This window comes from Stegostoma tigrinum, chromosome 2, assembly GCF_030684315.1.
Source record: "Stegostoma tigrinum isolate sSteTig4 chromosome 2, sSteTig4.hap1, whole genome shotgun sequence".
Taxonomy (NCBI): domain Eukaryota; kingdom Metazoa; phylum Chordata; class Chondrichthyes; order Orectolobiformes; family Stegostomatidae; genus Stegostoma; species Stegostoma tigrinum.
The window spans coordinates 59,869,613-60,013,791 of NC_081355.1; the positions used below are offsets into that span (position 1 = coordinate 59,869,613).

The 144,179-nt window shown below is 40.9% G+C and overlaps 2 protein-coding genes across 7 annotated transcripts in view; one reads left to right on the forward strand and one right to left on the reverse strand.

Annotated features, from left to right (window-relative positions):
- The first annotated feature begins 1,962 nt into the window (after positions 1-1,962).
- Positions 1,963-97,543, forward strand: wipf3 (WAS/WASL interacting protein family member 3). 6 transcript variants are annotated; one of them, XM_059654264.1, is made up of 9 exons: positions 1,963-2,119; positions 31,036-31,154; positions 36,742-36,800; positions 72,182-72,314; positions 72,822-72,944; positions 76,168-77,004; positions 78,547-78,762; positions 82,757-82,858; positions 95,553-97,543. In XM_059654264.1, exons 3-9 carry the CDS (start codon positions 36,750-36,752, stop codon positions 95,591-95,593), a joined length of 1,503 nt encoding a protein of 500 aa, XP_059510247.1. In that variant the 5' UTR covers positions 1,963-2,119; positions 31,036-31,154; positions 36,742-36,749; the 3' UTR covers positions 95,594-97,543. The 6 variants fall into 6 exon arrangements, with proteins under 6 accessions (XP_059510247.1, XP_059510246.1, XP_048416937.2 ...); XM_059654263.1 differs by lacking the exon at positions 31,036-31,154; XM_048560980.2 differs by lacking the exon at positions 31,036-31,154 and having other exon boundaries at positions 1,963-2,013.
- Positions 97,544-107,584: 10,041 nt separating this feature from the next.
- Positions 107,585-144,179, reverse strand: part of LOC125465700 (secernin-1-like) — a 191,589-nt gene continuing 154,994 nt past the window's right edge. The window contains exons 3-9 of the mRNA XM_048559439.2: positions 143,839-144,020; positions 133,677-133,879; positions 130,067-130,270; positions 128,862-129,018; positions 123,150-123,330; positions 110,636-110,795; positions 107,585-109,216 (exon numbers count right to left, since the gene is read on the reverse strand). Coding sequence (XP_048415396.1) covers positions 110,637-110,795; positions 123,150-123,330; positions 128,862-129,018; positions 130,067-130,270; positions 133,677-133,879; positions 143,839-144,020 — 1,086 coding nt within the window. The 3' untranslated portion in view covers positions 107,585-109,216; position 110,636. The remainder of the gene's footprint in view (positions 109,217-110,635; positions 110,796-123,149; positions 123,331-128,861; positions 129,019-130,066; positions 130,271-133,676; positions 133,880-143,838; positions 144,021-144,179) is intronic.

Below are 144,179 nucleotides of genomic sequence, written 5' to 3' on the forward strand. Positions count from 1 at the left end.
GCATTGAAGATCATGAAGGTTCATATATGTTAGGTGGAGAGAGTGTGTTTGTTGACATGAAAATCGGGAACTTGAGGACATCAATATATAATGAATAACTGACAATGGAAGACTTTTTTTAATTCTGTATGTAATTGGGATCTGAAATGTACTCCTAAGAATCTGTTAGAGGAAACTTAAATTGTGTCTCGCAAAAAGTAATTAAATAAGCACCTGAAACAAACAAAAAATGACTCTGTCCTGAGAAAGAGTAAGTGAATCAAATTAGCTGGATTGTTCTTGAAGACAGCTGGAATGAATGGTTCAAGTGATCTCCTTTCTGTAATGTAACTATTCTACAAAAGATACGGGAGTGTACCATAACGTATAAGCTGGCACTTGTTTGTGAGGGCTTTCCAATGCATTCTCATTGCAGAGAAAGTTTTTGGGCAGCCAATTTAACTCATTAAAAGTGGACAACCAATTTTATGAAGGTGGCCTCCCAACAGTGAGGATCTAGCACACAGAGCCAGTGGTTTCAACGTGTAAAGTGACAACCATGGTCAGGTAAATTTTCCCCTGGCCCTAGAGAGCCATTTGAAGTGGGCTCTCCTCTGATCAGAAGACCTGCTTTCCTCCCCCCCTCCCCTTGAAGGGTACCTCCATGTGGAGGTGCCCTCTTGGTCCTCAATCTGCGACAACACTCCACCATTTTCCAGATTCTATTTTAACTTCCTCTCTGAATGGAAACAGTCCAAACAGTCCTCTAAAACAAAATACTGCAGAGGCTAGAAACTTGAAGAACTACCTGAAATAGGAGAGAGAAACATTCAGGTAGATGGCAATTCATTGGAAATTCAGTCGAAATTCCCCCTCACCTCCATTCAAGGCATCAAACAAACTTTCCACATCAGACAGAGGTTCACCTACACATCCGTCAATGTAGTCTATTGCATATGCTGCTCCCCATGTGGCCTCCTCTACATCAGCAAGACCAAGCAGAGTCTTAGGGACTGCTTTGTAGAGCACCTGCGCTCTGTTCGCAAAAAAACAACACCTTCTGGTCGTGAACCATTTCAACTCCCCCTCCCACTCACTGGGTGACATGCCCATCCTGGGCCTCCTCCAGTGTCACAATGCTGCCACCCGGAAACTGCAGCACCTCATATTCCTTCTCGGGAGCCTACAGCCCAATGGCCTAAATGTGAACTTTACCAGGTTCAAAATTGCCTCACCCCTGCCTCATCCCATGACCAACCCTCCCTCTCATCCTCACCTCCTTGAGATGACACAACCTGTCCAGCTTCTGTCCCACCTGTCCATCACTTCCACCTCATTGACCAATCTCCGCCACTCCCTACTGCACTCACCTATCACCATCCCTCCGACCATCCCCAGCTCCCCGCCTCACTCTATTAATTTGAGCTCCGTCCCCCGTTTCTGAAGGGTCCTGACCTGAAATGTCAACTCTCCTGCTCCTCTGATGCTGCCTGGCCTGCTGTGTTCTTCCAGCTGCACACTTATCTCATTGGTAAGCACTGTGCGTTTTGACATCTCCAGGCTTCTGTGGATATAAGACGACAGAGTTGAAGCTCCCTCTAAGTCATTCCCAACCCCTCTCAGATGTGCCGGTCTGGTTGATTGCGTTAGTTGATGTTTAGGATGTATTCCCTGAAGCTTCAGTGTTAATGGGAGTGTTTAACATTCTTTTATTTCAAAACATACTCTATCCGTAAAAAAAAATTGTATGTACGCCGGGTGACCAAAGCAGTTCGTTCTGTACAGTTGCATAACAAGTTGCTAAGCAAACCATGGGACTGCTTAACGTGTAGATAGTAAGACATATTGTTGTAGGTCCGGTCTTAGACACGGCCTGGCCTGAGTGGGTGGCTGTCCCTTTAAATGATGGGTGGACGGTGGGCGGGCAGGTGCAATGAGGTTCCACCTCCCTGTGGGTGATTGACAGCCAGACTTGCACGGGCTTTCGGGACGTGGAGCTGGAAGGAACTGGTTCAGCTTCTGAGAACAGCTCAAGTAAGTTGGTGTTATTAAAGCGGCCGGCCTTATTGCTACCTGCCAGAAGCAGAGAAAAGGTATATATGTCGAGACTGCAGGCGGAGTGAAAGTCTTACTCTGTCTGGTGAGTGTTTTCTTTTTGCTCGAAGGAGTCCCTGTTGCTTGTACAGTAAATAGGTTGATGTTTTAGTTGGCACTTAATTGCTATTTGCAGCTTGTATTACAACTGAAACATTAATTGTGGCTTAACAACAGCAGTGTTGATTTTGGTTGTCTTCACTTACGGTCATCTAATCGTATTTGTTTTTGCTATTTAGCTGTTTTGTTTAGCTACTGGACCTGTCTCCATATTTTTGGATGTACGTGGGTGGCGGTGGGGTCTTTATAAAGTGGAGTTAGAAACGATACTTTTTGTATGGTTGTAAACTAAATGAGGATTATTTCGTTTATATATCGTTCCCTTTAACAGTATATTTTGAGAAATAAATAATTTTATGTCGCGTAAGGTGTGGGATGATGATCGGTCGCCAGTTATTAAAGGAAAAAGTTCATTCAGCTTCTTTGTATTGAGACCGTTTACGCATGATCCTATAAGAGAAATGGGAATTTCTACAGAGCCTGTGTACACAGAAACTGCAGGGAAGGTTGTCAAGAAAAACCATTGATTCCTGGGTTTCTGTGACTTTAGCTTCAAAGTTATTGTGGACGTGGTGGAAGTCTCACCGTATCATTGTAAAGGGACTGGACCTGTCATCTTCAGCTATGTAAGAATCCAAAGGACAGACAAGAAGCGCTTTTATATTGCAATAACATGCCGTCGCAGTTGACCCTGTACCTTGCATAATAATAGTCTGTTTTTTCTTTTACGTCTCCTCTATCTCGTAGATAGCAAATGCGTGTGAAACTTTTGTTATCTCAATTCGGTCATCTTGACTCTCGATTGGCTCAAATGTTATTTTGTAAAAGAGCAAGAAATCAAAACAATAAATAACTTTTAACAGTCAACGAGTAGCACGTAGGAGTGGAAAACGCCAATCAGGAAGTTTTTTAAAAAAAAACTAATACAATCTCCAACAAAGTTACCAATGGAAAAAAATACCAAATCTAATTTTCCAATGTCGTTTCAGTCACGCTGAACACCCCGGCCTCCGCCAGCCGAAATACTGACGACTGATTAAGTTTTGCAACGTAATAAAAGCATAAAACTTATGCGACCTGTCATGAAATTTGTTACATTTTGCAATACAAGTCTAGTAAATTTACTTGAGAGCTAAGTGTCTTTCTGAATGGCCTTGAGCATGTGTTCTTTGCAACAGCTGAAAAGGAAACAACACTGGCTCCCGTGATGATATTGTCTGCAGTGGACAAAGTTCCCAGTGTGGAATAGTGAAACAATCTTCTACTTTAATCTACTTTATTTTGCCCGCTATCATTCAGAGGCTACCTGTTTAGAGTGAGAGAAATGCCGACTGTTAGTTTGTGTGCTGGTTCAGTGTCTTAGAACTTGTTGGACATAAATGTGCACTTTGTAATAAAACAGCATCAAAAATGAGAAAATCTACTTATAGCCATCACTTTAACTTTTTCAATTTTTTTTCTACAAGGATCTTCCTGAAAAGATAAAACACAGAACTGCAGATGCTGGAAATCTGAAATGGGTGCAGAAATTACTGCAGAAACTCAGCAGGTCTGGCAGCATTTGTGGGGAGAAAGTATTTACTTGAATGTTTCAGGTCCACTGACTCTGCTGTAGAACAGATTGTAGCTAGGACAATGTATAAATGCTGAAGATGTGGGTTGGGGAAAGGCATTAAAGGAGTGAATGAGAGATAGTGACAGAGCCCAGACGAAGAGAGGGAATGTGAGGGAGACGAAGGAGTAGGGGACCAGAAGTAGGTAAAAATGGATTGGCTGTGCTGAAAGCAGCCCAGCCATCGAGCAGTTTTTCCGCTGCCTCCACCTCCACGCTTCTCTAACCATGAGCCTAAGCCCCCTCCCACTGACCCCTTCACCTGCCTCTAACACAAGTCGTCCTCCTGGACACCACCCCCAGGCCTCCTACCCTCCCTTGACCTCTTCATCTCCAACTGCCGTTGAGATATCAATCGCCTCAACCTCTCACCCACTTCACCCTCCTTGCAGAACGTGCAGCCCTCCGCTCCCTCTGCTCCAACCCCCAACCTCACCATCAAACCCGCAGACAAGGGTGGCGCAGTGGTAGTATGGCGCACTGACCTCTACATTGCTGAGGCCAGACACCAACTCTCTGACCCCACCTCCTGCCATCGCCTGGATCGTGATCCCTCCCCCGAGCACCAAACCATCATCTCCCAAACCATTCACAACCTCATCACCTCAGGTGACCTCCCACCCACAGCCTCCAACCTTATTGTTCCCCAACCCCGCACTGCCCGCTTCTATTTCCTTCCCAAAATCCACCAACCCGCCTGCCCTGGCCGACCTGTTGTCTCTGTCTCTGCCTGCTCCTGCCCCACCGAACTCATCTCCACCTACCTCAACTCCATTTTCTTCCCCCTTGGTCCAGGAACTCCCGACGCACGTCCATGACACCACCCACACCCTCCACCTCCCCCAGAACTTCCAATTCCCCGGTCCCCAACACCTCATCTTTACCATGGACGTCCAGTTCCTAAGGCCATCTGCATGGGGAATGCAGGTGTTTAAGGCCCTCCGCTTCTTCGTGTCCTGCAGACCCGGCCAGTCCCCCTCCACCGCCACCCTCATCCGCTTAGCCGAACTCGTCCTCCCCCTCAAGAATTTCTCTTTCGATTCCTCCCACATCCTACAGACAAAGGGGGTGGCCATGGGTACCCACATGGGCCCAAGCTATGCCTGCCTCTTTGTAGGTTATGTGGAACAGTCCCTCTTTCGCACCTACACTGGCCCCAAACCCCACCTCTTCCTCCGTTACATTGATGACTGTATTGGCGCCGCCTCTTGCTCCGCAGAGGAGCTTGAACAGTTTATCCACTTCACCAACACCTTCCACCCCAACCTCAAGTTCACCTGGGCCATCTCCAACACATCCCTCACCTTCCTGGACCTCTGTCTCCATCTCAGGCAACCACCTAGAAAACCATGTCCATTTCAAGCCCACCGACTCCCATAGCTACCTGGAATACACCACCCACCCACCTTCCTGCAAAAATTCCATCCCCTATTCCCAATTCTTTCGCCTCTGCCGCATCTGTTCCCAGGATGAGGCATCCAGCTCCCGTACATCCCAGATGTCCTCACTCTTCAAGGACTGCAACTATTTTCTCCGTTTTTCCCCCCCCCCCCCCCCCCCCCCACCCCGCAGTGGTCAAGAACACCCTTGACCGTGTCTCCCACATTTCCCGCAACTCATCCCTCACACCCCGCCCCCACAATAACCGCCAAAAGAGAATCCCCCTAGTCATCACATACCACCCCACCAACCTCCAGATACAATGCATCATCCTCCGACAGTTCTGCCATCTACAATCCAACCCCAATGCCAAAGACATTTTTCCATCACCATCTTTGTCTGCCTTCTGGAGAGACCACTCTCTCTCCAGGACTCCCTCGTCTGCTCCACACTCCCCTCCAACCCCACCAGACCCAGCACTTTCTCTTGCAACTGCAGGAAATGCTACACTTGCCCCCACACCACCTCCCTCACCCCAATCCCAGGCCCCAAGATTGATTTTCACATCAATTAGATGGTCACCTGCACATCCACAAATGTGGTATACTGCATCCGCTGTACCCATTGTGGCTAACTCTACACTGGGGAAACCAAGCAGAGGCTTCGGGGCCACTTTGCAGAACATCTACGCTTGGTTCACAATAAACAACTGCACCTCCCAGTCGCGAACCATTTTAACTCCCCCTGCCATTCCTTAGAAATGTCCATCCTAGGCCTCCTTCACTGCCATAATTATGCCACCCGAAGATTGCAGGAACAGCAACTCATATTCCACTTGGGAACCCTGCAGCCTAGTGGTATCCATGTGGATTTCACAAACTTCAAAATCTCCCCTCCTCCCACTGCATCCCAAAACCAGCTTGTCCCCGCCACCCTAACCTGTTCTTCCTCTCACCTATCCTCTCCTCCCACCTCAAGCCGCACCTCCATTTCCTACCTACTAACCTCATCCCAACCCTTTGACCTATCCCCTCCCTGCCTCCCCACCTATACTGTCCTCTCTCCATCTTCAGTCCACCTCTCCCCCTCTCCTTATTTATTTCAGAACCATCTCCCCATCCCCCTTTTTCTGATGAAGGGTCCAGGCCCGAAACGTCAGCTTTTGCGCTCCTAAGATGCTGCTTGGCCTGCTGTGTTCATCCAGCTCCACACTTTGTTATCTTGGATTCTCCAGCATCTGCAGTTCCCATTATCCCAAGTCATGATAGGGCCCGGGTTATAGAGGGGGGAGGTAAAGGACAAAAATGAAGGTAAAAACTGAAATAACTGCCGATTCTGTAAATCAGAAATTGCTGTAAATGCTTAGCAGGTCTGGCAGCATCTGTGGAGAGAAATCAGGGTTAACATGTCAGGTCTAGTGACGTTTCTTCAGAACTCTAGACGAACGGTTGAGCAAGGGTCACTCAATCTGAAATATTAACTCTGATTTCTGTCCACAGATGACGTTAGACCTGCTGAGTTTTTGTTTTCAGAAATTTCTGTTTTTATGCTTCGAAGAAGGCGTTTGTGCCCTAAAACTATTGAACTCCTCCACATTGAGATCACACAGATGAAGCTGGATGAACACAGCAGGCCAAGCAGCATCAAAGGAGCAGGAAAGTTCTCGTTTCGGGTTGAGAAATGGGGGAGGGGAAAGGGGATTCTGAAATAAATAGGGAGAGAGGGGGAAGCAGATAGAAGGTAGGAAGAACTGATGTTTTTCCAGAGGGAGGATGTCCATATTGAGTCCTGAATGCTACAGAGTCTCCAAATGGAGAATGAGATGCTTTCCTTCTCGCATGCACTGAGCCTTGCTGCAGCCCTGCAGCAGGTCAGATATGCGTGTTAGCCAGGGAACATGATGGTGTTTTGATGTCACAGACAACTGGAAGCTCAAGGTCTTTGTTTGCAAAAAAAAACGTAGGTGTTCTGCAAAGTGATTGCCCACACTGTATTTCATCTCCCCAATGTAGAGGAGCCCACATTCTGACCAACAAATACAGTAGACTAAATTTAAGTGACAGTAAATTGTTGTTTCATTTGGAAGCTGTTTGGGATAGAGCACAACTTTTTTCCCTGAAAATAATTACTTCATATTCAAAAGTTGTTTGGTATATTAGATGAGAAAATGGATTTTGAACAATGCTAAGGGAGCAATGTTTATATTTTATTATGTATCCGAAATGGTTCTGCAGATGTTTCTGAATCTTTTATTGAATACATGATCAATAATTGTTCATAAAGCAGGTTTACCAGAATCATGGTATTTATTTGGCTATATTTCTCTTTTGTAGCCAAATAAAACTTATTATAAAATTAACTAAAAGTCTTGCTCTCTGAGCAGTGCACATTTTTTTCCAAATTATAACACTGGAGATTTGCATCACTGAATCAGATAAGGACATGCACTAGATTAAATAATGTATGTGTCAGGTGTTTCTATTGTTTGTTACTCAAAACTGACTGCAGTATCATGTGAATTTTATTTTCCTAATGGCCAAATTCCTTAAGTTCTTTTTTGAATTTAACTACTCTTACTTAAATGTCTCTCTTTTTTTAAAAAAAAAAATCAAGCAATGCAAGTTTACCTTTCAAATATTCTGTTAACAATGATGTGTAATTATTTATCCTTTATTAACACTTTATTTCTAACCTGGAAGAGAAAAAGAAACAGTGCATTATGTTGCAGGGATTCCTTCCTGGTTGCCATAACTCTTTAGTGACTAAGTCTTGAGCTTTATCCTGTTGCTAATATGGATCCTGCTGACTACACATCTTAATTTCATGAGAGAGTGCAATATTTCTCAACTGTGAAATTTACCTGATTAAACACCAAGTTCATATTTCCACATTAATTATTGAGGTCTGCATCAGAGAAATAAAAGTAGAAACCGTCAGAGGTTATTAACAAGAAGCAGATTAGTTTTAAACAAGTGAGTCGGTAAAGTTATTCATAACTTTTTTTCTATAACCATCTAGTATATGTTAATAACAATTTTGTAGTCTTGTTGTTAATACAATTGAACAAAGTAGTTGGAAAGAGTCAGTGGAGATAATGTAAAATGGATGATATAGGATCAGTTGCAAGGTATGCATTTTTGCCTAATGAAATGTTATGACTTGAAACTTTAACTTTACTCCTCACTCCAGTGCTGCTACCGGTTATACAGAATATTTCTAGCTTTTTAATTTGGATTTTCAGTAGTTTGCTTTTATATTTTTCCTGGTTTTCTTTGCATTTGATTCCATATATCAGATCAGACATATCTATTTTTCGCAGTTATAATGAACTCAATCTGAGAGTTGGCCATTCAGTCATTTTTAAGTCTGTTTCACCATACACTTGTGTTAAGATTTCATTGTATCATGACTCCTTCAATCTATCTTTGGTGTTATAGTCACCAAGGCACATCTTCTAAACCTGCCATCTCTACCAACTGGAAAGATAAGGGTAGCAGATACATCAGATCACCACCACTTGTGGAGCTTGAAAGGGAACTTATTCCATTCCTTCACAGTGCTTCAAATAGAAAAATAGATAGGAGCAAGATAGGCTATTCAGCTCATTGAATCTGAATCTGAATCTGAATCTGAATCTGAATCTGCTATGTCTTGCAGTATGATCACGGCTGATTATCAATCTCGGTGCCCCCACCCTCCTGCTGTCAATTCATACCCTTTTGATGCCTTTTAGTCTCTAGGAATATATCTATTTCTTCCTTAAATAGTTTTAATTACTTGTACTCCACTGCCTTGTGTGGTAAAGAATTAGATAGTCACCACCCAATGAGATTTAAAAAATATTCTCCTCCTCTCATAAAGGAAATGGTCTACCTCCTGTACTGTCCACTTATTTTAAACACCTTCCCTCCCACACTTAAGGGGAGCATCATTCAAGCATCCAATCTGTCCAGCTCTGACAATATTTAGTACATTTCAATGAGGTATCCTCTTATCATTCTAAACCCGAGTGGATAAAAAGCCTATCCACCCCAATTTCTCATTTGTATGGCAAACCTGCTATCCGAGGGATCAGCCTCACGAAGGGCGGCTGAACTCATGCCAGGATGAAAATGTATTTTTCTTGGGTAAGGAAGCCAAAACTGCACTCTAGACACCAGATGTGGTCTTACAGCAGTCTGCTACAGCAAGACATCCCTGTTCCTGAACTCGGATCCTGTTGCAACGAAGGTCCGCGTGCTATTTGACTTCCCAATTGCTTGCTCACTTTCAAACAGTGTACTTGCATCACGTGGTTTGCTACAGTTCAACAAGGTAGCTCATAAATCACTACCTTTTGAAGGGCAATTAGGAATAAGTAAAAACCAAAAGAACTGTGGAGGCTGTAAATCAGGAACAAAAACAAAGTTGCTGGAGAAGCTCAGCAGGTCTGGCAGCATCTGTGAAGAAAGAAAGAGGTAACATTTCGGGTCCAGTGACCCCTCATCAGAACTGGCATAAGTAAATGCTGTCTGTGCCTTGTAAAATAATTTTAAAAACCCTTATATCCTTGCTTATCAGAAATCTATCTAGCAGTTTTATAATTTTTGGATTACCAAGAATCACTGCATTTATGGAACTGAACTCTAGATTTTTATTAACCGTTGTGTAAAGAGGTACTTCTTGCATGGACCTTAAATAGGTAAGCTCCAATTGAGAGGTTCTGGGCTTTCCAGCAGAGGAAAAAATGCCTCTCTATCCCATTAAATCTTTAAAACATTATAAACATCTTAATTAGGTCACTGTCTGTGTGGAGTTTGCACATTCTCCCCATGGGTGCTCCGGTTTCCTCCCACAGTTCAAAGATGTGCAGGCTAGGTGGATTGGTCATGCTAAATAGCCCATAGTGTTCAGGGGTGTGTGGGTTATAGGGGGAATGGGTCTGGGTGGGATGCTCCAAAGGGCGGTGTGGGCTTGTTGGGCCGAAGGGCCTGTTTCCACACTGTAGGGAATCTAATCTAATCTGTGTTGTACAGGAAACCTCGGATAATAACTAAAAATGCTGGAAAACACAGCGGGTCTGGCAGCACGTGTGGAGAAAGAAACAGGGTTAATATTTCTGATTGATATCCTTCCATCAAAGGTTAACTTGTTTCTGGCTCTGAAAAAGATAGTGAATCTATGCTGCATTCCCTCTGAGAACAATAAATCCTTTCTGAGTACAGCACCCTTAGAATGTCTATAAGTAGAACTCTATCAAGTTTTGAGGTAAGGTCCTTTATATAACCATTCCTGCTGAAGTAAAAGGAAACATTTTAATGACTCTTGTTATTATATTTTTATATCTGTCCATCAGATCAGTGATTTTGGTATTCAGGCAACTAAATCTGTATTTTTCCACGGTTCCTGGCTCCTCTTCACCACTTGAATTAGCTTGTTGAGTATTTTTCTGAAGCTGTTATTGATTGTTGTTTTGACAAGAATGACGATACAATGACACGTAATTTTCAAGTTTATAAAACAAGCCTACAAATAATAAAAAGCATGTAACAATAGAATGAGTGGGGGCATAATGAAGTATTAGGCAGGATTTTTCAGAAGAAATAATGGTGAAGTAACACATTAATAACAGTGCTCATCATTATTTACATTGGAAATTAGACAGCAGTGTCTGATGCCTTGTACGTGCACATTTAAACATGGAAATCAAGAGTTGCAGCTGTGATGCTCTGCTCCTCTAAAAGCTGTAAAATACCAAGATCCATCTGTGAATTTCCCCTTTTTAAATGCATTGAATTGTGTGAAGCTGTGTATTTGTTTGATGTTTGCAAATTAAATTCATTGATAATGCATTTGATAGTATAACTACTCCTTCTTTTAGTGGCCTGATGTTGACAAAGATGGATATTAGTCTGTGATTGTGACCCAACTGAAACAAGCAGAAAGATTTGCTGTCAAATGATCTCTCTGGCACTGAAAATTTCCTTTCAGAAGGAAGCTGTTTCATTCTTTCAGAACTTAATTATTTGTGAGATGTAAACAATTGTTTTAACCTTTCCTTTTGGCTATTAATTGTCTCTTCTAATCTAGTCTTTCTTTACTTCTCAATATTGGTTTTGATGCCTAACTGGAATAAAACTCATTATTCTAATTCGCACAACCCTTACAGAAATAAATCTGACATCTTTACTAAGACTAGCTTCCATGTGATTCGATACTTGGACAATATGGTCAATGTTTGACAGCCCTCTGAAACAGTCAAGAAAGCTATTCAGTTGAATTGCACTAATGGAGAAATGTCCAAAAAGAGTAAAAGTGAATGGACCACCCATTTATCAAGGCACTGGACATGACAACACTATACCAAATCAATCTGTAAAAGTGTTTCTTAGGACAATTCTTCCAGATATTATTATTGAGCAAGTGCCTGACACAGGCATACATAAGGAATCATACCCTACAGAAAATAACCCAGACGCCATCACTTCTATCCCCTGGGTGAGTTCTGCCAGTAGGATACACTCAGCAGACATGCTGGCAATGGGGTACGTAGTCCAGAGGAAATCCTCAACATTGACGCCAAAACCAATGAAGTCATTTGGCAGTTTGTCAAACATGGGCAAGGAAACTTCTGAGTTTTTTTTTCATTTTTACTGCTCTCCCACAGCTGATTCAGTAATCATCTGCGCTGAAGCACAGCATTGTTACAATGTAGAACAAGGCTGGTCTGTGCGTTATGTCTAAGCCACTACTCCAAATCAGTAGAAGGGTTTAGGCCCGGGACATCAGCCTTCCTGCTCCTATGATGCTGCTTGGCTTGCTGTGTTCATCCAGCTCTACACCTTGTTGTCTCTTTAGCCCAAATCGCTATCAGTTTTAAGAATTGAAGTTAGCAAAGGCACGGCATGTGCACTGGTTGGGAGACTGCAGTGTCCATCACCAAGAATGGCAAGGTACACCCCTACTGCCTGATGTGGCCAAGTGCTGAAGAACATATCTGTTAGTCTGGCTCTGTGGTAGGTGCTGGCAAAAGGAAAAGATCTACCTGATCTTAACTTCTTCATTCTATCTTGTCATCAATGCATCTCTCTGGGACAGGTATTGGTAGAAGTGACCTCTGCCCAGTTCTTCTGAAGGCAAAGTCCCATCATTGACGCTGATGTCCATCTGGTTATGTGGTCCCCTCACTGTGCTAAATGGGATACATTCAGAACAGATCGAGGAGTGGAGACTGGGCACTTTGTGAGACACTTTGGTCATCTGTTGAAGATTTAGGTTAAAATTTCTAATTAATAATTAATGACCTGGCCTATCCATCAATCTGCTATAACCATTAAATCAGGGTATCTTCCCTGATTCAGTGATAGATGGAGGTTGCTGCTATTCCAGATATGCCTCCTATCTTTAAAAAATGAGCTATGAACTAAGTGAAACAAAATCCAGAACTATTTGGATGCAAAACAGTAGTATTTTATTCAAGTGTGGTAAAGCTTATTACATTACTAAGATTTAAATTAGTTCTTCTCAACTATTTACTTTACCATAATTCAATAATTAAAAATATAATGAATGCATTATTGAATTAAAACAAAATCAAAATGACAGGAGATAATGTGATGCAATTGCAGAATGTGAGATCTCCTGGGGACAGATGTGATCCACGTAAAACATGACTGCTACTCAAAGAACTTAACCTTGGAGTTTGAGTAGCATCTGAGCTACAGACACTAACATATAAGGGTATGACAAAATTACTTGGAGTCACACTTTGCAAGGAGTGAGATGGTTGTGGTTCTTAGAAGCCACTCACCCGTGCTTCAGAGCATAAGTGCTGGTGCTTGTGGGTAGTGTTGTAGACCTAAACATTTGCTGCTGCTTCATCAATGATCTATCCTCCAGCATAAAGTAAGAAGTCAATGTTTGCTGATAACTGCATAGTGTTCATTACCATTTTGTGATCTGCAGATACTGAAGTAGTCCGTGTCCGTTTGCAGGAAGACCTGAACTGCTTTTGGGCTTGTTATAATAAGTAGGAAGTAACATTCATGCCACATAGATGCCAGACAATAGTCATCTCCTGACAAAAGACCATCCAACCATCTCCTCTTCAGTAGTGTTACAATGGCTGAATTGTTCGCTATTAATATTCTGGGAGTTACCATTGATCAGAAACTTAACTGGACCAGCAATATATATTCTTTGACAAAAAAAAAGTCAGAGGCTGGGAATTCTCTGACTAAATTTTCTCTGGGTTCATCAAAGCCTGCCCGCCCTGTAGTAGGCATAAGTCAGTGCGACAGAATATTCTCCTTTTGACTGGTTGAGTGCATCTCCAATAACACTCCAGCTCCAGGATATTAAGGACAAAGTAACCCATTTAATTGGATCCCATCCATCACCTTAAGCAGTGATTTCTTCAATGTACAGTGATAGCAGCCTGTGCCATGCACAGGATGCATTGCAGGAACTTGGAAAATATCCATCAATGCACATTCCAAACTTGCACCCTCCACTGCTTAGACGGAGAAGGGCATCTGACAAACTTGGAATAGTGCCACTTGCAAATTCCACTCTAAGTTTCATTATCATCCTGACTTGGATCTATTTTATTGCTCCCTCACTGCTGCTAGGTAAAATTTGGGAACTTTATTTTACTAACCACACACCTGATCAACTACAGCAGTTGAAGGAAGTTGCTATCTACCATCTTCTCAAGAATAATTAAAGATGAACATTGCTAGGATGTTGAAATTCCACAAAAGAACTCTAAAAAAATCCTTGTTTAGATTTATTATTTATTGTGATTAAGTTCATACACAATCACTTGCCCTGGTCATACAGGTCCTGGTGCTCCATAGATCATAGAATCCCTACTCTGTGGAAACAGGCCATTCGGCCCAAATGCTAAGGTTTTGAGATACTTGGTTGAATGGAACTTAGAATGCCAAAATCCATCAATAAATGCAAGAGTAACATCAAATTCCCAGATAGTTGGTACTATCTGCAACAACAGTTGTTGTGCATGGAATTCTCTGAAATTGCTATATTAGTGTAATAGGTATGAACTAAACTCACCACTGTTTATTTGGTTGGGTGTTTCTTTAAGCTTGATTTCACTTTTGAGGAACCATTTTAATAATGTGTAATTGTTGACTGCAAACAACCACCGACAAACGTGGTGTCTCATTTGTTTGAGTTTCAATTGTTTCTTTTTAGTCCTTCTCCAGCCTAGTCTTATACTTTACTGTACGCTTCTCATTCAGTACCTGATTTGTCATTAAATTCACCTGTTCGGTTTTACATTTCTGCCTTGGTTTGTTCACTGTCAGTTTTTCTTGACCCTTCTGCTAATGGCTCCAAGAGATACACAATCACTAGCTGTGCTCACTCAACCCCTGAGTGCCATGTTTCTCTCAATGTGCTATATCAGCAAGTTCTCATGAGTTTTTTTTTAAATTTTACTATGTAAGGGCATGTTTAACTAATGGCTAACATTACAGCAAAGTTTGACCAATTTCTTTCTAAGAAATAAAGACAGTTCAACTTTTATTAAAATATGACTTTTTGTAAATGGTTGTATGTTGGAACATAAATGCTAGTGGTATGTAGCATGATGTCAAAGGCTTTTCCTCATTGTCAGGAGGGAAAGAGATAGCGAGAGTGGAAAGCTAGATTTTATCTAATAAATAATAGAACTTTATAAATAATTAACTGTATAAATGTTTGTGGTGTTTGGGTGGAACATGACTGCGAGTTGAGTTATTTTGTCAATGAATTATTTCAGGTCAGAATATTTTCCCTTTTAAGGTAACACATTATCCTCTTGCTATTGAAACAGTGGCCAAGATTCTCAGTTACCTTGACTATACATTTTTTTTGTGGGATGTGGGCATCACTGGCTGGCCAGCATTTCTCGCCCATCCCTAATTGCCCTTGAAGGTAGTGGTAAGCAGCCTTCTAGAACTGCTGCAGTCCTCCTGCTGTGTGTTGACCCACCATGCCATTAGGGAGGGAATTCCAGGATTTTTACACAGTGGCAGTGAAGGAACGGTGATATATTTTCTAGTCCAGGATGGTGAGTGATTTGGATGGCAGTTTGAAGGTGGTGATGTTGGTGTTCACATATGTCTGCTGCCTTTGTCCTTCCAGATGGAAGTAGTTGTGGGTTTGGAAGGTGCTGTCTGAGGATCTTTGAATTTCTGCAATACATCTTGTAGATCGTACACACTGCTGCTATTGAGCATCGGTGGTGGAAGGAGTGGATGCTTGTGGATGTGGTGCCAGTCAAGTGGGCTGCTTTGTCCTGGATGGTGCCAAGCTTCTTGAGTGTTGTTGGGGCTGCACTCATCCAGGCAGGTAGGGAGTATTCTGTCACACTCCTGCCTTGTGCCTTGTAGATGGTTGGCAGGCTTTGAGAAGTCAGGAGGTGAGTTACTCACCGCAGTATTCCTAGCTTCTGGCCTGCTCTTGTAGCCACTCTGTTAATGTGGTAAGTCCAGTTGAGTCTCTGGTCAGTGGTAACCCCCTAGGATATTGATAATGGGATAATTATTAATGGTAACACAGTTGAATGTCAAGGGACGATGATTAGATTTGCCTCTTATTAGTGATGGTCATAGCCTGGCATTTGTGTGATGCGAATGTCACTTGTCAGTCCAAGCCACATACATCCACACACCCCTCTTGTAGGGACTCCTTTTCCATTCTCCCAGTTTCTCCATCACACTTGTATTGATCCTACCTTCCACACAGGGCCCTTGGCTTTGCCCTGTTTCCTGTACTTCTGCCCTCACTCCCCTTCCTTCCCAAAACAACAATAGGGCCCCTTGTTCTCACTTTGCAGCTCACTAGCTTCTGTGTCCAAAGGAACATAAGCTGCTATTTCCCAACTCCTCCAGTGGGATGCCACCACCAACATGTATTCCCCTCCCCTCCCTTCTTGCCATTCTATAGGGACTGTTCCCTCCAGGTTATCTTGGCCCACTCCTCCTCAACTCCCAACATCACCTGCCCAAATAGCCATGGCACCTTTTTCATGCAATCAGAGAAGGTGCAACCCTTTCCATTAACCTCCTCCCTCCTCACTATCTAAGGCCCCTGACACACCTTCCAGGTGAAGCAGCAACTCACCTGCACTTCAATAAATCTAGTTGACCGTATTCACTGCTCGCAATATGGTCTCCTGTACACTGGGGAGACAATCACGGTCTGGGTGACCACTTTATAGAACATCTGTCTTTTGTCCACCAAGACGCTGAGTTTCCAGTTTCCTGCCAGTTCAATACATCGCCGTGTTCCCTGGTGAATATCTGTCTCAGGCCTGTTGTAGTGCTCCGATGAAGCTCAACTGTAGCTGGAGAAACAACACCTCATCTTCCATTTCCAGTATCCTACAGGACTCCACGTTGAATTTAACAATTTCAGAGCATGAACATCTCCTTCTGTGTTCTTTACCCAACCTCAAACATTCCGGTCCTATCCTCTGTCATTTGCTCTCTGCAAAGCCAGCACGTTTTTAACTGCCACTAGTCCCTGTTATCCCCTATTCAGTTTCCATCTCAGTAGCCACCTTCCATCACCACCACTACCCAAGTCAACCAGCACTAGTATGCATCATCAGCACAAATGTCATTTCCAGCTGCCTTCAGCTCCAAGAAGAATCCCTGGACTCAAAACATTTTCTTTTTTTCTCTCTTTGTTTGTTTCAGATTTCCAGCATCCATAATTCATTATTTTGTTTTTAGGTTGAGAGAAGATTTGAGAGTTGTTGGTGATTGAGAGGAGCATAAATAAGGTGGAAAGGTATACATTTTTGAATTGGTAGAGGGGTTAATAGCCAAGGGATATAGATTTAAGGCAAAAAAGGGGAATTAAGCATTTTTTCACTTAGAAGATAATGGGAGGCTGGAATTCTACCTGAAATGATGGCTTAGTCAAAAACTCTAACATTTAAACAATATAAAAGATATATTCACTTGAGTTGTGACAGCCTCAAGGGCTATAGGCAAAAAAACTGGAAAATAGGATTAGTGTGTGACTGATTTTCTGTTGACTGATGTGAGCATGATGGGCCAAATAGCCTCATTCTGTTTTGTGGACATCAAAAAGAATTGCAAGAATAAGATTATTTAGCCTTAACTTTTCAATTGAGGATGGGATGCAAAAGTCAACCAAAGTGTCCTGTTTGCCTTTTCTCCCTCAGTAGCAACCACTGGAAGATATGTGGCAAAATTGGGAGAGAAGCCAGAAAAGTCACACTTGATGTCAGGATCATCTCACCCCATCTTTATGCTTTTCATAAACAGTGTGGTGAGATTCTCCACAGGGCAGTGGTGAGATGCAAGTGGATCACCATTAATGCCTTTTGAGGTTCTTGTTGTTGGGCTAACTCACTTCACGATATTCCAGTTGTAATCTTACAAAGTAGCTCAACAAATTACACATCAGGAAAACCCAACGTGGTAACCAGAGTGGATGCTTAGCAAGTTCAGCTTGCACCTTGCTTCAGATGATCTCCAGGTTGGATACCTGTATCTAATGGCATGCTCAATGAGCACTGCCCACATGCACCCCAAGCCAATGGTCTTTGCATCTGACATATGCCAACCTCTAAGAATCAAGGTACATTTCAGATCCACTTACAGGAGGACCTTTCTGCACTTCAGTGCTGCACTGCAGGCTGCATCAGCAACTGGTTTTGTAATGCTGCCTCAAGGACACTACAAGTTCTGGTACATGCACGCAGCTCATAGACTGACCAGGCCGTATCTCCAGGCTTCTGACTCACTGTTTTGGTGCTCATTCACTCACAGTCTACGTGGATTCTCACAGCATTCTCTGCTTTGCATTGCATGGCCTTATCTCTTTATTGTTTTATGCCCTCAGCCAGAAATATCAGACTTCATTTCTACTGTCTTGCTGTGCTGTTTAGTGCGCACACAAATCCACAAAGCTTGGCTTGGTTGGTAGCAGGCTTCAGTCATGTCAAAAGTGACAGCCTTTGCTCAGGGAATCCCAGCACAGTAATTAAAGGGTAGCCTCCAATATCAATCCCGCTTGAGGAGTTGGAGTCATACCTGGCTGATATGGTCTGGTGTCGTGGTCCTGAGGAAGAGGAAGCCCTGACTGCGCACCACTCTATCCAGCGGTAGCTCCAGGATCCTGTCTGAAAAGCAGGAAGCCGACTTTCCTCCAGTCTGGGGCAAACTGTGCAAGACAGCTCCAATCTGACTGCACATGTCCAGGTGCGCAACAATCCTTTTTAACGATGGGACCTACACCAGGGATACCTGTCAATTCAGGGATAAGTGGCGAATGCAGAGTTGTTCAGTGACAAGTATGTGGCAAGAATGGGATAGAAATTGGATAAGACAGCTCTTAGGGGTGGGAATGGCCTTAATGTGGCATCTTTGGTAAGATTTGGAGGGAAACTTGCTTGCCTTATTGTGACAATCGCTCCAACAACCCTGACACAGCTTGCACTTAATCCAAAAAAATACTGCTAAGATTCAACCCAATCTATTTTTATTGATGAATCACCCATTGGTGAAGCAAGTTTCTGAATTAGTGTGTAAATTCTTCAGGAATTCTAATTTACTGCTATGACGTATGTTGTCCTTTGGCTTTACTATACCGTAAATCTGACACAAAAGCAGGGAAGGTATAACATGGATGAACTGAAGATCTTTACAATAACTACATTCCTTTTTCTGTAATTTAGCTGGGATCTTTTGAAGCTGTCTTAGCTTTGTTTGCTCTTTCTATTGGATGCTGTTCATGTACTTTTTTAATGTGACAGTGTAGTGAGAAATTTATACTCAACTGTTTTTATAACCTTTTCAAGTGTTTCTATGGGTCACGCGCTAAATTATCTGAGGGCAGATAATCTTCTCTGGTATTTGACTGTGCCAGACAGTAACAAGCAATATGAGAATGTGTGCAAAAGCCAGATGGTAATAAAAGTCCCTCCTGAAAAATTTCTTTCCTCCATCTTTACTGAGAAGCAGTTATTTTCATCAGTGAAATGATGACTATTGAAATTGTATTTATTGATTGATTCTAGTGTGCACCATTTTAATAAGGTTGTTAACTCTAAATGGCATACAAAGATATGTAAAATTGCATCCTATATTTAAATAAGGACATGTATCTATTATGGGAATTCTCAAACCAAACTATTAGCACAAACCAGGCTTGCCCCCTCAGGGTTTAAAGTCCTGTGCGTTCAAATCACCCTCCCGAGACCTGGGTACATTATGATATCTGGTCATAATCAAATGCTTTTGTGCAACTGTCTGCAGCTTGGTCACTGTGGTTCTTGTTTTGAAAATACTAAATTTGGAGATTAGTTGTTGTGTTTGAGACATCTTGAGGTCATTTTGCAGGCTGTTCTCTCCATTTTTCACCCTATCTCTTTTTTTTCTCTTCTTTCTTTATGAAGCAGTTTGGAACACCAAAGTGCTGTGCCACATTCATCTTGTAAAGAAAGAGTACTTACTTAAGAGGCCATTTGGTGAATCATATCCATGATGATTCCCTGTGAAAAGTCTAGTAAGCTTTGCTTGGCTCCATGAGCACTACAAATTTATTTCCTTCACATTCCCATCCAATTTTCAGTTGAAATCATTGATTTCAGTAGTGATTGTAAGGAGGTCAGCAGGTGGACAACATGGAATGTGAATTCCCTGATTGGGCTGTTTAATTTGGTCCAGCCAGGGAGCCCTGGCTGACAGAGAAAGAGGAATATCAGCGGTTCTGTTCACTGAGAGCTGGACCAGTGTCAAGGAGTTTACATGTGTTTTTTCTTTTAAAAAAAATGAGTTGGTAATGGTCTCTGTGGAGTTATTTCAGTTTCCACTTCCAAAACTTTCATGGGTTGTGTTTCAGGCCATTACCACTTGCTCTGTTTTTAAAAATAAATCTTCCTCACATTATACATGCAGCTCTTGTTCACAGTCTTATATCTGTATCATGTAGACTTTGTGTAATTGGCTAATAAAAAAATTTCCTTGTCTACCTTATTTAATCTTGGCTTGGCTTTTGATTTTTGAGTTTTTTAAAATTTGATTTATTGTAGTCACATGTACCTACGTACAGTGACCAGCTTTGTTTGTGAGTAATACAGTTAGATCATTGGAAGCAAGGATGTAGAGATCAAAGGGTGCTTTGACAGAGCGAGGCATTCAGGTTACACTGCGCCGGAAGTATGCTGAGCAAGATCATCATTATTTGAAGGTAGAGAGACCATTCATCAGTCTAATAATGGCAGGGAAGAAGCTGTTCTTGAACCTGCTGGTGCATGTGTTGAAGCTTCCGTATCTTCTCCCTGATGGGAAAGGTTGTAGGAGAGCATTACCAGTTGGGAGGGGTCTTTGATGTTGGCTGCCTTCCTGCGGCAACAAGAAGTGTAAATGGAATCGATGGGAGGTTGGCTTTTTTGATGGTCTGGGCTGTGCACACAACCTTCTGCAGTTTCTTATGGTCCTGGGCAAAGCAATTGCCATGCCAAGCTGTTATGCACCAGATAGTATGCTTTCTATGGTGCATCTGTAAAAGTTGGTGAGGGTCCTTTTGTGGACATCCTGAATTTCCTAAGCCACCTGAGGAAGAAGAGGCGTTGTTCTACCTGCTTGACAGTTGAATCTACATGGAATGTTCAGGACAAGGTCATCGTCATCGTCATCGTCATCGTTCTTGTACACATCTATCAAATCTTCCTTAATCTGTTTCTGCTCAATGGAAGATAATTGCCTTTTCAAACTAACCTTGTCACTAAATCACAATTTGGAGTAAATCGGGTAAATCTCCTCTGCAGACTCTTAAAGAAAGCCACATCTTTTTTTAAAAGTCTGGTCACTAGAGTATTCTCGTTGGGCCTAACAAGAAGTTTAGATATGTTGAACATAATGTCCCTCTCTTTTTTTTTGTATTCCGTAATTATGAAGCCCAACATTCCATATACATCACTAACCATTCTCTTAACATGTCCCATTTTCAAAGCTGAATGCACATGTACCCCAGGTCTCTCTGGTGTTGCACACCTTTTAAAATAATTTCATGATATCTGTACTACCATTCCTTCCCTTCTGTCATATTGCATCATCTCATACCTCTCTGTACTGAATTCCATCTTCCACTTGCCTGCCCATTCTGCTAGTCTGCTGTTGGAGTAAATTCACATCATTCCTGCTGTTTGCCATTCCTCCAAGTTTGGTAACATCTGCAAACTTTGAAATTCTGCTCTTATTTCAAAATAGTTTTTTTTAACGTATAGCGGAAATTGCACTGATCCTAGTATTGATCTTTAAGAAAAACCATAGTTTTCAGACTGGCAGATGTTAGACAATCATCTACAATTCGCTGCTTTCTCTCTTTACGACTGTTTCTTTATCCGATTACACTGGCTCTCCTATTTCGTGAGTCTCTAATTTTTGCTTTCCAGCCTTTCATGTAGTACTCTGTCATGCACTTTTTATAAATTTTAATATAGACAACATCCACTGCATTCCCTTCATCTACTTGGTCTGGTGCTTCATTTTGAAAGTCAACAAAATTAGTCAAGCACAATCTTCCTTTTCCCAAAACTCTACTATCATTCTCTAATTTCCTTTTGCCATTCTGAATTCTCTGTCAACTTCCCCGTTACTGAGGAAACTTGGAAAAGCTGAAGGTAAGCCGATTTTACTTTCTCTAGGTCCACTTCTTCCTTTAGTAAACTGGGAATGCAAGCCATCTAGACAAGTTGACAGATCAACTTCATCTGATCTCTCCCTCCCACCTCAAGCCGTACCTCCACTTCCTACCTACCACCTCATTCCACCTCCTTGACCTGTCCATCATCCCTGGACTGACCTATCCCCTCCCTACCTCCTCATCTATACTCTCCTCTCTACCTATCTTCTTTTCTCTCCATCTTCGGTCCGCTTTCTCCCCCCCCATTTATTCCAGAACCCTCTCCCCATCCCCCTCTCTGATGAAGGGCCTAGGCCCGAAACGTCAGCTTTTGTGCTCCTGAGATGCTGTTTGGCCTGCTGTGTTCACCCAGCTCCACACTTTGTTATCTTGGAATCTCCAGCATCTGCAGTTCCCATTATTACAATCAACTTCAACTTCAAATATATTTTTCAGTACAATTTTTTAATGTAACTAATTGTGTTCACTGTCTTTGCTTCTACTGACTCTGTATCACACTCCTCTTTCATACTAAACATGGATACAAGTAGGTACTGAATAACACTGTGTCGCATACAGGAACAGAAGTAGGCCATTGGCTGCTCAAACCTTCTCCATCATTCAGTCAGAGGTGATCTGGTTGTGGTCTCAGCTCCATACTTTTGACTGTACGCAATAACCCTTGACTCCCTTGTCTATATATTAAAAAAAAATTCTAACCAACTCAGTCTGGATAAACTTTAAAAACTTGGCCTCCCACAAACTCCTCGGGAAATGAATTCCACGTTATAATGGTCCTTCAAGAAAAGAAAATGCCCTTCCCTGCCTTGAAAGGGAGATCCATTACTAATAAGCTGAATTGCATGTTTTAGTCTCCCCAGTTTTAAAGCCAGATTGGTTATTTGACAGGCATTAACAACGTCACGTTGTTAAAAAGATATTTGTACTTGACTTGAACAGTCTTCACTATTGTGCTGAATTTATTTACATCTATTGTGTAAACACAGCAACATCGTGACATTTCACTGGTCAGGTAGATAAGGATATGCCATTTTTAGTAAGTCCGAGATGAAATGCCATACCTTGGTGAGCAGCTCTTGGGTACTGATATTGAAGTGCATGTCTGTCACCTGCTTACATTTGCTTTGCATTTTATTTATTCATGATCAGTAATCATCCTCACCATATGTTAATAAGAAAACATGGTTTGATAATATAGGAACAGGCAATTTTTTCCCCACCTATTGACCAATCAAGTAAATCATCGTGTATATACATCAGTTACTACTCGGTTAAATAGCATGATGAACGTTTTCAAAATGTTATGACATACATCAGTGACTCACTTCAGGAATTCCTCTCCCTCTGTTCTTGGACCAGCCTTGCCTCCTAGACTATCTGCTGTTTATTTTCCCAAACCTGTTCTATGACATTGTTCCTTCCTCCTTTTGTTTTCTAGTTTTCTGTGTCCTTTCCTCTTCTCCTGGTATAGCTTTCTTTGCTGGAGAATTGTTTAATAAGTGCTGGTGCCATACTGATATTTCAAGCAAGTAGCAATTTTTTGTGTAAGCAGTAATTGTTAGGCTGTTTTTCCACTTGTGATGTTGCAATAAAATTCACACCATGTAATTGCAGCAAACGTGGAAGCCAGTGATTAGAAATGGGAACCTTGCTTGTTTTCTCCTTCCTAAACTAGGCTAAAACTACAGCTGATATGGATAGCTTGACTGAAATCAGTGAACTCGCCATGGGGTAGAATCAAAGCTTTACATGACTCAGCTATTCCCGTAACTGTCTGTACCAATGAGGAATGGAGGGCCAGTGGGAGTAGGTGCTGTCAGTTACATTTGACATTCTATTTTATCTTTGCTTCAATCCCTCCATACCTCCATTTGTATTTACCATGCTCTTGTCTGTCTGTGACTTAGGCTATCAATTAGCTATACTATAAGGAGTCAGTCAATCCTTAAAGTAGGAAATGATGAAAGATCATGTAGGTTGTCTCTTGCTCTAAATTGCCATCTTTTTCTTTCTTTCTGTGAAACTTCTGTCTTATTTAGAGTACTCTCCACAATGATTTCTGAGAAGAATTGCTGGTATTGGTGTGTTCTGTTTTACTTTTTCTCTTATTGGACAACACTCTGGCCACACAAATGACTAGGAGTTCTGCAGGCATAGGCTGAGTTTGGTCTCTGAGGAAGATGTAGAAATCCCAATGCACTCTAATGGGGCTGAGACCTTTGATTATCATCTTTCTTCTTCTGTACATAGATCACAAGAACTGAAAATTGCCTGGACAATACAAAGAATAATGTCTGAGCCTATTCAAGCAATGTCCATTGCAATCCAATAACAAAAAAAGTGTCATTGTAGGTCTGTCATGGATATGTTGATATTATAAGTCTGCCAGCTCTCTCTGATCCTTGACAACCAAAAGATGGTTGATAGACACATACATACTAAAGAACCTCACTGTTGTATACTAGGCACCAACATCTCAGTGCACAATCCATGGGACATACATCATACATAATTTAATACAACTATCCGAGAGGAAAGGTTCCCAGAATCATGTTTAAGATTGAGATGGGACAGATGCAGTAGACCAAATGGCCACCTACTGAATGGTAACAATTCTGATGTGGGGATTAGCTGTTGTTCTTCCAAATTGCTAATCAAACCAGATAATTTAATTAGGTATCTAACAGAAAAAGTCTTTACCAGTTTATAGGTGTTTTGCGGGATGGCTATTAATGTGAAGCTAAAGAAAGTATTTTGTTCAGGCTTACATTCAGAACATCTTTTACATAGGACAACATCTAGGCATCTGTTTAAAAACTTCTTTTTAAGGAAAACGCAAAGGCTGTAAAGATTGCATTTTAGCAACTTATTCATTTTATCATCGTGGCCTGAAAATCCACGTTCCCACTTGATTGCTGTAACAATAGCAGATGAGAAATTAAGGCAGCTTTTGGAAGGAGAATGATCAGAACAATAGTTCCTTGCTCCATCATCTGCAGCTTGCTCATAATATTAAATAGTAGATTGGAGTTGTGCTAGAAATTTATAAAGGCCATAAGGTGTGAATGTGCCAGTATTCTCCATATTCTCAGCATCACAGTTATTACTAGCTTCAAGTTGTGGCAAAGCATTTCCTGTGCAGGGCTTAGGAAATGCAAAAATTCTTGTCTGCTGCCACTTGTGTCGCATTCCTTTCTGCTGGGTGCTACCTTTTTTCCTTTAGAGGGAAGAATACAAGTGGTTGTCACTTGGTTGTACAAAATCTTAACATTCCTGAAAATAGATACATTGGGCAGAACTTTTTAAGGGCTTATGATGTGGGCTATGGTGAGAAATGTGTTGGAATTGCAAGAAAGGCCTATCTTGACATCACAAACAAATCTCTATCTTTTACCTGAGTTCTGGGTGACAAGTAAGATTCTCGCTGTGTTATGAGTTGCTTTTTAAGGGGGTTATTACTTGTTAACGGTCTTAATTGCAGGTCTCTTTTTAAAATGCACTTTACCATCTCCCAATCTTCTGTGAGCAAACTAGAGGCTGAGAGTGGAACTCTAGGCGGATACTTGGCAACTTCAGCTTGCTGTGGCTCTAAAGGACCTCAATGATGGACACTGGGCAGGGCACCAACATCTCCTAGGCACAGTCTATGGGCACCAATCTTACACAACACAATGTCCACAGATAACAAAGCGTGGAGCTGGATGAACACAGCAGGCCAAGCAGCATCTTAGGAGCACAAAAGCTGATGTTTCGGGCCTAGACCCTTCACCAGAAAAGCTATCTTAGATTCTCCAGCATCTGCAGTGCCCATTATCTCTGCTACACTGTCCACAGACACTGGTGTCTGAAATTTGTCAGCCTCTACAAACCCACAAAGCACACTCCCAATCCACTTGTAATATGCTTGTGCACTTGTGCTATAATATCATTGTAATGCTGCAGCAAGGACATTGTGTGCTCATGGATACACTCCCAGTTCATGCACTGGACCAAACTGCATCTCTGGGCTGTTTGCTTGCGGTCATAGCACTCAGTCACTTTGAGTCAACCTATATGCTCCCAGCAGCCTTTCCTGTTTTGCTTTGCCTTGCCTTTCTATGAAACTGAATTATAATTGACACTTAGCCAGAAAGTTAAGATTCGGCCCATTTGCTGATACTTTTAATCTTGCACTCATCCAGACAAATGCAGAATTGCCGAATTCAAATAGTCACAACAATTTTTCTTATCAGAGGAATGGAAAGCTTATTGATTGGCCAAGGCTTTCAGTGTGGACTCCATGGGCCAAATGGCCTACTCCCACACCTATAGGGATTCTATGACTCTAATGGGGAACTTCATGCTCCCTGGAATCCTGGGTAATTCAAAGAAGGCACAAGGCTTGAATATAATATTTTAGCTTGAGAGAACAGGTGGTTGCCTAAGAATGTACATTACTTCTAACACCCGTAAATAAGCCACATTATGAACTCCATTGATTATTTTAAATAGATCGTTGGTGTAGCCATTAGCACAGTCAATAAATGCTGCTTAATCATGGAATCATGTCCGACAGTAAATGTTTTGTTTTAAGTTTACAGCTGGACATCAACTGTTGTTCTCTCTTTAGGCTCTATCCCTATCTATCATTTACTACTTCTTACCCTTTCCCACCCTCTATCTTCTGCATATAAGCTCAGATTTTCCTAGCTACCATCAGTTCTGAGGAAAGTCACACAACCCAACACATTAACTCTGATTTCTCTCCACAGATGCTACCAGATCTGAGCTTTTCCAGCAACTTCTGTTTTTGCTCCTGATTTACAGCATCAACAGGTCTTTCAATTTTCATCCATCTCTTTACTGTTTTATGTAGCAATTTGGATCTACTCTCTCTTAGTGCCATTCTATATGATACCATTTTAGCTGGAGCATTTCTAGCAATAAGCCCCCAAATTGTTACACCTTGAGTCTCTTAAGTTATATTTTTTTAAATCCTTAATCTTCCGAGATTTATTTTATGGACAAATGTGCTAATGATACAAAGATCTGCCTCTCAATCCCTCCTCTTGATCTGTCACTGTACTTGAGGTGTCAGACTGCTTGACTGACTTCAAATATTGGATAAAATGCAGTCTCCTTCAATTGGTAAAACTGGAATTATCACCTCCTGGTCCTTGCTGTAAAGCCTGTACAGTTGCCAGTGACTGTCTTCATCATTAACTATTGTCTTGGGCTAAAGCACACTGTTTGCAAACTGTGTTGGACAGAAATGGAATTTCATGATCATTGCTTTGATATTGCCAGCTATTGCTGGGGTGGAAGTAAGTCAGGCTGGACTGCCTTTGAGATTGAAAGATATATGATGATGATGATGATGATGCAATCACTTAGCATCTCTGTCATTTCTCTGTTTTGTCCACGTACTGTCAACGACGTGATAATTTGAGTCATCAGTTTTCAACACTTTTTGGGCTTTGATAGTGAAGTATTCATTGTGTTTTGGAATGTTTAGATTCTTTTACCAAAACATGGGAAGGGCTTGGAAGCAAACATAATTATGAATTTCTGTCTTGGACAGTAAATCTCACAGAACTCCAGAAGTACTTAATTGTGCTGGAGATTTTTTTGGGAGGTTTATCAGCAGTACTTGAAGAACAGAATGAATGCAAATTCAAGTCATTCTAAAGGAGATCTGTTGATATTTTCCTATTTATGTGCAGACTAATATCTCCAACGTTTGCCTTCAACATTTTTTATGTATTAATACAATTAGTTTGATTAAGCGTAAGAATTGAAAAATTATTTTGATATAACACATGGTTAGAATTTTGATATGAGAAACAGATAATAATGCTAAAACAAAGTGCACCACAAAACTTATAAGTATCAATTTTTTTTGGATGGATCCTTCTGGATGGTATTGGGTTAACTCTTAAGTTTGGATTGCACAAAGGATGTGGCTCACAAAGACAGGATGCTGCAGTTGGATAGATTACAGCACTTTGTGGTAGAAGCTGTGGAATTACTGCAAGAATTGAAGGAGAGATTTAGCTTGAAGTTCTCTTTATATTTGCAGGGTTTATAAATTAAATGTATTCAACTTATAGGCAGCAGTAAAGATTGCTATGCATTAACAAATAATTACATTCAAATTAGTACTGATATACAAATGCGCAGTAAACAGTCATATGTAACTCTCCGATCAGACTGGGATATCGTTCCTTGTTCGTTTGACCTCTTTATTAAATTTTTCTGTCCATTTTTCCACATTGTACTGTGACCCATAAACAGGTTGTACTTTCATTTAGGATTTGTATAAATCCAAGAAATACTAAATGTATATCAATCTTAACAATTGAGAGGACTGCTGGATGTGAGTTTGCTCGCTGAGCTGGAAGGTTCGTTTTCAGACATTTCGTCACCATTCTAGGTAACATCAGTGAGCCTCCGACGAAGCGCTGGTGTAATGTCCCGCTTTCTATTTATCTGGTTAGGTTTCCTTGGGTTGGTGATGGTGATGAGAAGACTGCATTTATTATATCAAATAGGACTATAATTTTCGTAAATTGTCTAAGGCCACATTTAAGAATTGGCACCCAGTTATTTGGGTAGCTCCTTTAGAAAAATAATTTGTTTGTGAAAGAGCGAACAAGAATGTTGTTGTTGTCCGTCGTCGTCGTCGTCGTCGTTGTAAAATGGCCTCTAAAAGATGTGGATCAATAATAGGGAAATTAGATTTAGTCAACTGTTTTCAAATTGATGAAATATCCTGAATGCTCTTTTCTGACCTAGGGCATTTTGAGAATTAATTATCTGTGTAGATCAGTAACTTCTGTTATTTTTGGTGCAACAACCCTGGTGCATTTGTCTGTGTTTTTATTTCCCCTTACAAGCCAGAGATTTATGCTGTACTGTCAGACTGTCTTATTTTCCAGGGTTAATGTGTTTAACCTTGAAACCTTATTGCTATACTGTACTATATTTTGAGTACCTTGACTTTTTATTCTAGGGTAGCAAACCATAAGATACAAGAAACTTAAAATAAAAATATGAAATACTAGGAACATGCATCCGTACATGGCCTGAACAATTTGCTCAATGAAGGATGGAAAGCTATTGGAAATCTCAATAGTTACTGAAGACCTCATCTAATTATTTTCTCTGTCTGGCCTCTCAACCTTCTTACCTCCTTCTGTTGCCCATAACCTAACTTTTTACAGCAATACCTGATTATTTATTGTCACTCTGCTTGCCATCTTACATTTTTACCCTGGATTAGAACGCCTACAGTTTTAAAATTCTTCTGATTTCTGTTTTAAAATCTTTCCAGGGCTGCTTGTCTTACCATTTCTGTGATCTCTTCCAACCTACTAGTCCTCTTGAGATCTCTTTGCACTTCTCTACTTATGGCCCTTTGCACATACTCAGTTTTTATTGTCGCTGTACTGGGTGTCATACCAATAGTTGCCTAGGCTTGAAGCTCTGGACTCCACTCCTTTTACCTCTTAATCACTCTACCATTCTGTCCTAAATTTAAATTTCCTTTTCAGCTATATTGTTTTTGGTCACACACTTACATAATTCGTTATGTGGCTTAATGTTTTTTTGGTAGAGCTCTTGTGAATTAGAGTTATGATTAGTTTGTGTTAGTGTTAACTTGGGATGTTTTCCTCCCATAATTGTAGTATATACAAATTGCTATCAGTTAAATATCAGTATGTTGATTAACTTCTGAAAAGGAGAACATTAGCTTTGTATCTTGAGTATGGCACTTCGTCAGAAACTTGTTCTCATGCTTGTACTTTTTTAGATAATGGAAAAGTGATCCATGCTGTTAAGTCAGAAGAACAAAACTTGTCAAACAGGAAATTGCTAAACCTAGTGTTCAGTATTTTACCATATAATCTACCTTATCTTGTGGCTGGGTGTGGGGAAATCTCCAAATATTCAAAGAGATTATTCCTTGACATATGAACCAATGTATAGCACGACACTCAGCTGAACGCCAGCAAGAGAGCTACGCAGGAATCTGTTAATGAATTTGTTTTGCATTCTGGTTCCCAGAAGTTCAAACTAACTGTTCCTTTATGCCCAAGATGCTGGGTGTTTTGTTCAACATATGACTTAGTCCTCATGTAGCTGATGCATTCGTACTTTGACGCAGATATTCTGGTCTGTGGAAGCTGACACTGACATTCCTAAAGACTTACATCGGCAGTTCTTGGAAGTACCAATGCTGTGACTGTAGTTCAGCATGCATGTATCCACCAAGTTAGACACACGTCTTTTCAGGATTAGTTACAATGGCTGCCTATACTGCTGGACACTTATATCACAACTCAGCAACTTCTGCTGAGGAACAGGAGGGCATGGTTTTCTTTCCCCTGACTGTCCCACACAGGATAAGGTATGTCCTGCATTCCTGCAGGACCTGTGCTCAGAATCTCTTACCAGAGATGTGTTCTTATTGTTTGAAAAAAAAATGGGATAGACTGGCAATCTGCCCATAATTACACTCCTCAGAAAATCCATCCCAATATAACAGAATTTACTGACTTGTTACCAGCAATAAAAGTTAATTGATATACACATTTAATATCCGAAAGTTTTTTGTCTAAGTTTCTCGTGTGATTATTCTTCATTTGCTACTCGAAGAGATTATTGTGAAAATAGTTCTTTTTGCATCAGCCAATCATCACCTCTACCACTTTGAAGCAAACATTTTTTTAAGTTTTGGTTAGATCAGAATTGACTCTAATTCTGTTGCTAGAGAACACGTATGTGAAGTGGAATATAAGCTAAATCTGAATACTATTGGTTAAATTATATCTCCCCTGATGTTTATACAAAATTAACAAAGTCAAATATTTTCCATAGCTTATCATTGAAAGACCGGTATACATTGGCTACTTGCTGCTTTCATAGAACATAGAACATTACAGCACAGTACAGGCCCTTCGGCCCTTGATGTTGTGCCGACCTGTCAGACCGATCTCAAGCCCATCTAACCTACACTATTCCATGTACGTCCATATGGTTATCCAATGACAACTTAAATGTACCTAAAGTTGGCAAATCTACTACCTCTGGAATATTTAGTATTTCTGGATATACTTGTACTTTCACAAACTCTGTTTTGTTTTTCAGTGAAACCATTATTTTGTTACCCTCTATTTATTTATAAATGACTCATTCACATTAATGCCAAAAGCATAGATTTTTTTTTTAGTAAGGATAATCTTGTTTTCTTCTTAAAGCCAATACTGCAAGCTGAACATTGAGATTCCAAATTGGGGTACCTCAGGCTGCAAATGTTTATGTACTGTGCCTGCGGCTGCTTATTCCCTAAATCTAAGGAAGGCTCTTCAACATTCAGGTAGGACATTGAATACAGGAGTCATTATTACCACTATCACTGTTATTACCACCTTCCCCCTTCCTCCCTCCCAAAGTAAAAAATCTCAGCGTTTTGAGATGATTTGGAACTTTGACTAGACCTCCCGATCTGGTTCATTCGAGCACAACATTCGGGTCATGGTGTTGGACCATTTTGTGGAATTAGTGTTGATAGGGCTGTTCCATCTTCTATGGGTTTGAATAAGATCTTCCTGTTCCTCCTGAATGTCCCTCAGGCATTCTGAAAGCATAAGATCTTGGTTGATGTTATTTTTTCTCTCTCTCTGACCATGGCTGCTAGCATACTATCTCTTAACCAGACATTCTCACCTAGCTTTATGGTTCACAGAGGATTTCCTTGGTTTCCAGAGTTCTATCACCTCAACTGCTATTTATTGTGGCTCTTCACTAATTTGTTGAACACCTCAAGACAGCGATTGAGGTAATGTTCAGCCCAGGGTTGAGTTCTATACCTGCTGCATCCATCTGTCATCTCCCCTTTGTTGCTTGACTTTGAGATCATCAGGATTCCTTTTCTCCAGTTCCTTTTCTGTACGTACTTTTGCCGACAGGTGCTTTCAAAGAATTGTGCTCCTGAAGAAGGATCTCCCATGCCCTTAAGTAGGACATGGGAATTACTGAAGAATCTCCCTACTCTCCCTTGCTGGGAAAATCTTTGCCCCTGAATCCTTCCAAGGTGCATTCTCCCAGTCTGTAAGCAAATCCTTCCTAAAAGCTAGTGTAGCTTCCGACCAAACCATGGAGCTGTGAAGAAGATTTTCACTGCCCAACAACTCCAAGAGAAATGCCAGGAACAACATAAGCACTGTACATGGCCTCTGTTGGTCTGATCAAAGCTGTTGATGCAGTCAATCTGGAAGAACCTGTAAAAGGCCAGTTGAAAGTGAAAGGTGGGAAGTTTCAAATCACAGATTACTCAGCATTAAAGATATCATAATTAGAGAGTCCCTTTTCAGCGGTATCCTTTGGACTCTGTTTTAAATCAGATCCTCGTTCTGGAGCTTCCTTTCCTGGATGCTGCTATGCATTGTGCCAGTATTTCTACCTGAATGTTCTGACACTGAACTGGAGTATTTAAGATGTGGGTGTCTTTTCATACACTGTCCTGAGTCTGCTCGCTCCTTCTCTCAAATGCTGGTCAACTCCTGTTGAATTGTAACGTTTCTTTTATTTATGTATGTACTGTTTGGAGCAGCCTTTTTAAGGCCTCTCTTATGACATGTTCATTCTAGTCTGGTCTCTTCTGTTTTACCCATGTCAGGGTCATGTGATCAGCATTACATTTTACAAGAATCACATTATACCACACCTACGTCTAGTTCAATTTTGCTTCTCCCAGTACATCAGGTCTTCTAACTGCAAACAGGTTTCTCATCTCGAGGATGTTGTAGCTGGTAATACTTTGCCTGCTGTCTTGGAGTATTGATCAGCATTGTACTTAGCCTTGGAAACTGAAACTGCTTCAAAGATTCCAAAGTCCTATATCAGTGTTGCTTTAGATTTAAATTATGCCGTCTCTCTTTCATATCTATCTTTCCTCTGCTCCAACACAAGTGCTGGATTCTAAGGAAGGATTTCTGCTCGTAGCACGAAGTCCGAAAATTACTTGTGTTAATGCAATGTATTTATTGGACTCGGACTTGGATTGTCTGTCTGTGAATATTTGTAACAAATTTTGACAAAAACATTGTTCCCTTCTGATGAGACTTTGTATTTGTAGCTGCAACATTTTGGACTTTTTTTAGGTTTGGTGTAAATCCTGCAGTATTGAGGGAAAAAAAATCACATCCTTTACGACTGGGCAAAATGCAAGAAAACTGTGATTCTTCTGCATTATTTATATTTTAAATGGTCAGGCTACAAAAAAAAGTGGCTGCATCCTGGCGTAAGGATCTCCTAGAATACAACCATGTCAGTGTTAGCAAGCAAACAAAGACAACTTTTAACTAAGATAACAAGGTGTCGAGCTGGATGAACACAGCAGGTCGAGCAGCATCAGAGGACCAGGAAAGCTGACATTTCAGGTCTGGACCCTTCTTCAGAAATGGGGGGCCCATTTCTGAAGGGTCCAAACCCGAAACATCATCTTTCCTGGTCCTCTGATGCTGCGTGGCCTGCTGTGTTCATCCAGCTGTACACCTTATTATCTCAGATTCTCCAGCATCTGCAGTTCCTACTATCTCTGAAAAGCTTTTAACTAATTTGTTTGTGTAATAGGAAAATACAGGAGTAATGTAGCAATGGCATAACAAATCACTTAAATTGGTTAGAAACAGAAGTATTGCTGAAAAGATTGAAACATTCTGTGAGAGAACAGCTGTTGCTCAGCTGTGCTGACCCCAACTGGTATATGTGTAAAACTAGACTCGAACCAACAGCTGCTTTTCACAATACCAGTTTGTCAGGCATTTCCACTTTTGCTTCTCCAAAAGATATTTGCAATTTAATTTGTTTTTTTGGGAGGTTCACACACTCTCTCATTTAATGCTGCTTCAGTGTGGTAAATAGATTTACAGATCAGTGATTTTAAAATGGATTGTAATGCTGAATACTTCAAAGTAACAAACAACATGCATGTTGTTTGTAAGTATTCCTGGAGATTTCATCAGCCAGTGTTGTGAATCAATCTCATTTGACCATGTGACATTTGATCACGTGACTTCTGTGAATGCTTCTGCATTATAAAGGTAGGCTTGCCTGTGGTAAAATATTTCTGTTCATGGTTTTGAAACGCAGCTGCTTGTGTGGCAAGCCTGAAGAATCTGAGACACCCTGAACTGAGGTTGGTTGAAAAAACTAGGAACCAACCCTCTTAAACCTGAATGCTGAGTCCTCAATTGCTGACACTCTAGCCACCCACTTAGCTGCAGCTGTGTGGAATGCAACCGTCTGTGGTGCTGGTCAAGTGACTTTATCAAGGGCTGAAACACAGACCTTGTGCATGTATTTTCTGTCTTCATGTTTAGCAAATTTGGGCTGTGTACTAACTTCTGGCTGAAACGTGAGGCACGCAAACCATATGCAGTTTTTTCCCAATTATTGAACTGTATATGACTATTAAAAGGTATCAGAGTGCAAGTTGGAGGCATATCAGCTGTGTTTTATTCTTTTTTTCCCATATTAGTACCATAAACTGCAAATAAATTTTAACATCAGTGTTCAGCTTATTTAAGCATTTAAATCAGCAGTATGATTATGCCGTTCAAGCCTTCCTGCCTGCTCTGACATTCAAGATGATCTTGGCTGATCTGATTGTAAACTCAAATCCACATTCTCACCTATCCTGACAATCTGTAAATCATCTTGATTAACAAGAAATATGTCTACTTTTGCCTTAAATATCTTCAAGAATTCTGCTTCCACTGTGCTTTCTAGGATGAGTTCCAAAAATCACAGCCCTCAGAAAATATTGTCTGATCTCTACTATAAAAGGGAGAGCCTGATTTTATTTTTAAAACAGAGACCCCTAGTGCCAGATTCTTCCATAAGAGGAAACATCCTCTCCACATCTACCCTGTCAAGACCTCTCAGGATTTCATACATTTCAATCCATTTGCCTTTTACTGTTCTAAACTGCAGCATCTATAAGTCTAGCCTGTCCAATAGACAACCTGCACAGTTTTGAGGTATTAGCCTGATAAACCATGTCTGAATTGCATGCAATGTATTTAAAGCATTCCTTAAACAAGGTGAGCAGTACTATACACAGTATTCTAGACGTAGTCTCGCCAGTGCCACGTGTAACTGAAATATAACCTCCATACCTTTTTTCCCTTTGGTTACTCTTGCAAAAAAAAATGTATCATTCCATAATTAACTTCATTCCTAATTACTTGTACCTGCATACTAACACTTTGCCACATTATACATCTTTTTGTTACATCTGTGCCCACTCTCAGCCTACCAATATTTTTAACCTATTATGTGCACTTCACAACATCTTTTTCTACCTATCTTGCTGCTGACAGCAAATTTCGTGACCATACCTTCTGTCCTTTTTAGATCTAATTCAGTGAAGTAAAATGGAACCAGTTGATGGCTGAATATCTGCCTCAGTGGTTCGTAGCTCATTACATTCTCGTCAACCTGAAAAATATGCATCTATTTCTACACACTACTTCCTTTTTTAGCCAGCCAATCTTCTATCCAGGGCAATAAGCTGGATCTGGCGCCTAGAACTTTTGTCTTCTGCAATATTCTATGATGTGGAACCTTATCAAATGCTTTCTGGAAATCTAAGTACAGTACAGCTACTGTTTTTCCCTTCATCCACAGCATGTGTTACCTTCTTTAAAGAACACCAATAGATTACATTGAACCTAACTAAGTATCCTGCTATTAACTTCTTTAATAGTAGCTTTGAACATTTTCCCCTTGACAGAAGTTAAGCTAATCGGCCTGTGGTTTCCTGCTTTTGTTTCTCCCTTTTTTGAGTAAAGGAGTTGCAGTTTTTATTATCTGATTAAAGGGGATTATTGTAGTACTGAAATTAATGGCTCTCTGGAAAAGTAAAACCAAAACATCAGCAATTCACTAGCCACTTCCCTTAAGATCCTAGGATGAAATCCATCAGGACCCAAACTAACCAGCCTGCAGTTCCAACAATTTACTCAGTATGACCTCTGTGATTTTTCTGAGTTCCTTCCTGCCTTCCATTTTCTGATTATCATTAAATTTGTTCCCCAGCCATTACTTCAGTCCAGCCATTAGTCCACTTATTTTGAATAGGTTAATGTATCCAGTAAATGATAGAAACTTCGGATAACTTGTTAAAACTCTGTACCTAATAATGTCACCTAAGGGCTAACAAGAGAAATTAAAGTCTGCACTCCGGTCTCCAGCAGGGAACCTCGTTCATCAGCAGTACTTTTTAACGGTCACATTGTCATGTACATGACAATATAAGAGAAGAAACAGGATTAATATACACTGGGGATATTAAAGCATCATTGTATTAAGACTGATCCTAAGGTTGTACTGTTGCTAGTTCATGTTTCTAACATTGCTGGTCTCAGTAATGTATTCGGATTTGTAACAGTCTTTAAAATGATCAGTAGAGATAATATTGTTAACTTTGTTAACAGTAATTTAATTTCTGAAGTATAATTCCTGCCTCAGAATAAAGAACACTTTTTAGTTTAAAAATAAGATGTGTGGAAAAATAATGTTATTTGATACGTGGTGCAGCATGATCTCTTGTATTACAAAATTATGAGGCAAAGATTCATGTCTGTAATCCCTTGTGCTGAGCTCTCACTGTTGAATGCAGCTCTGGGTAATGTAAATTATTGCTAGCTGTTGCTGGAGAATGAGGAAATCAGATGGAGCCTTACTTTTGTGGTTAGTGCCACACATCTCAGTAGCTGACCTCTGAGCTATGTTGGTGAAAGGCTAGGTGCAGGATGCTCAGAGGTGGGGTTGGGGGTTTGGAATGTGTGGTAGTTATTGATGCATTAAGGAAGGAAAAACTAAAATTTAAGACAGCCACTTAATAATCAAAACAATATCTTTCATATTTGAAAACGTAAACCTCCATTGTTTTTCAGGTAAAGTAATGCCCGTGCCACCGCCGCCACCACCACCAGGAGCTCCACCACTGCCTTCTGTAAGTCAGTAGTATTTCATTTAAGTTTTATAGTTACAAACTTCAAGACCCTAACATTCAGGGTTGCTTTGGTGATATGTCAACAGCTGTAAAACAGAGTATTACATTTAAATGAGGATTGTCTATAACAGGTGATCTACAAATTTTTTTTTCTAGTCTAAATATTTGTTTTCTTCAGTTCAAAACCATTCAATCAATTAGTGATAGCCAATGGGTGTTTGCATTTATGTCAAAAGGATTCACTTTTGGAGGTTAAGATGTTGACTGTGAAGATCTTTCCATTCCTTTTACTGGTGTAACCCTGGGAGAATGGCACTTCCACTTCATGTTTTTTTTTCAAATTCATTCGTGGATGTAAGTGTTCCTGGTTGGCCAGCATTTATTGCCTGTCCCTAATTGCCTTCGAGAATGGGCTAGTGAGGGCCTTCTTGAACTGCTGCAGTCCATGCCCACAATGCTGTTAGACGGAATTCCAGGATTTTGACCCAACAGCAGTGAATGAACAGCAATATATTTCCAAGTCAGGATGGGCAGTAGCTTGCAGATGTTTCTGTTGCCCTTGTCCTTCTAGATGGAAGTTTGGAAGGTGGGTTCAAACATCTTTGAATTTCTGCAGCACATCTTGTAGAGAGTACACACTGGTGCTGCTACTGAGTGTTGGTGGTGGAAGGAGTGGATGTTTGTGGGTGTGGTGCCAATCAAATGGGCAACTTTGTCATGGATGGTGTCAAGCTTCTTGAGTGGTGTTGGAGCTGCATTTATCCAGGCAAATGGCGAGAATTCCATCACACTCCTCACTTCTTGCCTTGTATATGATGGATAGGCGTTGGGGAGTTAGGAGGTGTGGTGTTCACTGCAGTATTCTGAGCCTCTGACCTGCTGTTTTAGCTACTGCATTATTATGGTTAATCCCTTTGAGTTTCTGGTCAATGGTAACCTCTGTTGATAGTGGGGGATTTAATGATAGTAACACCATTGAATGTCAAAGAGTGGTGTTAGATTGTCTCTGTCTCTTACTGGAGTTGGTGAGTCAGTCATTGCCAGGCATCTGTGTGATGCCACTTGTCTGCCCAAGCCTGGATATTGTCCAGATCTTGTTGCATTTGAACGTGGAGTGCTCCAATACCTGGGGAGCTGTGAATGGTGTCGAATATTGTGCGAACATCCTCATTTCTGACCTTATGACAAAGGGAAGGTCATTGAAGCAGTTGAATGTGTCTGGGCCTAGAACACTACCCTGAGGAACTCCTGCAGAGATGTCCTAGACCTGAGCTAACTGACCTCCAACAGCCACAACTATCTTCCTATGTGACATGTATGACTCCAACCAGGGAAGAGTTTGCCCCCGATACCTATTGATACTGACTTTTCTAGAGTAGTTGTGCCTTTGGCATTGTCCCAATTTGTTAGGGTTCTCTTAGAATTCAAAGTACACACCCATTTCAGTGTTCAGTTGGGGCTACGGCACCCATTTAAGGGACGAGTGAACTTGCATCTGGAAACATTTCACATCACAGCTTTGAAAGCCCACATGGACAAGCCAAAGATTTAACAAATTTAAAATAAGTGGTAGTTTCCATAATATGCTGTGGTTCCTCCATCAACCAAACATTCATTTATTCGATACGGGAGGTAAGCAAGGTTTATACATTTTTAATCATCCTTTTTTTTCACCAGGATCATATATGGTCCAGTGTTTGATAAGTGCATCTTTTTTGAGTCAGAGCAACTGAAGCAAGGTAGATAAGAATTTGAACAGCTAATAATCATTGCCTGATATGTCTATCTTTATCAGTACTGTCCGCTTGGAAGGAGATTGGGTGAAGCACTGCCATCAGCATTCTGGTAACAATCGCATTGCTGAGTAAAAGGAATGCAGTGTAATTACCTGAAATCCTACCCCCATCCATCCAGTAACTGCCTCAGAGGCACCAAAACCACTGCAGGTTATTGGGTCCTTTTAGATATTTGGTTGATGCGTAGGGTTTGTTTTTATTTATGCCATCATAAACACAGTGTAAGGTTCTCAAAAAAGAATGCACGTTGACCTAAGTATCCGTAAAATAATTTTTATTTCCTGAAACATCCAGCCATCTTTTCTGAGCTTTCTGCATAAAGAGATTGTCACTGTCATACTGTGCCTCCCATATCTGTGTTTTTCAATGGGTTGGAGATGAGTGTTGATTTTTTTTTGAGGTCTGTCTAACGAACCACCCTCATTATTGTGTATAACTCTCCTCCAAAGTTAGGAACATTTTAGTCTCCTTCCCTTCTATGACTTTTCCAAAATAGCTCCCATTTTTGCCCATCTCACCCCATCTTCTGCTGAAATCTACACTCATGCCTTTTGTTATTCTCAACTTGAGGACTTGCAATGTTTTCCTGGCTCCCACTTCTACCCTCTCAAAAGCTAAGGCCATCCATGAATGTTGCTTCTTCTGTCTCAACTCACACTGTATCCCATTTCTTTATCTATGCCTACAGTTCAGCATTGCTTCCCTGTTAAATATCTTGCTTTTAAAATTCTCATTCATGTTTTGAAATCCCTCTAGGCCTTTGCCCCTCACTATCTCTAATCTTTCCCATACCATAAATCCTTTTATGACATCTACACTTCTCTAACTTGAGCCCATCTGTTGCCTAGACCATTAGCTTTGAAATTTCCTCCTGATTCCTCTCCATCTCTATCTCTCTTTCTATCTCATTTTTTTCTCCTTTTATGCTGTTTCTGAAAACCTGCCTGTCATGTTGGTTATCTGATCTAAATTTGCCTAGATGATTTGATGTCGTAGTTTTTATGTTCCTTGTGATATTTTATGATGTTATAAGTGCAACATAAGCATATGCAGTCGTTATTCAATCAACAAAATCTGAGTAAATTGTTTGGCATTACTCTAATTTGTTAATGCCAAATGTTGCTGACCAGATGATGAATCGAGGTTCATGACAAACCCACTCACATTTTTACCTCCAAACTAATAGTCAAAAATATTTTTCAACTTATTTGCAGGAAAAAAAATACACTTTTTTTAAAAGAGCCTGAGGGTATTTTAAATACACTCAAGAATTATTTATGTACGGATGTAAGTGTATGAAGGGTTTGTTTAAGGTCCATGTTTGTACCCAATGTATCTCATGTTGCATATGAATAAATGCTATTAAAAGATTCAGCCTTTTTTGGTCATCAGCATAAATGAGGTAAAACATTGGCTGTATATTAAGTCTTAGCTAAGCTCTTTGAAAGATATTATATATTACATATTCCATTATTTATATATAATAAAGTAAGAACTAATATACTCATTTTTAATGACTTCTTAAACTGGATTTTATACAGATTCAACACATTCAGCCTCATTTTACTGTGTAATATGATTCAACACCTGATTGGGTGGCATAATTTAAATCAAAAACAAAACAAATTTAATTTTTATTTTTGTAATAGTAGTTAGCTAAGTTGATTGGCTGTGTTTATCTTCATACACATACTTTGATTTTTTTTTTCTCCACAAGTAATAAAGCCTTAAAGATTCTAATAGTTTCTAACATTAACTCTCTTGAAGGGTAAGTTTGCACTTGTGATTTCCTTGAGGTTGCACGGAGTGTGAAAACATAAGATAGGAGCAGGAGTAGGCCATTCAGCCCATTGAGACTGATCTGCCATTGAAGGTCATGGCTGACCACCCACCTCCTTGCCATATTGCTATGTTATTCCCATATCCTTGGATTTTCTGGTTACTGATGTAATCAATCGATCTCTGTTTTGAACTTATTCAATGACTAAACATCCTCAGCCTTTGAAGGTTGAGAATACCAAATATGCAAAACCTTCTTAATGAAGAAGTTCCTCATCGTCTCACTCCTGAATAGCTCACCCTTTATTCTGAGGCTGCGTCCCTTGGTTCTAAATTCCGTCAGCCAGTGGGAAACACGTTTTCTGCACCTACAGAGATGTGCCTTTCAGAATTTTGCATGCCTCTGAGGTTGCCCCTCATTGTTCCAAACTCTGGAGAATACAGGCCTAGTTTCCTCAGTCTATCCTGTGTCCTATTATTCCAAGAATCCATCTGGTGAACCTTCAGTCCACTTCCTGTGTGATAAGTGTATACTTCCTTAGGCAAAGGAACCAGGACTTTACACAATGCTTTAGGTGCAGCCTCATCAGTTTTCTATATGATTGAAGGAGATTTTCCTATGAGGAGTGATTGAGTAGATTGAGCCTGTACTTATTGCCATATAGAAGAATGAAATGTACAAGATTCATGGGGGATTTGACAGGGAAGATGTAGAAAGGTTGTTTCCCCTTGTGGGAGAGTCTAGCACCAGACAGCATAATCTCAGAATAAGGGGTCACACATTTAAAGATTTGAGGATTCTTCTGGCGATTATAAATCTGTGGAATTCTTTACCTCCAGAGGCCTGTTGAGGCTGTGTCATTAAGAATTTTGAAGACTGAGGTAGACAGTTTTTTAATCATGTGGTGAATCAAGAGTTATGAGAAAAAGACAGGAAGGTGGAATTGAGGAATGCGAGATCAGTAATGATCTCATTGAATGGCAGGATGGACTTGATGGGCTCAATAGTTTATATCTCCTATGCCTGTGCCTCAGTGTGCAAATCCCTTTGCAGTAATGGCTAATATGATATTTGCCTCCCAAGTTGTTTACTACACCTGTCTGCTAGCTTTCAGTGAAAACTGGTAGACCTCCATAAATTTTTCATCGGTGAAGTCAGTAAAATCTGTCATTTTTTCATCAGACAAAGGATAAACACTGTATGCAGCAAATAAAACATTGCTCAACTAAGAGGCATCTTAAGTCATTGCCTTTCGCCATCATTTTTCATTCTTGAACTGTGAACACCATGTCTCATTTAAAGAATATCTAACATTCAGCTCATACTTGTATGTTGCTCTTCTTTGTTTCTGTGCAAAGGATTCCTCCATTTTAGAACACCTTCTCATAACAACCATATTGTGTGTCCCTTGTATTTTCGAGAATCCACCCTTAAGGACTCAATGTTGTGTAAATACAATATTATGACTCTTCCTAGCAGTGAGCCTGATGTGAATTTGGAAACTGCCCATGCACAAATCGGTGCCTGTGCTGTAGTCTCTGCTTCATAACTTGTAATGTGTTTTATTGTCTGAAATAAATGAATGCACTGATGAAATCAGTCCCAATGAGTAATTCATTATTAGACAAATATCATTAACATGATATGGTGGACAATGATGAAAAGCATCGTGCTGACGTCTATTATGCTTGAACTGCCAGCAAACAAGTTAACTTTCAGGTAGAATACATATTGACAGTTTTAATTCATGTTGAAGTACACAAGACAATCTTTGTCTTTGTTACAACATTGGGGAATGTTGAAAACACATATTGCTGGTAAGCGGAAAAATACCTTTCGGGAGATTAGTTTAACACAGTTGAGAACAGCAAGTGATCAGGCTGTGTGCTTATATTGATAGCAAGCAAGGAAATTTCAAAGGCATATTGTCAAATATCCATAAACTTCCCTAGTTTAAATCCTATCACAGCAGATCTCCAAGCAGAATTTAACATGTTTAAACAGCCTTTAGAGCTATAGTTTTTAATCAGGCGAATAAGATTTGTTTCATGAGTAGGAATAAAGCTCTACACAAATGTAAAACATCAAAATTAAAGAGCCGAGAGATGCCAAAAGCTGTTAGTCACATTAGAGGAACAGTTCTGAATCAGATTAATCTTAAATACTTAGCTGACCAGAGTTCATTCTCTTTAAATAGAAGCCTACAGAACCCATAGACCATTTTGTGAACACATTCAGAAAAAAGGGCTCATTATACAATTTTTCAGATATGGAACTAAGAAGCAGAATTATTGAGTTGGTGATTGGTATCCACATGGAGGCTTTCCTGAAAGGTTTGCTAGACAATGATTTACAGTCAAAGAACTACTGAAAGATGGATACAAGTACAAACTTTCCTCACAGGTTGTTGAAACTTACAGATCCCGGGTACAAACTCAATGGTTACCTTTGTCCCTAAAACACACAAACATAAGAAGATATATGGAAGATGTGATCTTCTGCATGCACAGTGGAAATATCCAGCTTTCAATCAATTTTTCTGATTTAGACTTTATCATCACATGTACTCAAGTACAAAAGCATAGAGTACAGTGAAAAGTTTTCAGTGTTGCCACACACAGCATCATCTCGGATACCAGTACCTTGGTACAAAAGCTTAAGAACAAGGTAGAAAGAAATAAGGAATAAAGTTAAAAGTTAAACATTACAGTCACTAAGTGTTTCAGAATCCCCTCCAACAACTAATGCACCATTGAAGTCAGACTCACAGGTCTATAGCTTCCAGGCTTCTCCTTTTATAGGCTTTCTTAAACAATGGCACAACATTAGCCACACTCTGGTCCTCAGGTACTTCACCTGCCTTTTATAGATGATACAAATAATTCTGCTAGGGCCCTCACAATTTCCTCCTTAACTTTCCACAATGGCCTGGGATACCCTTGATCAGGTCCTGGAGATTTATCTGCCTTTTTTCTCAGACCGCCAGCACTTCCTCTTCTGTAATGTGAATTGTTTTCAAAACATCAATAGTTATTTCCCTGAATTTTGTAGCCTCCAATTTTTTTTTTGTCCGTAGTAAAAACTGAAGCGAAATATTCATTGAAAACTCTCCATCTCTTGAAATTTAACACAAAGACAACCTTGCTGATCTTTAAGGGGTCCTACCTACTCTCTCTGACTAGTTGCTCTCACTGTTAATTCAAACAAATTCTACAAATACACATCTACATCCTTATCTGCGAAGGCATATCTCATATCCCCTCTTTGCTTTCCTGATTTCTTTCTCAAGAATGCCCCTACTCTCTCTATACTCTTCAAGTGGTTCAGGTGATTCCAGCTGTCCATATCGAATGTATGATTCTTCTATTATTTTTAACTAAAACTTCACTATCTTTACTCATCCATTGTTTCCTAATCTTACCAATGGAGAAAGAAATGAAAGTTTGAGGCAAAGGCTCGGGTCACATCAAAACTTCAGAATACCATCTCTGAGCTGATAAGGTCTTTAAGGGATACCTCCACTTGAACGGCTGTAAAAGAAAAATCGGAATCAGAAAGAGCTACTAACTCTGGATTGATGAGACAATAACATGATTGTCAGTTACCAAGAAGATTTGCAACAACTCACACACACAAACGATCAGGTGTGTGGGAACCGCCACAGAAACACTGGTTTGAGCTCAAAGCGTTGCTGGAGAAAATGTCAGTCCTGCAAAAATCAGTGGAGATGCACAGCGAGCTTGGAGAGCTGCACAGGAGGTAGTCTGTTCAGAGATAAATGTTACAAATGATGCTGTGGTGAAAGAACTCACATGGTAGAAATCAGGCGACTGTTGAAGCAACCAGTGAAAGAGACCCAGACTTGATAGAAACCATAAAAGGAAAGTACTTTGAGAAGGTGGTCAGTCATTCGAACAGATATGAAAGAGTAAAATATATCCACTGACAAAGGCTAGACTTATAATTAAATTAAAACAACCCAAGATTTAAAACAAAAAAAAGCTACAGAATGAATTGAAATGATCAAAATTGTAAGTGGCAAGAAGATTTTAGTCACTCAACAGATTAGTTTATGAAATCAGGCTTTGGCTAATCTGGTTAAAACTTACTTGGTGTTTCAGAATAACCAAACTCATCACTGTGCATGCTCCAACAAGCATACCAACATTCCAGATAAAAATGTCACTTCTTGGGTATCTCTTGGACTAAACCCATGAGGCAGTGAACACCCAGTTATTAAAACCTGCAATAATACTGATCACGGAGACCAGAGCAAGACAACATATCCACTTCCTTTTCACAGAACTGTCAACTGAAACCTTTCCATTCTATGGGGTTTTCCCCTTCGCAAAAACAAATAAATTTGTGATTCTTCTAAATTGAAAGCAAGCTAATGCCTTTCCAATATCTAGTGTCTTTGGTTATAGAACACTCATAATGCAAACACTAAGCACCAAACTGTCCAGGAACTTCTCTCACAAACTGTTTTAAAAATCATGGCTGCAGAAAGGCACACAAGTGCATTATCAAACTTTCCGTCTCTTAAAAGAGACTTAAAATTGAAAAGAGTGGTGTGGGAAAGAGGGTTTCCTTTTCATGGGGCACTGACATCAGTTCTGGGACAGGAGGGATCTATACCACCGGGATGGACTCCACCTGAACAGGGCCCGGTCCAGTGTCCTGGCGAAAAGGGTAAACAAGGTGGTCAATAGGACGTCAAGCTAGTAAGTAGGGGGAAGGGAGGAGTGAGCATACAGGGAGTATAGCAGTTATTTGAAAGCAAAGCAGCAGGTTAGCTGGTGACGAGGAAGCTTCAACTCCATTGAAAATTAGGAAAAAAAGTTAAAGGGAAGGGGCACTTAAGAGCTGTTAGTAAATGAGGTAATAGGACCCAAAAAGAAGGTGCAAAACCTGGCATTAGGGCACTTTATCTGAATGCTCGGAGCATCCAAAACAAGGTGGATGAGTTGACGGCGCAAATCATGGCAAATGGGTATAATTTGGTGGCTATTACAGAGACACGGTTGCAGGATGGCTATGACTGGGAGTTTAGTATCCAGGGGTATCAAACTGTTCAGAAGGACAGACAAGAAGGTAAGGGAGGTGGTGTTGCTCTAATTTTTGAGGACAATATCAGGGCAGTAGTGAAAGATGATATAGGTTCTACTGAACAAAAGCTTGAATCCACTTGGGTGGGAATTAAGAGTAGCAGGGAGAAGAAGTCACTGATAGGTATGGTCTCTTGGCCACCAAATAATGACATCGTGGTGGGGCAGGCAATAAACATAGAAATAGCTGATGCATGTAAAAATGGTACAGCAATTATCATGGGGTATTTTAAATCTACATATCGATTGGTCAAACCACGTTGGTCATGGCAGCCTTGCGGAGGGGTTCATAGAATGCATCTGCGATAATTTCCTTCAACAATATGTAATGGAACCTGCAAGGGAGCAAGCTATCCTGGATCTAGTCCTGTGTAATGAGACAGGAATAATTAATGATCTCACAGTTAGGGATCCTCTCGGAAGGAGCGATTACAGTATGGTCGAATTTAAAATACAGATGGACCGTCAGAAGGTTAAATCCTGTACCAATGTCCTGTACTTAAACAAAGGAGACTATGATGGGATGAGGGAGGAGTTAGCTAAGGTAAAATGGGAGCAAAAACTTTATGGTGGGCCAATTGAGGAACAGTGGAGGACTTTCAAAACAGAAGTATATTCCAGTGATAAGGAAGAACTGTAGGAAATGAAACAGTCAGCCATGGATGTTTATGGAAATAAAGGAAAGTATCAGATTAAAAGAAAATACAAAAAAGCAAAGATTAGTGGATAACCAGTAGACTGGGAAATTTTTATAGGCCAACAGAAAGCCACAAAAAAAAGTTATAAAGAAGAGTAAGATAGATTATGAGAGTAAACCAACTCAAAATACAAAAACAGGCAGCAAAAGTTTCTATAAATATGAAAATTGTAAAACAGTGGCGAAGGTAAATATTGGTCCTTTAGAGGATGAGAAGGCCAATTTAATAACGGGGAATGAGGATATAGCCAAGACATTAAACAGTTATTTTATGTCGGTCTTCACAGTGGAAGACACAAATAACATGCTGAAAACTGATGGCAAGAAAGTTATAGGAGGTAAGGACCTGGAAACTATCATTATCACTAAGGAAGCAGTGCTGGGCAAGCTAATGGGGTCTAAAGGTAGACAAGTCTCCTGGCCCTGATGAAATGCATCCCAGGGTACTAAAAGAGGTGATGGGGGAAATAGCAAATGCTCTAGTAATTATTTACCAAAATTCACTGGACTCTGGGTTGATTCCCACAGTTTGGAAAACAGCCAATGTGACGCCACTGTTTAAAAAGGGAAGTAGACAAAAAAAAGGTAACTATAGGCCAGTTAGCTTAACTTCAGTAGTGAGGAAAATGCTTGAATCTATCATTAAGGAAGAAATAGCAAGACATCTAGATATAAGTTCTCCCATTGGGAAGACCTAGCATGGGTTCATGAAGGGTAGGTCATGTTTAACTAATTTAGTGGAATTCTTTGAGGACATTACTTGTATGGTGGACAATGGGGAACCTGTAGATGTGGTGTATCTGGATTTCCAGAAGGCAATTAACAGGGTGCCACACCAAAGGCTGCTATAAAAGATAAAGTTGCACGGTATTACAGGTAATGTTTTGGCATGGATAGAGGATTGGTTGACATTTAGAAAGCAAAGAGTAGGGTAAATGGGTGTTTTTCTGGTTGGCGGTCAGTGGCTAGTGGTGTGCCTCAGGGATCAGTGTTGGGACTGCAATTGTTAACAATTTACATAGATGATTAGGAGTTGGGGACTGAGTGTGCTGTGTCAAAGTTTGCAGATGTCACTAAGATGAGTGGTAGAGCAAAGTGTGCAGAAGGCACTGAAGGTCTACAAAAGGATATAAATAGTTTAATTGAGTGGGCAAAGGTCTGGCAGATGGAGTACAATGATGATAAAGTTGAGGTCATCCATTTTGGTAGGAATAACAGCAAAATGGACAATGTTTTAAACGGTAAAAAATTGCATCACACTGCTAGGCAGAGGGACTTGGGTGTCCTTGCGCATGAATCGCTAAAAATAGGATTGCAGGTGCAGCAGGTAATTAAAAAGACAAATGGAATTTTGTCTGTCACTGCTAGAGGGATGGAGTTTAAAAACAGGCTATGCTGCACCGGTATATGGTCTGGTGAGGCCACACCTGGAGTACTGTGTGCAGTTTTGATCTCCTGCCTTAAGAAGGGATATACTAGCAGTGGAGGGTGTGCAGAGGAGATTCACTTGGTTGATTCCAGAGTTGGCAAGGTTGGATTATGAGGAGAGACTGAGTAGGGTGGGATTATACTCATTGGAATTCAGAAGAATGAGCGGAGATCTTACAGGAACATATAAAATTATGAAGGGAATAGATAAAGGTAGAGGCAGGGAGGTTGTTTCCACTAGCAGGTAAATCTAGGACGAGGGGGCATAGCCTCAAAATGAAGGGAAGCAGATGTAGGACTGAGTTCAGGAGGAACTTCTTCACCCAAAGGGTTGTGAATCTGGAATTCCCTGCCCAGTGAAGCGGTTGAAGCTATCTCGCTGAATGTGTTGAAGGCAAGGCTGGATAAATTTTTGAACAGTGAAAGAATTAAGGGTTATGGTGAATGGGCGGGTAAGTGGAGCTGAGTCTCAGAAAGATCAGCCATGATCTTATTGAATGGCAGGGCAGACTCGAGGGGCCAGATGGCCTACTCCTGCTCCTAGTTCTAATGTTCTTATCTTCCTTTTACATGGAGATCAAAACCTATATGCAGCTATTTGGGAGGCAGTGGCTTGTGGTGTTATCACTGGACTGTTAATTCAGAGACCCAGATAATGTTCAAATGGTGGAATTTGAATTCAATAAATATCTGGAATTAAAAGTCTAATGATGACCATAAATCCATTGTTGATTGTTGGGGAAAAACCCATCTGGTTCATTAATGTCCTTTAGGGAAGGAAACTGCCATCCTTACCTGGTCTGGCCCACATGTGTATCCAGACTTACAGCAATGTAATTGACTCTTAACTGCCCTCTGGGCAATTAGGGATGGGCAATAAATGCTGCCTGGCCAGCAACGTCCTCATCCCATGAATGAATAAGGAAAAGAATCCAAACTTTAACTTTAACTAACTTTAAACAATTAATTGACATAATATTGGTAAATATTGATAAATACAAACCACAACCATTACATTTTAATTTGATGAATGTTCATGTTTAAGCAGTAAATTAGGAGTCAATTGATGCAGTAGAAACAATAATTGTTGCTGAAAGGTTGATCTTTAGGCATGTGTGAAAGTTGCCCTTGAGCAATAAATTATCACGATCGTTAGTGCTTGCTTCTAAACTTCCACAAAGCAGATCGTACAATTATTATGTTTGGAAGTTGTTCCTTGCCCTGTCCTGGCAAAGGGGTTTAAAATACACTATGGCACCTCTATTTCCCACGCAAAAAGAGAATATTTTCTCTGATTTAATGTGAGTTAAGCACTATTTACTATGCTGTTGCACATTTAGTTGGCTTACCTTATAAAATATGAGTTAAATAATCTTACTTCTGTGTTGTCCTTCTTAGAAGCAAGGATTGGACTGCATGATTACAGCATTTTACTCACGGAGGGAAAATGAGTGGCAAAGGAGAGAAGGCAAAGAGTGGTATCAGGGAAATCAGTGAGTGGATGAGGGATTGGAGAAGGGTGAGGATGGGGTCAGGAGCATTGACAAGTAGAATAGGGGTTGACATGAAGACAATGAGTAGGGTTGGAGGCATCAAGGAGTGAAGTTTGTAACGCCTCCCTATCCTGGGTGTGGTGGGAGATGCTGATGGGGACAGTCTGGTACTGACAGAGCCTGGGAGCAACTGTCCATATGTGGTTGGATGTCACATTGTTGACACTTTGTGCTCTTCCTACCAAATTCCCTCTGCCATTCAGTCTGAGGATAATTTAAGGTTTAATATGGTGTGTCTTGGGATCTTACAGAAACTCTTAAGGATGATGTGTAGAGGGGCTAGGATCAGAGGGTTTGGTGTCAGCCAGTAGGCTCAGAGGGGGAAGGTGGCATGTCCATTTGGAGAATGATAGTCCAAGGGCAGTTTGTTGATGTCAGCCAAAGGTCTGGAGAAAATACTGTCCTGGAGATCTGTCTGTTGACCTTTCAGTAGGGTTTAAGAAGGGGCAGCAGGGGATCATTGCCAGAATGGATGAGAGGGTCAAGGCTTGGCTAGGAGAGTGGGATTACTGGAGACATTTGTAGAAATTGGGGCAAGGGTGGTTATGGCATAAAACTCAAGATTTATGATGGGGTGTACCAAACAGCATTGGAGGACACACAAGGCTGTGAAAAGAGGACAGTAAGACAGTGACCACCAGGGCCTCCACATGGGAAGGGAGAGCATAGAGGAGCAAGTGGACATCATTAAAGTGTAATTCTAGGGTTTAGAGGGTAGAGATGACAGTTATAGGTGAAGTTTAATGTGGTGGGCCTTCGTGTAGGGAGCCTATGGATGGAAAGAGGCTGTTGGGGTTGTGCGAAAGATAAGGGACATGTTGGCTTTTGAAGGTTACCTGGCAACCAGTCTTGGTATATTGCCAATGGTGTCCACTGTGAGTTGCCTTCCCTGTCATCGCTTTCCATTCTCTAGATGTGAAGTGCTACCAGTAAATAGCTGGGATAAGGCTTAGGGTGGGCAGAGTAAGTGTCACTTTGATGGGGAAAGTGCAGAATAAATGTTTGATGGATGTTAGGACATTGTAGCAACTAATACGTGAAACAGCCATTTGCAAGGCCCAACTACATTTAATTTCCAATTATTTTATCCTCCGTTCACTATGCACACAAAGTAAAGGTGCTTTGGGGTCAGATGCTGGTCAAAGGCAGCTTACAACATGCCACTGGTGCTTGCAAATTGAACTTCTTTCCACATAATGGACCCAGTCTTTGATGGCAGGATTGAAGGAGTCAAATTTCGCCAAAAAATAGCATGATCCTAAAAATGCTTCCCCAATTCAAATATGACTGTTGTGTGTGACTTTCTTCAGAAACTTGCTTTTTGGTCATTGCCACTGAAATAACTTCACAGAGGCTGGCATCCCGTCACCAAGTCATCCTTTATTTACATGTGAAGAATCATTGACACTACTCCATGTTCTTCAGACCTAGCTGTCAGAGGGAACAGAATCTCTGGCACCCCTGTTTATAACCGTCAGCCAGATTGGAGCTGTTAATTTGTCAGGGAACCCATATTCTATGAGGTCCACCTGGCTGACCTCATTACAATCACTGCAGATAAGCTGTAGTGAATGCAGTCAAAAGTTGACTGTGTGTGGGTCTGGTGTTCAACTCATGTTGGAGCTTTGCAGGCACTACCTTCTCGATGACATTGCATTGTCACTTTATCAGTGTGACAGCTTCCAAGTTACTGCACATGCTGAATCTGAATGTGGATAGATGATAACAATGTCTCTTGTTATTAAAGTGCAGCAAGTCCGTCTCGTTGTTGGGTGAAGTGTGCTCAGTTCTCATCTGCTTGGTATGCCACCAGGGACTGTTCTGAGATCTAAGAAACTTTCTTTGTCCTCCATATCCCATTTTTTGATAATTTCCACTGAAAGTCCTGGGTCTCTGCTGGCACGTTGGAATGTTTGTCGCTGTGGCTGCTTTCCTAAGAAGGTGACGCAGATGTAGGAGGGCCAGTGCTGATGGCAGGTTCAGGAACAGCAGCAGCCTTGACGCAGGGAGGATGAGGAACAGCCAGCTCACTTGCAGCTGTGTGGCCGGATAGGATGCATGGTGTGCTCAAGCATCAACTCTGTTTCCTGGGGATGAACAAGGCGCAGTGCCAGTTGGTGGCTCCATATGTCACGGGACACGGAGGTGGAAATGTGCTGGATGGTGGAGCAGGACCTGAGGGCTGCAGAAGTGGGAGGCTATCTACTCCGCCTGCAGCTGTACAGTCTGTGCCATTCTGAAAGTCTACACTACTGGCTTTGTCGAGAGAACAATGGGTGACCTGTGTGGGATCTTTCCGTCATGCATCCAAAATACATCAGGACAGAGACTCATGCCATCCATTGCTAGTTTGTTCCTCCATGACAAGGTCAGTGCTGCAGCCTGCACAGTGAGATTAGGGAACATGACTGGCTCCCCCTACATCGAGTATACCCATGTGGCAATGAGAGGGTTGTCTCACAATGTTGCAGAATTTATCAAGAGATCTGTGATCACCATTACCACTTCATGGAGGTAGTACCTGCTCAACTGGCAGTTGAAATGACTCCTCCTTTCTGGGGTACTCTTGCATACTTGGTGGATTTGAATGTTCAGGTGCGTTAAAAAGTTGGTTATTGGGACAACGTATGCCCACTAAGACCATGGTTCATGACATTATTTCACAACCTCCTGACTGATTTAGAGGGGAAGTTTAAAGCCACCCATGCTTCGACCAGGTCCAGGATGGAGTATAGAACTCCTGAGAATTTGATCCCCTTGCTTCGACTGGTCTGGGTGTCTCTTTAGTCTGGACAGAATGTGCTGCATCATCCTGGCATGCTGTGCTGTGTAGGCACTGACGTGATTTGCTGGATGCTGAGGAACTGGGGAATGGCAATAGTCTTACGAGAAGGAGGAGGAAAAGGCCATTGAGCAGGATGAAACTGTTGCTGTCCATTACAGAGCTCAGCTGGGTTGGGTGCTGCACCTATTCATTCCAATAGATAAGAGCTGGGTACAATAATCAGCGAGATATTTTAAGAAACTGGAGTAGCTATTCAACCCATCAAGCCTGTTCCATTATTCATTAAGACCATAACTTATCTTCTACCTTCCTATACTGTTCCCGTATTTTTAGATTTACTTGGTATCTACACTAAGAAATTTAAAAACATAGGAGCAGGTGTAGGCTATCTAAGGAGCAGGAACATGTCATCTGCATTTCTAACACTCCAAGGAGCAGAATTGGACAGTCAATACATTTAAATATCAGAGCTGATATTTAAAACCATCAGCTCCATTTACTTTTTAGTATTAGATTTTCCTAGCCATATCTTCTTCAGTTATATTAGTTTATCCAGCTCAGACTTGGGATTTTTAAGCTTCTTGGGCAGAAATTTGTTCACATAACATAGTGCAGACTAGAGATAATGGGAACTGCAGATGCTGGAGAATTCCGGAGGGAGGAGGGTAACTTCTTCAGGTTAGGCATCCTCCGGAGGGAGGAGGGTAACTTCTTCAGGTTAGTGCAGACTATGCTGATTCTCTGTGATTATATGCAAGCAACTTCGATGGTACTAATGACACGTGCAGCTTACTTTTAGGGAATTGACACAAATCTGTGTAACACTGCTTATGCAAGTACATTTCTGCTTCCTCTATTTTGTAAACATTGTGGGAAAGTTAAGTATATGACACCCCTTCACAACAGTTTTACCAATTATAAGAAAAAATTTAGGAGGAATTTCTTTGCATGGGGCGTGGTGAAAATTTTGAACTCATAGCCATATAGCGTGGTTGAAACATTGATATGTGTGCATAATTGAGGAAGAATTGGTGGTGTGGGAGAAATCTTGGCTGAAGTATAATCTCCCATGTGGACTAGTTGGGTTGAATTTGTCTGCTGCTTTCCTGTGTTAGAGAATCTACCTGGTTGTCTGTGTGGAAGACATTGTGTCTCTGTGAAACTAATCATAGGCATGGTCACACATTTTCATTGGTTCATAGCAATGGCAAAAATATTGAGTCTTTTCTTCAACAGTAAAAAATGTCAAATCAACACGAGCCAAATCAATTTCTTCAGTTCAATCTGTTGTCCAAGCAGTATTACACCTAATGCTACCAAAAAGTAAGACATCCTACACAATAAGGCAAAGAGAATTGCTCCTCAAGGGTACATCATGTGTGTAGTAGGAAGGCAGCTATTTTTCAATCTCTCAAAAATACTTTATTCAATGTCATGTAATGTGTAATATTAAATCTTATGATCCCTCCAAGCTTTCAATTTTGCAAGTAGATACATTCCAGAAAGGCCACAGAATATGTCTACTATGAGAAGACAAACCCAATGCTTTTGGCTCTAAAGTCCTTACAACAGCTCAGGCAAACTATTCCAAAATCAAATGGGAATTACTTGCTTCTGTTTTTGGAATGTTGAAGTTCGACATGTACCTTTTCAGCAAGTGTTTCATTGCTTATACGGACAACAAACCATTGCAAATGATCTTTCTTAACTTCTCACAATTGTGTCTTCACAACTGCTTATTAATATCCAAGTTCACAGTTTTTTAAGTACAATACGAAGCATGCTCAAAGCTGATTATTCCTAAAGCTCCAAAAATGCTCCAGCAGACTTCCACACTTTACAAAGAACGAAGATATTCCACTGGACCTAAGAGGCTATTGCTGAAACATGTTCAAAGTTAGTCACCACGTCAATCTGCTTCATTTTTGTCACAGTCAAGCACAGCAGATTCTACAAGCTACATCTGATCTGATCTGGTTGCAACAGCTCAGTATGACTGGTATCAGTGGGAGGTCTAAATACATTAAACAAGTTCCTGAGCAAGTACATTCTTTCTGGTCTTTAGAGACAAACTAGGACTCTGTAAGAATGTAGCTTACAAAGGTAAACAAAGGTATATCCCACAAGTTTTACGTTAAGAGAAGCTTAAAAATATGCACGTAGGTAAAATGGGCAAGGAGGGAAAAAACAAGGAATTGGCATTTGAATCCATCTAGATATTTACTAACTGAACTGCATTAATCTCTCTGTTGGCTCTGCTAGTCAAGTCATGGGAAGCATATCAACTCCATCAAACTCAACAATTGAGAGTACATCTCTTTCCGTCAGAGGTTTCTCTTGAACCATATTGCAAGATCACAGCTAATTCTTACCAAGTCCAAGGATATGACTGTACCCTGGCGACTAGCTAATTTAACAAAATTCCTTTTGATAGTTGAATCAAAGATACCACTAGAGCAACAATTACTGACATTAATCGACATACTCACTATGTTTGGTGTTCCCTCAACAAATTTGTTTGACAACAGCCTGAAGTACGCCAGTGCATCCATTCAAGGCATGGCCAGTAGCTAGGTTAGAATCAATAGGAACCTTACGTTGCAGAACAATTCAGCCCAGTAAATCTGCCAACCCAAGACCAAGAACTCCAACCCAATCCCTGTAACCATGCTTTTCCCATGGCCATTCCACCTAGTCTGCACATCCCCGCACACCACAGACAAATTTATGCATGGCCAATCCACCTAATCTGCAGATCTTTGGACTGTGCGAGAAAAGGGAACGCCTGAAGGAAACCCACACAGACACAGGGAGAACATGCAAACTGCACGTAGATGGTCATCCAAGGCTGGAATTGAACCTGGGCCCGTGGCGTTTAGGCAGCAGTGCTAACCACTGAACCAATGTGCCACCCAGGTTATTCAACACACTGCCACTCTCTTCATTATCCTCAATCAAATGATCTCACAGAACACGCCATTCATACAGGGAAGAATGAATGGACATACCATATATTAGAGTTGATCTTTCTCTGCACCATCTCTGTAACAGTATATTCTGCATTCTGTTCTGTTACCCAGATGTATTTATGTGATGTATGATTTGTCTGGATAACATACAAAACGATACTTTGCACTGTGCCTTAGTACACGTGGCAGTAAAAAAATCAAATCAAATCAAACGATCATTAAATGCAAAGCTACTCATCAGGATAGCCATGTTAGCTTTATGTGCCAATCCTCAAGGCATTAGTTTACCTTAACTAGTAGTTCTCATGTGTGGAAGATGTATCCTCACAATGCTTCCATCAACCACTGTTACCATCTACTCACATTTTCATGATGCTCATTGATCATTCCATTTTACCACTTTCTCCCTTCTCTCCAACAATGCGTGCAGTTATCCCAAGTTGGATAAGGACAAAGTATCAAAGTTCAGGATCTTCCTGTACACAAATGGGTCCATGGAAAAATACAACGCTGTGTCCAGCCACGTTGTGTGACATTATCCAAATGAACAGTCAGATCTTACGGTGAAACAGATGACACTGTTCAACTGTACATGATCACCTATCTGTTATAAAGGATGATAACTCTTAATGCTGAAAGTATTACATCAGACAGCAAGTACACATCCATCTGCATGACATCCATACATCCAGAAAGAGATGTCACTCAATAGAGTGAAGTTACACAGCTAATTTATAATAATTATATAAGAATTGGACCTAGTTATGTTGTTGTCATTCCACCAAAGCAATATCTTAATGTATAATGATAATATGTTGATGTGCATCTCGCATGGGTTTATCAGAACAACTTTTATATTTTTTAAAACAAGAAAGCGAGATGTCGTATTATTGCACAGATATCAGGACAACTAGATGACATCACAACATGTTGTGCCACAGTGCAAAAGGTTGCCATCTGACTCTATACACAGTCAGTTTGTCAGATAAGTAAGCAGACAGATAGCAAATTGGCTAGTCAGTCAGGTCGGCAACCAGTTAACTATGTATACAATATAGTAGTAATTTAAGAATGTATATTGACCAGAGTGTTTCTGAAAGTCTGAGGTGTGATGTTAGTGCATGGAATTGGTTGTTAATAAAATTCCACATATTTGACTCATTGAATCTCTGCAGTATATATGACATGGGCAGATGTAGAAACTCAGAATCACATCAAGCTGCTTAAAATGAAGTTCCTCTATCTGGATACACATAATTAATTATGCAATACTGTTAAATTAGTTTTAAGTTAATTGTCATAATGAAAATAGTTTGCTTTTGCATCTAACCATTGAGATTGATATTACTCAGCTGTCCAAAACCTGATGCTTTGGAGAAAGTTACTTTTTGGTAAAGTAGCTGTAGATTGAATATCTCAAAACTTTAACCTGATTTGAAAAGGCTAGTCTGTCATCTTTAAGTAAGTAAGGACTGTGTCTTTCTCTTTTTGTGTTTTATAATTGTGGATTTAAGTGAGAAAAAAAAAGTTTAAGAAACCACGGATGGCTGGCGGATTGCTGCATGTTTGAAACTGAGTAACCCGACACTCACTGCAAGCATTATGTATGTAGCTGCTTGTGAACCAGTAACTGAAGTCATCACAAAGTCATAAAATCATACAACACAGTAAAAGACCCTTTGGTCTGAAGTAGCTTGTGATTGATCTGGAGCGGAGGAGTTGTATATAGATCAGCGAACTACAAGGTGAGAAGTGTGCTGTGAAATTCTGTGGAAGCAGCATTGGTTTACATGAGTGTTAAGGCTTTGTGTGTGTTTCCAATCTTCTGTGGCCTTGATGCCTATTATTAAAGACAGTGTCTGCTGACATCAGGTACCCCTATCAACAGCATATGTGTAAGCCTTCAGACTAGTTGGACTGAGGGTCTGTTTCCATGCTCTGTGACTCTATGTGCAGGAGCAAACATTCAGTACGAGCATGTGCAACGATGGCATTTGTATTTCTGATATGAAAAGAAACTGCATGAAATGGCTATTGAAATGGCCTGCCTGCCTAGACATATTTACATGGATTAGCATAGATTTTAAAGTGAATATTTGGGTGATTTTTTTTGTTTTTTTTTAGATATGCCATTGATCTAAGTCTTAGGTTCTAAGGAGAATGGCTGCAAGTGAATATTTGACTATCTCTGACCATACTATTGCTGTGGATATTTTTAATCAACCTGTTCAGATGTGTTAAGATACACTTCTTTAGTAGGTGAGTCTCGAACACATGCTTCCCACTTCAGAGATAGGAACACTACCGCTGTGCTAGAACAGTCCTCATCTAAAGTCACCAAAATTCTACTGGACCTTGGGGCTGCTGTCTCATCAGAGAGAGAAACAACTGTGGGTGGTTTTCTTTGAGGGTCACCATGCCTCAGGTGAGGGGAAAGATTGGGAAGGAGAGCCATTTATGGCAATCTCAGTGGTGTAGGAATTGAACACATGTTGTTAGCATCATTCTGCATCATGAATCAGCTTTCCAGCCAACTGAACTAACTGACCCGTACCTATAAACAAATATACAACTTAATGTCATTAGGTGCCCTTTGTCATTGTTAGAAGTGCGGCTTCCTTAAGAGTGAACCAGAATATATACTTCCTAAACTATCTGTTCAGGTATCACACACTTCTGCAGCAGATGAGACTTGATTACAGGCTTCCTGACTCACTGCACCACAAGACCTTCACACTATTGCCGTACTCTTGCTGTTTGTGACAACCTATCTCTGCGAGCAGGCATATTCAACATTGGATACATGAAAATCAATGGGAGATAGCACTTGTTAGTGGAGCAAGATTTGTGGACAGCCCTCTCATCAGTCGCTTCCTGTCTCAAAAGTCTCTGCGCACATCATTAGGTCCAGTTTCCTACTCATCCAGTACAGTGCAGCCTCCTTTACTTTGCATTTTAGTAGATTCATTGTGAAAAGTTCGAAATACTGTAGTTGAGTTAAGCAGGTTATGAAAATATGTCTGTGCTCACAGTCTGGCCTTGTATTTTTGCTGGTGAATTTGAAACATTAATGCTTCTCATTCTTATCTTGTATGCACTACATTGTGCATTTGTCTAGTAAGATCCTAACCCTAGTAGATGCACGTAAAAGGGATGTTTGCGAGCAATCAGTTCAGCTGAAAAAAGTGGATGTGCCATGGAACTGTTTGTCTCATTGAAGTGTACTTGATACTGAAAAAGTTGGGAGTGGCTGATGTAGATGGAGCTTTGGTTGGCAACAAGAAGCTGATTGGTCACTAGACTATTGACCAAAGGTTTTCTGCCTGCCAGCAACCACATGACTGTCTGTCAGGAAATTAAATATTTTGAGGTTGTGAACAAGCCACAGAGAAGCCTTCATAATGTGTGGAATCTCTATATACTTTTTAAAATCATTAACTTTTATGACATCTTCAGGAATAGCAAGGCTTAATTTCCAGCACGCTAGCCCAGTGAGTCATAATATGCTTATGAGAGCAACAATATCTAATTATACAGTAGGTAAAAGTTAACTTGGGTCATGTTCTTTGACAATTAATCAGCTATATTTCAGTTGGCCAATTTACTTTTTGTTAAACAAATCTTAAAATGTTTGTCCATAGCTCTAAGGTCACTATGGGGTATTCCTCTTATAAATCATTGACATAAGTGCCTTATGAAATACTAGAGTCTCAATATTTTGTAATTTATACTTAAATTATATGGGCATGTTTAATAAATGATTTTAAATGGCATCATTGTCATAGCTCTTTGTAATATATTGAAATATAAATTACCATATACTTTGACAAGCATTTAATAATGCAAGTTTACATTTGGCCAACTTAACAGAAAATGAGTGCGGTTAACACAGATAGGCAGTTCTTTTATCAGGTCTGCACCATATCTGATGGAACCAGTACTAATTGTTAATCAGTAAAGACAACGATCAAAGCATGGCGCATGAGGTCTTGTTTCTCAGCTGTTCACTTGATAAACTTACTGAGCCATTATGATAACCTACTGCTGCTATTTTATCTGGTTAGTGTTAGTGGTCTGAATATGCTCCAAGTTAGGGAGAGAAAATATCGTAACTGTTCCAGTTCTGATTATTATTCCCTAACCGTTGCTGGAAACAACGCAGGGTGTACAGAACTGAAAAGTCCATTGCTTTAATGTTGTAGACCCAATACAGATTTCTAAAAATTCATACATGGGAATTGGATGTTTCTGGCTGGGTGAACATTTATTGCCCATCCGTAATTGCTGTTGAGCATGTGGTGGTAAGCTGCAACTTGTAATTAAATAACTTCTTTATCATTGTTGAATATCCCGGGGCAATTTAAAGGAATGTAATTAGACAAACAAATTGATACTGAGACAAATGATCAGATATTAAGATAGTGGACCAAAGTCATGATCAAAAGTTTGTGTTTTAAGGAGTATTTAAACAACCACAAACGGTACAGCTTACAAAATCAAGTTGTAGAGGCCAAAATGAAGGAATTCAGCATTCTAACAAGACCACAGGATCGCTGGGCTGGGAGGGGGTAGGGTGGGGAGAGAGGCGTTGTAGTAGACACACAGAGGAGCACAACCACAGGATTTAAATAAAAGGACATGAATCAAAATTTGAGGAGGTAGTGAAATGGAAGCCAATGAACATCACAGGGACCGCCGGGGATGACGGGTGAACTATAATTTGTGCAAGCAATGTACCGTGCAAACAATGTTTATATTTGTAATTCATATTTTATAATATATCCTAAAAAACACAAAAAAACATTTGCGCACAGCTGAAAGCAAAATACTATGGATGCTAGAAATCTGAAATAATACAGAAAGTGCTGAAGAAACTCAGCAGGTCTGACAGCATTTGAGGAGAGAGAATTGGAGTTTTACATTATGACTCTTTGACATTTACAGATTTACCTACAATTTTACTTTCTAAATAGCAATAAAGTGACTCTTTGGGAGTAATTTCACAAGTTCATACTGCTGATTTAGAGCTTCTTCTTCCAAATAGCATTGTGAATTCAGGTATGAATTAGAACCATATCAGAAAGCCTCTGGATTCTTGAAAAGCATTTCCCAATGCGCATCTAAGCAGGGAGCTAAATTTGCAAAACTCGTCAGACATTAAGCACTGCTTCAAGATGTGCATCAGGAAATTCACTATGTTGTTCGTCATGTTTTGCAGAGTAACATGTGTGAGAGTGATATGTTGCCATAACTGGTAGGAGTACCGTGATAAACCTTGCTTAGACTTTACTGATGTGTATTTGTTAATACATTTTTCTAGTAATGTGCTTTTTATTTGTTCTTGTTTTGCTTTACATTAGGCTAGTTGTGACAGTTAAAAAATAGAAACTAGTATTACAAGTAAACTTTTCAGAGTAATTCTGTGGCGCTACAGGAAATGAAATAAATTGCATGGATCACCCTAGCAATTTTGGAAATCTAAAATCTTGCAATCTAAATGATGCAGATGGGAAAGTAAATATTCTGCAGTTGTTGTATACCATAAGACAAACACATGCATCAATAGTGTCTAAATTGCATTAACTTGTGATGCTGCAGTAGCGCATTAAGCATGTGAATTAATGCAACAGCAGGTAAATTAATATCAGTGGGTCCATATCTTTCACTCTATTGATACAAAAATGGTGAATCAAATCCTAGTTTTGCCCAAACAGGCAAATCAAGATTCATCACAAATTATGAGGAGTGGTAATCTACATATCTGGCATAAGTTCCAGCAAGTAACCTTTAATAGTGAATGTCACTCCAAAGAGGAGATATTGGATGAGTTGAACAACAATCTATTTTTAAAGTTGCTCTTAACATAGCCAGTAGACCTCTTGTAGTAAGTAATCAATCACCCCCGAGATAAAATAAGTTCCTGGACTAAAAATGTGGAGCCTTTGTAAGGTCCTCAGCAGGCTTCATGCCAGCTCTCTGTTGGTGAATATTCCCCTGAGACCTTATAAGGCTGGGAGTTCTGGAGTAAGCAGAGCACTTTGGAAACACTCCCATGAGTGCCTGCTTGATATTTGATGCAGATGGAAGGTGTGCCGTCAATGAAAGAGCCGCACATTCATTCCTGAAAATGGTGGTGGTCAAAAACAGGGCAGTTTCATCCTGATTTGCAGAAATAAACAGATTATTCACTGTCTAATTGCCCTGGCCCCAGTGTATACAGGCAGACCCAAATTTTGAGGACAACCAGGGTAATTTTGGCTTCGTGTGATATTGTAAAACCACTGATTGCTAGGAGAAGGGGATGGGAATAAAAATAAATGCTATAAAGTGAATAGCCTATTCATTTTGGCCTACATTTGATTTGTCAAACTTACCTACCTGTATTATCATTAACATTCACCTGAATCATGTTGGGACCAGAATTCCAGTTATCCTAGTTACGCATAACTGGGGCTGTGGATAGGGCTTTAAACTAAATAGTGAGCATTGGGTTCATGGAAATTTATGGAAAAAGTTAAAGGGGGGAAGAGCTGAGCACTGGTTGTTAAAGTTTGCAGAACAGGTAATAGGACAGAGATATGGAAAAGGTCAGGAATCTAACTTCAGGCACAGCAGAAAAGGGGGCATCTGTGAGAAGTGGGCAGTCAGTGCAGGATTGAGGGTGTTGCACTTAAATGCACACAATGTATGAAACAAGGTAAAGGAGTTTGTTGTGCAGGTTTGAGTTGACAGGTGTGATGTGGCTGTGACAGAGATGTGGCTGCAAGTGGATCAGGGCTGGGGGCTAAACATCCAAGGATTATGCATCCTATCAAAATGGCAAGCAGATGAGCAGAGGGGTCAGGATTCCTCGGTTGTAATCACATTAAATAAATAGCAAGAATTGATATGGGGTCAGAGGATGTAGAATCAGTGGGAGGAGAGTTGAGGAGTCACAAAGCATAAAAGATCCTAATAGATGTTATGTAACTGGCCTCACAGCTGTGATCAGAATGTGGGGGAGAAAATAAATCATGAGATTGAAAGGCAGGTAAGAAAATCACAGTTACAATATTCATAGGGGACGTCAAAATGCGATTAGGAAAATCAGGTTGATGGTAGGCCTCAAGGAAAGGAATTTGTGACATGTCAATAGATTATTTTTTGGAACTGCTGGTAATTTGGGCCATTAAGGAACAGGCAGTTTTGGATTTGCTGATGTGTAGTAAGGCAGACTTAATGAAGGACTTAAGGTGAAGGAGTCCCTGGAGGCAGTGACCATAATATGATAGAATTCACCCTGCAGTTTGAGAGGGAGAAGCTGGAATCAATTTGTAAAGGTATAACAACTGAGAAAAGGTAGATACGAAGACACGAGAGAGGAGCTGACCAGAGTTGATTGGAAGGGAAGCCTGGCAGGGAAGATAGTGGAGGAGTAATGTCAAGGGTTTCTGAGGTAATTTGGAAGGCACAGCAGAAATTCATCCCAAGAAATAAGAAGCAAACAAAGGGGAGGATGAGGCAACCATGGATGACAAAGAAGTCATGGATAACATAAAAGCAAAAGTGGGGGAAGAATAAAAAAGATGAAATATGAGGGTGAACTAGCTAGTAATATGAAAGAAAATTGTAGGAGTGTTTTTTAGATATGCAAAAGATGAGAGAAAGGCAAGAGTGGACTTTGGACGCTGGGAAAATGAAGCTGGAGAAGTAGTAATGGGGAACAAAGAAATAATGGAGGAGCCAAGTAGATAAGTTACATCAGTTTACATGGTGGAAGACACCAGCAGAATACCAGAACTTGAAGAGAGTCATGGGGCAGAGGTGAGTTTAGTGACCATTGCTAAGGAGAAGGTGATGGGGAAGCTGAAAGGTCTGAAGGTGGATAAATCACTTGGACCAGATGGACTGCACCCCAGAATTCTGAAGGAAATAGCTGAGGAGATTGTAGAGGCATTGGTAGCGATTTTTCATGAATCTCTGGAATCAGGGAGGGTCCAAGAGAACTGGAAAAGATGTATTTACACTCCTGTTTAAGAAGGGAGGGTGGCAGAAGACAGGAAACTGTAGGCCAGTTAGCCTGACCTCAGTCGTTGGTAAGATTTTAGAGCCCATTATTAGTGGATAAGATTGTTGTGCACTTGGAAGTACCTGGTGAAATAGGGCTGAGTCAGCATGGCCTCATCAAGGGGAGGTCATGCCTGACAAATCTGTTAGAATTCTTTGAGGAGGTTATGACCAAGTTAGGCGAAGAAGAGCCAGTGGACATGATCTATTTGGATTTCCAGAAGGCCTTTGACAAGGTGCCGCACAGGACGCTGCTAAATAAGAGCCCATGGTCTTAAGGATTGATATGGATAGAAGACTGGCTGACTCGCAGAACTCAGAGTGTGGGAATAAAGGGGTCTTTTTTGAAATGGCAGCTAGTGACTAGTGGAGTTCCACAGAGATTAGTGTTGGGACCACAACTATTCATGTTATACATTAATGATCTGGATGAAGAAATTGAGGACATTGAGGGGTAATGTTGAGGAAGTGGCGAGGCTGCAGAAGGGCTTGGACAGGCTAGGAGAGTGGGCAAAGATGTGGCAGTTGGAATACAGTGTGAGAAAGTGTGAGGTTATGGAACTTGATAGGAAAGAGAGGGGCATAGACTGTTTTCTAAATGGGGAAAGGCTTTGGAAATCTGAAACACAAGGGACTTGGGAGTCCTAGTTCAAGATTCTCTTAAGGTTAACATGCAGGTTCATTTGGCAGTTAGGAAGGGAAATGCAGTGTTATCATTCATTTACAGAGGGCTAGAATGTAAGACCAGGTATGTGCTGCTGAGTCTGTGTAAGGATCTAGTCAGACCACATTTGGAATATTGTGAGCAGTTTGGGCCCCGTATCTAAGGAAGGATGTGCTGGTGTTCAAGGGCACCCAGGGACATTTACAAGAATGATCTTGGGGATGAAGAGCTTGTCATGTGAGAAGTAGATGAGGGCTCTGGAACTGTATTCAGTGGAGTTTGGAAGGATGCGGCAGATCTGATGGAAACTTACAGGCTAATGAGAGGACTGGACAGAGTAGATGTGGAGAAAATGTATCCACTAGTAGGAGTAGCTTGGACATAGGGGCACAGCCTCAGAGTGAAGGGATGGCCCTTTGCAACAGAGATGAGGAGGAATTTCTTCAGCCAGTGGCTGTCCATCTATGACTTTTAGCCACAGAGGACTATGGAGACCAAATCACTGAGTGTATTTAAGACAGAGACAGATAAGTTCTTGATTAGCAAGGGAATCAAGGGTTACAGGGAGAAGGCAGGAGAATAGGATTGAGAAACATATCAGCCATTATCAACGGCAGAGCAATCCTGATGGACTGAATGACCTATTTCTGCTCCTTTACCTCATGGTATTACGGTCTTATGTCTAGTAATTGTTCATATTTTAAATAATAGGCTATGTATAAGCCTACAAGTACGGTTTAAATTCTACTTAGAGTTCTTTATGGGTTAAGAATCCATGAATTAATTTTGTCCTTAAGAGTTACTATGGACTCCAGTTAATTTCAAGATTTTGCCAATTTTTCACTTTAATATCAACATATGATTCTGCCCAATAATGTAACAGAATCAGTAATTCAGACTTTCAGGTGTGAATTACCGCAGCCAACTATTTAGATAGCTAAGGCAGCATCAATATTACTAACAAATGGAACACTACACCACTTATTAACAAATTGTTGTAAGTCCTACAACAATGATTCTCGGCAAGAAAGGAAGCCGTTTCTGGAGCTGATCTTGCTCACTTCCTCCACCAGAAGCAACTGATGCAGCAGAAATTTGAAGGGGTAGTTGCCCTTACAGTGTTGAGTCCTGGTTTTTCACAAGATGGAAAAATAATACAAGAAAAAGGGTAGACTTGAATACACCTGGTAAGGCAAGTCAGTATTTCTACTGACATATCACATGTTCCTCCTACATTGGATATACAAGCATGGTATCTCTAGCAGAATTTTAATTATTCGAAGAAGCCTGATGCAGTACTGACTCAATAGAATCCACAATACTTTGATCTGTAAGTAGGAAGTTGGAATTGCACAATGGTCAATTATAATTACGAAAGACTCAAAGAATTTGTGAGGACATTGTAACAACTTTGAGTTTTCATTTGAGATAATTATCTCATGAACCATGTGTTGGACGAATTCTATATGGAAGCCCTCGCATGAAATGACCAAGAAAGTGCTTTTACAAATGGAAGTCATGTGAAGTGGTCCCAGAGATTGAATCAAACTTATTTTAATGTGTAAAAGAAAAGCAAATAATTTATTTCGTCTTCTGCAAACTGTTGGAGTACCTTGTGCTGCTAATGGAGTTTTACGATTCTTTCTTGAGACTCACTCGCTCAATAACCCCTCTCTGATGAAGGGTCTAGGCCCGAAACGTCAGCTTTTGTGCTCCTGAGATGCTGCTTGGCCTGCTGTGTTCATCCAGCCTCACATTTTATTATCTTGGAATCTCCAGCATCTGCAGTTCCCATTATGTCCGAGCTCTCTGATGAAGGGTCTAGGCCCGAAACGTCAGCTTTTGTGCTCCTGAGATGCTGCTTGGCCTGCTGTGTTCATCCAGCCTCACATTTTATTATCTTGGAATCTCCAGCATCTGCAGTTCCCATTATCTCTCTCTCCCCGCTCAATACCAGCTTGGATCACTCGTTATTCAATCTTTTTCTTTTATTTTGACCTTGCAGGATAAACATAGCTTGGTTTTTAAGTTTGTTAGACCTAGGCTTGTTCGAGTTGCATTTAGTTGCATTTGGTGTAGCTTCTCTACGTCCCAATATGATAACTTGATTTATCTACAGTTAAAACTATAATTCCTAAAACTAAAATATTTGAATTATGAACTTGATATTTGCATTACTCTGTAAATGGAAACTGTCATACCTTTACAATAGATAGACTTCATCATCCCAACTCAAATTTGTATCAATTACTTTAAATTTCAAAATATAAGCTGGACTGGACAAAAGATTCCAGATTGTTTTGATTTAGATTTTGTGATCAAAATAATGGTGAAGCTAATTACATTAACCTTTGGCCTAAATGGTACAGCAATTTCAGGCAAAGAGCAGGAGCATAACTAAATGCAAATATTCAAAAGTTGCTGTTCCCAGTTATGGCATTTGGGGTGGTACAGTGGCTCAGTGGTTAGCACTGTTGCCTCACGGTGCCAGGAACCAAGTTCAGTTCTAGCCTGGGCCGACTGTCTGTGTGGAGTTTGCACGTTCTCCCCATGTTTGTGTGGGTTTTCTCCCAGAGTCCAAAGATGTGCACACTCGGTGGATTCACCATGATAAATGCAGCGATAGGGTGGAGGGATTCTCTTCAGAGAGTGTTTGTAGACTCAGTGGACTGAATGGCCTTTATCTGCGCTAGAGGCATTCCATTTCACAAAATGTTTTGCAAAAATTACTGTTGTTGTCTGCCTCATGAATTATTGGCATTGAAGATCATGAAATTGCTCAATTTGCACGTTAGGTACAACCCAGTACTGTTGCAGTTATTTTATGCTAGCAGCTAACACCCTTTTGACAATATGGTAAGTGTTCATCATTGTCAATCAACCACTTTGGCACTAAACATTGGCCCATATCAAGATGGGAATTTCATTTCTTCAGGCTCTGAGTCTTTTAACGTTTTGTATTCTTCTGTGGAAATTGTTTTTCTTTTTATCCTTCTCTCTACTTCTGCTTTTGCACATGACTTGACAAGACTGAGGTCTTCTTGTATTTATTTTCCATACCATCCACCTTATTGGTTAAGGAGATAATCTGTTGCTTTCCCTATTCACCCAGGATCTAGATATTTGGGTCACTCAGTGTGATGTTATATATTCACACTTTCAGGAATCTGTTTGAGCTGAAGGATGCAGTGGAAGTTTATCTAATGGAAGATGCTGAAGCAAAATCCAACCCAATGGTCCTAATTTGTCTGTTAATCGCTAATTGTCTGGGGTGCTTCTGTACTTTCATTATTTTTCTGATGCATCCTCGCAGATTACACAATTTAAGTAAAATAAGCTGAGAAATACTTTGAAAAGAATGACTGTGAAATATAAATAATATGAGGCCCTTATAAAGAAATGTAAGTAATGCAGATGCAGAAATAAATTCTACAACATGCTACTATTTGAATTACATGGTGCATTTCTGCAGATACTTAGCACGAGGTGGGCAGGCTTCTTTTCATACTTGCTTATGAGAAATGCTGATCATGTATAACTACTGCTTATCTGAGTTTAATTTAACATTATCTTCCTGCTAATTATCCTAGATTCAATGGGCACACAGATGACATCCATGTATACCATATGAGGGAATTCTGTGAAGAGTAGACGTCCATTTCACAGATTGTATTGCACCTTGCTTGCACTTATTGAAGCACTTCTTTCAATGAATTGTTTAATTGTTCATCACCATTCATGGCTGGATTTGTCAGGACTGCAGAGCTTAGATCTGATCTGGTGGTTGTGGAATCGCTTAGCTTTTCCTGTTACTTACTGCTTTCACTGTTTGGTGTGCAATTAATCCTGTTTGGTGGCTTCACCAGGTTGATACCTCATCTTCAGATATGCCTGGTGCTGCTCCTGGCATGCCCTCCTGCACTCTCCATCAAACCAGTGTTGATCCCCTGGCTTGATGGTAATGGTTGAGTGGGAAATATGCCAGGCCATGAGGTAATAGATTGTGCTGGAATACAATTCTGCTGCTGTTATTGGCCCACAGCGCCTCTTGGATGCCCAGTCTTGAGTTGCTAGATCTGTTCAAAGTCTGTTCCATTTAGCATGGTGATAGTTCCACACAACAAAATGGAAGTTGTTCTCAATGTGAAGGCAGGACTTCATCTCCAAAAGGACTGTGGAATGGTCACTCTTACCGATACTGTCTGTCATGGACAGATGCAGCTGCAGCTGGCAGATTTGTAAGGATGAGGTCAAGCATGTTTTATCTTCTTGTTGGTTCCCTCACCACCTGCTGCAGGCCTAGTCTAGTAGCTATGTCCTTTAGAACCCAACCAGGTCGATCAATAGTACTGCTGCTGAGCCACTCTTGGTGGTGGACATTGAAATGCCCCACCCAGAGTGCATTTTGTGCACTTGCCATCCTCAGTGCTTCCTCTAAGTGTTGTTCAACTTGGAGGAGGACTGATTCATCAGCTGAGGTTGGCGGGGTGGGGGGGGGGAAACAATATATGGTAATCAGCAGGAGGTTTCCTTGCCCATGTTTAACCTGAAACCATAAGACTTCATGGGATCCAGAGTCAGTGTTGAGGACTCCTAGAGCATCTCCCTCCCGACTTTATGCCACTGTGCTACTACCTTTGCTGGGTCTATCTTGCTGGTGAAACAGGACATATCCAAGGATGATGATCATGGTGTCTGGGACATTGTCTGTAAGGTATGATTCTGTGGGTATGATTATGTCAGGCTGTTTTTTAACTGGTCTGTTAGATAATTCTCCCAATTTTGGCACAAACCTCTGATATTAGTGAGGAGGTCTTTGCAGGGTCAACAGGGCTGTTTCTGTCATTGTCTTTTCTGGTGCCTAGGTCAATGCCAGGTGATCTATTCAGTTTTGTTTGTAGCAATTGGTAGAACTGAGTGGCTTGCTAGGCCATTTTAGAGGGCAGCTGAGAGTCAACCACGTTGCTGTGGGTATGGAGTCACATGTAGGCCAGACCAGGTGAGGGTGGCAGACTTCCTTCCCTGAAGGACATTCGTGAACCAGATGGGTTTTTCTAACAATCAGCAATGATTTCATGGTGATCGTTTGATTCTTAATTCCAGACTTCTCAAAAAAAAATTGAATTCAAATTCCACTATCTGGGGTTTGAACCTGGGTCCCCAGAACATTATCAGGGTTTCTGGATTAGTAGTCTAGCGATAATACCACTACATCATTAGATATAAATGGACCAGTGTTATTTTTGCAAGGACATTTCTGCATTTCCTACATTGAATTAAAATAACCTTGAATTCTGGATGTTACCCCCTGGTTCCCCTTGATTTTGGTTTTGCCAGAGCTCCATGATGCTACATTGTATTGAATATAGTTTTGATGTCAAGGGTTTATTTTGAGAAGATGCCTTCCAGTCCTAGACTCTCCTACAAGGCATCTGCCCTGTCAACTTCCCTAAGAATCTTGGATAACAAGGTGGAGAGCTGGATGAACTTAGCAGGCCAAGCAGCATCAGAGGAGCAGGAAAGCTGACGTTTTGGGCCTAGACCCTTCTTCAGAGGGTCTAGGCCCGAAACGTCAGCTTTCCTGCCCCTCTGATGCTGCTTGGCCTGCTGTGTTCATCCAGCTCTACACCTTGTTATCTCAGATTCTCCAGCATCTGCAGTTCCTACTGTCCCTAAGAATCTTGTATTTCCATAAGGTTGCCTTTCATTCTTCTTAATTCCAAGTACAGGCACAAACTACTCAACCTCTCCTCATAAAACAGTTCCTCCGTTCCTGATATGAGCCGAGTGATCCTTTTGTACTGCCTCCAGTGCCAACACGTGTTTCTTTAGAGAAGGGGTGCAAAACTGTTCGTGGTGTTTCAGCTGTGGTCTGACGAGTGCCTGGTATGTTTCACTAAAATCTTCTTTCCATTACACTTCATTCCCTTTGAAATAAAGACAAACATTCCATTTGTTTAGATAACAAGGTGTAGAGCTGGATGAACACAGCAGGCCAAGCAGCATCAGAGGAGCAGGAAAGCTGACATTTCTGGTTTGGACCCTACTTCAGAAATGGGGGAGGGAGAAGGAGATTGTGAATTAAATAGAGAGGGGGGAGGTGGATAAAGGAGCAGATAGGTGATGAGGAGATGGGCAAGTCAAAGAGGTGGGGATGGAGCCAGTAAAGGTGAGTGTAGGTGGGGAGTTAGGGTGGGGATAAATCAGCCCAGGGAGGACGAAAAGGTCAAGGAGGTGGGATGAGGCTGGTAGGTAGGAGGTAGGGGTGGGGCTTGAGGTGGGAGGAGTGGTTAGGTGGGAGGAAGAACGGACAGGTTAGGGAGGTGGGGATGAGCTGGGATGGTTTTGGGATGCGGTCAAGGCAGGGGAGATTTTGAAGCTTGTGAAGCCCACATTGATACCATTGGGCTGCAGGGTTCCCAAGTGATAACATGAGATGCTGTTCCTGCAACCTTCAGGTGGCATCATTGTGGCACTGCAGGAGGCCCAGGATGGACATGTTGTTCAAGGAGTGGGAGGGGGAGTTGAAGTGGTTCGCGACTGGGAGGTGTTGTTTGGCACGAACTGAGCGCAGGTATCCCACAAAGCAGTCTCCAAGCCTCCGCTTGGTTTCCCTAATGTAGAGGAGGCCACATTGGGAACAGCAGATTCAGTATACCACATTAAACAGAAATTCACCTGCACATCTGCTAATGTGGAAGGTCTTCTTAGGGTCTGGGATGGGGGGGAGGTGTAGGGGCAGCTGTAGCACTTTCTGCGGGTTGCAGGGAAAGGTGCCAGGAATGGTGGGGCTGATGGGGAGTGTGGAGCAGACATGGGAGTCACAGACAGAGTGGTCCCTCTGGAAGGCAGATAAGGGTGGGGAGGGAAAAATGTCCTTGGTAGTGAGATCAGATTGCAGGTGGCGGAAGTGCCGGAGGATCATACATTGGATCCGGAGGTTGCTGGGGTGGTACGAGGACGAGGGGGGAATTCTGTTTTGGTTGTTATTGCGGGGATGGGGTGTGAGGGATGAGTTGTGGAAAATGCGAGAGGTGTTTTCGACCACTGTGGAGTGGAAGTTGCAGTCCTTGAAAAATGAGAACATCCATTTGCTTTCTATGGTACCCACTTAACTTGGATGCTAGGTTGTTTTTGTGATTTCTGGATGGGAACTCCCAAATCCCTCAATTCCATAACTTTCTGCCATCTTTCTCATATTGAATAATATTCAGCATCTCTGTACAACTGAAGCCTAGGGGCTAAAATGCCATCAGATTTAATAATGTTAAGTGAATTTGACTGTCTTCCAATTCTAATATGTTAGACATCATAACAAGTTGTTTGACACTGAGTGCTACAATACCTGTGCAATGTGCAGTATCAGGCCTTACTGAAGCTGATTAAATGTCCCGGCTATTCATTACACTTGTGCTTGCTTCTTGCTTTTTCTTGAGCTATGTATAACAAATTGCAGCAAGTGACAGACGGAAATTCAGTGGTGCTCCCATACGCGTAGTCTACGATTTGGTTGAACAGTACAAGCAACTGCGTATCTCCTTAATGTTCACACTGGAGAACTGTTAATGAATAGTGCAGGTATTTAAGTCAGAAAGTATAAACTAGAATACTGAATCCCATGTCATATCAAGTACAGAAAGTGAAAGAGAAGGTAATAACTTCATTAATTGCGAAACCAAGGGACCAAAAGAAAATGTTTCTTTTTACGTCTCCAAATACAATTAAAATCTGAAAGAATGATACTTCCTTTATAGAGATAACAAGGTGTACAGCTTGATGAACACAGGAGGCCAAGCAGCATCAGAGGAGCAGGAAAGCTGACATTTAGGGCCTAGACCCTTCTTTGGAAATTACTTCCTTTATCATAGTATTTAGTGTCAGAAAGATGATATGGCAGCAACAAGGCATATCATTGCCATTCAAAATGTTACTTAATGTAAATGGACAAAACTTGAACTTTCTAATGTTTAGACTATATCTACAGTATCAGTACATGAACATTGCACTGTTCTGTACATTTAAGTGGCATGTCAGATGGTAAGTTACCATTCCCATAAAGCTTACAGAGGAATTGTATGAACTAAACAAATTTCTACTCTTAACTGCTTACCTGCCTCAATATCAAATTTACTGATGATTTGCAACAATAACCTCACTATTATTTATGCAGTAAGTTCTGGCTCAGTGTAACTTAATTCATGTATTCAGATCACCTGGCACCATAATCAGTGGATAATTACAAGCCATTACATCGTATGAGACTATAACTGAAACAAGCAATCTTCTCCAGGAATTGCATTTACATGCAGGCATATGCCTCTCCATGCTTTAGAAGTTTATAGTAGGTATAAGTTTTGTTGACACCTGAAGACAATTTTGCTAACTTGACTGATAAACCTTATGCAGTTCATCTTTTAATGAGACAACATGCTTATACCCTGATTTTAGCTGAACCAATATTTACTGTAGTTTCAGCTTCCACTGTTTGTCTTAAAGCTTAAAGAAATTTCATGTTAATGCTAGAAGGATCATAATGAGTTGCAAATTTTCAACAGGCACGTGTGGAACTTCCCAAACAAACCACAAATGAGCTAAAAGGACGGAGTGCTTTGCTAGGTGATATCCACAAAGGAGTACGGTTGAAAAGGGTGACACAAATCAACGACAGAAGCGCTCCAAACATTGACAGTAAGTGTTCTACTGTGACACTATATCAATTCTGTGGGTTGTCATACACAATTCACCTTTTACAAATTCAAACCTTAAATCTGTTGACCGGACCTAGGATCTACATGATGATGTGTCCACTGTGAAGATGTTCATGTTTTACATAAATTGTTTAGTTTTTAAATTCATTGTGGCATATCTTGATAGTACATGGGTAAAATAAATTAGCCACTTGAAGTTACATTGCATGTTGCCAAAAGGGAGACTGTCACATCAAGAATGTACTTCAAAAATGCTATGCATTTAACGTACAGCTTTCTGACAATTTAAAAACAGTCTGGAAAATGTTGGAACATTGGTCGCACACTGCAAACATTTAAAAATGTCTTTGTAAGAGTTTTCTTTTTGAAATGTGTTTTTGTAAATTATCAGTCCAATTACAACTATCTTAAAGTATTTTCTGATGAATATTGCTGTAGTAGGTTTTTCCAAACTATAATCTGGACTTTTATTATTGCTTGTCTGCAGAACCCAAGAATGGATGTGGTGCAGGAGCTGTGGGTGGAACATCAACACCAACTGCAGTGGGTGGCGGCATGTTTCAGGGAGGATTTCCTGTTCTCAGACCTGCTGGACAGCGTGATGCTTCAGGTAGCTCTGTTGGACAAGTTAAATACATTTCAAGTGGTGCAGTCTTATTATGTTGTGTTTGCAGTCTGTTGATTCACCTACCAATAATAATTTAAGGTTGTTAATTTCCATTCTGCATTCCTGGCAGGTATCTTTGTTTGGAGCACAATTATTTCTAATAATAGATAACTACACATAATTGAAGTAACAAATCTTAAGATTCATTGTTGATGAATGAGGACTTTGATGTTGATACCTGTTTAGGTTGTTTGGAGTTCCATTTGCAATAGTGTGTGGGAATAATTCAAACTGTTCATTTTCTCCTTTGACCAAACAAGATTCATGTTTCTTTTATAAGTTTATTTATGCATGCGTGGAAGATGTACACTTTAAGAAAATGACATACAACTCAAAACTTCAACAGGATAACAAAGGTTTTGTATTAATAGTACAGATAAGCTACTAATTTGTTATTTCTTTAAGTAATACATTCAAATTGTAGTCTTGTTTTACTTCCGTCTAACCATGATTGGACAACTCACATTCCAAGTTAGTAGACATGACTGTACTATCCGATCATATTTAAGCTCATACACACAAGACTGTATTATCCAATCATATTCAAATTAAAACATGTGATCATCCAATCATATCATGACATGTTCATACCTAATGCATTAAAATGTACCTGTTATTACAGATACTGTTTATTTCTCTCTCTGTCAGTCCCTTTTTTTGCCTGTGCCACCTATTTGCCCTTCCACTGTTTCAGTCCTAACTTGGCTCAGGGAGCAGGATCATCACCATGTTTGAAACTCAAGATTCCTGTTTCAATTAAAGAGTCACCTGAGCAACGCCAGTAATGAGAGCAACATGTCTTAGCTACTTATTGCAGGGAAAGCATTACGAATAAAGCAGTAAGAAGAGTATTACAAAATCAAAATACAATCAAACAGAGTCAACATTGTTTTATGAAAGGCAAATCAAATTTGACAGGTTTAGAAGATTTGAAAATAATAATAAACAGGAAGGATAAAGGGCAACCAGTAGATTGACAGCGTTTGGAATTCTTAAAGGCATTTGACAAGGTACTACATAAAAAGATTGTTATCCGAGATCATGGTGTTTAAGTAATACATTAGCGTTATTTGGAAGAATGGGTAATGAACGGGAAACAGTGCACGGTAAATCGTTTTCAGGTTGGCATTCTGTAATGATTGAATGACTACAGGAATCATTTCTGGGGCCTTAATTATTTACAATTCTAATGACTTGGATGATGGGACTAAGTGGTAGGAAAGCAGTTTGTAAAAAGGTTAAATAGAATTTGCAAAGTGATAAAGATATGTTAAGTAATTGGGCAAAAAAATGAACTGATGGAATATAAAATGTAAGGTTATCATACTGGCAGTAAGAATAGAACAAAAGAATATTATTTAAATGGGACTAGACTGCAGATTGCTTGTGGTACAAAGGTACATGGAAATCTAAGGAAACACAAAGCATGAAGGAAACAAATTATAGTACCATTCCAGAAACAAACACAAATTTCCCCATTCGGTAATGCTGATATTATGAATAAGCTTTACAATTCAGCATAAAATTGAAGTTTTGAAAGTGCTGTTAGTATATGAATAATAATCTTTGCATATGTGTAATTTCTATATCTCAATTTCATGTACGGCTGTGCCTGGGCTGTAAAGGGTGGATGGTCATATATGAGACTAAGAGAGTCTGGTATTCAGTCCTCAGTTTTGAAGCCTATATATGCCTTTTGTCATAAAGATTCCTGTGTCCTTAGGTAGGTAGCGGTGGATAAACTCTACTTTAAAAGATAAATTAGGACCTGACCAATGCCATCATACCTATTAACTGCTGTGTAATAATTGGAACATTTCAACTCAAAGCAATGCTACTAAATAAAGCAATACTCCCAAATAGAAGAAAATTAGATTGCTGTTGGGACAGTTCATCTACTGTGGTCAAACCAGCTCATGTACCAATGGTGAGAGAGGCCCTAGGTTTCAACAAACCCTGCTCAGCTGCTGGTTATGCAAGCCATTAACCTTATTTCAAATGATGAAGATTAATTCATTGACTTAATAAGCTCCTGGAAGACAGGATGCGGCACCCTGAATAACGGGCAAAGATTGATGCCTCAGATGTTACTTATTCCTTATTGGTGGAAAAATGCCCATTATTAGGTGATTACTGCAGCATTTGACATTGGTCCAACATGGAACCTCATTATTGTCAGCAAGAGTTTGTTTAACTATTGAAAGGTTGTATTTGCTATATTGTTTCACATTGCTGCAAGCAGCTGCAAAGATTGTTTTTGTTATGAAAGCAGATGGTGGATTACTCATCCATCCAGAGCCTGCAGAGATTTGGCCTGCAGATTACATGATGGAAACTGTTCAGATCTGGTTTTCACCTCAAATTCCCAGGCTCAATTGAATGGTTCTTTGACATCCTCTTTCCTGTCCAGAGTAGTGTGTCATATGCAGATGTTTGGGGGAGAGAATGCAAGTGGTTTTTTTTTAAATTAATAATCTGATTATCAGATTTACTAGACTGGATTTTAAAAAAAACTGTCCTTTATATTTTTCCAATTATTTAATTTACTTTTGTTTCGTGTACATTTGAATTTCCAATATGTTGGTGGGCAGATAGCATCATAAGCATTGTGAAGTTAAAACAAATCTATTTAATGCCTTCATAAAAATCCAGCTGTTATGATTTTAAACATTTATTACTATATTTAGCAGTACAACAAATCAAGCCAATATTATTTACATAGAGGTGAGAATTTTATTAATTGCTATCAGTAGTAATGTTGAAATTGTGCTGATGAAGGTTGTGCGTGTTCAGGATTTGTCAGAATAAATCTCTGTCAACCTGTCCCTCTTCAACATCCTCATCTTTCAACAATAAATCTACAAAAACATTGACAACAATTGAATCACCTTCACCTCCAGTTGCTCCTTCACTGTGAACATGTATGTGTTTTGAGATCTGTGCGATTTTATAGGAGAGGCGAAACAGAAAATCGCCACAAATTATTCTGCATAATCTTATTGTATACCTTAATACTGACTCCTTATTTTTCAACTTGTCTTCCATTGATGAATTGATAAATTAGATTTATAAGAAGTATGATTGTATATTGCAATGTGATAGACTTTAGTTAATAAATACTTGTCAATGTATTTTTAAAAATTATACTTGTGGTTGTTGATTTCAGAAAGAGGTTCCAAACCAGCTGTTCAACCTTTTGGTATGAAAGTACAAACGTCAAGACACTCAGTCCAGAATGACAGCGCCAGAAATGACAAAAATGCATTGAAGCAATCTGAACGCCCAGACTCCTTTGACTTATCTAAAGTGCAAAAGACAATTCAAGGCCATCATAATGTGTCTGCCCTCACACCCACTTTTAGTCAGAATAAATCTTTGTCAACATGTCCCTCTTCTACATCCTCATCTTTTAATAATAAATCTACAAAAACAGTGACAACAATTGAATCACCTTCACCTCCAGTTGCTCCTTCACTTCCTCCTCCTCCTCCTCCAATGCTTGCAAATGTTAAACCATTTAAATTTCAATATACACAGCCACCACCATCGCCTCTACCACCGCCACCTTCTCCACCACCTTCTGATCATTTCCAAGACCAAGCTTCAGATTTTATATTCCCAGCACCGCCTCCACCTTCTTTACTTTGTATTGAAGACTGTACAGATTTTCCTCTGCCTCCTCCCCCTCCACCCCCATTGCATCCAGGCCCTGCCTATAGTCCTTATAATAAAACTGAAGATAATCTACCACCACCTCCACCCTCTTTGTTGAATGGTGTCGAAGTTCCTCCAGCCTTGCCACCAAAATTACCCAACTTTTCCAACAAACCAAGTTTGTCCTCAATACCTCTGCTGCCTCCTCCTCCTCCACCTCCTCTTCCTCCTCCTCCACCACCACCACCCCCGTTTCCTGCCTACGGTCATCCTGGTTCCAGTTTATCATCTGGGCAAATGTCACATGGAACCCAGCTGTCTGGAAGGGAAGGTCCAGGGAGATCTGGAGGTAAGAAAATAATAGATTGTACAGGAACAACATGTCCTGTTTGTGGTATTGCACTGTCTTTCGTAGTGAATTGTCATCATACTAGATTAAGTCAGTTACAAAAACAAATTTCCCTAATGAATTAAGTACAGCAGTTAGCATCATGGAAAATATTAATTTATGTTACTTTTAACTATATAAAACAGTAGTTTTATGAAGTGTAGGGGTGCAGTATTTTGCCCTGAAGTCAATACATTTCAAGTAAATCTAGCTGAACCTGGAAAAGCCTCATAACAGACTGTCAAAGTTGGCTCCACAAGATTTGCGCATTGCTGTAGAGCTGCATCTGGACTCAGCACAGCTTATGAAATGTTATTTACAGGATACTTTCAGCAGTTTGGCAGGTATTTCACCAGCCAGAATGCTTATTGATAGTCATGCATTGAGCAACCAGCAGTTGGTTGGGGAGGGACCTTATGTGGTTGCTACTGATTGGAAATCACAAAATGTCAGAAATGCAAGAAAAACCAACAATAATTCAAGGCCAAAATCTATCTGAAATCAGCATAATTATTCATGTTGATAGAAAAATGAATGTTATTAAAGAGTGACAAATTTCCAAAATCTGAAGGATACCAGATGCATTAAAGAAAGATTTATAGACCGCTTTTCTTGATGACTGGATGTCTCCAAGTGTTTTCAGCAAATGAACTACTCCTGAAATGTCATCACTATTGTAATGTAGGTGATGAAGCAACTAGCTTTGTGTAGAGGAATCTCCCTCAAACAGCAATGTGCCAATGACCAGACTTTGTTTTTACTGATGGTAATTGGGAATTAAATATTAAAAAGATAAAGATAAAGATAATGAAAGAAAGCCTTGGATACAGAAAGAGAGAGCCATATATCTGTTTGCACCCTAAATTTGGTGAAATTCTAAATAGTTTGGATTGAAACTGAAAGTTGTAATGGGACTTTAAAGGTGGAGAATTGCAAAAACTGTGACACTTAGAGATCAAAATGGAGAACTGTGATGTTTTGTTCTAAGAAAGATAAATCAGAATAATTTCTAAATAGCAAGAAGTTGGTAATTGTTGTGATTGCATATAGAATTGTTTTGAGCAGAGAAAGTTCAGGGTTCAAGTACAGATATCACAAGCAGCTACTGGACAGGTATTTTACTGATGTTGAGCCTCGTTCAATCAAATTTTGAACCTACGATAAGTAAATCTATGTTAGACAAGCATATTTAGGCTTATGATATCAAGTAGAATTGATGGAGTTAAAGTCCATTTCAAAGCTAGTTCAATTGAATGACAAAATGAGTTCTTGAAGCTGAAAGATCAACTTTTCTTCCTGTGTTCATTTTTTAGTCAGTTTCAGCTTTTCCATATCTTATCTATGGTATAAAAATGCAATCTGTGAATAAAATTACTCAGATGGTCGAATTTGTATGCTTGTACTGATGTCTAGTCATTGTAGCTTTAAACTGTAACAGCTATTTTCAATTCTGCAGCATTTATCATGTATATTTGTTTACACGTCAATTTTTCTGTTTTTCAGTGCACAGTAGTGGTGGAAAACTAGCACCACCTCCACTGCCACCAGTTAGATCATCCAGTACGGAACTTACAAGCAGAAACCAGCATACACCCAGCCCAATCTGGACATCTCTGTGCCCTGTTCCTCCCCCTCCCCCACCGCCACCACCAGTACCACCACCGCCTTTACCACTTAAAGTTCGACAAGGAATTTCTATTACACAATCACCAGTCAGTGGTAATTATAGACAATATTTTTACTTTATCTAGAGTAAAATGCCAATTATTCAATTGAACCTCAAACTAGAATTCTTACTTTTTGCATAATAAATCAAAAACTTTACTTGGAGTGGAACATAAAACTACACATTGTAATCCTATGCCAAGGCTGATGTTAAGGTGAGTACTTGCTGGTGGATCACACCAGCAATAGTGAAAATGTATATCTTCAACAGGCTAGTGCTTCCCTTAAATATTAACATGGGGGATATTGGCTCTGCATATTGTCTCCTGCCAGCCATACTGGTGTGCCACTTATTAAATTGAGAGATAGTAAGAACTGTTGATGCTGGATTCAGAGATAACACGGTGTAGAGTTGGAGGAACACAGCAGGCCAGGTAGCATCAGAGGAGCAGGAAAACTGACGTTTCGGGTTGGGACCCTTCTTCAGAAATGGGCTAAATTGAGACTTATTCAGAAATGTTAGTCGTATTTGAAATGAGTATTAAATATATTGCAGGTTTGGATGTGATAAATCCTAAAGATCTTGCACTTACCTTCTTCAAAATATTTCAAAGCACTTCAAAACCAGTAAGTTACTTAAGAAGTATATTTATTGTTGTGTAAATAAACATAACAGTCATTTACCCCTTAAATCACAATCTTTTCCAACTTATAAGTTGTGGCTGGTCTGAGTATTTGTGTAAATCACAGTTACAAATAGTCACAAAGAGATTGACAAAAAATCTATTTTTATGGTATTGGTTGAGGGAAAATTTGTTGACTAGGACAGTGGGAAAATCTGCTTGTTCTTCTTCAAATAGAATTGCAGAACATTTTATATCCAGCCAATCACATGGTAAGAGCCTTGCTGTAATGCTGTATATCTGAAAGACACGACCTTTACAGTGCAGCTGTGCATCAGTACTGGTTTGTGTATCAAATTATTTAATCACCTGGTGTGAGATTTAACCCATTGCGTTTTGAGCGTGATGGGACTACCTTCAAACCAAGTTGGCAATGGTCCCATGTCCTGTGATCTCTGGATTATCAGACAGCAGACAGATGATGCAACATGTCAGAAACCAGTGCAAGTCTTGATGCATGGACAAACCCCAGCCCCCACCCAAAACCTGATCATGTGTTTCCAGATACAGCTATTGAGTTGATTCTTAACTGCCTTATGAAAGGGCCTAGCAAACCACTCAGTTGTATCAAACAATTATAAAGTTTAACCACAAGAAAGAAACTGTATGAAAAACCGTGGCATTGGCTTGTGTAGGAGAAATGATAACGGGAAACACAACCCTCAATGTGCTCCTTACCGATATTTGAGATCTGATGCCAAAATTGGGAGACTGAACCCACACACTAGTTGAGAAACAGCCTGATCCGTTTGTACTCATGGGGTTTATACAATACAACATCCTGGACACGATAAGCACTATCAGTGAGCATATCTGTCAGGATAGATGGGAGGCACTGCGGCATTTACTGAGAAAGGAGATGCCCTGGGAGTCTTCAGCATTGACTCCAGACCCCATTAAGTCTCATGGTATCAGATTCAACATGGGCATGGAAATCTCCTGCTGATTATGACCTGAGCACCCATCAGCTGATGTATCATAATTCTCTATGTTGAGCACCAATCAAAAGAAGTACTAATGTTGGAAAAGGCACAATATTTTACCCCAGGAGGGGTCTTTAATACTCATACTGATAGTGGCTTGGGAACACCATTATTGATTGAGCTGGCTGAGTCCAGAAGGATATGGCTGCTTAACTGGATCTGCAGAAGGTGGTGAGATAACCAACAAGGAGGGAAAATGTAAGTGATCTTGTCCTAACTAATCTACCTGCAGCACTTGTGCATGAGAATATTTTTTGAAGTGACCACTAAGGGGTTTTCTGGCACAATGATAATGCCCTCACCTCTGGACCAAGAGACTCAGGTTCACGTTCCATCTGTTCAGAGGTGTGTAATAACATCTTTTGAACAGGTTGATTAGAAAATCAGATTAAATTAAAATCTGGGCAGCACAATGGCACCGTGGTTAGCACTGCTGCCTCACAGCGCCAGGGACCCAAGTTCAATTCCACCCTCGGGCGACTGTCTGTGTGGAGTTTGCACATTCTCCCCGTGTCTGTGCGGGTTTCCTCTGGGTGCTCCAGTTTCCTCCTACATTCCAAAGATGTGCAGGGTAGGTGGATTGGCCATGCTAAATTGCCAGCAGTGTTTCAGGGATGTGTAGATTAGGTAGATTCGTGGGGAATGGGTTTGATGGCCGCTGTGAGGGTCTGTGTGGATTTGTCGGGCCGAAGGGCCTGTTTCCACAATGTAGGGATTCTATGATTCTATGAAAATTAGAAGTGACCACTACATCATCATTGCACAGCCCAAATCCTGTCTTCACATTGAGGATACCCACCATTATGTGTGGCGCTATGACTGCTAAATGGGATAAATTTTGAACAGATCTTGCAACTCAAAACTAGACATCCATAAGGTGCTATGGGCCACCAACAGTAGAAGTGTTAATAATGACCTGGAATGTCTTACTACACCACCATTACTATCAAACTGGAAGATTAAATCTAATTCAACGAAAGAACATAAGGGCATGCCAGGGATTGCACCAGATATACCTAAGAATGAGTTATTAACCTGGTGTGACTCTAACTCAGGACAACTTGCAGTCTAAGAGGTGAATGCAGCATGTAATCAACACGGCAAAGTGATCATAGAGCCAGTTGATCAGATCTGAGCTCTGCACTCCTGTCACATTCAGTTCCGATTTGTTGTGGACAGTTACACAACTAGCAAGAGGTGAAGTCTTCACAGATATCGCCATTCCGTATAATGGAAGAGTTCAGCAATGCAGAAGATAGGCTGACGTATACACATCCACCTTCAGCCAGAAGTGCCAAGTGGGTGTTCCATCATGGTCTCCCTCTTGACATCCCAAGCATTGCAAATGCCAGTCTTCAACTGATTCAGTTTGTTCCAAATTATTTCAAGAAATGGCTGAAACCGCACATCATTCTGACTTGGAACAATGTTGCTGCTCGTTCACTTTCATTGGGTCAAAAACTAGACATTCCTAACAGCACTGTGCATGTTGCTACATCCCAAGGACTGCTGGGGTTCACGAAGGCAGCTCACCGTAACCACCTCTAAGGCCATTAGTGATGGGCAATAAATGCTGCAAAACCCACAGCAAATAAATGAAAAATTCTACATCCACCATACAGCCAATCTAATGATTGATAATCATGATGTGGTTCTGACCTGTGGTTTGAAGTGAATAAAGGAATGTCATATAGCATGACCATCACATAAAACAGCGGGGTACTAGGCCGATTTGTCACTTTTCACCAGTTTACTGCCTGAACTTTGGGTTTCCTCTTCTTTCAGCTTTCCATATCTCTGATGATACGCTATTCACCTAACTGTAGAAAACAGGATGTAAAATGCACAAAAGCAAAATATTGCAGATATTGGAAGTTTCTTCCCCCAACTCCAAAAAAGAGCTTCAGTTGCTTTGAAACTATGCACTTGTACATGAATAATGATGGTAGAGGCTCTAATTTCCATCTCATGACTAGGGAATCTCTCCTGTTCTTAACACTTGCCCTTGGCTATCTGTTGCATTAATACTGAACCCTTGGATGTGCGATAAATGCAGCTTCCTTGGCTATCACGTTCTTGGGTGAGAGCTTCTGGCTTGGAGACAACAGTGGTACCCACTTCAACACAAGACTCCCTAGTCAACAGTAAACAAATAAATATTATTGATTTGATTTTCCCACACATTTGTTGAAGAAACAGTAAGTGATTTGGAAAACCCAAGTGCATGTTCAGCCCCAAAACCTTTTAGCAGAATGTGCATTTCATGTTAATGTAAACTGTATTCTAAGTGAAACTACATCAGAAGTATTCTCACAATGAACTAAAAATAAATTGGCTTGTTTATTATTTGATGTTGATTGTCTAATTATTCATATTTCACAGATGACTTTGAGTCCAAGTATAATTTCCATTCAGTTGAAGACCTCCCACCTCCAGATGAGTATAAATCATTTCCCAGGATATATCCCAGCAAGCAACCAAGAGGTGGGCCCTTTGTTAATTCAGTACTATAAATATAGTTGTTAGGTCAATGAGTGATTCATCAAATATACATGGTGGGTGGTTGATGCCATTTGTTGACTTCAAAGGGTAGGGAAATTGGGTGGGGTGTAAAATGTGTGATCAACTTGATTGCTTCAGATTATTATAAAAACCAAACTGACATGGATCTGGAGGCCTGATACCCCTGTAAGATATTGTATTATAGGTCTCTGTACTTACTCACTCACCAGCTTGCTATATTCACTGATAACTGCATTCCCATTCATTCATTAATAACCCTTAACTAACTCGCTTTTTACTCTAATGCATTTTCATTCATATATTCATAAACCACAATTTTTGTAGTGCATTTTACTATTGCGAGATAGACTAAATTAAAACATCCCTTCCAAAACCATTACTGCTCCTTCACACCTTCAACCCTTATCAGACATATTTACATCGAAAACTACCTTTGAATAAATATCAAAGACTACTAACCTGTTCAGAAACAATACCCTCAGTGCCATACTGCCTCCTTGACCCAGCTGGAATTATGAAAAGATTATAATAGATTATAAAAAAGCCCCTTAGCAATCATCTCTCGGAACCTCAATAGGTTGCACAGCATCAAACAGTTTTTCTCCACTAGCATGTACCTATTAAATAAATATTGAATAGGGCCTCTGACCCCTTTAAGAAAGTTACAATCAAAACAGTGCTTCTGTGAAAACTCTCATCGGCAAATAGTAAACAAAACCTCACGACCCAGCTGTGGTAATCAGTGTAATATTTTTTAAACTTCATTTAGTGCATGTATAATTTCTAACTTATTTAGATTAAATAGGTCTAGTATTAGTACTAACATTTACTGATTTTGAAGATAAAAAGGACTAACATCTCTTAATTATGCAAGCAGACCAGGCAGACACTCCAATGCAAGTAGCAGCCAGCAATTAGCAAAAGTTTAAACAATCTCCTGTTTCCCCAGGACAGCCGAAACACAAACTTCAGTGCACAATAGATAAAACTGTGTAACACCATAGTGATGGAATTTAAATATATGTAAGAACTGTGTATAAAGAGGTCACTAAGATCTGTATCAGTGATAATGGGAACTGCAGATGCTGGAGAATCCAAGATAATAAAGTGTGAAACTGGATGAACACAGCAGGCCAAGCAGCATCTCAGGAGCACAAAAGCTGACGTTTCGGTGTACTTTGGGATTCCATTGCCACCTCGAACTGTGCTACTGTGGATACTCAATAAAGAGGCCATTTTCGCCACTCCCCAATTTCGGTCGTTATTTGAAACACAATCCCAAACCTGCAATCAGAGATAATGGGAACTGCAGATGCTGGAGAATTCCAAGATAATAAAATGTGAGGCTGGATGAACACAGCAGGCCAAGCAGCATCTCAGGAGCACAAAAGCTGACGTTTCGGGCCTGGACCCTTCATCAGAGAGGGGGATGGGGAGAGGGAACTGGAATAAATAGGGAGAGAGGGCGAGGCGGACCGAAGATGGAGAGTAAAGAAGATAGGTGGAGAGAGTATAGGTGGGGAGGTAGGAAGGGGATAGGTCAGTCCAGGGAAGACGGACAGGTCAAGGAGGTGGGATGAGGTTAGTAGGTAGATGGGGGTGCGGCTTGGGGTGGGAGGAAGGGATGGGTGAGAGGAAGAACCGGTTAGGGAGGCAGAGACAGGTTGGACTGGTATTGGGATGCAGTGGGTGGGGGGGAAGAGCTGGGCTGGTTGTGTGGTGCAGTGGGGGGAGGGGACGAACTGGGCTGGTTTAGGGATGCAGTAGGGGAAGGGGAGATTTTGAAACTGGTGAAGTCCACATTGATACCATTAGGCTGCAGGGTTCCCAGGCGGAATATGAGTTGCTGTTCCTGCAACCTTCGGGTGGCATCATTGTGGCAGTGCAGGAGGCCCATGATGGACATGTCATCTAGAGAATGGGAGGGGGAGTGGAAATGGTTTGCGACTGGGAGGTGCAGTTGTTTGTTGCGAACTGAGCGGAGGTGTTCTGCAAAGCGGCCTCCAAGCCTCCGCTTGGTTTCCCCAATGTAGAGGAAGCCACACCGGGTACAGTGGATGCAGTATACCACATTGGCAGATGTGCAGGTGAACCTCTGCTTAATGTGGAATGTCATCTTGGGGCCTGGGATAGGGGTGAGGGAGGAGGTGTGGGGGCAAGTGTAGCATTTCCTGCGGTTGCAGGGGAAGGTGCCGGGTGTGGTGGGGTTGGAGGGCAGTGTGGAGCAAACAAGGGAGTCACGGAGAGAGTGGTCTCTCCGGAAAGCAGACTGGGGTGGGGATGGAAAAAATGTCTTGGGTGGTGGGGTCGGATTGTAAATGGCGGAAGTGTCGGAGGATGATGCGTTGTATCCGGAGGTTGGTAGGGTGGTGTGTGAGAATGAGGGGGATCCTCTTAGGGCGGTTGTGGTGGGGGCGGGGTGTGAGGGATGTGTTGCGGGAAATATGGGAGACGCGGTCAAGGGCGTTCTCAATCACTGTGGGGGGGAAAGTTGCAGTCCTTGAAGAACTTGGACATCTGGGATGTGCGGGAGTGGAATGTCTTATCGTGGGAGCAGATGTGGTGGAGGCGGAGGAATTGGGAATAGGGAATGGAATTTTTGCAGGAGGGTGGGTGGGAGGAGGTGTATTCTAGGTAGCTGTGGGAGTCGGTGGGCTTGAAATGGACATCAGTTACAAGCTGGTTGCCTGAGATGGAGACTGAGAGGTCCAGGAAGGTGAGGGATGTGCTGGAGATGGCCCAGGTGAACTGAAGGTTGGGGTGGAAGGTGTTGGTGAAGTGGATGAACTGTTCGAGCTCCTCTGGGGAGCAAGAGGCGGCGCCGATACAGTCATCAATGTACCGGAGGAAGAGGTGGGGTTTGGGGCCTGTGTAGGTGCGGAAGAGGGACTCCAAGTGGAGGCTTGGAGACCGCTTTGCAGAACACCTCCGCTCAGTTCGCAACAAACAACTGCACCTCCCAGTCGCAAACCATTTCCACTCCCCCTCCCATTCTCTAGATGACATGTCCATCATGGGCCTCCTGCACTGCCACAATGATGCCACCCGAAGGTTGCAGGAACAGCAACTCATATTCCGCCTGGGAACCCTGCAGCCTAATGGTATCAATGTGGACTTCACCAGTTTCAAAATCTCCCCTTCACCTACTGCATCCCTAAACCAGCCCAGTTCGTCCCCTCCCCCCACTGCACCACACAACCAGCCCAGCTCTTCCCCCCCACCCACTGCATCCCAATACCAGTCCAACCTGTCTCTGCCTCCCTAACCGGTTCTTCCTCTCACCCATCCCTTCCTCCCACCCCAAGCCGCACCCCCATCTACCTACTAACCTCATCCCACCTCCTTGACCTGTCCGTCTTCCCTGGACTGACCTATCCCCTCCCTACCTATACTCTCTCCACCTATCTTCTTTACTCTCCATCTTCGGTCCGCCTCGCCCTCTCTCCCTATTTATTCCAGTTCCCTCTCCCCATCCCCCTCTCTGATGAAGGGTCCAGGCCCGAAACGTCAGCTTTTGTGCTCCTGAGATGCTGCTTGGCCTGCTGTGTTCATCCAGCCTCACATTTTATTATCTTGGAATTCTCCAGCATCTGCAGTTCCCATTATCTCTGATTGCAGGTTTGGGATTGTGTTTCAAATAACGACCGAAATTGGGGAGTGGCGAAAATAGCCTCTTTATTGAGTATCCACAGTAGCACAGTTCGAGGTGGCAATGGAATCCCAAAGTACACCGAAACGTCAGCTTTTGTGCTCCTGAGATGCTGCTTGGCCTGCTGTGTTCATCCAGCCTCACATTTTATTACCCCAAACCTGCAATATTCTTTTGTCTCCAAGGTGGTAATCAAAAATCTATTTATTGCTGTTCTAAAAATATTTAAAGATTTAAAGGTCCACTACCTTTTGAGGAATGGAATTTGAGAGACTCTCAATTCTCTGAGAAAATGTTTTATCCTCACCTCTGTCTTAAATTGTTTTTATAAACTATGACGTGTAGTTTCGATTCTCCCACCAGTGGAAACATCCTTACCACATCTACTTCTTCATGTCCCTCAGGATCTTATAGGGTTTCAATGAAATCACCTCTGACTCTTCTAAACTCCAGAGGATACAGGCCTAGCCCATCTAATCTTTCCTCATTAGGCAATCCACTCATTTCAGATGTTCATCTGGTATAAATTTTCTGAACTGCATCCAATACATTAACATCTTTTTGTAAGTATGGTGATCACTACTGTATGCAGTACTCCAGATATGGTCTTCCCAATACCCTGTTTAACAGAAGCGTAACTGCCCTTGCAATGAAACATGACATTCTATTAGCTTTCCTGATTATTTGCTGTATCTGCATTCTAACCTTCTGCAGTTCATGCCCTAGGACACCCAGATTGCTTTGCATTTCAGAGCTCTGCAAACTCTCACCATTTAGATGTTATGCTTTTTTTTATTCCTTCTGCCAAAATAGACAATTTTGCACTTTTCCATGTTATGTTCCATTTGCCGGATCTTTGCCCATTAACTTAATCTATCTCTTTATGTCCACTTTACAACTCACTTTCCTATTTACCTTTGTGTTATCGGAAATTTTAGCACCCATACCTCTGAACCCTTCAACTACATCATGTATATAAAGGTTTGAGGCCCCAGCATCGAACCCTCTGGGCACAACACCTGTGACATCCTGTCAGCCTGAAAAATATCCATATACAAGTACCTGTCTGTTTCCTGTTAGCCAGCCAGTCTTCTTTCATGTAATATTTCACCCCAACACTGTGAGCTTTTCACAGAATCATAAAGAGTTTATCAAGTTTATACTGCCAAAAATATACTGCTACTACTAACATTAGTTCCACTTTTCGGAACTAGACCCATAGCCTTGAACGTTATGACACTTATTTTTCTTGGTACCCTTTTGTGTAGCACACCATGAAATACCTTTTTGAAGTCAGAGTGCAACACATCCCCTGGCTCCACTTTATCCACAGCGCAAGTTGCTTCTTCAAAGAACTTCAAAACATTACTTAAACATGATTTCCCTTTGACAAACCATAGAGTTGTACAGTCATATAGCACGGAAGCAGACCATTCGGTCCAATGCGTCCACACTGACTAGACACACCAATCTGATCTCGTCCTATTTGCTAGCATTTGGCCCATATCCCTCTCAACCCTTCCTATTCAAATACCCATCTAAACCATGTTGGCTCAGTCTGATTAGCTTGAACACATCTAAGTGCCTTATTATAGCATCTTTGATTACAGCTTCTAATATTTTCACTTTGATAGATGTTATGCTAACTGGATTATCATTTCCTGCTTTCTTCCTCCCTCCCTTTCTGAGAAATGAGTTACATCAGTTATTTTCCAATCTGTAAAGTTCATAGAATCCCCACAGTGTGGGAACAGATCATTCTGCCCAATAGGTCCACACAGACGCATCACCTAACCCTAACCCTGCATTTCCTGAGGCAAACGCACCTAACCTACACATCCCTGAACATTGTGGATAATTTAGCATGGCCAATCCACCTAACTTGCACATCTTTGGACTGAAGTGCAACCAGCCCAAATTTAATGAGTTCTATCATTTAAAACCAGAGGAGAAACAGAGATAACGCTTCAAGCCCAAAATGAATCTTTTTCAAAACTAAAGAATATTGGATTTGAAATGTAAAATCTCTTTTGTTTTATAAATGCTGCCAGACCTGCTGAGTTTTTCCAACCTTCTCTTTTGATTTCAGACTGTTGCCTGGATTAAATTTAAAATTACTTATGTTTTTCTGTCCATGAGTTTTCTTTTAAATTGTACCATGTTCTCTTCCTATGCGGTAATGTCCAGTAACATTTTTCTTGTTTTCAATGCAGTAATTGGATTTAGTCACAGGGAAGGGTTAAAACTAGAAGCTGGAGGTAAACATAGGAAGGATGTACAGTGAAGAGTGATGATGCATCAAATAGTGTAATATCAGATCTATTTCTGAGAGTCATGTTTGTGAACCTCTATGGTTGTGCTGTTTGATTGTTTTGCTTGTCTATAGGGAAGCACAGCTTCGAATAAATGCTGATCCTTGATTGCCATGAAAGTTTCTACAATTAGCTCTTTTCTGAATTTAATGATGGTTAAACAAGATGGTTATGTAATAATTGCTTATACTGCAGGAAATTTAATGCATCGAATAGGCTTTAACCACTGAGTAGATGTGTTCCTGCTGAGAACAAGTATTCGAGATTGTTTCAGTGGGGCTGTGTCAGATCATTGTGAGAGGTAATTGTTTTCTTTTTAGATTTACTGATCAATTATTGATCAATAAAGAATATGAAGTTGTGAATTAGACCTATCTTCTGTAATTACTGATCAGGATATATAGTATCTTTTCTATAATTCAACATTAATACTTTTAAATAAAATATCAACATTGAGCTTTCAATTTAAGCAATCTCTCATATTAAGAAAATGTGCTTTACCGCACGTTTGAGCAAGCTCTTAACCCCAGTACCATCACAGCTGAGCCTACACCTCCCATGACTGATGTCCATGCATATAGAGCTTACCATGAGTGTCAGTCGATAGCAATTAGAATGGAACATAAGTTTATCTTGTTTCCTTCCCCAGTACAAGACCACAGAGGGGAACTGTAGAACTTCTACCATCATCTAGACTGAGGTCACCTCACCATGTAAACTTCAGGCTGATCTTTATCACACAGCACCATGGGTATCTGTGGAGAACATAACTTGTTTTGTTTCTAAATGAGGTGTCTGGACTCATCAAATAAGGCACATTGATGTGGAGGAAATACAGCAGTTTTATGGATGTGTTGCTGGATTGATATTTTCTTAAAATTTAAGTTTGCTGTTGATTAACTTTTCCAGTACAAAGTGGCAACTGGAGAGCTATTTAATGTTTGTATCCTCTGTTATGGGCTCATCGAGGAATGATTCTGAAACCATGTACTTTCTGCTGGCTGGGTCAGTCTGCAGGCCACTTGATATAGTGCCAGAGCCAGTAAACTGCAGTCAGGTATTTATTTTGTGTCTTTAGTCTAATGCGGGCATGGTAATTAGATCTAGATCTCTAAATAGATCTGCTTTTCCAATGGCATGATTGGCTGGCTAGCCAGCGAGATTCAAAATTATTACAGAACCATTATTGGATTACTTGCTTTATTCCTTGCCATTGTTGTTCTTCTAGGTGCTATTTCCTCATATGAAAGATTGTTCTTTATCACTGAAGCTATTTTGGGCCTTGATAAAATGGGCTTTTGCCCACACTTCTAGCTACCGGAATACAAAAGGTTGCATTGCTATAAAATAGACACTGAGTTAATCTGTACGAAACAATTATTATACTCACTTTACAGCAGAGGAAATGCCTGATCTTTGAGTTGCTAGTGAACAGTAAGAGTTTGAGCACTTTTAAAATTTATATGTATAAATCCTCTTATATCTAGTTTCTAGGACAGAGTTCTGCTTCTCATTTTCACCTGTAAAAATTTTAAAGTTCAAGCTGTGAAATTTCATAACCCCAGAAGATAGGTATAGGAATTGTGAAAAATGATTAAGCTGGGCTAGTTCCAAGCACGCGGCCTGCTTATTCTCCTGACTATAGTGTGTAGAACCCGAAGTGCTAATGAATGGCTGTGTACCTCAGTTTATGTCTAAACTCGTCCAAAGCAATCACCAGTTAAAGCTGGCCTGCATCTCTTAAAGTCAAACTGTGTGTCTTTAATGGGAGGTACATTGTGGCTGGGTCATGTGCTGGGAAGCAGTTGAAGACTTTTCTGACCCGACAGAGATGCACAGAAATGGTACACCATGGGAAAGAACAAGGTCAATGATTATCTGACCCTGTATTGGCTACCTCATTTCAGAAGGTGTGGTGGAGGAGACACGTGCTGTCTCCAGAGGGCCGGGAGACTCTCTGATAAATAATGGGAAAGCAATGATTCTAGACAGCCATGACCATAAATGCCAGGAGTCAAGTCCTGAAGACATGGATGCAAACTTCGCAAGAAGTTCAACTTACTTCACAAGTGATCAACCTCAGTGCATATAATTCAAATTTATCCAACCACCACACATATAACCTCAGGCATTGCCCACAGACACAGTTTCCTATTTTGCAAATGATGATGGCAGATAGCAGATGCTCAGTGGTGAGGGAAAGATATGACTACATGTCCTCACCTCTCTAGATGTGAAACTGTCACTAACATTGGAGTAGCAACTGATAAAGTCAAAGCCCATAATGGGAGAGCTACAGAGAATGATGGCATCCTCATTAGTCCTCCTCCAAATATCCAACCTACACCTTATCTTCACATCTTCAAATTTAGAAGATGCAGATTATTTAAGCATGCAATTTTACTTCTTTCCCCTTACGCCCTGTAACCACACACTTACTTCTTCTGTCAAGGTAACAAAGAATTGCTGCCTGGCAGCAGGAGCGAAAAGCAGATTAATGAGAAGACAGTGATGATGAGGAAACAGTGAACTTAACCCCACACACACAAGCATCAGCTCAGATACTGACACTACATGTCTACAGACAGGATACACATGTCATAAATCACTGGGCATGAGTGGTATGCTGCTAGGGCAGGGACAAGGCTAATGCTTCCTGGAGGATGAGGTCATAAACGTTTTGCTATGGAAGATTCGTGTCAGCACCTTAATGTGACAGCCTGGAGAAAAAGGGTGATAGGTATTCACACTTTGATGTTTGGTGCATTGGTAGCATGTGTTCAGTATTAAAGAGCATGGAACAGTGCAGCACCTACTTTGCGCAGGAGCTTTGCTCAGAGCTTGGAGACCATGCTTTCAGTTATGGAGCTGTGACCAACTCCATTAACACACTTGTGCACCTGTCCATGATGCAGCTGCTAAAAACAGTTGACTCGGCTTACATCGATTTGAAAGCCGAGGCCCCTGGGTGCTGTAGTGGAAGCCCAGGCTGTCATCATGGCTGTGGGTAATAGTGCTCCAGTGAGATTGCAGGATTTCTTAGAAGCCCAGCAACTGGGAGTCCAACAGATTACCATGTTCGATGGTTGCTTCTCTGGGAGATTGTATTGGTTCCATGGAGCAAAAACCTGTTGATTTCTCAAGGGATTTAATCATTCAACCCTCACTACCAGTGCTGTTGTTGTTACCTGTCAGCCAGCCAACCAGTCCAAGCTGCTTCCATTTATGATAAAATGATATAGATCCTAGACAAGACCTTTTCCCATCTCAAAACAGCGAGAGGTGGTGTTTGAAGACCATTCACTGTTTTCCTCTCTAAATGTCAGGAGCCTTCCAAGACCCATACTGTAATTACTGGGGCGGTATTGTGTAGGATCACATTGAAGACCGTTAAAATCCTGCAGATCAATGCTACAAGGTTTCGATTTTTAAACAAAGACTAACTTTATTATGAAATAAGAAGAATTAAACAAATAAAGCACTATTAACAACACTGTTACTATAATATAATTTGAAATTGCATACAATAATGAACTAAGTTTTACTTCTTACTTCCACCAAAAAATTTACTTATACATTACAACAATCTTGAATATGCTTTCACTTTTTGAGACCAACCTAAAGATATACCACAGACCTCTTGAATTCATTCTAATTTGTGTTAGTTTTCAGCTATCATCTAAGTTAAGATTCTATACTGGGTCAAAGCCATTGTAAATGTTTTGAACTAGTTGGAAGCTAAAGCAACTGATCCACTGCTTTTCCTCATGAAATCTAATCTGAGATAGAGCCCGACTCACACTGCAAGGAAAAATAAAAAAGTTATATTTTCTTTGTTTGAAGAGCAAATTGACTATCATCTTCTGCTCCCCATCCCCTAGCTATCTCTGGGTGCCAAGGAAGATTTGTGCAGCCTTTGGCAGTAGTATAGCGGGAACTCCAGATGCAGTCTTTCAAGTTAGACTTAATAGAATATTGAACAAGTGTTGAAACAAAAGGAAGTTCTTTATATTAGTGGCAATCTTACACTTTGATAAGTATTGATACTTTGATGTTCTTTTGGTGCACTTAATACTAACATCACAATTGTTAGGTTATAAACTGTCTAATGGAATCCAGGCTGTGTACATCTCATTGGAACAGCAGATTTGGCAATTTCAAATTGTATACAAGGAAAATCTGAATGGATGATTTTAAATAGTGACGCAATTTGTGGCCAACATTTTTGAAAGTCTTCAGAAAGTCTCAGCAGACATCTCAATCCATTATAGATCTTAGTCAGAGCTTCGGAATCAGGTGAAAACATAACAAGCTTCTGTTACCAAGTCAGCATGACTGAATGGAGATGAGGCAAGCTTTCAGGGTGATCTGCTGTCCCAGTCTCTGGGAAGACTGGGTGGCATGGTGGCTTAGTGGTTGGCACTGCTACCTAACAGTAGGGACTAGGGTTTGACTCCACCCTCAGGCAATTGTCTGTGTGGAGTTTGCACATTCTCCCCATGTCTGTGTGGGTTTCCCCTGGGTGCTCCAGTTTCCTCGCACGGCCCAAAGATGAGCAGGCTAGGTGGATTGGCCATGCTAAATTGCCCGGAGTGGTCAGGGATAGGTGGGTTATAGGGAGATGGGTCTGGGTGGGATGCTCCAAGGAATGGTGTGGACTAGTTGGGCTGAAGGGCCTGTTTCCACACTTTGAGATAGATAGATAGATACACAAGACCAGCACAATTGGCTGTTTTCACTTTAGACAATCACCATATTGATTCATGGTATACTCCCGCATACATGGCTTTCTGATTGGGATGCATCCAAACAATATTCTAGCATCATGGTTCACCCAGAAATTCCACTCACCATAATAAGCTAAGCTAGTGGATGTTGTCTGTGTGGACTTTATTAAACTGCTTGGCACACTCCCTCATGGTAGGCTGGTCCAGAAGATTGTCCAGGGAGAGTTGGTAAGTTGAATACAAAATTGGCTTGGTCATACAAGACAGAATATAGGGGTGTTTTGTTTTGCCTGGAGGTCGTGACCAATGGTGTTCCACAATGATCAATGCTGGGACCTCTGTTGTTTGTACTATTTGTAAATGATGTGAATGAAAATGTAGCTCGTCTAATTAGTAAGTTTGCTGACGTGACAATCGGTGGAGTTGTGGACATTGAAGAGGTTGGCAAAGGATACAGGAGGATATAGATCAGTTGGAAAGTTGGACGGAGAAATTGCAGACGAACTTTAATCTAGACAAGAATGACATGGCACATTTTGGGAGGTCAAATGCAAGAGGGAAGAATTTAGCTATTGGTAGGACCCTTAGGAACATAGCTGTACAGAAGGATCTTGGGATGCAAGTCCATAGCTCCCTGAAAGTGGCAACTCAAGTGGATAAAGTGGGACAGAAGGCATACAGCTTAATTACCCTCATCAGTTGGGCATTGAGTCTAAAAGTTAGCAAGTCACGTTGCAGCTGTATAAGACTTCAGTTCGGCCACGTGCAGTTCTGGTCACCACATTATAACAAGGATGTGGAGGCATTGGAACGTGTGCAGAAATGGTTTATGATGATGTTGCCTGAATTGGAGTGTATTAGCTATCAGGAAAGGTTGGACAAATTTGGATTGTTTCTGGTACAGCCTTGGATTCTGAGAGATGATCTGATAGAAAGATATAAAATTATGAGAGGCATGGATAGTCAGTCATTTCCCAGGGTGGAAATGTCAAAAACTAGGGATGGGGGCGGGGGGGGGGGGTGAATGTTTAAGATAAGAGGAAGAAAGTTTAAAAGAGATGTGCAAGGAAAGTTTTAGAGGGTGCTTGACGCGTGTAATACACTGCTGGGGAGGTTGTAGAATGATAGCAAAGTTTAGGAGGCATTTAGGCAGATACATGAACTTGAAGGGAATAGAAGGATATGGATCGTACGCAGGCAGGTGGGATTAGTTTAGAATGGCATTCTAGTGGGCTGGATTGTTTTATTTTCTGAAGTGAGAAATATGCACGTTGGTAATGTATGGATGTGGATCTGTAGCTATCACTGGTGGCCCAAATTATCTCTTGTGCACTGTAAACTGTGTGCAGTTCTCCATAGAACTTCTTTCCATAACCTGCAAGTGGAACGACTAATGTTGGGAAACCCATTGATACAGTCAGTCAGGGCTATACTTCATTGCAAATTCCAGTCATGAAAGACCAGAAGCCAACCTTTTGTCTGATTTAGTTTCTGCTATACAGCGAACAATTGATTCAAATGATTGGTAAATCATTTCCATTATAACTCAAGTTTCCTTTGGGCATCTTCCATTGTTGAGGTCTTCTTATAACAGTACAACATTTGGAAATTACCTTGTAAATTCTTTGACTGTATCACCGCTATCACTGGAGAAAGAAATGTAGGTGACAGCCTCCCTCCACAGTTTTATCCATAGTTTCCTGGTAACTATCATGAATTGTTGGTTTTGTACACAATGTCCACTGCAAAATTACAATTTGTTATTTCATTTAGTAGTAATAAGTAAATTTGATGGTGCTATTCCAAGTTTGGTTGTAATTTTGACATCCATGCTAAAGTTTATATTTAATTCCAACTTTGCCACATCGTATCATTTGCTCACCTTGATTGAAAAGAAAAGGACTTGGAAAATTTAGCAAATTCATGATTTTACTTGCTGACTATTTTCTACATGTTTTTTCTTCCAGTTAACCACAAAAATCATCGGGCTACAACACCATTAAGATGAGTTGTTAATCTTGTTGCTTGTGGTTGAGGGTCCGCTTTACCATCTGTTTGAAGACAGCTTATGACATCACAGAAGAAAGATGTTTCTGCCTTGAATCTATTAAATAAGCTAGTCGTAATTAGTAAAATGGAAATAGTTTTCTTCATGTACTTGAAGAAACTTGCGTTCCTCTGTAATTAATACAGTAACAGAAATTGTTCCTTTGTTGATTACATGTAATTAACTTATAGCAAAATGGCTAATAATATTATAAATTAGGTCAGTCAAAAACATCATGATATAAATATGCATTTCCACTTAAAAAAACATTTAGAAGTGCTGTCTGGACTGAGTAAGGATTATTTTAGATTACTAAATCAGAAATGTATATAAACCTTTTAGCTAAATAGGCGGTCAGGAAATCTGAATAATTCGAATTCAAGGGAATTATTTGCAGAAAATATTAAACATTACTACAAATCAGAAATATTTTACTTCTGTTACAACTTATTGTTTTCTTGTTGGTAATGCTTAAGTGGAGCTTTTAAGTGTTTTATTTATTTCAGGCACTGGCTCCCAATTTAGTTTTGCTTATCTTTATTCTTAGGCAATTAGGACTTAATTTAAAATTTAATTTTTCCTTTAAAGGGGCTTTTACCAAAAGAATACCAAAATATGTTTTGGTTATTGGTATATTCAGTATTGTTCCCTGCAGGCATCATTATTACACGTGGTTAAGTACAAAGATTTTGTAGATGCCCACCTGGTTGGATTTTGATCTGTTAAAAGGTAAACAAAATTTATTTAAGCTACTGAGTTTATCCAATCATTCCAATTTCAGTTTGCTATCTTAAAGAAATGCTCTTCCAGCATCAGTTATAACTTAGTAATATTTAACAAAACACTTAAGATGTTACAGTCAATTGTATGAATGTTTAGATAATCTCTCATTTTTGTAAGTTAATGTATTTCTTGCAGTATTAAATGCAAGATGCCAAAGCCTGATAAATCTTTCTCATGTATTTACATCCTTAAATGTATGTAACTGTAATTAGTTTCCCAAGCCTGGTTTCATTTTACTGAATTAGTTACAAATGTAGTTTAGTGGGTACATTGTGGTGAAAATCCTGAAGTTGCGTTCTATCACTCACTGTTCCTTCACAGGCTGCACTGTGCATGAAACCTCTTCTGCTTTCCAGTAGGAAAATCAGATGGTGTGGCAAGAACTTGCCCTTTTCTGCTTTTACACTGTCATTAGAAAGTCCATAGAAAATCTCTAAATTCAAACAGGTTAACTTTTTTTTGAAATGGGGGTCTAAGCAATAACTATTGCTGTACAACAGATCCAGCCCTGAAACAAAAAGTAACAGATGTTATAATGTGCCCTTGTTATGATTAATTGCTAGATTTTTTAAAACTAGGCTTTCTTCTTGAAGTTTTGCATGATATTTCAGTTTCTCCCTGCACTTCATTTTTTATGTTCCAATCTTAACTTCCATTACATTTTTTTAATGAAGCAGTTGTGTCTTTTATTCCCTGATGAGCAGTCAGTGAGAATTCGTCAATATGATTAATTGTTTGGGTAGCTTGATAAACTCTTTGAAGATCAATGTTGTGTATCCCTGGTGAAGATTGCTATTATCCTCTGAATTGTGAGACAAGGTAAAAGGTCTGAGTGCAGAGATGATAAGTGCACCCGTCAGGTTGATATGAAGTCAGCAGTGAACAGTCTTATTTCTCTGCTCAATGCAAAATCTAAGCCAATATTTCTTTACCTCACCTGGGCAATGTTTAAAGTCTATTCTTTAAAAATTAAATGTAAAAAGTAATTAGTAGGGAAAAAATTGAACTAAAGATATTCTAGACACCTAAGTGGAGAATATTTTATCCTTTGTACACTGCAGCAAATTTCTATCAGAGAGAAAAAAAATTACAGGATTGCATGTAAGTTGTTTACATTAAAATGCATTGAAACACTTGGCTCTGAGTGAATCTTTGGTGAAACAAAAACAGAAATTGCTGGAAAAGTGCAGCAGGTCTGGCAGCATCCACAAAGAAAAAAAATCGAAGTTAACATTTCAGGTCCGGTCACCCTTCCACAGTTAACTCTGCTTTTTTTCTTCACAGATGCTGCCAGGCCTCCTGCTCTTTACCAACAACTTCTGTTTCTGTTCCTAATTTACAGTATCCACAGTTCTTTTGGTTCTTATTCATATTCTTAGGTGAAGCCTGGCATCCAGTGGGCACACTGGGATAAGGATACCTTTTATCCCTTGCATCATTTACCATGTAAAAATACAAATATTATGATGATCTCAGGAGACTGGACAAGTCAGATGCCACAGTGAAATTTGGTTTGATAGGGATCAGTCAGCTGGACAGTTGGTTTGCATTACAGAGCAATGCCAATAGCATGGGTTCAATTCGCGCACCAACTGAGGTTACCATGAGGGACTCTCTGCTCTTCTTGGCGAAGGTGCAGTGACCCTCAGCATAAACTACCGCCTTCTCTTTTTCTAATGTGAGAGCAATGCTATGGTCTGGTAAGATGATGGAAACTTCTCAGTTACGACGTAATCATCATCTTCAGTTTATCAAGACTGAGTTAATCATCTGCCATAGACCTCATGTGGGAATCCTTCCCATTTGTTGTTGGTAACTTAGAAGTATACCAATAAGGAAGATTGGTGGCAGTGAACCTACCCAAGGCATTCCAGAAGTTCAAGTGCACGCAACCAAAATGTACAGCTCACTGGCAGCACTGGTATCTGAAAATATTGCACGTAGGAAGCTCACATGAATGTTTTACAATTCTTGTTGAACATGGGCCTAGATTGCTTTATCTGACGAATTGTGAATGGAATAGAACACCATTACCACCTCAGAGTCAACAGGAATCATGGGAAAATTCTTCAATGGTTACAGTTATAACTGACACAAAACATGACGGTTGTGGTTGTTGAATGTCAATTCATCTCAGCCCTCGAACATCTACATAGTGGCCAAGGCCTGATCATCAGGGTAATACCTGAAACGTTTGACTTCTCCTTTCCTCCAGATGCTACCTGGCTTGCTGTGTTCTCCCAGTCTCCTGTGTGTCTACCCTGATCATCATCAGCTGCTTCAAAAAGTATCCTCCTTTTATCAGTAGGTCAGAAATAGGGATGCTCACTGATGATTGGTCAATGGTCAGCATCATTTGTGACTCGTAGATCTGTCCAGCGCAGTGCACCAAAGGGCCCGATCCTATGTTGTACCGAACATGGCACTAAATTAAACTAATCCTTTCTGCCTGCTCTTTATCCATATCCCTCCATTCCTTGCATATTCATTTGCTTATCTAAAAGTCCCTTAAACATGCCTATCATATCTTCCTCCAACACTACCGCGGCAGTGCATTCTAGACTCTTACGACTCTGTATAAAAAACCTTGCCCCTCACATCTCCTTTAAATTTACCCCCCTCTCACCTTAAATGCATGCCCCCTACTATTACACATTTCAACTCTGGGAGAAAGCTTCTGACCTTCAGAAAAGCTCAGATACCAAAACAGTCCTTGCTTAAATGCAGCAGGATCAGGACAAAAATCCAGGCTCACTATGACAAACATTTACACCACTCAAGATAGACAAAGAGAACACTTAACCATTGCCATTCAGCAGGTTTTGCAGCGGAGTTAACGTTTATAGAGGCCAGTGACCCTTCCTGCTTCATCCACCTCCTCAGGTAGGACATTCCAGGCACTCACCATCCTTTGTGTCAAAAACGTGCCTCACACATCTCTCAAACTCCACCCCCCTCACACCTTGAAACTGTGTTCCCCCCCCCCCACCACCACCTTAGGGGAAAACCTTCAGTTTTGACTCTATTCATGCCATTTATAATCATATAAATTTCTATTGGGTCACCCCTCAGCCTCCTACGTTCCAGTGAAAACAAACCCAGTCTATCCAAAAATCCCCCAAACCAGGCATTGTCCTGGTAAACCTTTTCTGTGCCCTCTTCAAAGCATCCTCATCCTTTTGGTAGTGTGGCGACCAGAAATGTATGAAATATTCCAAGTGTGGCCTAATTAAAGTTCTGTAAAGCTGCAGCATAACTTGCCTATCCTTATAAGCAATGCCCCTTCCAATGAAAGGAAGCACGCCATAGGCCATTTCTTACTACTTTATTTATCTGCACTGCCACCTTCATTGGTCTGTGGACCCGCATGCCCAGATCCCTGTGGTGTGGGGGTTGGTAAAGGACACACACAAGGTAGTCAGGCCGTAAAATTAATCGAGCTTCATGTTAAGTCATATTCTCTTCCCTCAGAACAGCATTCAATGTTCCACTTGGGATCCTGCAGCCTTCAGCACTCAATATCAAGCCAACCCATTTTCACCTACTTGTGGTCCCCATTATCAGCTTTTTCCTTCTCCCTGGCTTACCATTATCATCCATCCCTTTGTTTACATAATTGTCTTCCTCTCCGTCTGTCTGCATCTATCACTTACTCCTTTACACCAACACCCTTTCTAAGCATATATACTATCTTTACTTTGTTTCAGTCAGTTCTTGGGGATGGGTTGTCACTGGGCTCTAAGCAATAATTCTACTTTCTCTTCAGACACTGCTGAGTTTCTCCAGCAATTTTTCAGTTTTGTTTCACACCTAATATGATGGTCATGGACCCAACAAAAGGAGATTCTGTAGAAGTGTGCCATTTGGTAATAACACTCCCAGGGACTTTGCATGGAATACAGCTGCTGGTGGACATGACTCAACTCAAATATATGGAGTGGGAAAATGAGAGATCCTATGTATTAGAAATCAAATTAGAAATCTTTAGAACTGCAAGGATCTGCTAGCAAAGATGTGGGTGATTACATAATATTTATCTTTGTTTTATCAACAAAAATGAAAATATAAAATTTCACTTACTATCTTTACCTGCTGGTTCATATTCAACTTATATTGATTCTGTTATTTGTTAAAGTTACAAAAAGTGAAAGCTTTTTGGTAATTACTTTACTTGGGGTTGACTTGGGTAAATTTACTTCTGATTTAGAGTTTCCCAATAGGGTTATAAAAACTCTCTCCAATTCTGTACATGTGGAACATGCTTATCCTCAGTTACTGCCAAAACAAAACTCATCTCAATCCACACATAGTTAGCCAAATATTCTACCTCACATCTGAAAGGTACCTGGATTAGGTTCAGCACTTGGCATACTTTAGTATGCAACTCTTTTAAAAAGTGGTGTAGAGATCCAATATCCATTCAGAGGTGCCTGCTTAGGCATACAAATCAAAGCAGAGTGGTGTTCCACAATAAAAGATACTTAAAAGGTCCTAGAGTACAGCAGATGTTCTCCCCATACAAAAGTAGTGCAGCGAGACCTGGACTGTACGTGTCACATTTGAACACGGGAAAACTTCTTTCAATAACACCTCCACCGCAATTTCCAGATATTTTGAAGAAAGACTGGGGTCCTTCTGAAGTTAGCTCTGAAAAGCATTCAGGCAAACCTCCTACAAAATCAACTTCAACAGATTAAACACAGAGCTGAAAACAATACACCACCTGAGATTCTGTTTTCACAACTCTCAAATGGCCAAGAACCAGGGATCAAAAGAAAATGCTTCAAAGACAGATGGTCTGACAGCTCTCAAAAGTGCAGCGAGATTTGGTTTTAATAATTGTGAGGTGCTTCATCCAGAATGGTGACTCATTTGTCAACTAAGCTGCGATACAATGAGTCACAATATCTTAATGATGAATTGGAGCACTGGCAGGGCAGAGAAAGCAGCACACCCTGCAATACAGATCCACTTCCTTGAGACATCTGATTCCACGTGCCTAGCCACGTACGTCAACAATTGGCCTGTGCAGACCCATGGTCAAAAACCCCTGGCCCAGAATGGGCTTCATCCTCGCATTGAGAGATAGCCAATTAATGTGTGGGAGAAAATCTTCAGAAATATTATGCTGGAACAACATTAATAAATATTGGATAAATATGGATTGATTAAAGAGTGAGAATGCGTGCTGACACCCTAAAATTCTGTCAGATCGCATGTGCAAAATACATGGTACCTCTGCCAGTATTGTCATTCTGCCTCGTGCACTTGTGGTTTGTGGTTATTTAGGCACCTTTTTAAAAAAAGAAAATCACACAACAGAATCCCTGCAGTGTGGAAGCAGGCTATTCAGTCCACACTGACCTACCGTAGAGCAGCCACCCAAACCTGCCCTATCCCTTTAACAACTCATCCACTTAGCCTGCACATCCCTGGACACTATGGGCAATTTAACATGGCCAATCCACCTAACCTGCACATCTTTGGATTGGAGGAAGAAACCTTTCTGATTAGATACTACAGTGCCACCATGGGCCTCCCATCTATCTTTACGATGTAGTTGTTGATGCTGTTTGTGGTGACAAGGATGTTATAATATATAAATTCCATGAGTATAAGTGGATCAGGGGTGTTGCTCAACTAGTGTGTGGGATGAATCTCCCAATTTTGGCACCAGACCTCAAACATTGGTAAGGAGCACTTTGAGGGTTGTGTTTGATGTTATTATTTCCACTACCAAAGCTAATGTCAGGGTTTTCCATGCAGTTTATTTCTTGCGGTTAAACTTTATAGTTGTTTGATACAACTGAGTGGTTTGCTTGGCCTTTTCAGAAGACAGTTAAGAGTCAACTCAATAGCTGTATCCGGAGACACATGATCAGGGTTTTGGGTGGGGGCTGGGGTTCGTCCATGCATTAAAACTTGCACAGGGTTGCGTCATGTGGCTGCTGAGAGAGATCAGAGGATTTGGGGCCATTGTTAACCTGGTTTGAAGGAGCCCCATCACACTCAAAATGTAATGGTTGTTTTACTAGAATCCCACAGTGTAGAAACAGGCCATTTGGCTCAACAAGTTCTCACCAATCCTCCAAAGAGGATCCCACCTAGACCTGTCCCCCTACCACATAACTCTGCAATTCCCATGGGTAACACAACTAACCTACACATCCCTGAATACTGGGTAATTTAACTGATCAATCCACCCAACCCGCATATTTTTGGACCGTGGAATGAAACTGGAGCACCTGGTGGAAAGGGAGAACATGCAAATTCCATACACGTGTGCCCAAGGTCGGAATCAAATCCAGGTCCCTGGTGCTGTGAGGCTGCAGTGCTAACTGCTGACCCACCATGCTGCCTCTATTAGAGAGGTGTTTCAAAGTGTCATGTGCAGAACCTTCTGCATCTACAATGTGAAGCCTTCAGGAGAGGCAGGAGAAACATTAAAAAAAGAACAACCCTGACTTTCCTTAAAGGAAAACTGTGTTTGTTATTGCATAAATAAAACCCAACCAGAGTGTCAAGAAGACTATTATGGTTAGTGTGGTGTGTATGGACTTTAAAAAAAGGTGTCTGATGAGGTGTCAAAATACAGGATTGTCAACAATGTTGAACCCAGTGGAATAAAAGAAACATTGGCATCATGGATATCAAGTTGGATGAGTGTCAGAGAGCCAACAGCAGTGGTGAACATTTGGTTTTTGGATTGTAAGGAGGTATATCGTTGGTAACTGAGGTTTCATATTTAAACTGATGTTTTTCTTTATCTATCCTGTTTATTTGAATGCACAGGACAATATCAAAATTTGCAGATGATTCAAAATTAAGTACTGTGAACCATGTGGAGGACAGACTTCAAGAAAGCCAGAGTCAGACTGACAGGGGAGACTTGTCAGCTGAAACTTAATGCAGTGAAGCATAATGCAATACATTATAAGTAAGAATGAGAAAAGGTAATATAAGGGGTTACATTCTGAAAAGGGGTGCAGGAGACTCATGACCCAGGGATAATATATGTACAGATTGTTTAAGGTGGCAAGTAGTTTGAAAAAGTAGTTGTTCAGGTATATGGGAACTTGAGCCTTATGAATAAAGGTATACAGTACAAAGTAGTCATTGTGATTATGAAATACTTGTTCAGACACAACAGGAATGTTGAGTCCAATTCTGAACACCACACTTGGGAAAGAGGTCAAGGTTTAGAATGGAACTATTGGAAGAGTTAAGTGTTTGTCCATGGAACAAGAGGAAAAGTTAGCAATGCTGGGACTGTTATCTTTAGAGAAGAAAAACAGGTTTGGATAGAAATATTCACACTCATGAGGGCTCCAAAGTAGATAGTAAAAAGCTGCTCACAATGATGGAAGGGTCAAGAACTAGGTGTCACTGATTTAAAGCAAATACATTAGAGACAATAGGAGATAAAAATGTATTAATGCAACAAGTGGTTGGAAATGCACTGCCACAGAGGCAGATTTAATTACAGCATTCTAATTGAATGCTTATTTGAAGGAAAATAATTGCCCAGTCACAGGGAAAAAGGAGTGGACTTGCTGAATGGCTCTCACACCACTAGCAGGGACATAGGGTAAATAGCAGCCTTCCATGTTGTTAGCATTCTATGATTCATCTGATTCTTGCCTTTTGATTTTGATTCCAAGTTTGATAATTTCAGTATTGACAATCAAACATCCAATGCCAGGGAGGGTAAATTCTGAAACTCCCTCCTTGTACTTCATCATCCTACTACCCACCCCACTGCCTTCCTAACTCTAAATCTACATCTTAACAGCATTGGCCATCAAATTATTATCACATTAAAAGCTTCACTATTATATTTTGTTTTATAATGTTCTCGGGAAGCATTTTGAGATGTTTGTCACAATAAATGTACAATATGAATACAAGTCATTGCTCCCGTATATTGTTAGCATTCAAACGTTGTTAGATCAGTTTTTTACTTTAAGATTAATATCTTGTTCAACGCATTATTTAGTTCCCGGAACCTAATTAAAATTACATACAATAATAAGGTTTATCGTATATTAAATCCAAGATTATACACCGGGTTGATCTTTCTTTTGCATAGTATGCTTTAGATAAATGGACCAGTCTTTTAAGGGTAGGATTAGATGAGGTAAATTGAGGAAAAGCTGCATAACTATGATTGGGAGAATGAGCTCTTATTAAACAGGAGCAAAATTTGAACGAACGCTTCGATTAGGGAAGGAATATTTTAAAAAGATAGCTTGAGAACCAGGTGGCAGAATTATACTCTGATTAGCTCCAAGCTACACCCCATACAGGAGAGAAAGTACTGGAGTTATAAATGGAAAAGAATGCTGAGAATATGTGTGGATTGCCTGATAACTGAAAAGGAAACAGTGAAAACAGGAGGAGAAAAAAAATGTAAATGCTGCAAATACAAAAAGACAGAAAATGCTTGAAGTACATAACTTGTCTATCATCATCTGTAAATAAAGAAGTTAATATATTGAATTGGATATTATTATTGCTAGCATCTCCCTTAGTTTCAATTAACAGTAACTTTGGCCTTCAACAGTTCTAAGTTACTAGGAAAAGCATTCATTCACATAAGACACATATTTGCTTAGCTTCACTACATAGGAATATGGTTCAATTATCACCTGGAACAAATGACTAATAAAAGAAATGAATCAGACTATTTGACAGATGAAGTTGGCAGCACAATTCATCAATGAGTTGCTTAGTAGCATTTATGCATATGGTCAGGAAATTGTGGGGGTAGCTCCCTCTTATTCTTCTATAAACCACACAGCTCTGATGAAGGGACTGCTGTAATCAGGTTGCCAAGATATACAAATCTAATCGAAAGTTAGATTTCAATCAGACTGAAAAAGTCATTCAATGCATGAGTACAGCTACTGGGAGACAGTTATATACGAAGCAGATAATTGATTCACACAGTGAAAGTATTCTTAGCCAAGATACAAACGAAAAAGCAATTAGGCATTTTTTGATCACAAGTAGACATGGATAGAATAACAATGTTTTAGACATTTAGCCATAATATTTCTGGAAAATTTAAGGAGATAAATCTTAAATTGTGGCAGTAAAGCAATATTTGAAAAAAAAATAGTTTAAAGATTTACCTTCATGTCAACTATGTGTTGCACAAAGCAGAAAGTTACAGATTATATTTTAGTTTGAAAGCAGTAATTGTGGAAGTAGTGAGCCCTGCATTATTGAAAAATGCATCCACTAACCAAGTAAACCAGTGATGCAACAACATGATTTATAAACCTTGTGAACACACTCCCAGATACAAGGAACTCCTTCCAAGATTTAATAACTATACCACACAGCACTCCAGGTAAGCTCTTAATTCCGATTTCCGCACAGTGAGAAAGGTACATGTTAAACAAAGCTGTTAAACAATGCCAAGTAGATGATTTTCAAAAAACTTGCAAGTTCAAAATTTATTCATCGTCTCAAGTGATGGAGCAGTAAAGTATTCTTAGAAAGTAGTTTAGATACTTCAAGGAATTTTGTACTTTTATCCCCCTCCTTTATGCCTATATTTTAGTTTGCACTCACCACCAGGGGGTGCCCAAGAGCAGTCTGGGCTTACTTTCCAAATGATTCCTGCTCTTGTGAAGCTGTTACTTTCCACATAGCATATCTCTACACAGCCACGCTAGATTTGGTACACCATCACTCCAGGTAAACAACAGCAGTATTTAATTTAGTACAAGATCTCCTCACAATAACAATGTTGAGTATTGTGCATTTACATTGGAAATCTCAAAATATAAACCTACCCACCACCACACCATGGTGCAGAGCAGAGGCCCTTTGAGTCACAGGCTCTTGCACGATTTAGCATTTTCATGTATTATATTCCCAAGATTGAATCCTCCAGAGATACTGAGCCCCTAATGAGCAAAATTAGTGTTGTTGTATGGCAGAATGGCAATTTTGATTTGAACCTACTGAAAGGAGTGAACACATTTTTTAACAAAATTTACAAATGGGTACAAAGAGTATCAAACAGATTTAAAGAAATTTCATTGTTATTTCTGATTACTGGGTTCATTTTGTACAATAAAACACTGGCAAACTCTTCTCATCACCAATTCTGGTGTATGCTTTCCAAATAACACGGGTGTCTGAAATAATCCTGAAGTAGTTGTATATGGATTTTGTAGAAAGTTTTAGAACACAGTTATATAGAATCTTGTGTAAATAATAACAAAATAGGCCTAAAGTGAACCTTCCACAGCCCACTGACTAGAAGATGTATGAATATATGCATGGGTATATTGCAAGACATTGAAATTTTCATTAGTTTATTATAGCATTGTTATTGTCTGCACATCACTGTTCTGCAAGAGGAAAAACAGATCAATCTATAGCATAGAGATAATGGGAACTGCAGATGCTGGAGAATCTAAGATAATAAAGTGTGAAGCTGGATGAACACAGCAGGCCAAGCAGCATCTCAGAAGCACAAAAGCTGATGTTTCGGGCCTAGACCCTTCATCAGAGAGGGGGACGGGGAGAGGGAACTGGAATAAATAGGGAGAGGGGGAGGCGGACCGAAGATGGAGAGAAAAGAAGATAGGTGGAGAGGAGAGTATAGGTGGGGAGGTAGGGAGGGGATAGGTCAGTCCAGGGAAGACGGACAAGTCAAGGAGGTGGGATGAGGTCAGTAGGTAGGAAATGGAGGTGCGGCTTGACATGGGAGGAAGGGATGAGTGAGAGGAAGAACAGGTTAGGGAGGCAAAGACAGGCTGGGCTGGTTTTGGGATGCAGTGGGGGGAGGGGATGAGCTGGGCTGGTTGTGTGATGCAGTGGGGGGAGGGGACAAACTGGGCTGGTTGTGGGATGCGGGTGGGGGAAGGGGACTAACTGGGCTGGTTGTGGGATGCGGGTGGGGGAAGGGGACGAACTGGGCTGGTTGTGGGATGCGGGTGGGGGAAGGGGACGAACTGGGCTGGTTGTGGGATGCTATTAGCATAGTTGTAAACAAAGAAAGTGATTCTGATGTCAGTTCTAGTGAGGACCCTTAAACTTCCATCATTGTGACAAATTCCAATTGTTAATAAATTAATTGTCAGACTAGAGTTAACATGAAGAACAAAACAGACATAGAAGCATTATCACTGCAATGTCCAAACAAAGCACTTAATCTTGCCACATAATGTGTATTCTTTAGTCATGATGTGCACTGATGCAGCTGCTGATTGTAAGTACAGGATTCACATCTTGATGTATAGTACACAATACATTACATGTAGTTCAACCACCTGACTTATGCAACAATCAAATGATATCGATAATGTTATTTCACAAAAAAACCCCATACTAATTAAAATTCAAGTTCAAAGGCCAGTAATTTCTGTTAATTATTGTCCTATTGGGAACAACCACGTAAAAACATTAATAGTTAACACATCCATTTGTTCCACAGATATATATTTTAGTTACCAATTAAGCCAGAACAAATTTATAAATCCATAAATGAACTTAATTGTCACAATTCAGCAATTGCAGGAGACAAGTCATAGAGTGCTAACATTATTGAAACAAAGTAAGCTGGGATAATTTGTTCAAAAATAACAGATAACTTTTGTAACAGTTAATTATGCTAAACCTTTAAGTATGTGACACCAAGTGATAATTCAGCATCACTACATATTGTGCATTATGAAGGAGAATGCTGTCCCAATGTTTAGCAGAGAAAGGTGATCTGCCTTTCTGTACTTAAGCTAGCCAATGAACCAAATATACCATGTTTGTTTATTAAAATCAACTGGACTGTACTAAAGAGGTCTATCGAGACCAACCAGACAGTGAGATACACTAATACTTGCTAGTTAATAAGTCATGACAATAAATGAAACAATGTCATACTTATTTTCTGCATAACAGAACGTGTTTTTTGCTACAAGGACCAAAATACTGCAATTTATAAAATGTGATTAATAAACCAGAAAACATTCTGAATATAAGTGACATCTAACTGTGCAAAACTCATGAAAAGTTAAATAATATAAACTGAGAACAAAGCTTGAACTACAACCAATACAATTATAACTGAGAGCTGCATGCAGTGCATACTTCATTTTCCCTTATACTAAATATACAAATATTTTGAATTTTATTTAAACAGATTTTTACTGAATTCTCAAGGTTCTGGAGTTCTAATTCATGTTAAAAATTAATGTTTGTGTTCCAGTACTGTGGTAGCTGGCATATGCTGAGGGATCAATTTCAATTGCCATTAATTATAGTAAAGTATAAGAAATTCCACAAAATACATGCTGCAAGACATTAAACTTGTTAACGAGAAATAGACAGTTCCTCAGGCCAAATCAAATTTTACAAGATGTATCACAAACAAAAAAATCATACAAAGGGCACCAATCATGGCACATTGCAGATTATGCCATGCTTTTTAATTTGTCACCTGATTATTCTTTACTCAATGAATGAGCTTAAAAGGATGTAAATGCTACCATTACAAACATAAAACATTTAGAAGGTCCTGCTTTATATCATTTCTGCATGCACACAACCAACAACCAAGCACTCGCTGCTTCCTATCACTAGACACAAAGAGTAGACAATACACAATTGAATGTATGATGACTTTACTTCAGGGGAGTAGCCGAGTTATCTGGATTAAAAAAAGAGACAAACCAAGCAACACTAAGTCTTTTTTTACTTCACTTAAGTGACATTCATTTGTCTTGAACAGCTCCTCACCCTGTTTTCCAACGAGGCCTACAAAGACCAATGGGGCACTGCCAGCAGCTGCAAAAGAATGAAAGTCATTACAAAACATAATTAAAGTTATCGCTTTGAACAAATCATTACGGCTAATCCTTCTGATGCAATAATTAATCCAATTGTTTTGAACAATCACAATATTTGCATTTGAGTATTTTGTTACATTTATCAAAACATCTGTGGTTTTTATAAATATTTTCTCCACACCTGATAAATATTTACGTTCCAGTAATTGCCATTTATAGCTCCTGGTCATACTTAACTCCATTTAAAGAATTCGATGTTTACCTTATATAATTAGGACCAAACATAAATAAACCTGGAAATTATGTCTAAAGTCTAATGCAAAAGATAAGAGTAAACAATCATATCATTTGGAAACCTCAAAATCAAAAAAACTGGAGTCCTGGCATGATGCTTGACCATTGTACCTACAGTGAAGGTAGATATTCATCTTTGTACAAATAAACAGCTTTACTGTAGAATAATTCTTTGCTTCATATTACAAATGCAGACAACATACGGAACTTCACAAAGAAAAGCAGTGCACCTCATGATGCATTACCAACTCCTGTTGACACTATTTAACAAAAATAAAATTTGCAATCATGAGTTGATTACCATTGGGGGAAAAATAAGCTGCTCTTTGACCAGTGAACCCAACTAAATTCAGATTTTCTGATTGTTAAGATAGGTCTTTGTTTACAGGCCTTTAAAAAAAGCTGTGATCAGAGATAATGGGAACTGCAGATGCTGGAGAATCCAAGATAACAAAGTGTGAAGCTGGATGAACACAGCAGGCCAAGCAGCATCTTAGGAGCACAGAAGCTGATGTTTCGGGTCTAGACTGTCTAGGCCCGAAATGTCAGCTTTTGTGCTCCTGAGATGCTGCTTGGCTTGCTGTGTTCATCCAGCTTCACACTTTGTTATCTTTTAATAAATAGCTATTTGCTCAGAGGTGAATTGGTTAAATAGGAACAAATAAAACAAAATTCCCAGAAAAATGCTGGAAGCAGTCTTCTATTTTAACTTCAATGTTTCTTTCCACAGGTGCTATCTGACCTGGTGAATACTTTCAGAAGTTTTAACTTTTACTTTAGATTTTCAACATCTATAGCATTTTGTTTTTGTGTTCTTTTGTACACCAGGAGTTTGTTTGTTTACAGTATCCCTAATGGAGGAAATATAAACATCAGAATCTTGATTGTCCTGTTTGAAACACTTCAGATAAAACTAAACATTTTAATAGCTGCCTCTAACCTCACCACTTCTGCAGTCCTTAGTTTCCATTCCGTTTGGGTGTTTAAAGAATACTTTAGCACTGTACCTGAAAACATTTGCTATACACATCTCTTAACATCAATTTTGAAACACATTTGCTGTCTTATTCTGTTAAACTGTTTATTACTTGTTAGCTTAAAACAAAAAAAAACTTATACATACGTCACTTGTAGAATTTAATTTCAGTGTCCACACAATCATAGAAGAGGTCAGCAAATTCTGAAGTGTCTAAAGGTCCTTCACACTTTAAGATATCCTGCATGGCTTCCAGACCTTGTTTTTCCAAATCCAGCATGGTTTTCCAAAGCTTCTGCCCAGCATCCTATAGAGATGAATGGCCATTTCAAAAAGCTTTCTATTTAATAACCCAAATGGATAGAATGTATGGGCATCATTAAACCAAAGTGAAATGGGCCAAGTATCACAAACATCTGGATATGATTGATTTCAGATCATTCCAGTTAAACCGGTGAAAATTGGAATTAGAAATTTCATGGAGCTAATGTGCTGCAGCAAAATTTGCTTAAGCAAAGGAAAAGGGGTGATTTTTATCATTCAAGTGGGCCATAGATATCCACATAACACAGCCATGTTTAAAAATTCCTTCTTTTGACTCTCTTATGATCCTGTCCCAGTACATTTGACCTTACACTGAAGAAAATGTCATTGCTGTAGCTGCTGTAGATGGTTCGGCCTAGGACACTGCCCTGAACAAATCCTACAGTGATGCCCTGGGCTTGAGACAGTCATTGCGAATGATCATAGCCATCTTCTTTTGTGTTAGTTTTGACTCCTGCGGAGAGCTTCCCGCCTTGCTTTCCAATGGCTTCAAATTTGCTGGGGCTCTTTGCTGCTGCACCTAGTGAAAATATGGTCTTCCCATCAAGGACAGTCACTCTAATCTCACCCGAATTGTGTTCTTTTTGCTGTTTGTGGATCAAAGCTGTTACAAGGCCTAGAGTAGTGCAGCTTGTTAGTAGCAGCAGTGTGTGTTTTTGCGGAGTAGGTGGACTCGACAGCATTAATAACAACGTCCATCATTTTGCTGATGATTGAGAATACAGTCAAGGGGCCCTAACTGGTCAAACTGGATTCGTTCTGATGTGTTTGTGGCCAGAACGGACGCGTGTTGGAGCTGGACTGGAACACGTTTTGCTACGGCGGCAGCTAGTTTTAATGTGCACGCTTTCTGTAGAAGCTGTATATCAAATGGAATGACTTAAATTGAAATGAGTACTGTGAGATATGTGATTTTGCCATGTTTTCATACAATGAGAGATTGGATCTTGCGCTAGTGGCAAGTGGGTTTGGTCTGTGTCTGAAGGGATCTTAATGATTAACCTACAAGTATTTCTGTAGCTTTAAAAACTGTATGAGAGAGAGTTTCTATTGTTAGGAACAAGTTAGGTCAAGCCCTATAGCTGTGGTAAAGAAGAGCATTCTCTCTGGTGTGAGTATTGTAAAGGAGAGTTTTTGAGATTAACGGGACTGCATTTTACTGGGTGCTTCTAAACCTTTAAACTTTTGTTATGTGTAAATGGCTTAGTTTATCCCATTTTATCCTTATTTCTTTCAACAATAAATAAATCAAATCTACTGCATAGTATGTTCACATTTCAGTGAAAGATGACCTCTTTAAGACCGAGGAAAAAAAATGACACCTAGCCAGATTTCAGTCTGGGAACTGACTTGTGCAGAAATAACATTAGCTAGGAAATTAACAACTGCTGTCAGATTTTGGGGATCTCAGGGAGAGATTGAAATCAATCATCCAATGGCAGGAACTGCAGAAGCTGGAGAATCTGAGATAACAAAGTGTAGAGCTGGATGAAGACAAGCAGGCCAAGCAGCATCAGAGGAGCAGGAAAGCTGACGTTTCGGGCCTAGACCTGATGCTAGCGAGTTGAGAAGATTTGTAGCTCAGGTTGAGGTTCTGGATGTGAGTTTGCTCGCTGAGCTGGAAGGTTCGTTTTCAGACGTTTCGTCACCATACTAGGTAACATCATCAGTGAGCCTCCGACGAAGCGCTGGTGTTATGTCCCGCTTTCTATTTATCTGGTTAAATAGAAAGCGGGACATAACACCAGCGCTTCGTCGGAGGCTCACTGATGACGTTACCTAGTATGGTGACGAAACGTCTGAAAACGAACCTTCCAGCTCAGCGAGCAAACTCACATGCAGACCTGATGCTGCTTGGCCTGCTGTGTTCATCCAGCACTACACCTTGTTATCTCTCATACGGGCTAAAGATGTTTGCAAATGCTTGTTTTATGCTTTACGCTGACATGCTGGGCTTCACTAAAATTGAATGTTGCCATATTTGTGGAGATTTTTGCTCTGATTAGTCTTAATTTGCTACAACTGTTCACCATTAGATGTAGCAGAATGGTGGAGCTTTGATTTGACTTGTTGGTTGTGGGCTCATCAATAGCACACTGCTTCTTTGGTTAGCATTATGTTGTAACGTTATTAGCTAGGCACCTCATTTTTAGGTGGGCCTGATGCTGCTGCTGGCTAATTCTCTATACTCCTTGTTTCAGCATGTTGGTAGTACCTCACTGTTTCATCATTTGTTCTCACTTCCAAAATGCCTTTCCAAGTACTACAGTGTTGTATAAATAGCTCCCTTAATGGTACAATGGATTTATCCAAAGAAAAAGGAGGTCCCAGGTTAGTAAAAGAATTCTTAAAAAAAAAACTCCCAGGATTCTGGGGAACACAGTATGGAGCTGGAGAAACACAGAAGTGTCCCAACCTACGGGGAGAGTGCAGGGAAGTGGAGTTGAAATGCCCATCAGCCATGATTTAAATGGCAGAGTGGACTTGATGGGACGAATGGCCTTATTTCCACTCCTATGTCTTATGGTCTAACCTGAAATAGCAGCTTTCCTGCTCCTCAGATGTTGCCTGGCCTGCTGTTTCTCCAGCTCCATTCTGTGTTATCTCTGACTCCACCATCTGCAATTCTTACTACTTCCCAGGGTTCTTGCTTCTGGGTGCTATCCGGGTATGTGTGCATGTGCTTTTAAATCAGTTCCCTGAATAAGGTATCAATGGCAGGACAGTATTTGTGGCCATCACTAGTTTGCTGCATTGCCACTCTGAGTGAGGTTGAATTGGTAGTTCACCTTTCCTGAAGAACATTCACAGATTTTTTAAAATAACAAACTAACAGGTGGCAATCTTCTGCAGCTTGTCTCTTCTGCTTTGTATTATCTTTATAATCGTTCAGACTGTCCTAACCAAGTCAAGATTCTCTTCCCTATAATGTACTTAACTATGTACTATGGTCCTTTACTCTATGCTGCACCATTCCCTCACCAACCCGATTTAGCCCAGCACTCCACATCGGATCCCTACCACTTGAAACTCTGTTCGCAACTTGCTTTTCTTCGGAAGCCTTCTAAAGTGTCTCTTTGACAAGTGTCTCTTTTGGTTTCTTAATTCCCCCTTTCAGAACAAAGAACAAAGAAAATTACAGCACAGGAACAGGCCCTTCAGCCCTCCAAGCCTGCGCCGAATGAGATCCTCTGTCTAACCTGTCATCGATTTTCTAAGGGTCTTTGTCCATTTGCTCCCCACCCATCCATGTACCTGTCCAGATATATCTTAAAAGACGCTAACGTGTGTGCGTCTAACACCTCCGCTGGCAACGCGGTCCAGGCACCCAACACCCTCTGCGTAAAGAACTTTCAAGTTTTTACTTATGATAAGAATTTGTACTCTGCATGCCAACAATCTCTCAATTACAATTCCGAACACACTAAATTGAAAAGACTACAGCCTGGTCAGAGTGATTCAGTTACAATAAAGTTTGTCAAAGCACTCTGTTGTGCAATGCTATGCATATATCAACAGAGTGCCAAGTCTTTAAGATTTCAGTCACATTGTCTGATGTTTCAGCTTGTACTGGTCCCCTCGGTGATACAACTGTATTTTTAACCATCTGCACAGACTATAATCTAAGATACTGTGCTCAAACAGCAATCACATTAGATGTGCTTTCCTCAGCAATACTGATTTGCAGCAGGCTCAAAAACAACTAACTCTATTCCCTTGTTGTGGAATGATTTTACTGCAAACTCTTCAACAGACATTCAAAGCAGTATTTTTGCACGGTTTTAGAGTGTAGTAACCACACAGTAGCACATGATGGTGAATGACTTTTTGTTGCTTTTCACAGACAATGCTATTCACTAAAGTGATGGTCTTATGCTTTGCTATTTTCAGAAATCTAAACATCTAATCATTAAGATGGACTTTTTGCATCATTTGCCTACAGATAAAAACATAGCATCAAAAGAAGTTATTCTTTTTACAGCTATGTGGTGGCTCCCATATCACCTCTCTCTCTCTCTCTCTCTAAAGGAAGTATAGTCTATTATTTGAGGCTTGAGCTACAGCTGCCTCCTTGCCCGATGTAAAACACAATGAGGAGACAGGTCCCAAGTTTACCTCAGCCAGTAGAAATTTAAGCCCATGATTTTGACATCACTAATAACTTCACGTTCACCATCAAAACAAATGAGCTAAACAGGCACCTGTAAAGCCAGGAGAATGTAACAGACAGCTGTGCTCTGACTGCCTGTTGTTTTGTGATTGAGTGCTGTTTTGATGCTAAAGTATCTCCACGCTGAGAAGATCTAGTATGGCACGACCTGTGCATGTGCGCGTGTGAGAATGTGCGTGTACACGTGTGCAGCTTGGCCTTTTGAAGTGTGCTCCAGAGGGTTGCAATCTACGCAGATTGTGGCATCAATCAGGTCGTGCCACGTTGATGTAATCTGCCAGGTCACCACTTCTCATTCGGGCCACGCTGGATCCTCTCCCAGCTAATGTCACAGCCCTGAGCCAACCTGATGAAGCCTCAACCTCCCTACTCACTCATCCACCCGTCACACTATCCACTTTTTCCAACTCCTACACATTCACTAACATACTATTTAAATATCCCATCTGTTCAGTATGTTGGTAATTGGATTAATTTACCAGAATATAGCAGTTTGTGCTGTAAATAAAAGAGGAATGGCTTGGGTTGCCCAATTTTAATGGCCGTGTGAGGATTTAGCTACACATATTGGAACCTTTAACACTGGAGGCTAGGTCCAGAAACCTGCAGAAGAACGCAGAGTAAATAATTACAAGAACTGCAATCCAACAGCGACTGTTACACCTGGCTGATCTGGACCATGATTTTTGGAGACGTGACAAGAATAACTTTTCTCCTCTTGAAGTTATCCTTTGTGTTCGCTCCTTCAATGAGTGCAGATTGCTTGCTGGGATGCAATTCTGTATATAATAGGACCACAGTGAGATGACCATTATGCATAGGAGAGTCAGAGAGGACCCGTTCATCTCAAGCAATATTACAGCTAGATGCAAACTTCCACTTGAAAACCACAGGCACACACACACCATCAGCTGGAATTCTTTAACAATGGAGTTGTAAATGGTAGAACTCTTAGGAACACGAACATTCAGACGGATCTGAGCATGCAGGTCCACAGTTCCCTGAAAGTGGCAACACAGGTAACCAAGGCAGCATGTGGCATGCTTGCCTTCATCCCCGGGGCATGGAGTGCAAGAGTTGGCAAAACAGGTTGCAGCTACATAAAGCAGTTATATGTCTGAAGAAACGTTCCGACCCGAAATGTTGACTTTCCTCTTCCTCTGATGCTGCCTGGCCTGCTGTGCCCTTCCAGTTGCACATGGCGTTATCTCGGACTCCAGTATCTGCAATTCTTACTATCTTTATATAAAATCCTTGTAGGCCACATTTGGAGTATTATGTGCAGTTTTGGTCGCCACACTACCAGAAGGATGTGGAAGTTTTGGAGAAAATACAGAGAAGGTTCACCAGGATGTTGTCTGGTCTCCAGGGCATTGACTATGAGGAACGGTTAACAAGACTAGGATGGTTTTCACTGGAAAGACAGTGGCTGACAGGAGACCTGATAGAAGGTCTGCAAAATTATGAGAGGCAGAGTCAAGGCGGGCAGTCAGAGGCTTTTCCCCAGGGTTGAAGTTTCAATTACAAGGGGGCACGGGTTCAAGGTCAAGAGGGGAAAGTTTAAGGGAGATGTACAATGGAAGTTTTTCCGTGCAGAGAGCGGTAGCAGCCTGGAATGCACTGCCGGAAGAGGTGGTGGAAGCGGGCACAATGAAGACATCTAAGAGGCACCGAGCTGGGTACACAAATAGGGAGGGAATAGAGAGATACAGATCAAAAAATGGCAGGTTTGCTTTTAGATTAGTTAGGGCATGATGTCAGCACAGTCTTGAAGGGCCAAAGGGCTGTACTTTTTCATTTGTTCATTTGAGATGAAATTGGAAGATTTATTGAAACATGTAATATGTCGTCACACTCCAGTGCTATTGAGTTAGAGAAGATATTAAGAAATAACCAAAGTATAACAAAAAAAAGAGCTCTTCATTTTTGTGCTTGCTCAACATTAGGCGCTGGTGTGCGGTTTCCATGATGGGCATGGGACCTAAAACTCCACCTGTAGCACAGTCTACTACGAGAGTCTCACTCCAGGGCCACCATCGCTACTACTGCTCTGCTGCCAGGACCATCACACCTGGGTACCATGCTGCTGCTGCCGCCATCAATCCACCAGGAGTACCTATTAGGACTTACCCTATTGCCACGGCTGGAGCTCTATGTCCCAATTCCAAAGCTAACCACAGATGCCACCCTGCCATCACCACCATGTTGAAAACGGATGCCACTACCACAAGTCCTGCCCCGGACTCACCTACACAGTCGCCATACTCCAGTGCCATCTCTTGCAGCTGGGCCCACACCTGCTGCTGTCGGTTCAGCTGCAGCCGAGCTCCCCCACGGCAAAAGGTAGGAAAAATACCTAACTTGCTGTCAAAGCAGTTTCCAGACGCAAGAGTTGAAGTTTGTAATTTGGGTCATGACAGGAGACGTTCCTGTCTCACAGTTCGACACTTTGCACCTTTAAATCCCACCCAGACAGCAATTTCCATCACCAGCATTGACAACGTGCACACTTCTCTCCACAGTTCTGTCCTGCCCTTTCAGTGACTCAATTTGTTGGCCTCCCTAATCCAATGGTAATTGAAACCAAATGCAGCCCATACAACCACCATCCAGTCAAGTGCAGGAATCTCTGAACCAGGTCATCAAGATCCTATAATGCAAACGAGAGATCAAAGATGGGGCCTTCCTGCTCTACCCGATTCAACAAATCACAACAATCAACCTCAGAAAATGATGCTGATCTAGAGAGAAAAGAATGGTCCAAGGTTTTGAGATTTGGAGGAGGGAGATTAAAATCTACACCAAGAAATTAGATTAGATAAGATTCCCTACAGTGTGGAAATAGGCCCTACGGCCCAACAAGTCCACACTGCCCTTTGGAGCATCCCACCCAGACCCATCCCCCTAAACACTACAGGCAATTTAGCATGGCCAATCCACCTAGCCCGCTAATCTTTGGACTGTGGGAGGAAACTGGAGCACCTGGAGGAAACCCACGCAGACATGCGAAAAATGTGCAAACTCCGCACAGACAGTTGCCCAAGGCTGGAATTGAACCTGGGTCCCTGGCACTGAGAGGCTGCAGTGCTAACCACTAAGCCACCGTGCCACCCCAATCTTGTGCAAAGGGTTCTACATCTTCTGGTTAGAAACATTTAGTGGTGTATCATTGGAACAAATGATTTTGCAGCGGGATTAGACCAATGCTTTGAATCAACAACCACCAATTAATTAAAGAACAGGATATTTCATTGTGGTCTCAACACATTTTATGTCTTCCCTACATTGTCCTGGACTGCCTGAGCTAATCAAACTTTATCTAACTTTGCTTTGAAAAATTCCAGTGAAACATCAGTGTAGGAAGTGAATGAACAAACTTGCTGACACTTAAGGAGTAATCACATTTTATATTTTTAGCTCCAGAGACAGATATATTCAAAGAGAGTCAACGGTTCATTGTATCCTCAATCTGTTGTATCACAGAACTACAATGCAGGACAAAATCTTCCTGTAATATAAGAAATTGGAACAGCAGAAGGCCATCTGGCTGCTCAAACCAGCTGCACCATTCAATAGGATCATTGCTGATCCAGCATTCCTCACATCCACTTTCTTGACCCTTGCCTATAACCCACAATTTCCCTATTGATCAAGAATTTGTCAGAGCCTGAAATATACGCAAGGACTCTGCTCCCTAAGCTCTGTGTCAAGGAGTTCCAGAGAGCTCTGCACTCAGAAGAAATTCATCCTCATCTCAGTCTAAACTTGGTGCTCCTATATTCTGAGACTATGCCCTCTAAACTCTCGACATGAGAGGAAACATCCTCTCAGCATTTAGCCTATCAAGTTCCTTAAGAATCCCTTATGCTTCAATGCAATCACCTCTCATTCTTCTAAACTCCAGTGAGTACAGTCCCGAACTGTGCAGTTTTTGCTCACAAGGCAATCCTTCAGCATCAGGGATCGTCCTAGTGAACCTTCTCTGAACCGCCTCCAATGAAATGATATCTTTCCTTAAATAAGGGACCAAAACTGTTTACAATACTCTGGATGTGGTCTCACCAGCACCTTGTATGATTCCAATAAAACTTCCCTGTGCTTATACTCCAAACCTCTCGAAATAATGGCCCACATTCCATTAGCCTTCCTGATTACCTGTTGTACCCGCACACCAGCATTCTGTGTTTTGTGCACAAGTACCCCCAAATCCCTTTGTGCTGCAGCTTTCTGCATTTAATTAAAATTCTGTTCTTTCATTCTCCCTTTCAAATGAACAACTTCTCATTTTCCTATAGTACCCTGCATTTCACAACTTTTTGCCCTTTTACTTAGCCTCACAATATTTCCCTGTGAACTATTTTCTATCCCCCTTCACAACCTGCTTTTCCATCTATTTCAGCATTGTCTGTAAATTTGGCTACGGTACATTTGTTTCCTTCCTCCCTGTCATTTAAAAATATTGTAAACAGTTGTGGTCCCAATACTGGTTCTCCAACCAAGTCAAGATGAGGGAGCAGTGAGAGTCGTATTTGCATGCATTAGCATTCCATTACGGCTGTGTTTGCTGATGCTCATGTTTGTGTGCAATGTGCTGATTTAAATCACGTGCATAGGTTTTCAGGGACTGGGGCATTGGTCTGGTATGGGGGTGGAAAATCAGGACACAGGAGGAGACACAGAGAGAGAGACAGGAACGAGACAGTGACAATTGTTGAAAGTCAGACTATGTACCTGATGTTGTGATCTAGACTGAACCCCCTTAAAACATAATTGAGGAGATAACTGTAAGGTGTTACGTACCATATTTAAGCAAAACGGACTTTAACGGACTTTATTCTTACACCACAGTTAAAGCACAAACAAAACCAGAATTGGTATTACTTGAGCTATATAAAAATAACATATTATTTTAACTACTACTTCTCATTAATTGTGCCAATATAGTAGCATTCTATAATCACACCCTTAGCAAAGGCAAGTTCAGCAAAACAGATTTCCCTCACTTGATATCTTCTCCAGCCCCGGAGCAGGAACACTGACAGAATGAATCTAGAAGAAGGGACACTCAAGCTTTTGCATCAGCAGACAGCGAGCTGTATCTACAACCTCAGTTCCAAAACTCCAACCTCAATGATTGAAAACAAAAACTAAAACCCTAGGTCTAGGTGAGCCTGACTCCATTCACTCATGCTTCTTTTGTCTATGGAGCAGACACCTCGGCACCAGATTGACAACATCCTCTTCAAAAGAAAGAAGACAGCCTAAAGACACATGTCATTACATTGATGACTCAGCTTGCTCCCTGCAGCTCTGGGCTGCCTTTGTGATAGCAGTTCCCAACATCTCAGGTCACACACCTGGGTTAACAAATCCCCCCCCCCCCCCCATTAACAGACATTAGCATCAGATACATACATGTCTTGCCTTAGCCTTGTGGCACATTTCTGACCTACTTACACATCAATACTGTATTTTGGAACCTTTCATTGTAACATTGCTGCCAGGAGACACTCCACGCAGGGATGGGCACCCGTGTCAGGGACTGGATTATGGTGCATCGCAGGCTGCTCCCCACTCACTCACTTTGCACCTTGATGTTCACAGCATTTCTGCCTTGCTTTTTTTGCATTGTGCTTTGTCAGCCAGAACAAAAATGCCGTGAGTACTTCTGTTTAGTACTACCAGAAACTTGTCTTGGTTGTCAGCAATGATCAGTCAAGGGGATGGAAATGACACTGTGGTACAGTGCTATGTCAGTCTCATTCCTACACTATGTGCCTGTGGGTGCATGCACCAAACCCATGCATGTGCTTCAAGTGAACTACCAGGTCTTGGGTAGGGTATGTTTTGCCTATCTAAGCCTGCAGACTCTACCTGTCAGCAATATGGGACCTTTCAACAGCAATTGCGTTAATCAGGCACTTTCACAGTACAGGCTGAAGTCATCCATTATCACAGTGGCCTATATGTGAAATACATACTTTGTCAAACAGTGTGGGCTACACATCCTGGCCACAAGCAATCTTGGCCATGCCAGTCATTGCAGATTGATCACAGTCATCTTTGTGAAGCAGAAGAAAGCACAGGCGACTAGAAATGCCACCTGTGGGCCATAATTCACAAAGACAGTGCAAGATCTTATGTACTGCACAAGGGCATGGAGTGGATTTCCGCTCTCAAGTGAATATCCTTTCACACACACTGGCTTATCATTTGCTCCACTATGGCCCTGTTTGAAAAATGGGCTGCACTGCATTGACATTTGACCTCAGTCAGGGACTTGCATAATGGAGTAATCAGCAAAGGGCACAGAGGGTAAGGCTTAGAGACAGTAGGAGCTGCCGATGCTGGAGTCTGAGATAACATGTTGTGGAGCTGAAGGAACACAGCAGGCCAGGCAGCATCAGAGGAGCAGGAAAGCTGAGGTTTTGGACCTGAAACATCAACTTTCCTGCCCCTTTGATGTTGCCTGGCCAGCTGTGTTCCTCCAGCTCCACACCTTTTTATCTCAGAGGGTAAGGCCCTGTCTCCCGGTGATGTGGGAAATGGGGACCAAGATATCAGTGAACACACAGCACTTACTGTCTCGCACAGTTGTGCAATATGGCTTGTGTTACATTAATTGCAATAAGGTTCCAATGTCAATAGGTCCATGCAGAGACATTCCACTGCCCTCCTTACCAAATCCTCTATATCCCACTACATAGAGGAGTACGTTAAACCATCAAGGGTTGGATGGTTATTGGCAGACAAGGCTTTACTCTCTGTGTCCTTTGCTGATTACTTCATTACGCAAGTCCCCAACTGAGGTCAAATGTCGATATAATGCAGCCCATTTTTTTAAAAGAGGGCCATCATGGAGCAGATGATAGCCCAGTTACAATGGAGGTTCAGATGCTTGGAACAGTTGGAAGCTGGGCTTGCACTACAGTACAGACAGAGTATGCTGAGTAATCTGAGATCCTGATGGTGTGCACAACTGGAACAGGCAAAGAGGGGGATGTGCTGCACTCTAGGAGAGCAGCAGCTGTTTCCCGAAGAGGAAGAAGACGACACTGAGCAGGAGAAATGTCACCTTCAACATGACCGAATCTCAGCGGTGGTGCAACATGTCAGACAGGATTTAATTGACACTTGGCTCCATTAGATAAGACTTGGGTGCACTGATTATTGTAAATATAAATTTGTTACTGCTCAGAAAATGTGTGGACCCTGTCTGTCCTTAGCGGCAGATGTATCTTCCACTGGTTTGTTTTTTTTTGGCTTTTGCTGTTTCCAAATAAAAGCAATGGTTTTCAACAGTTAAAAAGCTTTCCAGTATGTGATGGTCCCACATCGAACAATGAGTATGTGTTATAGAAACTGGGCACAGGGAAATGAATAGACAGTAACCCTTTAGACAGGGCTCATGGATGTGCAGTTTGGTTCTTAGGTTGTCGTACATTCGTAAATGTGCTCTTGCGTTTACAATGAAAGGTTAGCTACACCATCTAATGTGCCCTTAGAAGCATCGAGTTCTGTTCCCACTACGTAGACAGTGAAAGCCAACACCCAGCTGGACATTAAAAATGGCATTCCCATTAAAAATTCCAATGGAAATGATGGGAAGTCCTGGCAGTGGCAAGTACTTCTGCCGCCAGCAAGGAAAACAGAACGGGTGGGACACCATAGAGGTGCAGTGCGAAGGTAATGGAGTGTGTTTCGGACAGCAGTCCCAGAAAATTCACTCAATCACATGGAGACAAATGCTCCATGAACATTGACACTTTGCTGATTTCAGCCCACCCTGTCCATCTGGCCTAACTTAAAAAAAAAGCAAAGTAAAGCAGGGGAAAAAGAGTAAATTATTGGACAGTTAGATACAGTTTCTGGCACATACAGCTGTTCAATTAAAAGGCTTTGCTTAAAAGTATTTTTAAAACATTTCGATAGCGAGAAGATAATGTCAAATAAAAATAAATTGTTAAATCCAAAAATATAATTTCAGCAAAGAACACTTTAGAAGAAATAATTCATCTATCTGAACTTCCCATGAATTATATCATTGAGTATAAAGGTTTATTATGAAAGTTACTGGGTGTCTTTAAGTGATCCATGAAAACTGCTGAAAAATATAATTAAAGCGTCAACAAATTAAATGTAGAGATTTTTGGTCACATATCTTACCTCTTCAGTTTCCATAACTGCTCTGGCACACTCGTGAGCTTGATAGAGCTCATGTCGACGGTCAACCATGCTCTGGAAACGAGGCTGCTGCTTTACTGGGTCCTCATTACCAAAACTCGGAGACTGTGTTTTAGGGACTGGCTTGACATTATCTACAAAGATGAAAGGTTTGAAGATGGACCTGAAGCAAACAGATCAGTTTTTTTTTTAGTATTGGAACAGTCTCGTTTCAGTCTGCTACACAACTCTAGGAAATACTGTGTACACATAATGCAAGTGAAAATCTGTCAGCAATTTGCACAAGTTTTATGATACTCTAAAATTATCTATTAACATTGAACAAATGCATTTCTGAGTACTGTGTCCAAGCTTGCCCCATGAGATGGAATTATAAACATTGAAGATTCTGCTATAACAGGGAGGGTGGCAAAATCCAAGTCTCATTACTGGAATATCAACAGAGTTACAGCACAACTTTCATGTGGTCAGCAAAGTACCGGTATTATTGGTACCGACATTTAACCATTAAACATTTTCTTTAAAATTGGTTTAATTCCAGAATATCATCAGACAACCACCTGAAGAGAAATTTCAAAATTTAAAGGACAACTGCACTACTGCTTTTATATCAGAGAATCTCTGAAGGTATTAGAATTTAAAATAGCACTGGGTTATTTTAAGTACACAATTATTTTTCTTCCTCTAGAACTGAGCAGCTCAGTTGGACTTCATCTATCATCATAGAAGTTAATTGAGTTTACAGAACAGTCTAGTTTTATGGATGGTCAGGAGGAAGACTGAGCTTGCACCTCTTTGTGTGGTATTTTCTTTTAATATTTGTTGCAGCTCTTTTACAACAGAATATAGCCCAATGTCTTGGCACAATTTAGCTTTGGAATTTAGGCAAGTGATGGCAGAAAACAGATACTCTGACTTACACAATAGACTGAAAAATACCACAATTAGTTACACATAAGATAGAAAAGTACATCAAACAATCTAGAATAGCTGCAGCAAAGCCAAGACATCATACAGACTCCAAATAATAATTGTGCACCTGGTTAAATACATTACTGACAGGTCTTGAGATTTCAAAATGTTAAAACACAATAAAATAAACCATCACATCTTGAACAATCTCAATTCGGGGGATTGGTGGTGGTGAGAAAATTCTGCAGTTCTGCGTTCTTTAAATTGACAGAGGCTGTTTTATCTATTGATCGCCGAATCTCAGAATTATAGGATTGTTACAGCTTGGAAGAAAGCCATTTGGCCTATTGTTTCTGTTCTAGCTCCCTACATAAAGACCAGGTGCCTTCAGCTCCCTTCTTCCTGGAACCCTGCAAGTTCATCCTTTTCAGATATCAATCTAATTCTCTGTTGGATGTTTCAATTGAGTCTGCCTTCCCCATACTCAGGCAGGGCAGTGCATCCGAGACATCAACCATTCGCTGCATTAAAAAAATTTTCATAGTGCTTTTTCTTCTTTTGTCAATTACTTTAAAACTGTGCCCTCCAGCTTTCAATCTTTTCCCAAGTGGGAACTGTTTGTCAAATCTACACTGTCTAGACCCGTCATGATTTATTAAATCTCCTCTCAGCTTTTTCTCCAAGAACAGTCCTGTCTTCTCCAATCTATTTTTGTTGCCACAATTCCTCATTGCTGGAATCTTTCTTACAAAGACTGGAATGCCTACTTATGCTTGGATGTAGCATTCAAATTTTATTAGGATCACTGTAAGTGCTAAAAGCATAAGTGTACTTCTTCAATAATAAAATGCTAGCCAAACTTTGTGGTTTCTGAGGCTTTGAACCATGAAATACATAAATGGAACAGAAGATCATGTGGCAGTTTGAACCTCTACCTATTACAGGTCATGGAACAAGGATTTCGGGGTTTTGGTTCTGAATGGCCTTATTTTTTATCTTAACCTTAATCATGACATTGGGCTTTGAAACATATTACTGCTTGTCAGCCAAATAATAACATTTTCACTTGTGTATAACACACTGCGTGGCATTGTCACATAATTCCTAATTGGACAATAGCAGAGTCGGGTGGAAGGTAATTAAATAATGCCCAAAGTTATGGCACTTCAAGCAAAAGTTACATCTACATCCACTTAATGCTCAAGTTTCTGTCCTACCAGACTGATTCAAAATTCCATTCACCCCAAGCAGTCTCCAATTGGAAAACTGGGACCATTCCATGATAGAGGGAATGCTTCACTATCTTTAAGCTGGGGCATAAAGGAAAGTTGCTGTAATGGAGGAGGCATAGGGGTGCTTATTACCCACTCTGTAATGCAGAACATTAGGCACGCAGGGTCACATTAATCCACTAATAATGCCCCACAGCTGCAATGCCTCACTCAGTTCTGTTTCTCTTATTAATGCTACAAATATCTGTATTTGTTTTAATAGAATTCAAATTTAGTCTTTTAATCTGTGCTTGGTGCTCAACCAGTTTGGAATAGCAGAGACACAAAAGGTCAGCTGCAGTGGCAGCATGTAGGAAGGTGTGTCGGCCAGTGGGAAAGTTGACTGGCAAGAGATTTGCTCCAAAATAGTATTCATCAGGTCACACAACCCTATGTCGGTGAGAGTAAAACCACGTTAATATCAATATACAATGTCATGCACAAATACCAGCCTCATTTTAAGGAATTTCAGTTTAATGTGCTTTTAATGGGGCAACTTAAAGGGAGGATGCATTGTAATTAACAAGAATTAACTCTAGTAGCCATTATCCTTCCCCTAAATTATCTCGACACCAAAAGTCAAATTTCCCCATTTAAGACTTGACAGTTCCTGTCCCAACCAATTATGCATGTGTGTTGTCATTAAATATCCAACTGTGTTGAGACTAAATTTTGATATCACTTCATTCAGTTGATCTTGTCCTCAGTTGCAGACTGAATGCGCATTTTCAATTAAAGAATGCAAATATCCGAGATCAATATAAAGACAGACTTTTAAAAATAACTTACTCCTTGCACACATTTTTACTTTTCTACTTTTCTGGTAGTCTTGTTTTTTGTGGAATTTTCACAATGACATTTATCTTTCACTTTCTCCTTCACATTTCTTTAGGCACTGATCAAATTGTACTTCTACATCTCACCAGCACCTTGTCAAGCTGCCACTATTCACTTCGGTCTTATAGAATCAGCTGGCTGTGTGAACACTGACAGGCCTCACACACACATACACATACACCTAATTCTGATTCCGGCCTCACTTGGCATCCACACAGCGTAGTTTCAGGAGTTAACTTTATTCAGTAGCAGGAATGCTGGCTAAATTTCCCCTCCCTGATCCAAGGATTTGGAAACCAGCTATTGTTCAGTTGAAAATAAAAATACTGGATCTGGTACCATTGTGGTCTGTATGGGTCAGTTTCTCAATGTCAAGCTGGAGGAGGCCAACACCTAGTCACCGTGAGTTAAAAAAATAATGTACACAAACCATGGAAGTAGACATGTCGAAGAAATGGTTACATCTATCAGAGATAATGGGAACTGCAGATGCTGGAGATTCCAAGATAATAAAATGTGAGGCTGGATGAACACAGCAGGCCAAGCAGCATCCCAGGAGCACAAAAGCTGACGTTTCGGGCCTAGACCCTTCATCAGAGAGGGGGATGGGGGGAGGGAACTGGAATAAATAGGGAGAGAGGGGGAGGCGGACCGAAGATGGAGAGTAAAGAAGATAGGTGGAGAGGGTGTAGGTGGGGAGGTCGGGAGGGGATAGGTCAGTCCAGGGAAGACGGACAGGTCAAGGAGGTGGGATGAGGTTAGTAGGTAGCTGGGGGTGCGGCTTGGGGTGGGAGGAAGGGATGGGTGAGAGGAAGAACCGGTTAGGGAGGCAGAGACAGGTTGGACTGGTTTTGGGATGCAGTGGGTGGGGGGGAAGAGCTGGGCTGGTTGTGTGGTGCAGTGGGGGGAGGGGATGAACTGGGCTGGTTTAGGGATGCAGTAGGGGAAGGGGAGATTTTGAAACTGGTGAAGTCCACATTGATACCATTAGGCTGCAGGGTTCCCAGGCGGAATATGAGTTGCTGTTCCTGCAACCTTCGGGTGGCATCATTGTACACAGGCCCCAAACCCCACCTCTTCCTCCGGTACATTGATGACTGTATCGGCGCCGCCTCTTGCTCCCCAGAGGAGCTCGAACAGTTCATCCACTTCACCAACACCTTCCACCCCAACCTTCAGTTCACCTGGGCCATCTCCAGCACATCCCTCACCTTCCTGGACCTCTCAGTCTCCATCTCAGGCAACCAGCTTGTAACTGATGTCCATTTCAAGCCCACCGACTCCCACAGCTACCTAGAATACACCTCCTCCCACCCACCCTCCTGCAAAAATTCCATCCCCTATTCCCAATTCCTCCGCCTCCGCCGCATCTGCTCCCACGATAAGACATTCCACTCCCGCACATCCCAGATGTCCAAGTTCTTTAAGGACCGCAACTTCCCCCCCACGGTGATTGAGAACGCCCTTGACCGCGTCTCCCGCATTTCCCGCGACACATCCCTCACACCCCGCCCCCGCCACAACCGCCCCAAGAGGATCCCCCTCGTTCTCACACACCACCCTACCAACCTCCGGATACAACGTATTATCCTCCGACACTTCCGCCATTTACAATCCGACCCCACCACCCAAGACATTTTTCCATCCCCACCCCTGTCTGCTTTCCGGAGAGACCACTCTCTCCGTGACTCCCTTGTTCGCTCCACACTGCCCTCCAACCCCACCACACCCGGCACCTTCCCCTGCAACCGCAGGAAATGCTACACTTGTCCCCACACCTCCTCCCTCACCCCCATCCCAGGCCCCAAGATGACATTCCACATTAAGCAGAGGTTCACCTGCACATCTGCCAATGTGGTATACTGCATCCACTGTACCCGGTGCGGCTTTCTCTACATTGGGGAAACCAAGCGGAGGCTTGGGGACCGCTTTGCAGAACACCTCCGCTCAGTTCGCAACAAACAACTGCACCTCCCAGTCGCAAACCATTTCCACTCCCCCTCCCATTCTCTTGATGACATGTCCATCATGGGCCTCCTGCACTGCCACAATGATGCCACCCGAAGGTTGCAGGAACAGCAACTCATATTCCGCCTGGGAACCCTGCAGCCTAATGGTATCAATGTGGACTTCACCAGTTTCAAAATCTCCCCTTCCCCTACTGCATCCCTAAACCAGCCCAGTTCATCCCCTCCCCCCACTGCACCACACAACCAGCCCAGCTCTTCCCCCCCACCCACTGCATCCCAAAACCAGTCCAACCTGTCTCTGCCTCCCTAACCGGTTCTTCCTCTCACCCATCCCTTCCTCCCACCCCAAGCCGCACCCCCAGCTACCTACTAACCTCATCCCACCTCCTTGACCTGTCCGTCTTCCCTGGACTGACCTATCCCCTCCCGACCTCCCCACCTACACCCTCTCCACCTATCTTCTTTACTCTCCATCTTCGGTCCGCCTCCCCCTCTCTCCCTATTTATTCCAGTTCCCTCCCCCCATCCCCCTCTCTGATGAAGGGTCTAGGCCCGAAACGTCAGCTTTTGTGCTCCTGGGATGCTGCTTGGCCTGCTGTGTTCATCCAGCCTCACATTTTATTATCTTGGTTACATCTATCCTTTGGTTATATCTACTACCCTTCACTAAAGGCCAGCCAATAAGTTCATTACAAAGAACAAACCTTGCAGGATTGGGAGTGGCTGTGAAGAAGTGGATGCATGGTGAGCTGCTGCCCTGGGGAAGGATGGACACCATGCTCCCTGTAATAAGGTAAGAATTCAGATCCATGCTGTTTTTGTTACGCAGCACATTCATCATCGTTTGCATCGTGATGCTTCCTAGTGATAAGATATTTTGAAACCAATAGTTAGCAGAGACAATAATTACCATGTAATTCAAAATGCCATCTGAATACACTTTGTTGTTAGAAACTTCCAGTCTCTGCTAATATTAAGTTCATTATTAATATATTATTACATGAAACATTAGCTTTATAAGGCAGAATTTCTAACATTCCACTCATGGAAAATACCCCATGCACATTGTTATAACATATTTGACATAAAAGTTGCCTTCGATCCACCGAGTACATATTTTATTGTTCCAATCTCAGGACAGGAATGCCATAAGAGAAAAAACAAAATCACTGCATTAAAAACAAATTACAAGACATGGGTTTTGCTGGTAAAGCCAGCAGAGACTGCTCATCCCTATTTGTCCACAAGATGATCATGGTGACTCATCTTGAACTGTTGCAGTCCATGTGGTGTTATTAGTTAGAGCATTCCAGGCTTTTGATGAAATAGAAAGTGTCCAAAATGAGGATGCAGTAAATTGATTGCTATAAACACCTTGCTTGATATTCCTATTCAGCAACTTCACCTTGTGTGGAGAGGAGCAGTGCTGACCCCATGCTAAGATTGAAAGTTTCACTCTATAGTAGGTGAAAATCTCTAAACAGAAGCAGAAAGTATAGTGTGGTGGGAATTAATGGATCTGCAGCAAGTAATTTGACTCTAGCTTCTGCTGCAGGAGACCAAGTTCGAAAATGCAAGTCAGATACCAAATAACACTGCAATAGTATGTGCAGAAATGCTTCTTGATACTCAATTGCATGGCTCTCTCCACCTGCCTGTATAAAATTCAGTATTCAGCACTGTAGATCAGGTGTAAGATGTAAAAAGTGCAATTCAATTCTGCTATCATGCTCTACTTAACAGCAAAGTTCTCTTAATTTCTTAAATAGTCCAAATGCAGTTATATCTTCTCTACCTAACTAACCAGCCATTACACTGCAAAATTTTAAACATCCCTTGAAATACAAACTATATGATGCTGAATAAACAGTCACCAATCCCACAAACCCATCACAAGGCTTTTACCCACCTGCATGTTTTTGTAGAAGTTCCTTGCCAGCACAATGGTGATCCAAATCCTCATCTCCACCTGGTACGGAGAAAACTGCACTAAAGTTGAATTCTTCCTCTCTATTCCACCAGCCCTGATTCTGGGCATAACTTCGAAGCTCAGGGTGCTCTGCATCAATGTTGGTGGTTATAGACAATTGATTACAAAGGCTTCTCAAGCCCTCTACACACAAAACAGATAAACACAAAAACTTTATATTAATGGCTGGCTCTTGTAGAAAAAAAAATTGTGCATACTGTGAACTTTAAAACAGAGACTTAAATTGTCACATTTGAGTCCAAGAGTTGGCAGGTCATGTTACAGTTGTACAAGACTTCGGTTCAGCCACAGTTAGAGTACTGTGTGCAGTTCTGGTCGCCACATGACCAAAAGGATGTGGGCACTTTGGAGAGGGTGCAGACGAGGTTCACCAGGATGCTGCCTGGTATGGAGGGTGCTAGCTATGAAGAGAGGTTGAGTAGATTAGGGTTATTCTCATTAGAAAGACGGAGATTGAGGGGGGACCTGATTGAGGTCTACAAAATCATGAGGGGTATAGACAGGGTGGATAACGAGAAGCTTTTTCCCCCCAGAGTGTGGGACTCAATTACTAGGGGTCATGAGTTCAAAGTGAGAGGAGGAAAGTTTAAGGGAGATATGCGTGGAAAATTCTTTACGCAGAGGGTGGTGGGTGCCTGGAATGCATTGCCAGTGGAGGTGGTAGACGCAGACACGTTAGTGTCTTTTAAGATATATCTGGGCAGGTACATGGATGGGCGGGGAGCAAATGGACACAGACCCTTAGAAAATAAATGACAGGTTAGACAGAGGATCTCAATCGGCACAGGCTAGGAGGACCGAAGGGCCTGTTCCTGTGCTGTAATTTTCTTTGTTCTTTGTACTGTTTATATGGACTGGTTGTTAAATGGCTGTTATACATTGAGTAGTGAGAAAAAAAATCTTTTTAGGTTCAATGCCAGATCATTCTCATCTAGGAAGATTAGAATTCACCAGTAGGGTGTAACATATTAGTATGGAAAGAGGTTTGGTTAGAAAACAGAGTGAGAACAAATGGGTCCTTTAGGTTTGGCTTCAACAAGGTTCAGTGCTGGGGCCTCACCTATTTGTAAGTGATCTTAAATGACTTTGATGAAGAGGCTGAGTGTAATGTAAGATCAACAATTTGAATATAAAGTTAGGTGGGAAACTCAGATGTAAAGATGTGGATACATGGGGGGCAGGATTTTCCTTGTGTGCACCCTGACCACCACCAACAGACTCAAATGGATGCAACAGGTCATAAACTCTGGGGGGACCCGCAATTTTAAGCAGCAAATTAATGGCCAAAGGGTGAGATCGCTGTCCGGCCAGGAAGGCTCCAGAAACCCAAGCAGGGCATTCCCACTTGAAAGCAGGATGTCACAGCACGTGATTTAGAGAGTCAGAAGGCACTTCGAAATGGAAGCAGCCTCTCTCGAGCTTCTTATATCGCCCAGGGCAGGCCGTAGCTCATGTTGCGCTCACAGGTAAGGCAGCCTTCTGAGTTTGTCTTCAACGCTGTCCTTCAGGGAGCTCCGCTGCTGGAAGGCCACTCCTTTGAGAGGTTAACTAGTCCCTGCTATCTCCGAGAAGCTGCAGGATTGCTGACAAATCCTAGTTGGTCTCCTTCAACGAGCCCTAAGCCACCACAGCAGGAGAGTGGGTAGCTCTGCCTTCCATGCCCAGTTTCTGGGCCAATGCCCTGTGAGCGGGATGGAGCCCGTGAACCCATACGCAGACGGGGTAGGTCGGGGGAGGGGGCTGCGGGGGAAATTTTTTCATATCTGCCTGCATCTGGCCCCAGCTCCAACTAGGTCCGAACATTTGGTGCAAGAAGTCTTTGAAGGGGACTCAGATAAGTTTCGGAAGTTGATCGCGCCGGCAGATGACATAAACATAGAGGATTTTTTAAAAAAACAAAGTATTATTTCACACCGTGCGAGTTTCATTGCAAGGCCAGTATTTGTTGGCCCTCCTAAATTACCTTTGAAAATGTAGTGTCAAGCAGCTTTCCTGAACCACTGTGCTCCATACGGTGAAGCTGTCACAAACAGGAGTGTTAGGGAGGGAGCGTCAAGATTTTGACCCAGTGACACGGAAGGAATGGCGATATTGTTTAACACAGCATGACAAAGGGCTGTAGATTTTCAGTTATTGAGTACATTCAAGGCCAGTGCTGAAAGGCTTTCAGATTCTTCAGGGGTCAAGCCACACTGGGATTGAGCAGCAAGTGTGGTCAAGTTTAAGGATCAGCTGTTAACTTATTGAAGGGTGAAACAGACTTTTGGCCTTCAATTGCTGCTATGTCGTATGCTCTAATATAATCCTGATTTGATCCTTTTTGTCTGTAATACTTATTTTAGCTTGCTGCACTCTCTCTTTTTAACCAATGATCCTAAACAGGTCTATAATGATTTTGTTACCACACAGTTAAAGTTGAAAATAGGACGTAGAACTGCTAATTGCTATTTACCAATCCCTGTTGGAAATAAATAAATTGTCCACACCTCAATCAATTTCAAAAGCAAAATCCATTGCAACTGGCGCAAAAATTAGGGCAAATGTGGAACTAACTACAGTCACTTCATAAATCATGTTATTAACACTGAATTATAATTTAGACTAGAAATGCAAGCAGCTTTTTGACTACAGATAATGTAATGAGACTAGTAAAAATAATCCAGGTTTCCAATAGGCATCAGACCCCCTGAGTACTTTAATGCCAATTTCAACACTGTACTAAAAATTGTGGTCCATACATCATCAAGTTTCCTCTTGCAGGAAACAGATTCCAGATATGTATAATTTTGCACGTGTTCAGTGTGAAAAGCATTTCACCTTGATGCTGAAAAAGTGTGATGTAAACATACTTTAAGAACCCGTTTTAGTACAGAACTATCAATTCTAAAGAGCTCACACATGAAGTCTATTATTGGATATTTTAAAATGCTGCTGCCATTAATGCCCAAGGAAGCAAGACACTTTTTAAAATCAATCATATTTTTGTAACAACTACTGGTACCTTGAAATGCTCACAGTGAAAATTTCATTTGAAAAGCGTGCATTGTTAGGTTGCCAACTACCTACACTCAAAATTTTCCATTGATTTGTGGATGCTGTGTCAGTCTTCTATGCATGAATGTTGTTATTTTATCACAGCTATCTCTGATACAACATGTAAGTTGATCCAAGACAGCAAGTCAAAATGCAGGTGCTTACGACCCTGGAGTTAAGAAAGTGACTGTTTGATCAAAGAATGGAGTTGATCACAGAATGAATGTTACACTTGCTTGACATTATGAGCGCTGTACAAATAAGTGGCACAATCTATTTGACAGCTGAGAAATTCAGGAAACACTGCTTTGCTTTCATGCATTGCTGTGGGCAACTAAGATAACATCATTGAAATTTCATGTGTGGACGACTTCTGACTTATTTTGATGCATATGTCTACCACGTATATAATGGTGAGTTGGCACTGCACTGCATCAATCATTCTTCGTATGGATGGTTTTTGTGGCAATCATTAAACCAAATGAAAACTACCAACCTGTAATTTTCTCAGCAGCCCAATATTTGTCAACAGTTTCCAAGACCCAGGCTTCTGTCCTGTCCGCAATGAGAAATGTATTGTGGAAAGCGTGGAGTGTGGTTCCATCTTCAAAATTATTGCCACCTTGTCCATGTTCTCTTAAAAGAGACACTATAACATCTAAGGACTCTTTTGCTGTAGTACCTCGTTCCAAACCAAGCCTGTGAGAACAGACAAAGACACAGAGATACACAGGCTTGACATTTGGTAAGAAAGTCAGAAGTCACACCACACCAAGTTATAGTCCAACAGGTTTATTTGAAGTCACAAGCTTTCAAAGTGCTACTCCTTTTTCAGGTGAAGTGGTTCAGTTCACCTGATGAAGGAGCAGTGCTCCAAAAGCTTATGAATTCGAATAAACCTGTTGGACTATAGCCTGGTGTTGTGCGATTTCTGACTTTGTCCATTCCAGTTCAACACCAGCACCTCCTCATTTGGAAAGGACTACTGCAACATGTTCTCACAGGGAATGGATCTTTTTCCCATAAAGATGTAAAGTACAGGAATGCTGTTTTAATTTTTTAAAGAAACTTGTTCTCCACAGTGCAATGACCGAGGCAGACTTTGAAACCAAAGACTGCAGCTTTTAAACTACTTCAAAAGGCATAAAGAGAAACCTGCCTGTATAATCATGTTCAGTGTATCAAAACCTACATACTTTTCTATTCAAAAGTAAAAGATTTGCCATTTTGCACAAGTTAAAATGCATTTGTTTCAGAAATTAATGATACACTACAGGAGTCTTCAACGTTTATTAATACAAATAACTATAAATTTCAATACTAGATCCTTTAGTTGGACAAAAAATAATAAAACATTCATCAGGAAATGATATGTTCCTGGTCACCATTCAGGTTCATGCAATGCATTACTTTTCATTTTTGCATGCGCTCTGGGGCATAAATGGTGGAATAATTTCACAGATTCTGCACATACATTGGGGGAATAAGAGAATTCAACAAGGGCAAAGCAATGAAATTCATATCAGTATGTCACAGGCATTCATTAAGGTAAGAGATATTTCAATGTCAGCCTGCAGGCCTGTGGGAACGATCAGTTCTGGACAGTTTTGCTTCATTTCGAGATTTGATAAATAGTACGTGAGAGACAGTGACAGTTTGAGCTTAGGAGGATTCAAAGTAGAACAAGCTTGCCGCTTCCAGAATAATTTTTAAAGAGCAATTTCACTCTTTGCCGAGCCTCATTTCACAAACTTCGCTTGCTTATTCAAATTATTCATCTCCATGTCAATACATCTAAATGATTACTGACTGCAAGTATCCACCAAGGAATACATAGCAATATGATGCCTGAAATAATGATTATTGAAGTAGGACTAATTAATTTAATGTAAATAAAACAAGGCAGGCTATTCAGGATAAAAGTGCTTCAAAATACTCACATGGTTGGTATTTTCCTACAATGCTGAAAAAGGGAAGACAGCAAATTTGTGAGGCACTGCCAATCATTATAGAGGGAATTGATCAACACTGGGAAATCTTGGTATGTATAGGATTACAGTGAAGAAATTCTAGCCCTGGAGGCACTGTAGACAGAAGTCAGTGAACACATCAATTACATTAGAGCACTGAATGATCAGTAAAGATCAAAGTGCAAGCGTGGTCAGAGAAATGTAGGGGCTTAAATTGCATAGCCTCCTGAAAATTGTGAGGGGAAATCACAAAGTTCATTTGCCCATGACCATTCAATGTTATAAAGCAGCTTACCATACTTACAAAGCCAACTCATTATAATGAATGCTGCATGCAGACAATACTCGCAACCCTTCGGTTTCATGTAGGGGGCCCCAAACTGTACCTTTCAAGTGCTATATTAAGTTAGTCTGGACTGCTTAAAGCTACCTGAATCTCCATTTGGGGAGGTGCCCAATGGCTCCTTATGGGCTGACATCACCTTGTAAAACAAACAGCAATGGCTGACCAAAGAGAATGTGCACTAAGTTTATCTGATGCTGCACTGGAAGTCTTTGCATGGAAAGTGGAAAGAAAAGAGAGCAAAGTCTCACACGGTCAAGGGAAAGAAGTCCTACAGACAGATAAGACCATGCTTCTATGGCTGTTTCCCAAAAGCCAGCTGCTAAGTCCCGGAACTGGGATGCGATGCAGGAAGAAATTCAGTGCACACACACAAGTGGACCAGATCAATGAACATATCTTCCAATTTTTAATTTCCAATCAAATGCGACACTACCCTCAGCCACTGCTTAATGTACCACACTTCTGCCATGACTTGTACACCCTTTATCAATCAAGACTTAGACTCTAATATTCACAACACCACAGAAGCAGGATCTGCTGACAGCGGGGATATATTCATGAATGCATTGCAGACAAGCTGAGAAAGAGTACAGTGCAGGTGCAAGTCTGATGGAGGACAAAACGGGGCTTGTGTTTTGCTTTATAGAACTCCATAGAATACTTTCACAGGCCAAGCTACGGAAGGAGGTTTATGGGAATACACCACAAAATGCTTGGTGCATTTGGTGGCCTGCATTCAATGCAAACGGACATTGGAGCAATACAGCACAAACTTTGAAGGTTTGGAATGCATCCCTTGCAATTTGGAAGAAGGGACCGACTCCATTGTCACATGTGAGATCCGACCATGAAACAACATCCTGTGGCCAGTATCTCCTCCTTTTGCAGCACAGACAGTTTCCATCAGAAGCATGGATGTTGCAGTTCATGCTCAAACTAATAGTATGTGCGAGCAGCTTGCTGCCATTGAAAGCTTTGGCTGCTGTCATCATGCAAATGGTTAACAGCAATCAATCTGCCCTTTAACAAATCGCTGGGACTACAGAAGCATCACCCTGAAGGTTTGACTGTGATGCCAGAGAATTCATGCATTATCTTCTTACCCACTGCCCATCAGTAAGCCAGCTTAAGTGCATCCAAACATACTCAGAGGGTGCAGTGTGATCCTGGGTCTTCTAGACGCCAAGCTTTTCAAACAAAAAAATTCTCCATTCGTAACTGCCTTTGAGAAGTTGGTTGAGAGTCACCTTGTTGTAGGTGCGTCCACAGTGTTGTCAGGCAGGGGATCCCTGGGTTTGGACCCAGTGACAATGAAGGAACAACAATGCAATTCCAAGTCAGGATGGTGTGTGGCTTTGGTGGGGAACATGCAGGTAGTGACTTGCGTGAGCATCTGCCATGGTTTTCTTTCTAATTGGTAGAAATCATCCTCCAAGGTCATCTGCTAAACTGCCCAGGTAAAGTGAGCAGACACCATCCGTGCTGGAACCATTGGCAATATGCAAAAGCGCAAGGACAGTCAAAGACACATGGACGACAGAGTCAAAGTGCATTCTAAAGAATAATTAATTAAAGTTTGTATAACATAGGGAGAAATTTACAAATATGATTTGTGAACCAGAAGTATGAAGTATGTCATCATTGCGACCTACATTTCCCCTTAGCCATCTTTTAGTTTGTTGTGTGGATAACTCAGCAGAATGATAAAGGAAGAATGTATTCTGATTGCTGCCAAGATACCAGGTATTCACCCATATGTAGTTAGCACCTGCTTCCTTTCTCGTTTGGTTTTACTTAGCATCGGCAAGCAGTAGCAACAAAGCTAGGTGTGCACCGAATGGCTCCTTGCAGCATCAAGGCTCAGAGTCCTCTCATGATATGCACACGCTTCACCATCTGTGCTCAACATTATGGTTCCCTTGATTGTCAGTCTGTACTGTTTATTTGATTTGAATGCCTAGGTGACCTCTCTCACTATTACATAACAAATAGTGAATTGACAGATTTTGCAAATATCCCTACTCCTAGCCCCAGGCTGTAAGAGGCCAGTGGTAGAAAAGTTAATTTCCAGTTTCAGCTTCACAATCACCACCAATGTGTTCTTCACCTTGCTGAGATTGCAGTTCTGAGTGCAGCAAGTGACAGGTTCCAGTGAGGATGGTCTTCACAAAGTTTAAGGAGATACATCAAGGGGAACAGCTCCCTGAACACCCTGGGTAGATATGGCCTTCTGTTAAGGCTCTGCTCCTCTTACAACAGCTTTCCCTGCTCTACATGGCCTCTACTCATTCTCACAGACATATATTCCAAGGGGACTTGCTGCCATTGCATTTGGGAGCATGTGACTTGTGCAGAATTCTCGACGCGAGTACCAACACTTTCAGCACTTGTTAGACTACTCCTCGTAGTCGGTCTTTGGCAATTTTAAAGAACTTGAGAAGGAATGAAGCACTGGTACTATCCCAGTAGTAGCGAATGGAGATTAAGTCAGCAACCAACTCAAAACAATGTACTTTGTAAATAGATCCTGTGTCAAGTTATTTCTGCACAACAAGTTAGCTGTACATTGATAAGTGAAGGGGTTAGCTGGGGCAGCTTCACCACAAGCATCAAATCTGCATTAAAACAAGGCGACGTTAAGGACTGTAGATACTGGAAGCTACAGTCAGTAAACATGGAGCTGGAAAAACACAGCAGGTCAGACAGCATCTGAGCAGCAGGAAAGTCAAAGTTTCAGGCCAAAAACCTTCGTTGGGACTGGGGAGGGGAGCCCAGAAATAAATGGGGGTGGAGGGTGGGGATGTGGAGCTAGAGAGAGGGTAGGTAAGGTGGATCTAAGTGGATGCAGGTAGGAGGTTATTGTGGTTGGTCATCTCCCAACCAGGGATGTCCGAGGGGTCTGCATCTCTTTCTTGTCGAGAAGCCCAACAAATCCTCATTTACCACACAGCACCTCGCTGAACTTGTTTGCTCATTAAATACTCTCTCCTTTAACTTGTCTCACTTCACCAAACAAATGGTGTTACAATGGGTACCAACATGATCCTAGTTCTGCCTGTCTTTTAGTGGATTATAAGAAAGGTTACTTGTTCCAATCCTACTCTGGGGACCCTCCCCCAATACTTTTTCGAGCACATTGACTGTATCTTTTAGGCTTTCTGCACACTCCCAGAACTGAAAAACTGCTTCAATTTTGCTTCCAGTTCCCACCCTTTTCTCACATTCACACAGTCCATCTCCAACTCTTCCTTTCCACTTCTTGGCCTTTTTTGGCTCCACCTCTAGGAACTAACTGGCTATTAATATTTGTTCTAAGCCAACCAACTCCCATTTGTGCCTATGTATATATTTATGGACATATTATATATAAAACACACCACATCAACTACACTTTCTCACACCCTGGTTCCTGAGAGAAGTCCATTCCATTCTCGCAGTTCTCTATCTCCACACATCTATTCTGATGATGACAATTTTATAATAGCAGTTCTGATATATCCTCTCTCTTCAACTAAAGATTTTCTCCCAATCTGGTTGACGAGGCTTTCAATTGTTCCCAATTTAATTCGCACTCGCATCTTGACCCTTACCACCACTTCTACCATGTCCAACATTACACCACTTACAAATATGTTATCCAAATTTCAAAAGGGACACATGCTTCACAGCATTCTAATCCACTCGTCAGTCACACTGAACACATCATCTCTTTCCTATGGCACCATCCCACGCAACTGGAAGTTAAGTGACACTCAGCCATTGTCAGTCTCTCCCTCACCAAACAACCCCACAAATACGGGGTGAAGCAATGATTTACTTGTGCTTTGCTCAATTTAGTTTATTGTATTTGCTGTTTGCAATGTGATCCCCTCTACGCTGGGAATACAAAACCCAAATTGGCTGACCCCCTTGCACAGCACCTCTGCCCTGTTTACACGAGTTTGAATGTCTGCCACTTTAATTCACCCTCTTGTCCACACGTTCATATTTCTGTCCTTGACCTGCTAGTGTGTTTCACTGAAGCTCAACACCAGCTCAAGGAGCAGTGCCTCATATTGCTTTTACAGCCTTCTGGACTCACCACAAATTCAACAGTTTCAGACCCTGAACTCTATCCCACAATTTATTTTCTTCATTTTCCATGCAACAATTTGATTTTTCTCTTTGCTATCAGGCAGGGATGTTCATTATTCTGTTCATGGGGTTCACAATATCTTCGGAAGTGTTTTAGTGTTCTTCACTACAAATATTTGGAGCCACTAATGTAGTGGAAATGTCATTGGAGTAGTAATCAAAAATCCTAGGCTAATGTTCTGGAAACATTCGTTCAATTCCCACTATGATAGAAGGTGAAATGTGAATTGAATTTTTAATAAAATCTGGAAGACAGGACTAGCCCAAAAGTGACTATGTAGCTATTGCAATTGTGATAAAACCCATTTGGTTCAATAAGGTCCTTTCAGGAAGGAAAATTGCTGACCTTACCTGGTCTGGAGTATGAGACACCAGACCCACAACAAAATGATTGACTCTTAATGGCCCCTTGGACATTTGGAAATGGGCAAGAAACATTGGCCTATCCAGTGACATCTCCAACTCATGAAAATTTTTTTTTTTTAAAGCATTCACTCCCCTTTTTCTGTGAGATCTTTATCATTAAATCTTTCCCATTCTTTGTCTTATCCAAGGTCTTACATTTTATTCATCCTTGTATGTCCCCATTCCCTCTTGATGGTGTAACAAATATCACATTTCTCCCCTTCAGTCCTGAAGGCATGTTTTTTGACCTGAAATGTGAACTTGGTTTCTCTCACTGCAGATCCTGCTAAAGTGCTGATTATTTTTAGCACATTTGGTTTCCATAGCTGACATTGTAACAGTTCTCAAAGTTCAGGCTCTCTTCCCCTCTCCGTTCAACTCTGGGGTCATTGTCTGTTGATATCCCTGATCTCGCAAACTGTTGGTTAACCTCCCTTGCACCTCTGCAGTCTGTGACTGCACTGCCAGTCCCCATGTGCGTCATTCACAGAAATCCATGGTTTCTGACTCTGCCAGTATACCAAAACTGTTCTATCATCATGAGATGACATCCTGTGTGACTGTGACAAAGAACAACTCTCTCCTCTTGTTATGATCAATGTGTCTGCAGCCTTTGACACAATTAAACACACCATCCTCTACCTGCGCTTCCCTACTGCTGTCCAGCTGGGTGAGAATGCTTGATTCTATTCTTATCTAGCTAACCCTAGCCACAGTATCACTCACACCACCTTCCCTTCCTGTTTTTCTTCTATTACCATATGTAATGTTCAAAAATTTATCCTTGAACCCCCTCTAATTTATCATCTATATGCTGTTCTTTGATCCAAAAGCAAGGTATTAGATTTTACATGTAACCTGAAAAAACCCAGCTCTATTTTATCACCACCTTTTTTGATTCTTCTACTGTTGCCAAATTATCAGACTGTGAGCAGAAATTTCCTCTGACTAAATATTGGGAAGACCTGACCCCTGCTACAAATTTTATGTCTTAGCTAACAATACCTCATACAATAACAAAACTGCAGTACTGGATATAACCAGCACATCAGTCAGCAACCGTGGAAAAAATTGATCAAGGTTTTCGGTCAGTGATGACTTTTCACTAAGTGATTTAGTGCCTCTCCCTATCAATGAACTTGGGCAGAACCAGGTTTGCAACCTTTGATCCCATGATAATCTTCTAACATCAAGTGACCACACTTTCTAGTGGTGATGTGATGAGTGTTGAAGGGCTTTGTCTAGACTTAGATTTCTGTGAAACCACTTGTTCTCAGATGTGGGTGTATTGACTATGGGCCCTCTTTGGAAAGCTACATCTCCTGGTTCCACCCCTGCTGCAGCTCATCTGAAACCCTCATCCAATGCCTTGTTGTCTTCAGACTTTAATATTCTTTGTAACTCCTGCTGGTCTTCCCCATTCTACTCTCTATCTAAGCTTAAAGTTATCTAAAACTCTTCTGTCTGAGTATTTACATCACTATGTCCAGCTTCCTTATCATCGTTATGCCAACTGGTTTATATCGACTCTCCATCAAGGAACACCTTGACTTTAAAATTTGCACCCTTATTTTCATACCCCTCTGTATTCATCCCTGCGCATCTCTGTCATCTCCTTCAGCTCCACAACCCTCCAAGATATCAATGGTCATGCATTCTGGAATCTTCAACATTGACAGTTTTAATTATTCAACTGTTGGTGGCTGTGATTTGAGCTATCTGAACCCCAAATCTTTCCTCCTGTCTAATGCACAGGCCTTCATCAAGACGCTCCTACAAATAACCTTTTGACCAAGTTTTTGTTCATCTGGTTGTAGAGAGATTGGATGGCCACAGTAAAAGCAGCTATAGTTCAGGCCAGGAAACTGTAAATTGTTGAAAATCACACAGGATGTTAGAGTCATGAATGTAGATGGTAAGAGACAGGTCAATTGAAGAAAAAAATCAAGATAGGAAGAAATAAATTCAATGAGGAAGGCATGGGCTGAAGCAATAGGTCTAGTAGGCCAGTCCTGTTTGTGGATTTTGGGGAGGAGGTTTAAAAAAAAATGGGCTTTTGTGGGTTGGAGTGGATGGGGGAAGACTCTATCTTCCATTTTGATTCCTTTTTTCACCATTGTGCCAGTTTAACACTTGTTTTCTTATTTTTGGTATCAAACAGAACTGTTCACTATTCTGGATTTTGCTGTTATTCTGAGCAAATGCTTCATTTCTTGGTTATATTCATTACCATTCCATGACTTTTGTTCTGGGACATTTTGCTACATAATCTCTCACACCTGTGTTCCATCCCAAGACTTCCCTTTGGTCTTCCTCCTTTTCCCCTTTTGAATGCCTAAACCCCATTACGTTCTACCCTCCTTCAATTCTCAAAAGAGTTATGTTGTACTCAAAAGGTTAATGCATTCTCTGTCCAGATGTTGCTAGACCTGCTGAGTATTTCAAGCATTTTGTTTTTATTTCAGATTTCCAGAATGTGCAATGTTTAGGTTTTATTACAATACTGGCTATTATGGGGACTGGGGTAAATTGAATGGACAGATGTTTAGGAGAACAGGGACAAGGTAGTAGGTGTACATCAAATGGACAACACAAGCTCAGAGACAGTATTAGACAAAGATGGGAGGAATAAAGTTGAGAGGTTCGGGGAATCAAATAACAATCTACGTGGTTTCAAGATATGAGGACTTACAATCTGACTTTTTTCAAGCAAATTTATATCCCAAATGGGCACTGAAAAGCATTCCTAAATCTTCCTTTCAATAAAAGGAAGCAGAAAACATTGTTCTATAAACTGAATGCAATGCAAGTTCTAGGTAGAAAGTGGGGGTAGGTAATGAATTGGCTGGAACAGATTCTGCGAAGTATTATGAGTGGGAAAGATACAGAATGTAATGTCTCTGCTTCAAAGGTGTCCCAACTGGTTCCAACTTAATGAAACAATGCAGGTTCTCAAATATAACACAAGCTGGTCATGTCTACAGATGATTAGTTATAGCAGGAATGCGGAGGGGGCTTGGGTTTGTGGAGGAATGAGGTCATAACACGGATTGGTGTGAGGGCAGCAACAAATTTCAATAATAGGCATTAGGAAATTAGATGTGAGCAGCAAAGTGATTCAAAAGTAACTGCGAGCTGGACTCTTACTATGTTCATTCATTTCAAAGTAATAAAACAACAGAATACTTTGAAATAAATGAGCTGGTCTCCAGGAAGCTAGTTCTCTGATAAGGTTGAACTTTGAATAATGCATTCAATTCTGGTTGCCAAGAGGACAGAGTTAAGTCCAACCTCTGAAAAAGTATGCAGTGCTGATTTCCTGTCCAGTGTGGGAGTCACACACAGTAATTGCTCAAATTGCATAATTAACTTTAACCAGAAGATATCAAATACGACTCAGCCACAATTTAAAATCTGCTGCTACCATTTTCAAATAGGAGGTAGGATGAGAAATGGTCAGTCAACTGGCTATCAAGAGGCAAGTTGGAATTTGCAATCTTTTATAGAAGGCTGACCATCTGCACTTACCTACAGTTAGGTGATGTTGGCCAAGATTCCCTAGCCTCCAGAAAGCACATGGGTAAAAGCAAGTGAAAAGGGCAGTATTATGGCTGAAACAATATAACTTTCCCATCTTAAATAAAATTGATTTCTGTATTTGAAAGTGCATCATTCCAGTTTCTAATGCTCTTAAATTGCAACATTCCCAATGTCCCAAAAACTTAAAAAGGCATTTTAATCAATATTTCAGAGAAGGAAACACGAGGAATTCTCATTTGCTATTTTTCTAAACAATTAATTACCTGACAAGGTCCATCCCAAGTAATCCTTCTGTCTCTGTCACTGTCTCTTTGGTCACCACAGCGCTGTTACTAATGCAGACTCCATGGTCATTGGCTCCCATTTCTGCCCCCCACATCCAGGCTGGTTTGCTTAGTGTTACAGCAAGTGTCTTTTCTACCTGATCAATAGCAATGTATGTGCACTGAAAAACAAAAGACTTGAAAAATCAGTCAAGTGAGCACAACAAATTGATTCTTTATGTGAGATTGAAGGATAAAGTTACGGGTGTTAGCAAGAACTGCTGATGCTGGACTCAGAGTCAATACAGTTTAGAGCTAGAGGAACACAGCACGTTAGACAG

Bases quoted from the DNA above. Each gene is read 5' to 3' on its own strand.
- wipf3 (XM_059654264.1), top strand. From the start codon at position 36,750: ATGCCCGTGCCACCGCCGCCACCACCACCAGGAGCTCCACCACTGCCT. The intron at 72,315-72,821 runs GTAAGTGTTCTA...GCTTGTCTGCAG, and splicing joins AAGCGCTCCAAACATTGACA to AACCCAAGAATGGATGTGGT. The intron at 82,859-95,552 runs GTGGGCCCTTTG...TTTTTCTTCCAG, and splicing joins TCCCAGCAAGCAACCAAGAG to TTAACCACAAAAATCATCGG.